This window comes from Toxotes jaculatrix, chromosome 19, assembly GCF_017976425.1.
Source record: "Toxotes jaculatrix isolate fToxJac2 chromosome 19, fToxJac2.pri, whole genome shotgun sequence".
Lineage (NCBI taxonomy): Eukaryota > Metazoa > Chordata > Actinopteri > Toxotidae > Toxotes > Toxotes jaculatrix.
Window position 1 is genome coordinate 3,806,660 of NC_054412.1, and position 109,922 is coordinate 3,916,581.

General features: G+C 38.5%; 5 protein-coding genes and 4 non-coding genes across 10 annotated transcripts; 3 read left to right on the plus strand and 6 right to left on the minus strand.

Annotated features, from left to right (window-relative positions):
- Nucleotides 1-7,128: 7,128 nt before the first annotated feature.
- Nucleotides 7,129-11,257, minus strand: LOC121199271 (sterile alpha motif domain-containing protein 12-like). Its single transcript, XM_041063792.1, has 5 exons — nt 11,188-11,257; nt 11,015-11,081; nt 8,718-8,874; nt 8,352-8,492; nt 7,129-7,961 (listed from the first exon to the last, which is right to left on the minus strand). Exons 3-5 carry the CDS (start codon nt 8,836-8,838, stop codon nt 7,945-7,947), a joined length of 279 nt encoding a protein of 92 aa, XP_040919726.1. The 5' UTR covers nt 8,839-8,874; nt 11,015-11,081; nt 11,188-11,257; the 3' UTR covers nt 7,129-7,944.
- A 588-nt stretch (nt 11,258-11,845) lies between these two features.
- On the plus strand, nt 11,846-69,399 carry scara5 (scavenger receptor class A, member 5 (putative)). 2 transcript variants are annotated; one of them, XM_041064470.1, is made up of 12 exons: nt 11,846-12,087; nt 16,652-16,773; nt 20,910-21,038; nt 40,922-41,121; nt 41,988-42,166; nt 42,284-42,410; nt 42,548-42,716; nt 48,723-48,803; nt 50,645-50,752; nt 54,815-54,880; nt 62,208-62,396; nt 67,111-69,399. In XM_041064470.1, exons 2-12 carry the CDS (start codon nt 16,662-16,664, stop codon nt 67,242-67,244), a joined length of 1,494 nt encoding a protein of 497 aa, XP_040920404.1. In that variant the 5' UTR covers nt 11,846-12,087; nt 16,652-16,661; the 3' UTR covers nt 67,245-69,399. The 2 variants fall into 2 exon arrangements, with proteins under 2 accessions (XP_040920404.1, XP_040920405.1); XM_041064471.1 differs by having other exon boundaries at nt 16,656-16,773.
- Nucleotides 69,400-72,526: 3,127 nt separating this feature from the next.
- pbk (PDZ binding kinase) lies at nt 72,527-77,297 on the plus strand. The gene is made up of 7 exons (XM_041065088.1): nt 72,527-72,608; nt 73,308-73,475; nt 73,906-74,045; nt 74,563-74,732; nt 75,005-75,134; nt 76,124-76,315; nt 76,556-77,297. The coding sequence occupies exons 2-7, from the start codon at nt 73,309-73,311 to the stop codon at nt 76,783-76,785; spliced, it is 1,029 nt and encodes a 342-aa protein (XP_040921022.1). The 5' UTR covers nt 72,527-72,608; nt 73,308; the 3' UTR covers nt 76,786-77,297.
- A 424-nt stretch (nt 77,298-77,721) lies between these two features.
- On the minus strand, nt 77,722-84,051 carry esco2 (establishment of sister chromatid cohesion N-acetyltransferase 2). The gene is made up of 15 exons (XM_041065087.1): nt 83,919-84,051; nt 83,105-83,172; nt 82,679-82,833; nt 82,168-82,483; nt 81,694-82,012; nt 81,423-81,544; nt 81,147-81,258; nt 80,823-80,910; nt 80,576-80,618; nt 80,311-80,440; nt 79,924-80,055; nt 79,616-79,705; nt 79,332-79,475; nt 78,899-79,083; nt 77,722-78,440 (listed from the first exon to the last, which is right to left on the minus strand). Exons 2-15 carry the CDS (start codon nt 83,155-83,157, stop codon nt 78,308-78,310), a joined length of 2,022 nt encoding a protein of 673 aa, XP_040921021.1. The 5' UTR covers nt 83,158-83,172; nt 83,919-84,051; the 3' UTR covers nt 77,722-78,307.
- A 268-nt stretch (nt 84,052-84,319) lies between these two features.
- On the plus strand, nt 84,320-87,244 carry ccdc25 (coiled-coil domain containing 25). Its single transcript, XM_041063735.1, has 9 exons — nt 84,320-84,488; nt 84,643-84,690; nt 84,862-84,901; nt 85,062-85,113; nt 85,379-85,454; nt 85,615-85,718; nt 85,837-86,039; nt 86,199-86,244; nt 86,703-87,244. The coding sequence occupies exons 1-9, from the start codon at nt 84,464-84,466 to the stop codon at nt 86,730-86,732; spliced, it is 624 nt and encodes a 207-aa protein (XP_040919669.1). The 5' UTR covers nt 84,320-84,463; the 3' UTR covers nt 86,733-87,244.
- Nucleotides 87,245-88,085: 841 nt separating this feature from the next.
- Nucleotides 88,086-88,158, minus strand: trnaa-agc. The gene has a single exon. It is a non-coding gene; the product is annotated as a tRNA-Ala (tRNA).
- Nucleotides 88,159-88,616: 458 nt separating this feature from the next.
- Nucleotides 88,617-88,689, minus strand: trnaa-agc. Its single transcript has one exon. It is a non-coding gene; the product is annotated as a tRNA-Ala (tRNA).
- A 337-nt stretch (nt 88,690-89,026) lies between these two features.
- trnaa-agc lies at nt 89,027-89,099 on the minus strand. Its single transcript has one exon. It is a non-coding gene; the product is annotated as a tRNA-Ala (tRNA).
- Nucleotides 89,100-89,326: 227 nt separating this feature from the next.
- Nucleotides 89,327-89,415, minus strand: trnay-gua. The gene is given in 2 exon segments: nt 89,327-89,362; nt 89,379-89,415. It is a non-coding gene; the product is annotated as a tRNA-Tyr (tRNA).
- Between the last annotated feature and the right edge of the window lie 20,507 nt (nt 89,416-109,922).

The window sequence follows — 109,922 nt, forward strand, 5'->3', positions numbered from 1 at the left end:
TCACAGCTTCCTCATAAAATATTTTCAGCATTAATGGCTTGTGATGGAAGCTGTAAATTCATGTTAAAATGAAGCGGCCATCTTGAGGTTTTGGCATTTCAATTATCCACAACACCCTGCGCAGTGCACTCTGTCATTCTGTCAACTTTAATGTTTTAATATTCTGTTTTAAAAGCCTGCTCACAAACACACACGCAATTCATACATACAGCGCGAATAGGCGCACACAAGTTTTGATTTATAGTCGAGCTATGCCTCAGTGACTAACCAGAGTAAAATATTAATGTGAAGCCAAATGAATGACATTCTCATACATTTTCAAGCGAGTCTGTGAAGAGGGATAATTTAGAAGGTAATCCATTTGAGGAGCAAGCAGGCATTCAGGAAAGCATGCATCACAACGCTGATGTTGACTGTAATATGTGATTATCTTCAATGACATGACAGAACATCCACTCTACTTACATTTCACATTAATTAAGTATGCGTACACTGAAATTGTAAATATATTATTTAATTCATGTTTTCTTTATCTCATACTCCAAAGCTCCTGTTTTGCATGCTATGTACACATGCTTTAATCTTCAAAAAGTAGGTTTCATACTTATCATGTAGCTGCCAGACGTTTTGTGTTTAAATAATGAACCGCTTGCTCTATTTATGTCTGCTATATATAAGCTGTGATGTATCCTGTTATTTGCTGCTGCCCACAGAAGTCCTGTTAAATTTTCATGTATACATATAACTATATATATATGTCCTTTTTTTTTTTTTTAAAGGAGAACATGTCAATTTAAAACACAGATTTTTTAGGACCACTTTACTGGGAGGCAAAATCCACAGAGAGCACACCAGCAAAGTCACAGTTTGAGTAATAAGTCTACCTTAATTTTAACCTTTTGACCTGACAGACTTATTTTTAGCCACCTTCCAAGATCTATGCACTGGTGAGTCCAAAGTTGTTGTTAGGGGTTGGAATAACGGCCAAACGGAGGTGGCAGAGGTACTCAGGCCTTTTACTTAAGTAAAAACAGCTGTTACACATTTCACCTATTTCCCTCTGAAACGTAGTAAAGTAGTATTTTAGTAAATACACTTAATTATAGTATCCATTACATAGAGTTCATTTATGATATGGTTTTGGATTGGTTTCAGTTATAGATAATACAGCTTGGTTACAACAATATGACCCTAGTTGCATAAACCGTGAAAGGAAACCAGAGGCTCCAGTGTTTGTCACTGATCTCACATATGGAGAAAAACTCTGCATTTATTTATGTGAGTGCATCCATCACAGCTACAGTTTCCTTTGATGGCATTCAGACTGCAAATGCAATTAAAATAAGAGAAGAAGAAAAAGTATTGATCAGTGAACAGAGCAAAGCACTGGCTTGCTGCAGATCCAGAGGACGTGTGCAGACAAAATGAGCACAAACACAATACGTCTACACCCTCAACCCCTCCAACTCTCTTTTAACTAACGTTCACCATAATTGACTTCCTCTTCTCTCATTTCCTCTCTCTCATCCCTCAACTTTCTCTCTTCCACCAAACTTTGCAGAGCATTACAACAAAATCTCATTCACCAAAGATTTCTGCTGCGTATGTTCTGTTCATCTTAGCACTCAGAGGGTGAATACTGTTCATGCACACACTGCTCCTCAAAGCCAGGAAAACAGAACCACATGCATACAGAGGCTGAAAACATAACAAATGAACTGTCCTCCTGTGTTAGTGATACTCCTGCTTCTTCCTCACTTGCCACACTGAGAATTCACAGTGACTAAAAATTACTTGAACACAGAGGAGAAGGAAAAAAACCTATGTGTGCAATGAAAATGCAATTTAGACGATGAAATCTGCCGTCTGCCGCCCTAAGAGCAGAGCTTGCTTCTTCTGTTTGGCCTGTTTGGAGTGGTTAAGAGTCCGTGATGTGAAATCTTCCTGATCAGAGGTTCACCTCTAACTTAAATGCATTCAGTGAGCCGTTCGAGCCATTTCAGTGTTCTTGTTTTTTTTCCCCCACCAGACTTAAAGGCAGCACGAGCCCATCTTTCCCACCTTATTGCTCTCTCTCTCTCCCCTTTTCACTCCATTGCTTCCAATACAGAGAAGATAAATCAAGTGCCATGAGTCCATTGATGTGAGGGGAAATAGATGGGCCATTTGTTGACAAAACTCATTTTCCCACTTCCAGGTAATAAAGTACACTGTGTTGTTGTTTTTTCTTCTTCTTCTTTTTTTCCAGCTGTAGCTGGAGGTTTGCCACATCATCCACCTTCCTTCCTGTGTCACTTGTTAGTCTTGACAAATGGGTGTGTTCGGTAGCAGGAGATCATAGTGATTGGACTAGCACAGACACACACACACACACACATTTACATTCAGTCTGGCCTTGTATGTGAGAGGCACCTGCTGTAGCTGGTGAACAGGTGCACTCTGCTAATAAACTCAGCAGGAGCACTGAATCTGCTTTTATTTAGCTGTCTCTATTATCCGTCTCCCTGTCTCTCTTGCTTCTCTTTCCCCCTGCTTACTCCACAAAACCAGGTGCAAGAGTTCACCAAACACAGAGCCAAAGATTTCCATTACACACTATTTAAGTCAAAAATGTTCAAACTGGCAGAAAATGAAAGATGACACAGATAATTATCCAGAGAAAAGACTGTAAGCAAGCTATTCACACTCATGTGATTAGATTAAATATTTGCATCCATCATTGTCAACACATCAGCGTATGTTTAAAGTGTAGATAAGAAGCATTTTCCTGCACCTCTGGTCTAAATCTCTTTCTCCATCCATACATATCTGTTCTCACCTGGAGGGACAGTTTGCCGGTTACTGCACACTGATCACTGCTGAGATGAAGATTCTCGGGAGGGAAAGGCTTCAGGCTGGTGGATGTCTCTCTTTCTGCTGTAATTTGATTGTAAAGTTGCTCCATGGCAGAAATCCAGTGTGAATGTAGCTGGAAACATTAAATCACTGCGAGGATTTTGAACCCCGGAGCAATAAAACGAAAGATTTTAAGTGTTAATTTGCTCATGAGAATGAATTTACATCAGGAGCATGAAAAGCTAAGATGCATTAAATCTAATGGAGATTTAGCAAATAACTGAGAGCAGGTTCATACAAAGTAGAGTGATGTTGATGTAAAGTGATCCACTTTTTGGTACATTATACCTCAATAAAAGCAACTGTCAATGTCAGTTTTTAAAATTCCTTGCACTTAAAGCATTTAACATCCTCATTAAAGTGAATTTGAGTCCCTACTTTGCTTAAACTTCAGGGCCACAAAACTGTCAAATATAAACTTCACAATTTTAAAAACATATTTAAACTTTTGATAAAAGCACAAATATGTTGTGATGTTTTCCACAGTCAGTAATGAGAAGTGCTCATATGAAGATTGTAGCACAAATGGATTTTTTTTAAATGCAGTCCATCTGGTACAGTGACTAATGACAATTTAGGTTCATTAGCCACTTTCCACAGGCTACACTGAAATAATTTAATATTTTAAGAAATACACTTTGTTAGCTTTCTTGCCAAGAATTAGATGAGAAGACTGATAGAAGAAGATAGAAGTGTAATGTGAGTCTTATCTCCTCCATAATTAGATCTGGTCACCTCCACAGTATCACTCCGGGAGCTGGTAAAAATTCAGTGTTTTTGCTCTAGAACTCTACATCAGGCTTTGACTGCTGCAGGAGATGAAACTTTCTTCTGTAAACTCACTCCGCCACCTACACGTTCTGCATCTTGCCTCAAAAAAATAGGCAGTAAATAAATATATGTTTGAAAGCAGATATTTGTCAGGCGCCGTGTTTCACACTTTGTAGCTCTGCAGATGGCTACCTAAAGACTGGCACAGGCCAGGAGCAATTTTATAAGCAAGCAGAGGCTCGGGGAAAATTTAATAAACGTGATGTGGTGTTTGATTGCTCTCAGGTGACAGTTTCACTCGTAAAATGCTTGCATGCGCAGGCAATCTTGCACATGAGGAAAGATGTATGGATGTATGCACAAATGAGAGCTTAACACACACTTATTGTTCAAATCCACACGTCCACATGCACACAGTGGAGTGTGTGTGTGCCGTGAAGCTGGGTATGGTGTTGTAAACGTTGTTCTGCCAGATCTCAGCAGAGCAGCAGGAAATCAATGTGTCACGTTATTACGCACACGTAACCATTCAAATACAGTCCTTTATGTAGCTGCTTTTTGGAAACTTTTCTCGCAGGGGAATAATACGATGTTATTGCCATTTCATTTTGAGGAGTAGTTAAACTCAACAACTGAAATAAGTAGTCTGCTCTGTGACTGGAGGGATATTTTAGGCAAGACCCTTCTTCGCCGTGCAGTCCACCCTTGAGAGAGATCCCCATATAGGTTTGTGATCCACACAGCTGGTTTGAATTAGAATATCATTATCATGTTTCATCTTGATACATGCAATACAAATCGCCCAGAGGGAGCCTGAAATTGCTGAACACAAAAAACAAATCATGAAACACCAGATCCCTGTAAAGTCCAAGAAAAAAAAAAGCCTTGGATCACAAGATGTGAATGCAATAGACTGCTAAAATTCAACTACGAGCAGAATTAATTTGTAGTTGTGCAGCACCACTCAAACATCTGGACACGATGACATGTTTTTGATCTTTTTGCTTACTGTAGGCCAGACCTACAAGGTTGCACCAACAGATCCTGAGTAAAACCTGACAAACTCATAAAACTACAAAAATGACCATTGCACTATGTATTTGTTCCTCCATCCCTGCTTTTCTTTGAGTTCAGTGGGAGATTGGGAACCACTTAGTGCATTACCTCCACCTACAGTGAGTATACTATCATTTGATATAATGGGTCTGGCTCTCTATAGACTTACTCCACTCATGCTCAGTGTTAGTTGCCCAACCACAGAATCATTGCGATTGGAACATGCAGTGATTTGTTGTTGCACACACTGCTGTTCCTTCACTCAAAAATCATAAACTTTACATCGGAGGAAGCCAAGATGAAAACTTAGCATGAGAAAAGGCATGCGTGCCATGAGATCTGTGTCAGTACGTGAGTCTCACACTCAGTCGGCAGCACTGATTCAGCCAAAATGGTGTAAATGTAATGTCAGCCATGCGAGTATTATGTTAGCTTTGTGGCCTGTCCCGTTAGCTTGCCAGCGGCTCCAGTCCACTAACGTAAGTTGCTTTTTCCTGTTTGCTGAATGCAAATAAATCACTCTCTTAATCCCTGTCAGCACCAGCGGTTTTCACAGAGGTGGAAACAGACTTGATGTTTCAAAGCAAGTTGGATGCCAACAGCCAATTTTCAAGGTGTAACAGAAACATAATGTGACAAATTACTGCTCCCAGGGAGACACAATTACAGCTGATAATGTTAGCTTTTAAATTACAGCTGAATGTGGCTCGGCACTGCTGCAGATTCCTGGCATGGCCTCCTCAACTTTCACATCCCCTCTGAACTCACAGTGAACTCCTCTCTTTTTCCTCCCCTCGTAGTGGCCTGACGCTAACTCATTTTTCTTTCAGAAACTATTGATCTTTCTCTCCCTGGTGCAGAAATGAATAAATCACAACAAAGTGACAAAGAGGCTGCCACGGCTGGTGGATGCTGAGGGGACTGAGGGGGAGGAGGAGGAGGCTCTCAGCTGACTTTCAACTGGCCTGTTAGAAGCGCAGGATGCTTGGTCGCCATCACAGCTGCAGTGCTGGCCTGGTTGGATGGAACAATGGAAAGAGTCATATTTTTCATGGCTGTGCTTGTATGTGGATCTCTCTCCTGGTCTCTCTCTGTCTGAAAGAAAACAGGAGCCAAGTGTAGACGTGAAATAAGTCAGGTCAACCCGTTTCATGGTATAACACTGTGTGAACGGCAGCCCTAAGCTGTCTCAGATTCTCCTCTCAGCCAGATCTGTTTGTGTTTGTCAGTCCATTTAACGGGAACAGGAAAGTGATTATATAAGTAGTTAAGTAAGATTGAAGCAAACATAGCACATACATTCTTTAAATATATACTAAATCCGTATGTTCAGGGCCAGGGTACTGGAACTGAAAAATAAATTAACAGAAAAAAGAAATTATAAGATGCATAGGGTTCACATTTATATACACATGCTTTATGTTTAAAGTAGAGTTATTGGCTGATAAAATAATCTCACTTTTATCAACTGCTCCGTTCAAGGTCAAGAATGAACTTTAAAACTTGATTATAGTGATATGAATATTTAAAACAGATTAAACTGAGCATGCAAAATTGTTTTACTCATGGTTGAAATAGCAATTTGCAAGTTTGCATATTTTATTAAATTAATACATTTGACCTGATATAAAGTCAATATTTTTATAATAAAACCTGCCATTTTAACTTAATTATACAAATGAACATATGCATTCAAGGTCATTTTTTCCTAATATACACCATAACCCCGTGTGGTGTAATTTTCTGAAACATGATATGTCTAGAAATAAACTCAGATTTGCATTTGTGTGTTTAGCGTCAGCCTTTCCATTTCGGCTCTGTTGTCAGGGTCATTGCTGTTTTTCATCATCCCCTTCACTCTATCAGTGAGGTGGATTTACGTTTGTGCTGAGTAAGAGCTTCCCCAGCCACCCCACGCCAAATCAAATGTCACACCATCTCCTGGGGTATTAATCACACACATAAATACGCACAATCGGGCCCAAAAACAGAAGGGGAAAAAAAGAGAGAAAAAGGTCACTTGACAGGAAGTTGAGTATTCTGGAAACATGTAAACTGTAAACATACTCTCGGATTACAGATATACGGCCGATGCCCTGGATGTGATGCAGTTTGATTACATTTTTATTGCATAGTTCATCAACACTACACTTGCTGTAGTCTGCAGTCTACGACATGCTGATCTGGGCTGCAAGCAAGTATGTGTTAATGTTTTCGTTAACGTGACCTTTAGTTTAGAAGTCCTAGATTTTTCACAGTGGTCTATCAGTCACTTTTCCAGCCAGACAAGAACAGAGTTGCAGAGGAGATACTGGATACTGCTCACATGAGAGGCAGGAGGCTGCAGCTGTAAAAGCAGAAAGACGACAAACAAATGACTGATGATTACACTAAAGTAGAACACCTGGAGTCTGAGAGGAGGCTGTCTGCCAAAGAGACAGGAGATTAAAGAAAAAAAAAAAAAAAACTCAGCAGGTGCCAAAGCAGCATTTTTAATTCAGCATACTGTAGCATGGCCATGAAAAAATCTTCAGAAATAGACTTGACCTTTTATGTAACACAAACACAGTGGTATTGGTGCTGCAAGACACACTAAAACTGAACATCATAAATAAAACAAACAGGGAATTCTAGAATAAAGGTATCTGAATATTTTAGGACCCCTTTCATTACGGACGTTCACAAATTCAGTCTTTTGCTGCTAAACAGGATTCACCTTAATCACATCATCAGAAACATATTAAAAAACAGAACAGCATCAACTACTGTCCCGATAATCTGAGATTTGTCAGTCATGCTATTTGGGTGAAAAGGCATTGTCTGTCATCAACAATGCAGTGGAAGCTGTTATTCTTAGTAACAAACAACTGTAAGGGATACTGATGGACTCATAGTCTTTCAGTAGATTCAGTAGATTAAATACAGTATTTTATAATACTACACCGGAAATAACAACCCACTACAGAGAGGAAAAAAAGTCAGAGGCTAATGGACGGTGAGTGTCAGAAAAAGACAGACAAAAACCAATCTCATCCACCTGCGCAGGTCAGATTTCATACAGGAAATAGGTTTCTTTCTCTTCATTCCTCATTGATTCCTCTTTGTTTTCACCTTCTCTCAGTGTTTTCCACCGCTCCCACATTTCTCTGTCCTTCACATGGATGAATGGATGGAAGGGAAATAGAAAAGTGAGCTGCATTTCTTCTGACGATTTATTTCCTGCTAAGGAGAAAAACAGTCTGGAGAGAAGAGAACAAACAAAAGATAAGTCAGTAGCTGGTTTCTCTCGTTGACCGCAAATGCTACGCAACATTTAATTAATGCTGAAGTTTGACTGTTGATGGATTTAGCAACATTTAAATGTGCAGTTTAAACAGTGTGGGGAAGAAACCTGCCAGAAAATAAGTCATTTCCTGTATGTGCATGCACAATTTGCTATGATTTCCTGTGCATATTCCACGGGAATGCAGGACCACATCAACACCAATGAAAACCACCATCAATTTCTCTCTCACTATGCAGAGTTACTTTCTGAGCTCAGAGTTGTCAAACAAACTACTTTTCTATCACTGTTTTATTAGTTTGTGTCTCAGCTACAGCCTGAAGACAAAGTCATTTGGCATTCTCACCAGAGCAGATGTCACTGAGTTCATTGATTTCTTCCTGAACTCTGAGGAGGAGGAGGTCCTGCAAGATTTCCTGCTGCTGCTCCTCAGCTTCCACCCCGAGAAGCTCCAGGTGATGATCCTTTAATCTCAGCAATGCACGGCCTGCAAATTCATTCACAAACAGAGTGTGTGTCGAGTGTAAATCAGGAGCCCTCAAAGTAAACTAAAACCAAAGTACATTCAGGGCTGAATTTCCACATTAACACACGTAGTTTTCTCCCAATCTTAAAATGCTGGCAAAGGTTATCTTTGTGTATGCACCCTCTTTGTGTTATCATCTAACATTTATGCCGATGAAGAAAGCTGAATTTAACGCATCAGTTGCACCTGAAATATCATGTTTAATGATGGCTTTATAGAACATGCTCGTGTGGGTTGGATACTGTTCCTGCACCCACTCCAACACTTCCTCCACCGTCCACGACGACACTCGCTTTGACAGGCCCATCACCCTGCAACCGCAGCAGCAACCATCAGCAGCACCCTGGAAAGACAGAAAAGTTAACAACACAGAAGCCGTGCTATGGAGAGTGGCATCTGAAACTTTGCCTGCTTTAGCCTCGTTAAAATCACTGCGGACACATTAGCTGAGGACACTGTTGTCCATGGTAGATGCTCAAACGTGAGGAAATGTCATATTCTCCTGATATTAAACGCTTTGGATTAAATTTTCTTGTCATGTGGTGTCACCTACTTACTCAGTATAAGCCTATTTTCTGGTGATAAATTCGACAACCTCCTGAACATGACGGCAAATAGCTGAGCGTGGCTGAGGGAGTGCTCTGCAGCAAGATGAAATCAACCGACTCCGACTCTCAGAGGTCAAAAAAGTTCTGCTGTTTTCAAAAAAAAAAAAAAAAAAAACGCTGCTTCTATGCCTCCAGTTCACTTGGCTTTCCTCCCAGCCATATCCTCATGGGCTGCACCACTATAGGGCGAAAACTGTTGATGTGACCTTTTCAGCGGGCCAGTCTACTTATTGGGTTATAAATATAGGAATGTAATTTCCTGTGTTAATTAAGGGAGAAGGCTGATTGGCTGGGGCAGTAACGAGGTCCCAGCAGAGTAACTGGCATACAAAGAGTGAAGACCTTTACACCGGGGCAAAGAGACAGAGGAAACTTCCCTTCAGAGCCAGGGTGAGCTCAGGGTAAAGAAAATCTTACTGTTGTCTAATAACGTTGGTTTTATGCCTGAAGACAGCGTTTCTTAAACCATACGGCTCCCAAACTGAGCCCCCAGTGGGTCTATATCTACAGGGGAATAAAGTGACTGCATATACAGCTTTTTTTATTTGCTCTGAACCATTTCATTTACGTTCACTCTGCCCAGTTACAACAGAACCAGGACTTATAAACAAAAGTAATATGCTGTAACAAGCAGGGTGGAAAATTGGCTGTTGGTACCACTTACAGACTGTGTGGTAGAGTTTTACATCCTGCCACTCACTTACTTTATTGAACTGCAACTTATGTTTAACACTTAATCCAAGCTGATGTGTTTAGATCCACACATTCAACAGCTGCACTGCAAACCTTTACGTGACATTAACATCACTGAAATGCTGCCTGACCCTCAGCCTGATGTCTTCCTCAGCTCCTGCAACACTCCACTTCTCTTAGTATCTGTTCCCTGCTGCCACCTTTGGATTGCACTTTTTACTGTTTTATTGAGCTTCAGGGCAGCAAAGTTGAACTGAATGTACAGGCAGGTCTGTTTGTTTTCTCACCAACTTGATTTCATACACAACAACTGAAACTATATTTTAAGTACAGCGATATGAAGTGGTCACGAAAAGGAAAAACAAATGTTTCTTTACAAAAACCCTTTTTATAAAGCAAATCTCAGCTGGTAAAAGTTGTCTAAATGTGCAACCACTGAATAACTTTACCTGAGTAAACATCAGTCTAAAATTCGCAAAATTATTATTTAAAGGAGAAAATGTCAGCGCGTTAGAGTTCATATGGGACTGTTCTCATGTGATACAATGAGCCAAACTGAACTCCAGTCTTCACACAAGACTTATATTCAGGTTGCAGTCATCCTTCACGCATCCAAAGATGTAATCCTGCCCCCGTGCGGTGCCCTGCAGAAATACAGCATCTCCAGACCGAGTCTTTTGACCAGTAGTATTTATGTGAGAAGTTACTCAAGAGGCCCAACTTTCTAAAACAACTTAAGCTTCGTCGCTAATCAGCTTTTGTCCATTTGTCACGATACAGTCTGGCTTTGATGCACTCTCTCTCCCACGGCAGGAGGTTTAGGCCAATTTCTGTTCACAATTCGAGCAAATGATAAAGCATGAAACTAAACTAATAAGTTATGACAGTGATTCATGGTTTTCCTTGATATTTTATACATTCATCATGCTTCATCTAAAACTTGAATACCCCACAGTCACGCTGTTCAATGCTGTAAAAACTATATGTAAAAACAGTGAAAAAGTGGATAAACTGGTTGTAAATGTTGACATTTTGACTAATTAAGGTATGTCCTCGTAAACGGGCTGTTGCCGATTTGAAGCAGTTAGTCTAAAACATCTTTACAGGGATATAACGTGTGTACATGTGCTTACAAATCGTGCCAAGTTAAAATATCAGAAATTTGAATGGGATTTGGCGTACCGCTTTGCGAACGTCTGAAGACGGGCCCGCCCTGTGGCTTACAGTCACCCAGCGATGTACAGTAACTCTTTAAACAACATTTTAAAAAAACGTAACAGATTATAGGAATCAAAACGCAGTATCGTCTTTGCAAACTTTATGCAGGTTTTTGTTCAATCAGAGGTTGTATCTACCTGGACAAAACAATAATGGCGCCCCTCGTCCGTACCTGTCCTGTCAATGGTGTTGCAAAGGGTACCTTCCTTTTCCGAGCTCCACCCACCACGGCGGCGCGCACTCGACATATCTTCCTTGCGCACTCCCGCTGCACAACTGCCTTATGATGCCTTCAGCACCTGTCAGAAAAATGGCACCTGAATCAAATCAACAAGTCAAAGGTCCATTAAAACATTGTTGATAATGTTTGATGTTTTATTACATCAGGCAAATGTAGCACTGGAATATGTGGAATGTGGTCGTGTTTAGTCTTCTCGACTCGATGGAGGGATTTACAAGGGGTTCATGAAGGCATCATCATCAGGTTATGTCTAAATCAAGGACTAATTCCACCTTTTTCTCCCACTTTTTGATATTACAACCAACTCAAGGCCACCAGTACCTATTCTCTCCCTGCGCTCATGTCTATAAAACAACATAAACTGATGTTACTGCGCTCGGTCCGGTTCATCCAGCAGAGGGCGCATGTGTACAGGCGCAAACCTTCTTCACCTTTCTCCTCAGCTTCTTCCTCTGCTGCTCTGCAGGCAGAGCAAACTTCAGCTGGAGTTTTAGTGATGGTCACATGACGATGTTGTGGGTATATTACTCCAAATGTCTGAGATTGTTCCTCACTCCAAAGCTGCTGACTGTCTCTGCCTCTGCAGCGCTCAGAGTTAATATGCACGGTGCAGGATTTCACTTCGCCTGATGCGTTTGATTCAGCGCAGTTTTAAATGACACTGTGACAGCTGAAGGGCTGAAGGAAGAGAAACCTGGAGCTTCCGCCCCAAGACACAACTTCTTTTTGTGGGAAATTATGAGAAACGTGGAGCTGTGATTTTTTTTTTTTAAATAATCATTTGACAGCTGACAAGGTGAGAGAGAAACACTTTTAAAAAATATATTTATTAAACATTATTTTGGTGTTTTATGTCGTACAGGTTTAACCTAAAATGACAAAGTGCTCAAACTTGTTCCGTAAAATGTTTAAATTCTCTTTTGTCTGTCAAGTGACTGCACCTGTTAAAACCCTTGATTAACTCTTGCCACTTGACATTTGTTCAGCAAATGAAAAAGGCTGCAACGCTGTTAAAGCACCACATGATTTATTGTTGGGTTTATCGTGGGCCGCATTGTGACCTTTTCTGGTAGCAAACTGGGTGACATCTGTCAAATTTTTATTGCAATTGGGTTAAATGGCACTAGTTAAACATCTGATTTACTGCATGGTATTTATTAGAGCGGCGTGCCGTAGTATAAAAGGACAGGAAATGCACATTCAGTGCAACTCATGCGCGGAAAATTGTTGTTTTGTGTTTCCGCGGTCATGGGCGAAGTATCTCTGCCTCTAATTACCCGAGAAAAATGGGTTAATGTTGCACATGGATGACTGAGCAGAAGGATGGTGCTTTCAAGTGCTTTATTTAATTCCCCCCTACTTCCAAGTTCAGAGGTTTTAAACTAAACGTGTGAGCTTTTGTTGGTAAATAATAACATAAAAGACCTTGTTGAATTCTTATTAACCGGATAAATACTCCAATTTAGGCAAGTCAATGAGGCCACGTGTGTCAGACATGAAGTTGAGACTTCTCTGCAAACTTTTGAGACATTTTACTCCGCCAGTATTATGTCCTTACAGGCTACTCTGTTCAGCATTATCGTTAAAACCCCATACTTTCAATAAGTTGTACAGGCAGCTGAGACCACACGCGCTGTTTCCCTCTGACCTCGCGGATAATCGGCTGCTCAGATGGGGGCAAATTTCAGGACGCGACGACGCATGACAAGATAATTGCTTCCTTTCTTGCTGAGTGAATCTCCAGTCTCTCTTTTTCACTCTCTCTCTCTCTCTCTCTCTCTCTGTTCACCAAACTGCCACTCTCTGCCTTTACCTCTGAGTTAACTAAACCCACAGAAGCTGTGTGGAGATGTTGCAGTCTCTCCATAGATTTTACCGTCCAAACTGTTTACAAAGTGTAGATCATAAATCACTAAATAATCAGCAAAGATGTAACACTGTATGTGCCACCAGGGTTATTTGTTTTTCTGATAAGGCTTCAAAATATATTCATGGCAATATGTGCTTTATATTTTCTCCCCATAATGATGATAGAAACTACAGAGGTTGCAGGATTTGATATGAGCTCACTTGGATAAAAACTATGGTTTTTGCTCCCACACACAATACCCTGATAATGTTCATGTTCAAACAATATATGTCATTGTATCTGGACTTTATTGTCAAGTTTATTCTAGTGCTTACTGATACAGCACTTTAAGACCAAGTACCAATACATAAGAGCTATTTCAAGGGGGGTGGTCCGTGATGTGCAAAGTACAATCAACACCCAACAACACTTGACTGTCAAATACTTAAGATGTACAGCCACACTTTGTCTTTAGTGCAGCTTTGATTCTTCTTGGCTCGTTGTCACTCTGGCTCTTGAACTGTTTGTAGTTATTGGATGGCGCTCCAAGCAGGAAAGCCTCCAGTCATTTGAGGGATGAAGAAAGTAGAAACCGACTTCCCGTAAGGGTTCAGTCACATTAAATCTGATTAAAGAGAAAGCCAAAGGGAATCCAGTCCTATGAGTAACAGCTGATATTGTACATTAAAGGCTTCTTTGGTGTTTTAATCAGATGCAAACTCAGATGAATGAAAAAGATAAATTAATGTAGACAGTGTACAGTTTTGTTTTATTTTTTATTGCTTGCTTCTACCAGGTTAGGCATGTGAATATTTGGGCTTGAATATAACAGTACTATAGGCAATGGTTCTCAAAGCCTTTAGTCACTCATGGTTGGTTCTGCTGCTCCTGGTGGATGATCTGGAAATGTAGAGTTCAGTTGTTTTTGTTGTGTTTTGAGTGAACTGGCCCTTTAAATCAGACACATATCATAGACACTCATCTGTGTAACAGCCTTTCTACGTATGGTTTTCTTGCTTGAATTTGTTTTTCTGAATTTCACGTGGTGTTTCTGTTATTTTCACCTTTGTCGTTAAAATGATGAGAGCGCACGGAGGTGACTCTTTGCTTTGTAAAGTGGCGGCTTTGCTTTCCCACCATCTCACCCTCTGCTGGCACTGAGTAACAGAGACCAACTGAGCATGTGATAAAAGAGGGTTATATCCCACCAAACTCGGTGTATTACAAGATAACTCATCTCCTGAATGCACCCACACACTCTGTAGACACAGTCACACACACAAACACGTATGCAGGGGTATAGAGGGTTTAGTAGGGTCTCCTAGCAGCCCTAATGGTTCCTGCCTAGCTTCAGTCTAAATGTCAACCTGACCCCTCTATCCCCTCTGTAATGAGAAAGTCCAGACTGAGCACTTTTTAACGACTTTGTCAAACACTCACAGGTCTGCCGCCGGGGCTTGTGGGAGTTTAACACCCACCAACTCATGACTGCAGCAGATTTAATTTTATCCCTGAGAGATGTCTGTGTCTTACACGGCCTGTCATGAGCCTTATCTATTTGTTCTGTGTTCCTTTTTCACTTTAGTTATGTTTGCTTTGCATCATGTGTGGCGTGGGAAACCCTGTGCAAACTAGAAGAGCAAACGTGCTGGACTCAGGGTAAATAGTACGGCGTTGGCTGCAATGTAATGTGAAAAAGCAGCAAAGGTTGTTCATAAATAGAGCAGCTGATTGCGATTCATTACCAGTTAAATTCTTGACAAATAAAAAGTGGGATTTACTCTGCTTTTAATTTAAAAATTGAGTTATGTGAGAGTTTGTGCGCCAGATCTGCAAACTAACTCAGCAGCGGCTGCACCTGCTGGATGACGTTGTCAACCGTGTGTTTGAGATGGAGGTACTTCTCATGATGATAAGTGACTTCTGAGACACTTTCTTCTCCCAGGAAATGTTTTCATTAGATTTATGTGCCCATTTGGCTTTTGGTTTTGAAAGGAGGACGCACTGGAATCCTGCCATAACTGTATCTGTCAAAGTGCACTTCATTCTTCACCTCTCGTTATTTTTATGTGGTTATATACTTGAGACACATACATCACAGCTGCTTAAGACAAAATTAAAGTTCTGGAGCTACTTTTTGGTTATAAGTATTTTTTATGAGTCAGATGTAAGCACACTGATCCAGGATACTGGGTTTTTGAGGCCAGTACCCACAGCAATATGTGGAAGTTTAAAAAATCATATAACTATGAATTGGCGGACAGTCTTTTGTTTGCTGTGACAATTCCCATCTCCACCTTCCATCTCAAATGATGTGAAGGCAGCATAATACTCCCCTATGGTGCAGGTGTCTGTGCTCACTGATCAGGATTAAAAGCCTAAAAGAACATCTGAAAGAAGTCAACATTTCCATTTGGACAGACAGGCAGGCACTACCATGAGAAATGTTCTCTTTAATGTCACAATATTGTTTGACTGGCCTAATGATGTAGGACTTGGCTCTGTTGATGCATTATTAGAGAAGCCAAAGCAACTTTGACACATTCCTCATGGCCAGTTGGTATGAAAGGTGAATCACTTCTTTCTTGCCCCATGACTGACCTTTCCTCAAAGTGCTATGCCCATTCATTTGGTTAGGTTTTAAAAATATCTTCCCAAAGGGCAAACAGACAGATGGAATGGGGCAAAATCACAAACCCTGTCCAAATCTGTGGGCGGAGGAAACAAATCACATAACACTGGTTTAGAGACAGCCACAATCCTCACACCAGAAGGATTTCCTTCTGTTTGTTTAGCTTGGATCTACATCTTTGTGTGTGTGTGTGTGTGTGTGTGTGTGTGTGTGTGTGTGTGTGTGTGTGTGTGTGTGTGTGTGTGTGTGTGTGTGTGTGTGTGTGTGTGTGTGTGTGTGTGTGTGTGTGTGTGTGTCTATTGCAGCTTTAAAAGTGCAACGCTTTCACAGCTGGTCTGCCTGATTCACAGCACTAGAGGGCAGCAACGGAAGAACACACATACTCACAGATATAACCTTAACAACCACAGACTTATTAATAACCCAACCTGTCACCTAAAACTTATCCTATATTTTATCCCCTATCATATATTATCTCTTTGACCCTAAACCTTTAAGGACTGGCCAAAATGTCCTCACCTGCCAAAGCTGTAGAACAGTATGCTCAGTTATTTTCTCTAGATTTTGTATTTCTTGTTTCTCTTTGTCTGTGTGTGATAATATTATGATGAAAGTTACAGAGGTTGAGAAAAGAGGTTGAGCAAGTTGAGGGGTTGCCAGATTTTCTGACTGACAACTAAAATGTTGAGTGATGTTACTTATGTTCCATATCATACATCAACATGTATTGCCACAAATTTACTGTTTATGTTATTTAATTCAAAATACCAGTGTAGATTGTGATTCAGATTGTGAGATAAAAGTTTTGGGTTGGTTGAGGAGATATGGCAGCGTCTTTTGTAATGTAACAGTGGATCATACTCTATCTTTCCTGTTCAGTCAGGAGGAGATGGAGAACAAGGCCATGTATCTGAGCACATATGAGGAGAGAGACAATGGCTCCATGTATGAAGAGGCCTACGATGGACGCAACTTGTCCAAACTCAACCTGTGCGATGAAGGTAAGAAGGAGGCTGAATTTAATGCTTGCAGTATTTCAAGATTTTTTTCACCCCCATTTTTTCTGTATAGAAAAAGCTTACCACTGTGGTTCATGGTAAATGATGTTCTGTTGCAGCAATGCCTTCCAATAATAATAATAACTAAAAATATTATTTCAAGATTCTTTGATGCACAATGAAGCAAGAATAATGAACCATATTAATTTGCTGTGTGTACATGCAAGCAGAGAAGTCTGTCATGACATAGGCACAGATTTTCACATACTACGGAAGAGAGGGACTTTCTACAGGACTATTTATTCATGTAAACAAACGCCCACGCACACTAATAACCAATACAGACTCAGTCAAGTAGGCCAACACACACATACACACACACAGACACACATGGAGACAATGCTGTCACCATTTGGCTTTCACCCTCCTCTTGCTATGGTCATCTATGAAAGCAAGGAATGTCCAGGAGCAACATCTGTGTGTGTGTGTGTGCGTGTGTGTGTGTGTGTGTGTGTACAGGTGCAGCTGAACGAATCCACAGTTGACCCTGTGGTGCTCTCAGGTTTCAACCCAGGCCTCTGCGAGTTTGGTGGGAAAGACTTAGTGAACATTAACTGGAGAATTTGCTGACATTTTAATGGAAAGCGGACAATGGCCTCACACATCAGAAAGACTGTCCACATCCAACTTTACTAATCCTAGAATATTTTCACACCTCGTTCAATTAGAGAAGATATTCCCAACCACGGAGCAGTTTATTTCATTTGGGTATAGTAGAAACGAGCAAAACAAAGCAGTCAGGAGGTTTCTTTGAGACAGGGTTTTATTTAGAGTGACATCCAACAATAATTCACACAGCTACAGGAGACGGTGTACATTCTCTGGCTAAACACACTGTGAATTATGGGTAAAGAATGAGTTTCATCCTGGAAGAAAAATCAGGGTTTTTGGGTTGTGAACTCTGGCAGCAACACCACTGACATGAGGTGTTTCTGCTCACCACAGTCTTGTGTATAGTAATTATAACAGCACATTACAATTAATCTGACAATAATATGTTAATGTTTAGATATATACACACAGATTAATGCCTTTAAAGTCGTTTTTATTGTTGTATTTGTGGAAAAATAAGTGTACTCACACTTGTAATGTCACCATCACCTGCCAATTACAGAGACAGTGCCTGACTTTTATGGAATATGGTGCTCTAGCCAAGCGCCATGTGTATTTGATTTGGAAAGCTAAAGTTAAAGGAACAATGCTCTGCTCTTGTAAATTCACTAATTTCACTAGAAACAGCCAAATACACAGACCGTGCCAGTAACTGACTCATGCAGGCCCTGTTGGAAATAAACAAACTCAGGATATGTGTCAAAATGGTTCAGATTTTTTGTTGCGCCTCCATGTTTACTAATAAAATAAGCCTCCAAGTTTGCTAATCCTCAACTAATCTGCTTATTAAATTCATTGTCCAAATGGTACAGTATGTTGACAATACCTTCACCAGACAGACATGACTCAGAGAGAACATACAGCAGTGCAATAATGCAATTCCCAAATGTGTTTACATTTACTTGATGAGTGAAAATGGACTCTTCTGTCTTTGATATCAGCTGGAAATGATTAGCAGTGTTACTGAACAGGGTTTTGTCTTCTTATTTTCACTGGGATGTGTGTTTGCTGCTCTGTGGATCACAGAAACAACAATTTCTTTTGTAAAACTGCACACAAAGCTGTGTAAAGGAGTATATTAAAGTACAGTATTAGTAAACCCTCAGCTACCATGCAAGTTTTTAGTGGTGAAACACTAAGTTAATTAATTGATTAGCAAATCGACTGTTTTTCAGGAACATGTTTGTGAGCTTTGAAGCTCAGCATGAGATGAATTTAAGAGGCAGACAAGCTTGCAGTGCCATTTGTGTTCCTATACATTCCTACCATGTGACATGCACACATCTGAGCCAGCTGTGTTTGTCTTACTCTAGTGGAGTGTGTGTACTTCATCATCGAGGGGAAGTGAGTGTGTGTGTGTGTGTGTGCGCGTGTGTGTGTGTGCTCGCATCGGCAACAATCCACCAATGTCCACTGACAGATTGTCACGGTCCAAATGAAACCATGCTGTTGGGAGGCCACGCTGCAAATCAGTGTTTATATTTAAAAATCAGACTCAAGCCGACATCATTCTCGCTCACAGGAAGATAGAATCTCATTATAGCCTCATAACGTCCTAGTGGGTTTAAAATTTATCATAATGTTCATGTCACATGGCCACAGTGATTCCCCGGCGACGCCTGTCAGTTCGTGTTTCACATTCTCTCCTAAGCCATTTTCCTTAACTTAATAAGATATTTAAGTTTGATCCAGCTTTTCCTCTTTCCACCCAGTTCATCTCAGTGCAAACACTTAGTCTTGTGTGATAGCTGGTCCCTAAATGTTTTGACACCGGTGGTACAAGCTTCAGGCTGATTAAATGACATTTGGTGTATTTCTACTTCCTTAGTTTATACTTGACTGTTCAATAAACCCCTCCCTCAGTCCAGTCATGCTGTAGCCTAGCAACCATAACGCGGTTCGGAATGTTTGTCAGGCTTTGGAATCTTCTGAACATTCCGAGGAGCACGGCACTGGTAGCAAATACTCGGTAACCAAAGAGTTTTTAAGGTAACGTCTTTTTTTTTCGTCCGTTCAAAACCAAAACCCAAAGTAAACCGTGCGCTTGTCTGTTCTAATTTAGCTCACTAACATTAGCATGTCTGGCTAACTTTAACCTAGCCCTTTCTTCCAAACCCACAAAAGTTAGCATATCATTAGCTAGGTACTTTATTTTGTGGGATGTGTGGTTATATTGGAAAAGCCCCATGCTGGACTGGTGTGTGGGCTTTGTCCTGCTGTTCAGTGGATTTGAGGGAGGTTTTACCTTTTTAAAAAAGTGAATATATTCTTTAAAATACTAACAATATGGCAGAACTTTTATGTTACTTGTCCCAATATGTTTTTGTACATTATAGTTAGCATGCCAACAGTGTGACATTCGCAAGAAAGAAATAACAGGTTGATTTTATGCACATTTTCCCTTGTAATGCTGTACCTTAAAACCACGGCTAACAATGCTGCTACTTTATTCCACTCTTTCTTATTACTTTCAACATTTTGAAAGTAGTATCTCATTCTTGTTCCAATGACTAAAGAAGGATGTGACTCCAGAGCAACCCTCCAAAATCTCTTCATCCTCTTGACCTGAAGGGAATGTTCCCTCAACATCAACAGCCTAATCCCTGCCTCCTGCCAAGCTATCACACGCACAGTGACACACACACACACAAAAGGAAAAAAACACTTCCATCTTAACAGTCTTGTCAGTTTTATCAAGACTAATTCTCGAACATCTGTTTGACCCTGAGAGTAGTGTTAAGTGGTGACATGAATCATAGTAATGGCTCCACAGAGAGCATCTTCATTTGTGTTTGTAACAGAGCTCACTTGTGTGTGTGAATTCTGTTTTATGAATTTATCCAAGCGTCTTTACATATATGTATATGTGTATATGTGTGTGCTGTAATGTATGTTATTGGCCTTAAGGCAATAATGTCTAAACCATTCCCTATTTAACAATAATTTAAGACTTGTAATTTCCAAATACATACAGTAATTCCTCATCAAAGTTTTAGTATAGATTTAATGCAAGTATGACCATTTTAAACCAGTAAACCAAGAAATGCTCTAAATATTGCTGCTTATTTTTAAGGTTTATCATTAAAGCCTTGGAGTTATTTGTGCAACTACAACCAGCAGCACTTGTTTCCTCAAGACTAAGGAAATACCTGGAAAACATTACCTTGATTGTTTTCAAACTCGCTAATAAATGTGAACACCCTCATGAAGCAAATTACTGACCTCACACATACTGTGTCAGTCACAAATTAACACACTTTCAGAGGAATGGTTTTGTTTAGTAGAAGGCAAAAGACCAAACAACTTTAAACACTACCAACCAAGTGGTTATTAACACCCTCTGTTTCTGTATTATTCATAAGAAAACCTGGCAGATTGGAATTTCATATTATTTGCGCCTCTGTTTGGACTTTCCCCCTTTTTTTTTTTTTTTTTTTGGTCCTAATTTTTGTTTCTGTTTTCATCAGGTTCTGGAAAGCGTCGCAGGAAGCAGGATCAGTGCTGCAGTCACCTGAACTCACTCTCAGCTATCAAGTATGCTATTGTTTCCCTCTACATCCTGGTTCTTCTCACCATCTTTGGACTCTGCTTGGCGGGTAAGAAAAAAATTAATTGATCTAATCGTGTTTGGTTACATTAGGTATCTACGTGTATATATATATATATTGTACAGAGAGTGTCTATACAGATGTTGCTGGTTGCTTCCTGAATGATGATGGAGGAGATGCTGTCAAACTTTTTCCAAGTTTCGCTTGTGCAAGTCGAGTAAAATGATTCTCAAGTTGAGGCCTTCATAACACATGTTGTGCTTTTGCTGTGTTTTGATTGTAAATATGATTTTATTATTCTAGCCTGAGTGTTTGTTTTAACTTCATGTGAGGAAAAATGTGATGATGATGTGATCTGCTCACGCGGCGGTGTCAGAGATGGGGCGTTAGATTAGAGTGTTAGATGTTTATATCACACACGGGAGGCTGGAGAAAGAGAGAAAAAAAGAAAGGAGGAGAGTGAAAAAGAAATGCAGCAGCAGAGCTCTGTACTGTAGTCACTGAGAAAGAGAGCATATTGTCCATCTTTTGTTCTCAGAGCTCTGTTATGCAGATGACATCAGCCATTCCTCAAGGTTGAATTGTAATGAAGGACACACACACATGCACATATACACACTTGCACCATAAAATCCCACAAAGTTAGTCTTAGGTAACACTCTGGGATGTGGCCTGTAACCCCCCCCCCCCCCCCCCCCCCCCCCCCCCACAACTGTCTGTTCTGGTTTAGCATTGAGAACACACACACACACACACAGTCTCTCTCACACATGCGTGCAATGAATAAACAATCATATAAGTATAATGTAACATCCAGTAATGTGAAGTCCTGCTGGTGATTTTATTGACTTTCTGCACTTGACAAAATTGGACATTTTACTGCTATATCTGCTGAAAAGTTTGTAATATAATGTTTCAGTGCCAGAGGTCGCACAGATCTCTGTATCTGCTTAATGAAGCCTCATTCATCTGTCCGTGGAGATTTCTAATCTGAGTCGTGAAATCAGTTTTCCAAGTGCAGCGCACAATTGACCTGTCTCCTTCCCGCTGCTATTGTAGAGCTCAGTACACGTGTGACAGATTCAGACTTGATTCCCACATGTGAAAGTTACGTGTGTCACAGCATTTTGGAAGCGTGACAAGCTTGACCTTTTACGCAGCGACATAAAAGACAGAGGAGAGATAAAGCGTGACGGGGCCTTTAACGTTCTGGCTCCTTTTGTGCTGCATGGCTCCCATACTGTGCCTCATCCATGGCTGTGGGAGTGCCAGGTTTTCAGGAGGAGGATTCCACTATACAAAGGTATTTTGCTCCAGGGCTTCTAACAGTGACCAAAAATCTACAGCACCTTTTAGCCTGATTCGTGAGTTGGCATCATAGCTGATCTTCTAGGAGACCAAGGCCATGATGATTAGTTTCAGATGTACGGATTTGTATAGTCAGTGAGGGCTCAGCGTCTAATTTGTTGTCTATAGAGCAAATCAGCACCAGTTGATTGTTAGAAAAGTACTGGAAGTGTGGAAAATGTCCAGTTTGGTACTTTAATAACATTGGACTTATAATTAGATTTTGCGTTTTAGTATGATTCGATGCGGCTTTGGCCCTGATCTGTCTAAGATGCATGTTACTGTAACATTAAGTCCTTATCTTTACTCCATTGGTGCCTCAGTCATCAGGTTTTTAATCATGGCCCTGAGGTGTTTCCAGACACACTCACAATTCAGGTCAACCACTGTGTCATGATTTTCCTTATGGTAATCATAATCCATATCATCACTGTAAAAAAAACATTACACAATATCAGCCCAGTAATGGCCTGAGCCAACATGCATGGAGTGTCAGGGACAAAAATTAGCACTGGGCGTGACAGCAATTGGTCTGTGTCCAACCTGTAGTCTGCCATGTCTCTCAGCCAGATCTCTGAAAGAATTTATGACTTTGTTAGAATAATCTGACACAGTGATTATCTCCAAACACAAAAATGAAAAACACTGAATGAATAACTCAAAAAGGAAAACAACAGTATCGTTGTTCACCCAGTGCTTTGCCGTGCAAAGGTCATAGCAGGTCATCATAGTGTCACTATAATGATGGTAGGCAGTAAGAATAGAAAGGACAGTGAACACAATCCTGCAGCAAACAAGACCAAAAATATATTCAGTATCATCCTGCTCAGACTAACTGCTGTTTCTGAGATTTATTCCAAACATCACACGTCTCAGCGATTGGCACAAAATAACTGAAACTGTGTAGTGGAAATTTGGATGTGTGAGTTATGGAAATTAGCTTTAGCTGTTGTTATTTCGTATCACTCGGTTTGTGCTGTCATAAATTCCAGGGTCTTCAGAGCTTACACCGCTGCAATTCCTCCTCCTCCTGGTTGATTTGGAAAAACCCTGGCGTGACGCCACAGTAGCCTCATGGCCAAATCACTTCTGTGTGTGTGTGTGTGTGTGTGTGTGTGTGTGTGTGTGTGTGTGTGTGTGTGTGTGTGTGTGTGTGTGTGTGTGTGTGTGTGTGTGTGTGTGAATGAGAAAGCCTGTGGAGGTGTGTCAGACTTTATGGCTGTTACCTTTTGCGAACCCTGCTGTGGCCTCCTTGTAAATGTCAGCTCTCTTATTAGAGGAGAGGAAGACAAAGACGGTTCGACAGAGACGGGGAGAAAAGGACAGAAGTTGCAAGGACAGAAAAATTAGGGAAGATAGAGTTAGAAAGACGAAGTGACAGGCCCAGAAACAGGTTTGAGAGGTGCCGGGCTTCAGACCAGCTGGATCCTGGAGGAATCAACTGCTCTCACTAATCCTAATTTCATTTCAAGACCTCCTCTCCCCGAGCCACCCACTCATGCCGTAACCACATGGCTGATGCCATTAAATGGTTGTGGCTGTGTGCGCATTCCCAGGCACAGAGAGGTAGTTAAGAGTTTGGAACGGGTTCGTTGTCGTCACAGAGGTATTTGGTTATTTAAGGCTTTTAGATGAGGTTGTTTTAGAAAAGCAATCAAACCGAGCTTTTCGGCCGGCCCCTCTTAAATTAAATGCCGGCCATCCAAAAGCTAAGTGGCTCCAGCGTAACTGCACAGGAGGCCTCTCTGCCACATGCACACACGCATTCATATGATGCGAGTGCACGCACAAACACAGTCACAACGGCTGCCAGTTTTCCGATGTGAACACAGATTCAGCCCTGTGTTATCCACATTTGCTTTTTGTTTGAATTCTCACTTGACTTTGACTTTTTTTTTTTCCCCAGCTCTTATTTTGCCTCCTTGGCCTCCGCCCAACTTCATGGCTCCTAGTCATTCCCGTGCTTTCAAACATCCATATTTCATTGCTAGTAGAATCATGGAGCCTCATCGTTGGCTGAACACATCTGCATTCATGACATGATAAGTATAATATAGTATTTTCTGTCTCAGCAAATCTGATCCTAAATCTTTTGGTTTTGGACAACTGAAAGAGGGGAGAGTGATAAAGAGAAACGGAGACAGATAAAACCAAAATGACAAAGGATGAAAGAGCCAGATGATTCCTGCTCCATTCATCATGGGATTAAGAGCTGCCTTATCACTCCATTACTTCTACAAGCTTATCTCCCTGTAGATAGGAGATAGTTCTGTCCACTCTCATCAGGAGCCTCTGCAGCAGCAGCAGAGATTGGTCCGTAATTGAAAGGTCACATTTTCATTTCCCATGATAGCCGGTGTCTGCGCCTGCTGAAATGTCTGTGAGCCACGACCTAGACTTTTATCATCTCAAAGGCGCCTGCTGGAGAAACATTTGTAGTGACTTGTTTTGGCCGCCACAGCTCAAGAGGAGGGCCACTACTTAAGAGGCGTGTTTTGTCATTTTAGCATTAAAGCCGCACTAGAGGACTGTGCATGCTCGCCGGCCCAAATGCTGGCAAGATGCAACGAGAGTGAGGTGACTTTGTCTCCCAGAAAACCCTGTGGACTGACTCCCTGTTTACATATGCAGACTAAAAGCGCATGACCTCGCATGAGCCTAAAAGTTGCAGGTTTATCATTGAACACACGATGGTGCAGAGGCTTATCCACTGTTAATAAGTCCATGTTGTTTGGACAGTGTGTTCACTACACTGTCTGAGAAATGTTTGTGCTTCACTCTAAAGTTTCTTAACTACCTGCAGGAAGAGAAAATCTCTTGTAAGTGATCATTTCAGCCATTTATTTCATAAAATACATAAAAAGCTCAACAAGCTCAATTTTAAAGCCGTGTGGCGTGTTCCCCAAGAGCTGCTGGACTATTGCATTTTTTTAATTCATTTTGATATGTGCATTTTGGACAAGCTCCAAGATTCCTTTTTTGCTCTTTGTAATGGTTCCCATGTGGGTTTACATGACACTGTTAGGTTCAGATTAAAATGGAAAATAATAGGACATAACTATTGAAACAGATATCAACTGTGACATCTCTGCAGTGTTTACACAGTTAATTTTTTAAATCCTGAACAGTTCTCTCCAGCAGCAAAAAGCTGAGGCTGAAACTTGAGACACGTTAAGTTCTACAGTGAAAGAGATGCTGAATTTGTGATCCCGCGGAGTGCTCAACTTCTTACACCCAAATGAGCTTTATTGTACATTATCTGGCTCTATCGCATGAAACACACCTCCTTTTGGGTGCAGTTGATTGGTCCATATCACGTGTTATACTTGAACTAAAAGGAAACCAGATGCAGAGTTTTGTCTGAAGCCGCCGCTTTTCTGTTGTCTCTCATTAATGCCAAAACTTCAGCATCAGAATGTATAAACTCCTTTTTAGAACATTCCTACGCTCTTTCAGATGTTTTTCTCATCTCATCCAAAGTTTTACAATACCTTAGAGAGGATAAAGCATTACTGCATATACAGGACAAGAAGAGTAGGTGAGAGAGATGTGGGACTGACCTTAATTGTCTTGTTATAACCAGTAGAGAAAAGATCAGTCATTGCCATATGAAGTGTTTTCAAATGCAGTCATTCATATTAAAGGTGTAATAGTTTTGAAGTTATGTCAAAGACGTCTTTGTATTGTGCTGCAGCTAACCCCAGCCCGTCCCATCTCGTAATATCACTTTATACCTCAAAAGGCGACGGTGAGTCACTGTAGCATCCAGTCTGCCCACAGTCCAGCATGAGAGGATGAAGAAGTGGCACAGCCCAGAGAGCAAGAAACCAAAGAAAAGAAGTAAAACGAGTTAACAGCGGTGTTGCTTTGAGACCGCTCTCTGCAAGTAAAGGGATTAGGTTTGATGCTGAACTAAAAATCGTTGTCTTCTTCTGCCTTTTACTGCGATCCAGCTTGTCGCATATTCTGATTTTCTCTCATGGTTTGGTTATTAGATTTTGCCTTTAAAGCCTCAATTATAATCACACAGTCATAGCCACAGAATGCAAAGGGTACACATGAGCTTAGTTATATGCTGCATTGCTTTTCATTGTCCTTGCATGCCTGTTGACTCATGCAAAAAGCACATGCACTCCTAACAAATTTATTTTTGGTTATTTAGCACAGTGGTTCTTTAGTTGAAGAGATTTCTATCATTAAGCTCATATTTATCTACGTAGGATTTTTATGTGCCATAACTCCAGAGTGTGCATAAAACTGATTATTTCCTCTTATTTCTCTGTAGTTTTATTTTTATAAATGCTAATTATAGATCCTTGGATGAGTCCTTTATTCCTATGTGAAAAACTGTGACGGCTTGTGTTGCATTTTGGCCAGACAGTGCCACAAATATCTTGTTCTACATCTGGAGTCAATTGGAATAACAGGTTGTGTAAAACACCCAACAAACACATCTGTATGGGCCCATATATGGCGTTACAGACAGAGCCTGGGCTGATAACTGCCGGGGTGTTCGGGACAGGAGGTTTAAGAAGGATTTACACGTCTTATTTCTCTGTTTATGAGCTGGATAGGGATCTGTCACTATGCAAAAATATTGGTTAACTGGTTTAGTTTCATCCCCAATGATTTACATCCACCTGCTGTTTATACAGCCCAGTTTCTACCCACACCTGTAATATTTTACAGGTACTATAATGGAGGACACCAGCCAGTTTTGTGAACTGGGTTATTTTCCTCCTGTGTGTTGCAAATCTCAAAATGCAGCCTACATCCCTCTGTTTAACTTATACTGTAGGTGCAGCTGAGTCATGTTTTCCAGCCGGAGCAAACACGCAGCTCACAGGTTTGGCGTGGTTGTGCTCTCAGCCACTTAATTGCTGGAAAACATGATGGTGGATTTGTTATTCTTCTTCTAGGCCATGAAATCTTCCAACAAAAATTTGTTTGTGTCTTTCAGTGACACTGTAGGTAAAAGGCAGGTTATTGCCAAGCAGAAATGGGCAAAAGGCCCTGGGCTCTGAAACAGCTTTGGTTTATTTTGGTATTTGGCCGTTGTAGTAACTGGGTTTGGTCGTGCATTTGTTATCATAATCGTGTTTGTGTTTCATGTCAACTTTTCCTGCAACAGCTACATTTTATTTTGACTCTAAAGAAACAAGATTATTTATAGACCACTTTCTAAAACCAGCAGTTTTGGTCAAACACTCTGTTGCTAGTAATCCATACTGGCACAGTTCCATCGCATCTGTGACCAAGCAAATATCGACAAAAGTATTTCACCAGCATCTTATCAGAGTATTTAGGCAGCTCTCTTGAACACACACAGCGTTTTGACATTGCCATTAGAGTTTATGATGGTTCAGCAGCGTACTGTGTAACCATGGAAACCACAGCCAGGGAAATGATGGAGAATGTGTGGTGCAAGGCTGCTGGAGCAGATGTACGCTTGAGAAATTAGAATTTAACCCCAATCTGAACCTACGTTTTGGGGGCAAGTTTCTCTTTCTCTATTTTTGGTCTAGCCATGGAAGATATTTTTTTCTCAAAAGCATACCCTCACGCCCAGAGAAACAAATTGGGTCTGTGGGACAAAGGCGAGGCAGAGGACATCGACCTACCTGACCGTTAGAAAAACAAAGACAGGCTAACTTTACCGCAACCACAAGCTTTAGATTACTTTAGCTCCTTTGAGGTTATTTAAGAAAGCACACCCTCTTTCACAACATGATACAAGATAAAAACCAGGCTTGAATGTACACCATATGTGTCAGGCTAAGTTTGTCTGTAGAAAAACCTAAGAAGGTAAATCTGACACCACGGAGTGCCACTCCTAACGACTTTAAACAGAAACTTTAAAGGTCTTAAACCACACCCTTGTGAAAACAATCTGCATTTTGGCTGCTGAAGATGAGGTGTTTTTGATCTCGATGTGTTTATGTTCGACACGGGTAAGAAATTTCTTCCCCAAACACACGTCGCCTGCAGGAGAGTAAATCCTCCATCACAGGCTGAGAGCATGTGCCGGAGGAAACACACACAGTTATGCTCATGCACACATTTACTTATTCATTCGCTTCATTAAAGTGAAGAAACCCAAACAAATGCACATTTATATGCATGGAAACATGAAATAAACAGATGAAAAACACAATCATAGTCAAAAATATGAAGACAAATAAGAGCACAAACACAGATTCATGCATTCAAATACTGACCTATACACAGAAAACATGAAAAGACACACACAATCGCAAATATACAAGAACACACACATTCATATACAGACATAGGACGTATAAACACGCAAAATGTAGGCACACAAACCCACAAAACATGAGTTACACATCCACAAACCTGATACATTCATGCATGCACACATACACACTATACACACTATACACACACATAAAGACATGTATGTCACATGCACACACTGTCCTGGGGCCCCTAAGTTGACTCTGAGCACATAAAGCCTTTTCTAATGAGTTTCTGCTCTGTGGTCGTGGTCCTTTTTGAAGAAAAGAGTCTGGAGAAGGTCCAGCATTCCCAGTAGGAGTCCATCATAAGAGGAGTGTGCACGCACACACAGAAACACACACACACACACACACACACACACACACACACACACACACACACACACACACAGAAAGATACAGAGAAAAATCAGCCCTTCATTCCTCCACAAGAGGAGTCCCAAAAGTCAGCAGACAGCCTCATTCAGGCAGTCATTAACATGTCAAGACTAATTGGACCAGACCCTCATTCTCTCACTGCCTCTCTCTCTCTCTCTTTCTCTCTCTCTCTCTCTCTCTCTCTCTCTCTCTCTCTCTCTCTCTCTCTCTCTCTCTCTCTCTCTCTCTCTCTCTCTGTTTCCTCAAAGAATTTTTATGCAGTCTTGAGGCAGAAATGCTTTGCAGTCAATAAGAAAGTAATGGTTTCAGAGCGCTGTCATCATGCTTGTATGGTTGCCTAACCATTAAGGGATGCATTATAATTTCACCAAGTGCAGCACATTCCTTGGTCTCTGTGTTTAATCTTCAGCATGAAGCATTAATAAATCTCTCAAACACTCAGGAAGGAAGAGGATCTTTCACATTCAGAAAGATTGTTTGTTTTCTTGAATCCAGCTGATAGAGCTTTAACTAATTGACATTTTATTTTTGTGCTTAAAGTGTTTAATTGATAGGGGCATTGAAACTTACATTATAACTTTACTTCTGTTTTCACAACTGAAAGTATTAGTATGCTTGGGGAAATAAATGTGTTGTGTTCGCAGCATGCTCGCAGCATGGCTGTATGGATGACATATGGATCAGTCCACGACTGTGGTTCAGACTGACATATCTCAGCAACCATAGGATGGACTGTGATGAAATTTTGTTCAGATATGACAGATGTTTCCCAGACGATGTATCCCAGTAACTTTGGTGATCGCCTGACTTTTCTTCTTGCCGGTTGACATTTGTGATCCGCTACTTGTAGATTAAAAACAATAAATGGTTTAATGGAAGTATTACTACAGAATGCTCCTTGACTGAATTTGCATGAAGTTTAACTTCAGTTGATCATTGCTCTCCTTTATAGTAATGAAAACTATGAGTGCAACACCTTATCATACCCCACTGACACCCTTTATTTGAAAAACCCTTAAAGAATAAGTTGTAAACATGCAGAGCTTCACACATTGACTTCAGCTTCAAGCCAAATAAGGTCATGAGATGCAATGAAGTGTTACACTGCAGTGTGTAAACAACTCCAGCACAAATAAAAGCAGCAGGCCTCACTGATGCAGCGCTCCATAAACAGCTACAGTGATTTTATAAATCTGCAGCAGAGGGGAGGTTAAAGCTCCGGGGATTTCTAGAGCACGATAGCAGGCGCCCAAATTAGTCCTCTAAATGTCTTTTTTTCTGTTTTATTAGCAGACTAATTAAGCAACAGCAGATTCCAAAGACTCTGGGTAGGCTGTGCTCAAGTCTGATACACACACACACACACACCATAGGGGGTTTTGATCTATTTAATTTGTGTTGCTGGAGCTCAGTGAAGTCCAAAGAAGCACACAAAACAAAGTTATGAGCTGGCGTCTCAATGCTGAGAGGCTGTTAGTGTCCAACTGTGTTTGGTTGGATGACAGTTTGGAAAAGAAGAATTAAACAAGAGATGGAAGTGGTTGAGGAAACCATTACAAAGAGATTTAAATCCATAATCTGCATCATTTTTTAATACAGAGGTCGACTGTGCTGTCCTGTGTTGCCAAATGATGATTTATAACAAAATACTGATCAAACATCTACATCTCAAGCATGCTTGAACAAGAAACTTTCCTGAAAAATATGTCTAATATATGGTAACATTAAACTATGACCTCTTGATAGCCCACTGTTGTGGTAGTTAACCATTGTATGCTAACAGGAAATGAAGCAATGTTGAGACTGAGCTGTGAATATGAAATATTATTGCTAACTTTAAGGGTGATTTGTAGAGTTTTCCTCTAAACAAAGTTCTGTTTACAGTCACTGTCTCCTGTGTGTATCCCTAAGGCCTGACAAATGTGTTGAATGTATTTTCTTTTAAAACATTTCAAAGGCTGATTTTTTTTATTATTATTATTAAATAATTGAAAACCTCATTGTTTATAGCCATGTTTGCCAGTTTACCTCTTCCCTGCGTTTTGCTGCCAAGTTGTTTCTTTTCTTGGCAAATTTTTACCACCTGTCGATCAGTTTGATAGTGTGAAATCATTGGCGGGAGTGTGTATTGTGTCACAGAAACTTCACAGGATACCCTTAAATATTAAGAATTTAGTTTTCTTATTTTTTGGGGGTGTCTTGTCATTACACTTTCTATATTTTGTCCACCTCTTCCCGTCTTGTCAAATTAACACTCAGATGTTGTTTCTCAGTCAAGGAAAAAGCATGTTAGATTTCATGCCTGAAAACGTTTTAAATGCCTTGTTTATGTTCACGTTTCAGTTATGTGTACTTTATGGCAGCTGTAAACCAGTAGAATGAGGTGATAAAATTCTGCAGCTTTCCTGCATGTAGCATGCATGATTTGATTTAGTTGGAGTGTTTTTTTTTTTTTTAATAGGACTCATTTGTTTTGGAAGTTAAAACAAAATTCCAGCTTTTCCAGTGCTTTTATTTTTGGGATTGGGGATCCTTAAATAAGTATTTAAGAATCTAAAAAAGAAAATTAAAAAACAGTTATGTACCACGGTTAGTATGTTTTTTTTAGAATGTAAATGCAGATAGTAAACAGATCTTAGGCTTTAATATTCACAGCTGATCCGTTCATTTGAATCAGTTAAACCACCATCACTCCAGGAAATACACAGCCACCCTAACAGGAGGCAGAAAACAGGTACTTCAGTTGTACACACACACACACACACACACACACACACACCTATTAAGTCATTCAGCCTCTCACAGCGTGAGCCTTACTTTGATGTCTGCCACATCAGACACGGTCCATGCTTACAAATCAAACAAACCCCACCGCCACCACTGCTGTCACTTCATTTTGACATTCCTGCAGCTGAGTTACAGCTGGCTGAACTCCACACACGGCCTCCCCCTGACAGACACTTCAACACAACTGCAGATCGTAGAGACATTCTTGTATTTAACCTTCCATAAAATGAACAAATAAACAAAAGAAACCCCACAAAAATACAGTTCTTCCTCTGCAGCATCTGCCAAGTTCAATCTCCACTTCAAACTGAAAGTCAACATGTCTGTTTGGCAAATATATACTTATAGCATCTTATATAAACTGTGTAGTTTAGCAATCATAAGTACTGTATGTAGTCACAGCTGTATAACCAGGTGGTGTGTGAATGGCGATGACCAGGCATTAGTTGTGTATAAATCGGTTTCATGTAAGGATGTGAGCGTGGGTTCATGACCCTGTTCCAAACATGTGGTTTGCGGCCGATAATCGTACCATTTCTCTCAGAACACAACAAAATAGCTTTAGTCAGTTTTCTTCAAATGTAGATGTATTCCAGAAAATAACATTAAACATCAATAACAAAATAAATAAACTGTCAAATCCATTGTTGCACTCGTGTTTATATTAGCTGCAAACAAATGAGATGATATTCAGGATGATGATGTAAGACTGGATGTGACGCTGGTGGTTTACCAAAATTAAGACCACATTCCCCATAAAACCGGCCTTTCTATTATGCCCTCAGCCTCTATGATGTTTTTTTGTCTTGAACGAAGAAGATTCAAATGTTGATGGTGACTTTTTCACTGTCTCTTCACTGCTTTTATAATCTAGAGAACCAATATCTGAGCTCTGTCTGCTCAGGAAGAGCACCACGTCCCATGATGCGAAAGAACACTACACGCAGGCAGATTGGCCTTGATAACACTAAATCCAGGGCCTGAGTTAAACAGATAAAATACTTTATTTCTCCAGTGATCCCTGTTTAATGCATTTATCTTTTCTCCCTCTGTTTCCCAGCGAAGTAGAAACAAACAATCAGCACTAAAGAATCAATCACATCTCTCGCTGCAGCTGGACTGCTGGAGCTATTTGCACGATGGAGTGAGTTGTTGTGTCTATTGTGGGTTGCAGTTTGTGTATTGCAGCGACCGGTGTGCAGTGTGATTGTTTTATTGTGGTGATCGACCGTGGCTGATTGCAATCCTGCTTTCTCAGACCCGGTTCACACTCAGGACAAACAGGACCGTGATGCAGGTTTGAGCGAGAAGCACAAACACAATCGCTGATAAATTAGCTGTGAAATTTCCTGCCTGCTGTCAACTTAATCTGATGAGATGTGTGTTTCCATTTATTGTTCAGTGGTAATCTGTGTTGTGCCTAAGGCTGGGCAGTAATTCAGGAACATTGTCAGTCAGGCTACACAAAAAGTCTGTGAAATTACATGTAGTGAAATTAGGTTTTCGTATTTTTGTTCTTCCTTTGCTGTCTCACCTGCTTATTCACTGCTGCGTTAAACCAATTTAATAATTATCTCACACATTTTTTATCTTTAAATCAGTTAGAGGTAATAGAGTTTGACTGCGAAAATGAATCCAGCCTTTTGTAGTCCATTTAAAATCACCTAATGGCTTCCTTTTGATGTGTAATGTCAAAGAAAGCACGTTGCTCCTTTTCAGATTTTAAGATCCTGTAATTTCATTCTCGTTCACCGGCTGGAAGACTTTCAGGTCTGCAGTTCACAAAAAGGGTCTTTCTTCTTTATTTCCTTCCCTCCTTCCTGCTGCTGGCATCCCATCAAAGTGAAGTAGGATGCTGGTCAGTTTCTGTCTGGTGGGAGGTGGCTGGTCTCTCACTGTTTCTCCCACTTACACACAGACACATGCAAAACACCGTGTTGTGACAGATGTGGTGTCCATATCCGACTTTGTTATTGTTGTTAGAGGGATATTAAAAAATGGTTGCCATCAAAATGTGACAGAGCTGGTGTCTGCCCATCACAGCACATATGGTAAAACTGGCTTTTCTTAACTTAGAACCAGCTGTTTTAATATTTCTCCGGGGTTGCTGTTTCTCTCATCCTCCTCCCAGGTCAGATCACTTTCATGGCTGGTCTTGGCTGGTCAATTTTAGACCCTGCACTGAACTGAATTTGTGTTTTAGAGTTATATTATATCCGTCTGCAAATGTTGACGTTGTTTCAGGTATTTTACAGAGACAAGTGACATTGTGCCAACCCAGTCTACCTAAAAATTACACTCATGTTGGACAAATCCTCAATGTACGAAAGTAGGGGTCTAACATATCCGACTTTCTTTTTTTTTTTTCACATTTCTTAAAATACATCTAACATATCGCACAACAGTCAACAGTAATCAGTCTTTTCAAAACAATAAAATCAATGAAAGAAACAAACAAACACAAACAATACCCGGCCTTGACGCAGAGCATGAAATGATCACAAATATGTTTCTAAAGAAATATTTAAAAACAACCAAGTGGCAGTACAGGAGGAGACCGGGGAGGTGGAGGGAGTTTACTTTCTGAAAGCAGGCAGCAGTGTAGTAGCTAGGATGCAGAACTCAGCATTGTTGGATGCAGACTGAATACACAGCAAATGTTTACATGGACCACCCAGTGTGAGAGCGAGGTCGTGGACATGCATGATCGCAGTGTATATGGAACATGCGACTATAATATTACTTTCGTGCCTGCCTGACCTACCACAAGAGGCATCACAACGGGATATGATTTCATTTTAATGGGTCACAATCCCAGAAGGTTGGGATCCACTGACCCAATCAAGATGTTAACAGTTTAATTTGCATCTCAGATAGAGCAAAGCGATATTTTCCAGCTTTGCTTAGAAACTAAAAATGTCTCCATTCTCTCAGTTTTAACACCTGAATCCTGCTTTGTTCTGAAGATTCGTTCCAGGTACGCCATAGACCAAACTCAACACACTGTCCTGGGACTGTTTGTTCTGGCTTTTTATTGTTACTGTGTTCGGGGTGGACTGGACTGGAGGGTCGTGAGGGTCGTGTTTGCCAAAGCTTCATTCCAACAAGATGTTCTGATTAAAGTCAAGTCAACACCTTCTCCATATCAGTTGCTTATCAGATTTGTCTCCTTTAAGATCAGTGTCTGTGTGAAGGTGGGAAGATCAGCATCAGGACAGGAGGAGGCCGATAGAGGCTTTATCAAACATGTCTGACTCCTTCAGGGAGGTCCAGAGATGAAAGACCTGTTGGCAAACAATGTTTGTTTTTGTTTTTTTCAAAGTGATGCGTCTCCATTGAGGTGTTTCAGTGGTTACACCACAAATTGTGCAGGGGGTTGATTAATACTTTGGTATAAGACTAGATGAAGGATAGATGGACATATATAATCAAAGGAATCATGATTACATTCTTTCATTTACATTGTGAGCAACAGAGAGCCACAACTGCGGCAAGGTCAAGGTTTGTCCTCAAAATGTTTTCTTCCACATCATAAAATACAAAAGAAGAAGAACGACCACTTTTCAAACACTCCATCTTCTCGTCAGTGTCAGCAAACACTACCACACACAGCTCAGATCGACCAATCACAGTTAGTTGACATGTTTTAGGTGGTCCTCATCTGCTACAGTGGGATCGTAAACATACCGTGATAGATGCTGCAACCGCAAGCACTATAATTTAGCCTTTGTATAATGTATGTAAAACAGGAAACAGGCAAACAGTTCTTTAAAATTAAGGCGTTTTTTTATTTAAGAAAATTTTCATTCAATAAGACAAAAAAATTCTGATTAGGTAGATCCCGTAACCGTTGAATTTCTTCTTTGCTAAAAGTGCAATTAACTCTCAACAGTGTAAACAAAGTTATGCAAAAAATATATATATAATCTGTACTTTACCCCCAGCAGTCTGTGCAGGGCATATCCTTATGCCCTGGTTTGGGATTTACTGGGAATCACTGCTAATATCAGCCTGTAAAGACAACTGAGATATTATAGTATATGAAATTGGGCTACACAAATAAACTTGACAAACTGAATAACACTGTGGAGTAGGAGTGGGTGTTCTCTAAGTTTGTTTGTAATGGCAGGGTCCTTTAAGCTGTTTTCATACCACAGCTCTTTCCTTGGTAATACACACACACACACACACGCACACACACACACATCCAATTTAGTATCTTTATTAAAAAAACAAGGAGATTAGTAACCATGGATGCAGGGCCAGAAGGCAAAGCTCTGCAGGACATTTGACTTGTACAACACTTTTAACAGAACTCAGGGACGGTTGATGAAAGACCTGCAATTTAGAGGAGCAGACGAGGTTCTGAGGAAAGCTGTTTACTTACACCAACCATTGCAACACGATGTCCTGTTCTTTCTAGAAAAAAATGTAAATGTAAAAAATGTAAGCTGAAACATGTACAGACCCAAAGCTTATAAATAATGTCAGTGCACCAACCTGGTTGGATTATACTGTATTAAATGAAACGTTGATCATGTGGCCATGGTCAGTAAGCATGCAAAGTTCATACCACATTGTTTGTTACTCCATCATGTTCAGAGCCATGTTTCTATACAGATTTGTTGATCCGAGTCCTTTAATGTTGGGGATCTGCCATTACTGAGTCCAGTCGGGAACTTGCAGTGATTTATGCAGTGATGGTGATAGAGAGAAGACATAGCACAGTTGTTGGAACACACACTCACACTCACACACACACAGACACGCACACACACACACACACACTGGCTGCAGATAAAGAGATAAATGAAGGCACCATGTTGTCTTTGGCTTTGCCCACAGAGGAATGCAGCTCTAGGAGCCCTCCCTCTATCTCCTCTCTTTGCCCTGACCATGACGCTGTCCAGCCAGCCTGTCTGTCTCACTGGGAGTGTGTGTGTGTGTGTGCGTGCGTGCGTGTGTGCGTGGGTGTGTGTGTGTGCGTGTGCACTCCCAGAACGCACATGATGTTGTCAGGAACCAGACCTTTACAGCTCATTTTGTTCTGGGGACAGAAAAGACCAGAAGCCTTAACTGTTTATTTTGATGGTAAGACTTTGTTTTTTGAGTTTAGGTTAGAACATGTTAATTAGGTTAATGTTTAGTTTTAGTACCATAAGAAAGGCAGGGATGAATGTAGTCTATGGAAAGGTTTTACAAGAATAAAAATACATTTTTGTGTAGGTGCGTGTGTGTGTGAGAGAGAGAGAGAGAACTGAAGAAAGGAAACATGCGACAGAGAAACAGTCAGTCATTGTGCAAGAAATACACAACCATCCACAACCTGGGTTGAATGAACAGCACATGAAAACACACACACACACATGCACAAACAAGCAGGACAAAGATTTGTTGTTTTGTACCTTTTTTTTTTTTTTTAATAAATCCGACCCTTTAGCTGTGCTGTATATCAAGAATTTCAGTGGGATGAACAAACAAAAAATGAAAGAAAGTATTTCAGTAGCAGTGCACTCAGCTAATAACTGGTCTCTTTCTTCAGTACCTGCAGTTACTGCATATAGAATTGCATATTATTGGTGTTTGAGGTTTTTGTTTCCTCATCCTCAGCCCAGACAAAACAACAAACAGTCCCCTGACTGCTTACTGCTAGAAAAACAACCCAACCTCATATCTCTAAAGGGACAATACACACTGACAGCACACGATGCGTGTCAAAACACTCACATCCACTGTGGTCTATGTAAGGCCACACACACCGCTGGCTTCGCGATGTGCGTCGGTTTGTCTGGATACGTCACGGTTTCCTGTGTCCCAGTGTCAATGCATGGGCCTGAATGCATCACCTCCATTATGTCTTGGGTTCACATTGTAAAGTCTGTGTGTGTTGACACACGTGCAGCTGATGATGTAGGCAGAAGCGTGTCCAAAGTCCACTTTCAAGAAACAATGAGTGGGATTGAAAATCTAGTTTTTAACAAATCCCTGGTGTTTGGAGCTTTTGGAGCAGGTTCAGCTTTTGTATCCGTTCTCCTTTAGGTCAGCGTTTGCACTAAGTCATTTTAGTTTATGGGTTGTTTGTTTACTTAAAGTGCACCGTGATCATGTTGAGTGCAGGTAAAATGCTGTATAAAGAGGCACAGTGAAGACTGAAGCAATGATGCAGAATTCATTCAGATTACACACTGAAGCCCAGCTGCTGTGCTGGCCTGCTCTCCCGCCTAGTAGCATTTGATACATGGATGGATAAAGTGTCCACTTCTCCACTGAAGAATTCATAGACCATGAAGCTGCGAATTTGGGACCAGTCTGTGTTGAATATTGCTGCCATGCCACTGTGTGCGAGTTTATATTTTTGTGCATATGTGTGAAATCAAGAGGAAAGAATAGGAGGGGAATGGGAAAGACAAGAAATGGCTTTCCCATCTTACAGAGCCGAGCTTTGAGAGGTTTGAAATGGATTTGTCAGGCGTGAAGCTCATCTTTCGGTCTATTTGTCATTGTCCTTTCCTGAAGTCACAAAAGACTTACCTTATTAAAGACTCATCTTTCCAGCTGTAACTCAACAGCAGTCTGTCATTATAAGGGCTGATGCCTGAAAGAGAGGCACAGTTACAGCGAAGTGGATATTTATCTGTTCCTTGCTAGGTGTGTTTTAATATTTTAAGCTTTGTTGAATAGAAAACTAAAACTATCCCTAACTCTGGCACCAAAATGATACGGTAAAGTTAGGATTGCTTCAAGGGCAGAGAAGATTAGCATATCCTCACATCTGAACCAGCCTTTTACTGCCATTCAGTTACCTGACAGTGACCTCTGTGGTTTGGTTGATTGTATACACAGAGCTCCACGTGTTAAGAGAGCAGCGGTTTAACATGCATCAATTAGTGTAGAGCGATTCCTAATGCTGATGGATGATTCCCTGAGGCGTTGAAAACAGAGGAAACGCTGTGGAAAATCTGTTCAAATGTGTTCTGGCAACTAGATATGATTATAAGTTTATATGTCTTCGCTGTAATAGTGCACAGTTGTTCTCAGCTGTGAGAACCCACAGCCCCCAAACAGTCTGTGGTTAAGAAATGTAATTCTGCACCTTAAGCTGGCAAAACCACACTGACAAATTTCAGAAAATTTGGAAACGGTTCATGGATTGCATTAACACTAAGCTCTGTGCCGCCGCCCCATCTGTAACTTTCAAATTATCCTTACAAGATTATCTGACTGAATTGTGGTGTTGATGCGTAGTTTGTTGCTGTTGGGAAAATGGTGTCTTTCCCAAGTGTCAGCATTTCAGAGACCAAATTAAAAAGCCAGATTTGTATTTTTTTTTTCATGGCCACCATGGATTTTTGAGTTCATCGTGTGGTTAGAAAGGGTTTCGGAGACTCAGAGAGTCCTCCTCGTTGCAGGTTTACCCACTGAACACATAACAAAAAAAAAAAATGACAACCCAATATTTTTTTTTGTAGCTTTCCGTCTGTTAATCATGAGAATGATGCTATGCAAAATAATCAAAGAGCAGAGATTGCATCAACAAAAATGAACTGGAAAAATGGAGTAAGTTGTTCACATGGAGTTCATCTTGTTCATCTCCCTCTTCTTCTTTTTGTCCTTCTTCCTCTCCATTTCATTTTTCATCTTGCATCTTCTTCTTTACCTCTTCTTCACCTCCCTTCTCTTCCTTCACTGACTCAGGTCTTGTTCTTCCTTTTCTTCTGCCTCAGCAGCATGGAGAAACTCCATACTATCAGGTTCAGGTTGATCTTAAATTTGTGTGTGTGTGTGTGTGTGTGTGTGTGTGTGTGTGTGTTTCTCTGAACGAACACCACCACCGACAGACCATCATTTAGCAATTAAGTGCCCTGTGTAGTGGAGAGATTTCAGCTTATTCAGTGTTTCAGGTCATTAGGAATAAACCTAACACACGTAATGATCGGGAATTTAGATGGTTTGTTTGCAGCACTGTGGCTTTGCAGCACTTTTCTTGCTCTGAGGTCATGCACAGCTCTCTTGGCATGGACTCCAGCGCACACACACACACACACACACACGCTTTTATCACTCTCTTACGATACGTGAAAACAGAAACATTCAGAGTGTGTAATATTCGGCTGTTAGGGGCACCAGTGTGTGAAAGAGCATGTGTGGAGGGAATTATCTGCTTCCTCTCGTTTCCCAAGTAGTCCCTTTTTTCTCCATCTGAGGTTTTTTGCGCACATTGGTCCCTGCTGTCCTGCAGAGAGAGGGGATGTCGTCATGGCGTAACGCTGAGGATCTGGTTTCAAAATATCTCTCGGGCTATCGAGCCGTTACCATGCAACATGCTCTCAACATAACATGAAACAGAGGAGCTTTTTCTCATTAGACACAGTCGGTAACAGAGAAAAGGCTGAGAGAAGTGGCCTCGCTGCCACAGCCGAAGACAAGACGAGAGAGGTCCATCAACAGCATGTTCACTGTCGGCAAATGTGATGTTACAGCTAAAAAAACGTGTGAAATTCAGAGAGAGAGACCATCCAAATGAGAAGACTGCTGGTAACTCACAGCCGTCTGAAATGTGATCCCAATTAGATATTGCTTTTCTTTAAGAGGTCACAAACCAAAAATATCTGGAACCAATGGTTTAATCTTTAAAAAATTTAAATCTGTAAAAATGGTAACCATAGCTGTCAGATAAATGTCATAGAGTAAGGAGAAGAAATATAATCTGATATAAAGTAAATTCCATCACGGGGAATCCATTGGTCATATCTGTGAAAAACACACACTCTCCCTTGCAGGTATTGGACGAACAACAACATACAGAGGCCAACTTCAACATCAGTCAGAATGAAGACAGAATTTCCACAATATGACGTTACAGTGCAGACAACCTCACACTAAGCCAACACTGGAAACTCATTTTGGGCCAAAATAAAAAATATTTAGGTCTTGATTTAACAAAACAATACATTTAGCAGGAACAGACAACCAGAATTAGTGCAGGCGACTGAATCAACATCTGCTCTGCATTAAATGCTGGCTAGTTCCAAGCTGACAGTAGTGATTGATAGTAAATGATACTCAATTTGGGGACGTATGTTGTAGCTGGGGGATCAGTGAATCAACACTCAGAGCAAACCTCTCACTCTGTGTGTGTCTTTCTCTTTCCCTCCCCAGTCTCTCGTTCCCAGGTTTCTTCACAGCGGCAGGAGGTGCTGATGGAGAACGTGACCCGGATGTCAGAGCGCTCTCGGCTGCTCCAGCAGACCCTGGGCGAGGCGTCCACTCAGGCCGACCTGCTGGAGAACATCTGGAAACTGGAGAACCTCTTCCAGAACCACAGCGACTGGCTGCAGAGGCTGGAGATCCTCATCAAGGTACGACACAAGAATGAAAACAAGCGCTCATACAGAGCGGGATTTTAGACCTGGAAAATGTTACAGGACCTGAATAGAGTTTGATGATGAGTTTGTTCAGTGACATGAATGTGCTAAAAAAAATAACTTCTCTTGTAATAGTAAGTTTCTATTTCATTCAATAAAGTTATTTTGGGCACACCTCCAAACAGAGACAGTTCCAGACAGGAAATGTCCGACACACTCCACCTTCCACAGATGAACATGTATCCATGCTTGTTTAGATTATGGGCACACTGGAGCATGTCTGTCTGCATGCACACATGCTATTAGAAAAGCCTGTGTGTGGATGATATAAAAAAATAATGACAGTACAATATAATAATAAAGAGCTTTTCACAAAAAGTTGAAAGAACGTGCATTTACCCCAGTTTAAATCATTCCTGTTGTTCTGATTTTGCAACAGAAAATAATGAAAAAATTGTGTTTTCTAGGTATAAAAAAATCTTTTTTGACTTCGCACATACAGTAAGCACATCTGCAAATATAATCCCATATAACAAAAGTGCCAAAACAAAATTTATGACAAAAATAAATCCTTCTCAAAAGAATGAACTTAAAAAAGCCAGAAACAGATAATAAAACTGACTAAACTCAAGTAAACTAATGTTAGTGCTTATTCACATATGTGAACTGTAACAAAGCACTGCTCTTAGGAGTTAATAAAGTAAATGTATACAAATTTTTTTAAGTAATTAATCTTGCAATAAATATGAAGTACACTGGTTTGAAGCACTCTGTACTTTCAAGAACTGTGCTTTTCTTTAATATTAATATTCATTCCTCAATCAATCCTACGAGGATATACTAAGGTCTCTTCCTCGCAGGGCATGGAGGTGGAGCTGAGGAGCATCCAGGCTTACTCTCTTCAGTCAGAGGGCTACCTGGTGCAGCTGGACGACAGGTTGTCCTCTCTAAGCAGCTCCACCAACAGAAACCTGACGGGCTTGAGCGCTGAGGTGGCGCGAGCCTCCACCTGGCTCCGCGACCAGGACTTCCTGCTCCGGTACACACTCCGATTACACTGAAGATCATCTCCAAAGCATGAAAGTGTAACAGAGGACTATGTACACTTTAATGAATTCACAAAAATCAGGTTTTATTTGTTTCTGCTCTCTTTCAGGGAAACCTCAGGAAAGATGAGCGGGCTGAGAGAGAAACTGGACGAGGTTAACTGGACGGTGGGAGCTGTCAATCACACCTTCAGCAACGACATCAGTGTTCACAATTTGAAGATACAGGACTTGCAGGTTCATCACAGCTTACATAAAAATGTCTTATTCACTGTATTTACTACTTCCTCACTATGAGGAGATCTTCCTTTCCCCGTCTAACAGCAGTTTACTGATGATCTACTGCTGCTGTCAAACCTCCTCCTGCTGCTCAGATCCAGATCAGCAACATAACAGAGGACACCAGCAGTTTATGGGTGACCCACGTCCACACGGAGGCCCAGCTGAGGAACGAGATGGAGATCCTGAACACAATCACAGAGGACCTCCGTCTGAAGGACTGGGAGCACTCCATGGCCCTGAAGAACCTCACCATACTAGAAGGTCAGCTCAGAGAAATGGTTTTCTGCTCAGATTGCTGCTCTGACTCTGTGTAACTTTTATTTAATCAGGAGACAGATGATCAGTGGCATCAAAAGGCATCTGTCTATCTTTTTAGGGAGTACAGTTGGAAATGGTCAAGCAGCAGGGGTCACAGATCCGTGTAATGATAATATTTTCAACAAATCTTTATCATTGTTATGCAGCAAGCGGGTCATTGTGTTAGAAAACATGAATTATATGCACCAAAATACATGAGAAGAAGAGACAAAGAAGGGACTTCATGGAGAACAGCGTCGTGCACACGTGTAATGTGAAATTTACATAACAAGACATGTAGTGTACGAGTAACCAGAGTGAGAACACACGAAAAACATAAGAGCACAGCACCAGAACGTGAGAACTTTAACTCTAAGTGTAATGAATCCCTTTGGGTGGACCTCATTTCCACGAAAAGATCATTTACAACAGCTCGTCTGAGCCAATACATGTTTGCAGCAGGACTGAATGCAAGTGACCCCAGCATGCTTGCGTGGTTTTACACTGTGGGATTACTGCCCCGGGGTATTGAGCAACTCTGAATGTTCTTCCTCCAATCTGTTCAGAGCTGATTAGTCCCGACTTGGTACGACTCTCTCTGCCAGTGTACCAAATGACTTCCCTGGCTTGTTCAAATCAGAATAGGTATGTCATGATGTAATGCTGGCGGGGGACGCGGCCTGAGCTGATTGATGGCAACTCAAACCGAATGGGACCCCTGATCTCGTGTCTGCTTCACATGTGGGTGGGATGCCGTTTCTCCCGGGCCTGGAAACAATTGTGGGTTAAATTTAGACGCTAGATCCAGAATGAAAACTCAACCACTCAGCTCTGTCATTAGTTTTAGCTCCGCAGCCCATTTGTTTGTTGTTAACTCACAGTCACCTTAGCCAAGAAAAATTTTACATCTCTATCCATGTTGATCCTCCTCTGTTCTGTTCCCCTCTCTTGCCTCTTTTTTTTTTCTTTCATCCTCTTTTCTCTTCCCTTCTTATCCAGTTCATTTGCCCTTAATTCCTCTGGGACTCACATTGCTTGTGTCACACATGTTACTTGTTTTATTAATAATAAAGTAACACAAGAAGCTGTTTAAAATATTCCCTGAGGTCTTAAGGGGGGTGGGCGGTAGTGGATGCAAAACTCTGACGTGTGTTGTCTCTCCAGGTAGCAACTGATTACACAAAATGGTATTATTTACAGTAAAATCTGCCCACTGACGGTAAATTCATGAAATGATTTTAACCGGAACTTACACCCTGCGTATGCATGAGGTCATCATCATTTGGTGTCTCATTAGTCACCAGACATCTGGGTTTTTGAAGGTCAACACCGATATTTGGGGGGTCGATGTTATAAACGGCTAAACTGTGAAATAATTTCACATATTTTCTGTTTACACCAGAATTTATTCATTGCTTCTCCTGAAGTTGGGCTCTAAACACAATTTCTCGTAAGTTCCTTTTCTTCTGATCAGATTTTGTCACTGTCTTCAGTGAACAGTAAAGAGCTCCACTCACATACACACCAAGAGTTTCCAGCAGTTGAATCCAGAAAAACGATTAAAGGGATTCTGCAGTCATTTTTTTTACCATTGTGCTTCCATGTCTTGTAAGACACAGATTAAACAGTCAGTGCAGCAGAAGCCAAAATGTCTTCACTGTTAGTCTCTATTAAAGGTCAAACTCCATAAACACTGAGTCTCTCAATTTCCATGTTGTAACTCATAGTGTTTGTTTTTTAATGGACCATTGCTGCCTGGTAAATACCTCCACCTTTCAAACCCCACACGTTTGGAACACAAGCTTTCTGTAAAAGGTTTGAAGTCTCCAAGCCCAATCAGTGATACAGTAACATTCACATGATAATGAGGCCTGTCTCCGAGTCAGCTGAGATTCAGCACTTTTAACCCATCCATCTATATTTTTCATTTCCACACAGTCACACGAAGTAAAAGTCAGCATCTTGTTCATAGCTTGGTTGTGAAATTCTATCAGACCGAACCTCTCTCCTGTCGGGCTGCTGACAGCGCTGTCAGCTGGATGCCGGTGCTGAGAGCATCGGAGCGGCCAACAGAAACAAGCTGCACCGTCCTACCATCATCATGAGCTTCGCTCAGTTTGTAAAGACTGGCTGTAAAGTTTACAGCCACTCACAGTAATGATCCTCCATTGCTTTGTGTACTGTGAGGCAGCCAAAAAAAAAAGAAGAGCTTTGACTCGAACCATAAAATGAGAACTGATGTGGGATCTTGTGGACTCATTGACTTTTGGGGGGACAGACATCGAGTTTCTGATTATCTGTTGCCTCAGTTTGTGTACTTCAAAGTGTAAGATGTGTCATTTTAACTTGTAGGAGCTCATTGCACACTCAGCAAAAAACTCAAAATTTCCAGAGCGGTTCGAACTTCAAATGTTTGAAGCCAAGGGAGGACATGCTAAGTTTATGTCCCAGTACCATAGAGAAAATATTGTGATATTGGTGAAATAGCATGACTACATAACTGCGAGTGCCGGCCCTCACTGAGAGGTATTCCCCTGGCTTTTCTTTTCATGTTCTGTGCCATATTTTTGCTCCTCCTCCTCCCCCCTCCTCTTACTGCTTCATTACTCCCTTTCTCCTCTCTCCTCTTCTTTGTACATTACCATGTTACTGTGGTGTAAGGGTTTAATTAATAAACCAAAAACGCCTCCTGCTAGGGTTTCACGGCTATCTTTCAATTTGACAGGAGTATACGTCTGTGTGTGTCTGTGGGTGTGGGTGTATGTGAGAGTGTGTGTTCACATTCAGTCGCTGGCATTCAGTTCGTCTGCAATGGTTAAATTTAATTGACTTAAACTAATAAATTAGAACAGCTATAATCAGTGTCACTGCTGAGTTGTCCAAACTAATGGTTATGTTGCTCTATAACTTGTTCACCATGTTGTGTCAATAACTTGTTTCTGCTGGCTGAAAGTGGCCAAAGAAAATGTGTCATTTCATGACAGATGAAACATGTGAACAGTATTTCTCCACCATACACGATCCACCAAATCTAAAGTTTTTTAGAGCTTTCAGAGTTTTTTTTTTCTTTTTTTTTTTGACCCATTGAGGAAAGGATCAGTGTCTTCAAACACCTGAATGTTTTTTGTCTCTAAACACATAACAGGGTTGGGTTAACATCTTGATTCAATTTCCGTTCTGTCACGCCTAGCTAGTTATTGTGTTGAACTGTCACTGTCTTGTCAACACGTTGGATTTTCACATTTGCTAACACAACACAACACAACAGAAATAACTCGTAACATTTGGATCAGAGGATAGAGACTACAGTTTATTCACTGTGATTGCTGTGTCTGCACCCACCCATTTTTTTTCCTCATTTTCGTTCTGTTAATTTGCGTGAGTCATTTCATCATGGAACCTCAAGGAAGCTTCTACAGCATCGTGCCAGGATTTGACACTTGACAGATGTGCAGCATTATATTAAGAATTTTGATGCAAAAAAACACAAAAACATCAGGTCACCGGGGTTTTCATGCAGCAGCAGTGACGTGCAGGCGTGGATAGATGATCTGTTGTTGCTGAAAGCTGCTGTGCTGCAGGCTGAGCTTGTTCTTGAGTTAGTCAGATGTTACACGTTGATGTGAGCAGAGCCGAGGCCTGGAAACGTTTACAGCCTCAGTGTCATCTGATGACCATTAATGTATATTTTGAGTGGCATGTTTGTTTTGCTAGTGAAGAGTTCCTCAGCTCCACCAAGGCTGGCATACACACAAACTCGCACAACCTCACACGCTCACATTCATTTCCCTCTTTTTGTCGTTTTTTTGTTGCAACAATTGAAATATATTTTACAAAAGAAAGGGGGAAAACAAACAAACAACAAGTATGTGATCCAAGTCAGGTGTACATTTATTGGTCTGCTGGCTTCATGTCCTTATTATCCTCGAATTTATCCAGATCCAGACCTAATAGCATTCATTGCTTAAGAGTGGGAAGTTCCTTTTTACATCAGTTTTTAGTTATTGCTCTTTTATGGGCAAGCAGAAGAATTTTACAAAGAAAACTAAGAAAAGCTGGCTTATTTTTACTGCAGGTATAAATCCACTATCAGAACGACTCTGTCCACTTAAACATCCTATATTGTCAGATAGCTTGAACCCTGGTAATACCTTTCCATCATTCATCTTAGAGATGAATTTAACAACACGCTCCGTATATCCCCGTACATTTAATGTACATGTCGTCACATCACAGTGTAGTGATCTCTGCTGTACTGTATGATTCTTACACATGTGTAAAAGGCAATAAAAAGACAAGCTCAGTGCTCCGTTGCTCCACGCTGTAGTAGACTTGTTATGCAAACGCGTTGTGTTCTGGGACTTGGTGCTGTCAGATGTGTTCAGGCTGATCCTGGAGGGCCCACTCAGCTTGTTGTTGTTGAAATATTTTCAGCTGAATGAACAAGAAGGAGTCTGAGAGCCGGGAGATTAATAAAGTGAAGCACTGCTAAAACAAACGAGGACGCAGTTTCTTCTGGACCACCGCGGTGAACGGTCTTTTCCAAAGCCCAGGCACGCACACAGATGAATGCATTCACACATTTAGCTGTTACAGTTTTTAAAAGCTGAAGTTGATTTTGTCTAGTTTCATCAAACCAACAAGACACACAACCCCCCAGCCGCACTTGATGTGACCCTCTTCACATTCTCATGACCTGCTGTTACCAGTTAAGTGGATGCGTTTGTGGAGCAGCTTGAGGCGGCAGCAGGCAGATCTGTATCTCAAAGTCAGTCAGCGGCTTCTCAGCATCACAAACCTGCAAATTAAGAACGTTAAAGTTCTGAAGCGTCGGAACCTCTGGACATGCACCGGACAATAACAAGCCCTGAATTTCAATAAGCATTCCCGCAAGCTACGTTGTTAAACATGTGGTTCCCATTGTGGCCAGATCTCTTTCTCTCTCTTTCTGTATCTCTGTATCTTTGCATCTCTCTCTTTCACTCACTATTTGGATTTTTTTCACTCTGTCTCTCCAAGTACAACAAACATTTGGACTGAATCCTCAGACGAGTTGTAAGACCCAGTTTGCCCTTCATTCAGTGTGTGTGTGTGTGTGTGTGTGTGTGTGTGTGTGTGTGTGTGTCATGAAACTAGATTTCATGACATTGATAAAATGATTATCTGCAGGGCTTCCATGTGTCCCCTTTTCAAGTGATAGTCTGCAAGATTCTTGTCTGCCATAATTTTGGCAACACCTTAGATGATAAACGCTCCATCTCACTGAAATAAGAGAGTCAGTGGAGGCCGAGGACTCTCATATTTCTACCTTTATTTATTCCAAACAAAACCCTCTTGCAGTTTCCCTAAATGTAAAACTCATCGTTTCTGCTCCAAGAGCAGCGTTTTCTTAGGAATGAAAGCCTCTCTCATTGGTGTTTAGAACAGAAAAAAAGGAGTTTGTTATTCAGTGTAGACTTACTTTCAAGCCAGACCCCTGAATTGCCACCCACATCTTCAGTTTGTTTAGCAATTATATGAACATAATTATATTTTAATGTGAATTTGTATAAATGGAAGAGGTGAAATGAAGTGGCGTTTCAGTCTGATTATCAGAACTACTTGTTTTCATGCATTTGTTCTAAATTACTGTTTTAGTTTAAAACTGTAATTTAAAGTAATTTAAAGTAATGACGAATGACTAAGAATGAGAACGTAATAAAGCAGATTTGTATAAATGCCACTTTTAAATCAAAACCTATAAGTGTTCACCTCTGCAAACTTTTAACTCCAAAGGGATTATCAGCAAATCCTCGTTCACTTTCCAGTTTTGCCTGTTTGTTGCGACATCAATACATGTTATGATTCCACATAAATACGGGACAGTGTAGGAAGTAAAGGACTGTCCATGGCACATTTTGCAGCAGCATTTGCCTCCTTTGCATCATTATGTCCTCGACTCTGACCATATTTTTTTCCTTCTCTCTGCAGGGCCTCCAGGACCAAAGGGAGAGAAGGGTGACACTGGACCACTCGGGCCCCCTGGGGCCCCTGGCTTGACTGGCTTGAGAGGTGGGTACAACCAGAATACCGTTAATTCATATTTAATTTTCATAAAAAGGTGACCAAGTATCCTGCTTAAACATTGATGTTTAAACTACTTGTGATTTAATGAAAGTGAAGCAAAGAAATGCACAAGAACGGCATCAAGAAATGTCTGATTTTTGAGTTTTTGGGCTGTTATGGTTTTTGGACAAGCCACAGATGTCTAATGTAAACATCACATTTTTAGTTCCAAGCCTTTTTTTTTAAATTTTCTTTAAACACCACAGGACTCGGGCTTAAGTGGCTTGAAAATCTACCTTTTATACAAAACAGACACTGGCCAGTGTTTTGACGTAGGTCTGCTTTTGTGATTACATTCAGTTACATTAATAATTCAGTGAGCAGAGAGAATAAAAGGTCATATAAATCCACTTACGAAAACAAGACGCTAGACTTTGGATGGAGATTTATTTGCAGACAGGGTGTGGACAGGGCCACTGGGACGGGTCATCTGTCTTTGTCTTGTCGGTAATTCCACCAAAACCACAACATGAACCCTCATCCAGGCAGAATTGGCATTTCAGTACCATGAAATGACTATTTTTCATAGATACTGTAAGATACATACAACCAAGACAATATGACTCCAGATGCTTTGGGACCCCCTCCAGCTTGGTACCTCTTGAATCACCACCTTCCCTCCCCTGTCATCATCCATCCCACATTCCCAGGCCGATGAACTGCAACTCTCACATGGCATTTCCAAGAAGCATTATCTTCCTGCTGAAAGGGAAGCCCCCCCACCACCCGACCGCTCCCATAGTTCCAGGAAGAAGTGAATAAAAATAATTTTTAACTGCAGGGGAAAAAGAAAAGGCCTCGTTATTAGTTAACATGAAAACATAGCAAGCTGAATGGAAATGCAGACTTGTTGAACGATCAGCAGAACACAAAGAACCGTTCTGCACTGGCTCCAAAACATATGTTTGAAAGCATTTTCCCAAAGGAGTTATTGACCCTTTGCAGCAGAGAAACAGAAAATCAAAGAAAACATGGCATCAGCCAGCGTTGGTATATGTTGTGTTTCTGGCTCTAATGCATTCAGTCTAATTATTTTATTCAGATTGTTGAACGGTCACAATGGTGTAATCAGAGCATATCAGAGTACAATGGCAAGATTTTGCTTATGTGACGACAGTACAATCAATAACTCATTCCCACATTAATTTTGTGTGCGCTTATTGTAAACAAATGTTCCCATCGTGTGCCACGGTGTAGGACAGTTTTGGGGAAATCTGATGTAATCTGATGTGCTTTTCTTCCGGTGTTGGAAAGCTGTCTAAGATTGAGACAGCACCAACGTTAACAACACTTCCAACGTCTTTGTATCTTTGTCCTCATATTATAAAATTTCTTCAAATTGCTATTGAAATTTAATTGACCTAAAATGGTTACTAATGAGTGGGGGAAAAAAAATCCTTGCTTCATTGTGTTGTGCCAAAAGCAACTCCTCTAATTCACAGATTGGAATTCGATTGAATGCTTTCCACTTCAAATACTGACTAAAAAGAGTTTTTAAGAATTTCATTTTTTTTAATGGAACCAATCACATCCAACTCCATCTGCGGTGCATTTAGCTGAGTTATTCTAAAACTGCCAGGAGAAAATAACCAACCAAACATGCACGTAACAGAGTCAAGCAGATAAAAGCTGCGATAGTTAAGGCGCTTTGAATGGTGTCAGAGCTCATGTTGAGGAGAATCTGATTAACTGATATTGTTATGACCAGACCAGTTTTCCTATTAATATGCTGTCTTTCATTTACTGAGCTCAAGCCTGTCCTCTGTGTGTGTGTGTGTGTGTTTCAGGGTTTACAGGAGAAAAAGGCATCCAGGGCCCTCGTGGTATAAAAGGGTCAGTTGGGGTCGAAGGTGTTCAGGGACAAAAGGGAGACATTGGACCTGTCGGGCCTAAAGGTATGGTGGTAAATCTCTTGTGGTATCTCAGGTACCACAGTGGTTAAGAGGGTTTTTTTTTTTTCCTGATTTCATCACCACTTAAATCTGTCTTTATCTCTTGATACAAAACAAGAACATACAAGACAGATTAATTAATAATCTGAGGATGATATAATAATCACAATGTAGAAAACATGTAGGAGGTTGTGCACTTTATGGGGGAACAGTAGTCTCAAAGTGAGTCACTCACCCAGCATCCTGTTATTCACAACTTAAGAAGAAAAGGCCTGTTAGTCCCTGCAGTCTTGTGCAGCTCACAGCTGAGTCTTGTCAACACGTTCACAGCTCAAAATCATTTGATACGACCAGAGAGACTCGGATCTCAAAACGCTGCAGGACATGTTGACTTTTTTTGCCAGACTAAAAATTTCTTCACTACAGGAGCTCTTCACTACAACCAAATCTTTCTCACTTCTTACATCAATAACAGGTGGCACTGTTTTCTGTTTCCTGTTTCGTTATGGATGCTATAATTGCTTAACTATCCATATCTTCTTGTATTTATTCCACAGAAACAGCTGTCTGGTGCTAATAAAATCAGTTTTCAGCTGCCGTAAATGAGTCAGTAAAAGAAAAAATGAATAAAACACACTTTTATTAAAAATGGGCACCGTCTTAAAACATGATATCCAGTTCCCCTTAATACACCATGATCTTAATTTGATGTAAGGGCCTTTAAGACGACCTGCCCACCTTCCAGTACAAATTCCTTCACTGATCAGTCCACTCATCCTTCTGTGTCTTTATAAACCCTTAGTTTTCATCACTAGCCCCCATTTGTTTAGCTATCATTAAAAAGGTGCTCTAAAATTAATGTTAACCACATTATGTATTGATAAATCATCTTGAGTGGAGGAAGGAGTCCAAAGGAAAGTCTTTTTCTTTTTGTGGCCTGTAGCAAACCCATAGCAATCACTCCTCCTGTTAAGGGATATGAATTTGTAGGGGGCTCATGCATCTTGGAGAATTTAAGTAAAGTTTAAGTAGAGTTTAAGTAGCCTAATTCAGAATGAGAATTTAATAGAGTCAAGACAGCTCAATATACTATTCTGCGTTGTCAAGGAACATTCAGTATTCGGATTTACCAGTAGTTTTCCATTGCACTGTAGAGTTACATTTCTTAGACATGAGTATACATATTTTCCAAGTACCTTTTTTTCTTTATTCTTTGTTCTCTTCTTCCATCCACTCCATCTATCCATTAATCCACACTGGTATATATCTAAATAAACCTCTGGGGTATTAATGTTTCCACTCTGGCATGACCAGCTGGACAGTGCCAGTGAAAATCAAAACACACTCACATACTCACACACACATACACACACACACAGGGCTCTGTTGAGGAAATCATAGCCGTGACTAACATGATAAAGCGCTACACTCTTTGTCTTCAGCGCGTCATTGTGTACGTATGTAGTATGTCTGTTTAACCAACAGCTGTTGCCAATCAGAGTTGGGTTTGGCAGAGTTGGAGTCCCACAGTCCCTGTGTTGGCCAGTAGCTCTGAAAACCTTGAACGAGACTGATCTGTTGTTGTCTGCGTGTGCGCATGCGTTTAGTTGTTATGGCTCCGCACTCGGGGAGCAGACTCCACTGTAGAGACACACATCTGGTAAATGTTGACGACAGCAGTTGGTCTTTGAGGTTTTCACTGGAGGCAAACGTGAAAGTGTGAAATCAACATTGGACAGCAAATGTAATTATAGTGATTAGAAATCTGGAGATATCATACACAGGACAATCGTTTTGCGCAGTTTGTTCAAAAGATTGTGCCATGGACTCCTGTCTCAACTCCCTGTTCCCTCAAGGTCGGCACTGTCAAGACAGCTTTCAACTGATCAACAGTGCTAATTTGCAGTTCCCACAAAAACTGCTGCACCGGCCACATTGTCTGCATGACAAGTTAATCGTGTGAAGAACAGCTCAAAACACCACACAAATAAGTGGAGACGAGATGAAGAAAACCAGGAACTTCAGGGAAGTTTGCCCATCTACACTCTGGCAGTTTACAACAATGTCTGTCTGTGCTCCCACCCATCTGGGGTCTGGTGGTGGGTTTAACAAACCAGTGGAGAGTTTGTGGACTTTCTGGTGTGAACAGGGCCTCAGAGTGAGGCAGTTGCTCAGCTGTGGAGCGAGGAGGGATACTGAAAAGCTCGTTAAAACAGCACTGGGAAGCTTCATGGTTTCTTTTTATAGATAAATAGCGGGTAGACTGAGCAGGGAGCGTGTTAGGTGTTGGCTTTAAAGCATCACAGATCAGCTGGGTTTGGTGTTTAAAGCTGGATTATTATTTTTTTTGTCTACTTTGGGGAACAAAAACTACAGACAGAGCGGACAGAGCCACAGCCCTGAAGCATTATCACATCATAAGGTGTTTATGTCTGACATGTCAGCAAACAATTCCCTATTTACACATCCAGCAGACACAGAGTAACTGAAGTCAAGCCTGTCCTCTGGTCATGTTTTTTGCCATTTTATGAACATAAGGTCTATATTTACTCTTCTTCTTTTACCTCTGTTTTGGGCTCCACCAACCCCTGAGAAAAACATCTGGGTCTTCAGCTGTTAAACTTTGTTTCATAAGCTAGCCGCGTTTATCAGAGCTGCCGGTTACTTCATGAAATAAGGTTGATGAGAGTGTTGGGACTGAACAATATAGTCGCCAATGTCACAGTGACAACACTAACAAGCTGACGTTTATCAGGTATAATGTTTATCATTTTAGTTTCGTATGTTTGCGTGTGTTTTCTAATGAGCACTAAACACAAAGAAAATGTTGATTTGCCACCATTCAGGCTCATCGGTTTTGAAACTACTTGCAGGGTTAAATCAAATGCATCTGTTGTCTCTTGTGGCTCAGCAGTAGCTCAGTGATGTGTTTGGGTTTTCCTCGCAGTGTTATTTAGTTGTTAAGGATGTGGTCGAAGCAGAGGTGACGCTGACAGCTGAGGACGTCACAGGCAGGGTGTGGTGGAGTGTTAGCTACACTCCTCAGACATGGACACACACAGGCACAAGCACATGGTAGGTGGGACTGAGTGCCACCCCGGCTTGCAGCTGCCCTGTGGTCCCTGGATGTGAAAAATGAGTCAAATTAAAGGTGGGATAAATGCCAACTTGAAGCTGATCCTCTTATAGCTGCATGGCAAAAACAGACTTGTGGTTTCAACCCCGAAAATTAGCAACAAATAGCACTGAAACAGGCTCTCCCCTGCTCTGCTTTGCAGGGAGTTTGGAATAGAATGATATTTTGAAATGAAAACAAATGAGAAAAAGTCGTATCCAGGCTGCTGGTTGGAGCGAGGTGTCGTGCCTAAATGTACCGTAATTTTGCAGAAACCGCAAATGAAAGGATTTTTATTTGCACTGATTCATTGGTTTTGTGTTGCATTAACTTTTCCACCATGCAAACGTCTAAACTGTAAAGACACACTAAGATTTTTACCTTAACACTCTTAACACATTCTCCTTCTCCTACTTCTCCTTCAAATTTCGTTTGCCGCGACTCTGCAGCAGAAAAAAAATTGTTAACCACAACATTTGGAGGTAAATTAAACACAGCACTCAGGGTGGTATCCTCTAATTTTTACATTTTATGCCTGTATCACAGGGCAATTACAGGGCTGACAATTTCAGAGGCTTCTGCTAAAAATATACAAAGGGGTATAAGGAGAGGAAATGGGAAGAAGAAAGGTCTTTGATTAAATTTAAACTTGTCAGTGGTTTAACTGCTCTTTTCTCTGGGTGTTTTGGTGATTTCCAGGCTTCTCAGTGTTATTTCACAATGTCTGCCCCCATTCTGTCCTGTGTAATGTCACTGCATTTAACAGTACGATAAGTTTTGTGTCATACAAATGTATGATCGAGGTTCCTTCATTATTTTCATTAAAATGCATGAAACGTGTGCCATGATGTTACAGAGGGTTTTTATACTTAAATCAGGAAATTTTAGTGAAATTATTTCTGTTCCTGTAAAGTTTCTATAATTTTCACATTTTTCTGTTCTTTCCTCAGGTGACAGAGGAGAAAGGGGGTTGAAGGGGGAGAAGGGGGACCGAGGAGACAGAGGAGAGAAAACAGGTGAGAGCTGAATATTACTCATTCCTCTTCAGCTGCCATTAAATATTCAGCTCTGATTAACTGTGGGTCTAAGTTATATTATTCTAGCTGTTTGCGCCTGTGTTAGAGTAATGTTACTGCTAAAAACCGAAACACAAACATCAACCACGCACACCTGTGACCTATGTCGGCCTGCCCTAATATAAATTTGACCATAGCTTTAGGCTGTTGATATTAGTCATTCACTGGGTCGCGGACCATGCAGGTTTCTTTGAGAGGGCTTCAAGGTGTTCTCAGAAAAAATGAGGAGTAGGTTAATTTCACTATAATTTAATTAACCAAGATATTACACGTGTTCTATTCTAATTCTTGCTGAATACATAGTATATACTGTTCCACTTGAACAAACTGAACGACGACAAAACACAGAGCTCAAGAAGATTTTTCAATTCCCCCCAAATAATGAATATCCTGTAAGTAAAGCCAAGTCTCTCTTTTGGTTGAGTGGCTTTGTTAATGTGCTACCGCCAGCAGTAACTGGAAGCTTTGAGTTTGTAAGATGACCACACATTCATGGAGACGCACAAGTACAGAGGCAATGAATCCAGTATGGTTTAACAGTAAATTTAACACGATCTGCTAAAAGATTCAACAGTGAAATCGAGTGTTTTATAGACTTCGTTGAGGAAAGTATGTTGAAACAACTTCTGTTGCAGTGATATTACCACTAATTAGTATTTTAGCAAACTGCTTTTTCAATTAAACTGTTTTATATTTTTACATCATCCTCTCCTACTGAGCTTTTTTAGGTGAACAATTACAAAACAGTTGCTGCCAAGAGATCCCAATTAGTAAAATGACTTTTACAATGTTGATTATACAAAAAAGTGTTAAATATGTGAATATTTAGTTATATTTTAGTCACGTCCTGTCTGGCTTTACAGACACCGTACAGAAAATCCCATCGAGGCACCCCTGCTCTAACATGAGCACACATATCAGTGCATCTAAAACCAACAGTTGGAAATACAGAATCAAAACTTTACGAGCTGATGACTTTATGGGCCCCATACATCTCTGTTCCACCTCACATCCTGTGCAAAGAGCTGTGGCAACTTTAAAGGATCAGTAGATCTGCTTTTCCTTTCAGCGTAATCTCACGGTTTCCGACACACGGTGAACAACCACATGGTTTAGTGTACATCAAAAGGATTTGAAAACCATTATGTGAGTGCATATGTCGTGTGGTGGTAAGCCGAAACCCCGTACAAAACCAACAATCTGGAGTCAGGTAGAAAGAAAAAACATTAATGCCCCACAAAACCACAGAGATTTCTCTTCCTCTGTTACATCATCATGGCTGTTCTCCACGCGATGAGCGATGCAGCGGTGTTCACGTCAAACAGACGACCATCTGAATGCTGTTTCTGCCCGTTACAGAACCGTCAAAGATCGGTTCTTTCCTCACATCATTTGCAAGACATGGCTGTTTGATGTTTCAGAGAAAGACGGACAGAGTGAGACCACATGCTCTTGGCTGTCAGAAATATCAAATCACTATGTCATGCGCTTTTCTGTCACAGATCTTTTGTGGCCAACTTATCGTTTGATGCGTGACTTGGATCTTTTTACACTTCAAAGCATACAGTGCATACCTGTGTGATCGATTACCAGTACGAGCAACAGAGTGACCCCCAAACTTTTTTTTCTTTTCTGTGGGAAAAGTGCACATTCATCCACACATGTTGGGTATTAAGAGAAAATGAATCCCCCACTCAGGACATTATGTCACTGAAAGGATCAGATTCTTTAGCTCTGCTCAGAGTGTTTGAGTAAAACAGAACAAATGGAGCACAAATTGTGGTCATTTGAGAGAATAAGAAAGAGACAGAGAGCTTTCACCTGTGTAAAACAGTTATATCTGCGCTGATGTCACTGATGTTTTCATGTTTCCAGCTGACTCATTTAAAAACACGAATCCTCTAAATGGGATCTTAAACATGCATGTTAAACATTAACCTTTTTATCTGATATCATCCAGGACCAATATTTACAAAACGAGGAAATTCCACACAGTAGAAATACTTGTTGTGAACAGAGATTTTAATGATCCGTTCTTTGACCTTGGTAATGCTCAGTTAGATGGACATGCTAACAATCACAGCTTACGTTAGAGCAGTTAAACACATCTTTGAATCATTCCATGGTTCCCTGAATGCAGCGGAGACAGAGTCATAAACAGTCCTACATCACTTATTTTTCATTTTTAAGATAGAATCTGTCCAGCATTGGCTACAGCTGAAGTCCAACAATTTGCCTGTTAAAATTCCTGAAAGTCATTTTCTCATGGATATGAAACTTGTAACAGAACACCTAATTTGCTCTTAATTTTCCTCCCTTTGCAAACTTTTGCAATTTTCACTTGGCAGGTAACGTACTGCAAGAGAGACTTAAAGTGAAGCGCACACACACACACACACAGCTCTTTCTCTCCAGCTGACAGTTTTGATAGTTAATCTCGAGGGTCCAGCAGTAAGTGTAGTGGGTTTAATGTTTGACAGCCTGTTTTTATAGTGCACCTCTTCAGCTTCGGAGATCCAGATATAAACGATTTCAGCTTCAGACTCTAATGATAAATTTATTTTCACCCTGGGACTCGGGCTCATGAAAATACCATGTTACTATTATTATGTGGATGTCCTCTCAAAGCCAAGGTTAAGCTCTCCTTGGTGTCATTCTCCAACATCAATACAGAGGAACAGAATCAAAGATGAGTGAATATATGGTTATTTTCTACTTTATTTTCTACTTTATTTCTGTTGAAACACTCCCCCCCCGACCCCCCATCCCCATCCCCACACTTGTTCAGGTTTTCTTTATATTCTTGTTTTATTTGCTGAATTCAATTATCTGTTAGAACAGAACACAGCTCCCCTGCAGTGTAGTTTAATTTAATTTTCCTCATTTCTAATTTCGTGCACTCACAGTTAAGCAAACACACATGTAGAAAGGCACATGTTGAAACCACCTGAAAACAAAGAGGTGAACCAGCCTTTTATTTGCAGTTTCATCCTCAGAATCAGACCCAGTTTAGTTCTGTAATTAGTCTTTTACATGGCGTTAATTAGTGAGCTTTAGAGGGGCCGGATTTTGTTACTGTTTCATGGGGCAGGCTAGGTGTTTCCCCCCGCTTCCAGTCTTTAAGCTAAGCTAATCTAACTGGCTGCTCACTGAAGCCTTATATTAACCAGACAGATATGAGAGTGAGAAAGCAAACAAGCATGTTTCCCAAAGCTGTTGCTTAATAACAAAGATAATATGAGAAGCACAGGGATTATGAGCGTGCATGTACACTGGCCAAGAGAATCAAATTAGAATCAAATTAATCACACAAAACAGAAAGAAGACGCAACGCAGGAGTCAACAGAAAGAAAAAAAAACTTTGAATAAACACTGTGAAAGACAATAACATCTGAGGAGAACATTTTACAAACAGATGGAGCTAGTTAGCTGTTATCCTGAAGCCATAAAGTCCTGTCCAGTCCAGACCATCCCTGCCTGCCAGATAAACTTAAGTAATACATGATCACTCCATACCCTGGCCTTCCTCAGGTATTGACAGTGTGGTGGTGCAACTTGCCTGGCCTCCGAGGCTTGAACCACTTGGACGACCACCAACGCTTGGAGCTCACTCGTCTAGTTTTCTCTGGACAAAAACAGTCATTCTATCTCATGGAGCTCGTAATAATTCCCTGACTTTAGCAGAAAAGGTACAACGCTTGTTATGAAATGACAAGTTTAGACCAAATTAGGGAGAGTTTCTAGTTTCTGGTAAACCACTTTTTCTCACTGTCCAAGGTGTACATGAGAGCTGTCAGACTGTGGAGGGACGGGATAAGTTAGAAACCGGGATCACTGACTTTTTGCTGTTTTACTGAATTACTGAAGGATTTGTTCACTTGTTTTGATTCCTAACTTTTCTCTGCGTGGGAATAGCTGTGCACAAGCTTTCTGACTCTGAGAAAGTCACATACTACATAAAAATAAGGTCTCAATGACTGGTTGAATAACGCTATCTGAGGCTAATTTTCCACCACCGGAATAACAGCTACTTTTATCTTCTAATATTTCTTTATGTTGGAATTTTATGATATTCAAACAAAGCCAGTTTGGAAGCTAAGGTGAATGACACTAGAAAATGATTTCACCAAATAATGTGCTGCCTGTAAGTACTGTAGCTATGCCTGTCAAGCATTTATGTTCTGCCAAGGAACAAAATACTTAATAATGTTTTGAGGAAGAGCGTTAATTCTCATCGTGTTATCCGCCTGATTTTTACACACTTTTCTGACAAAATAAATCAAGCGCACTTCCGCCAGAAGGAAAAAGCTTCAGCACAGTTTGGATGTGTCTCAGTCCAGCTCTTCATGGCAGAGATATGAACGTCTGTTCAGTCTGCTTGTATGGTTCTGATTATGTCTGAAGTCTGCATGTTCTGCCTCCGTCCAGAAGCTTCTCTCTCCATCCTCCTCCTCCTCTTCTCCCCAGAGTTTCTCATTTGCACAGTGGGAAGCCTCAGGCACTTTACAGGGACGGGGGGAATGAAGGGCTTAGAGAGAAAAAGATGGAGAGAAAGATAGAGATAGATGAGAAAGTAGTGACTAATGTCTCAGGGGTATTTAAACATGTGCACACTAAGATTAGGACGATATAAAGAACTGATTGTGCTCTTTTATTGCATTTAGTAAATTAGCCAGTTAGTCAGCCTGGGATTTGTCACAGAGATAATCACAGGGCTGATACTGAATAATGTAGGTTTTTACATATACATGCATTATATATATACATTTAGTTTCATTGACCTGATTCTTTTCTATAACTGTTAAAGCTTCAGTCAGTGAAACTTGTAATCAGCCTTTGGTGTTTCTCTGTGTTTTTGTTGTAGTTTTTTTGCCCAAATTATGTTGTAATGAATTTCAAACCCCAGCCAAAACATTCCTCTGTCCTAAAACAGGACTAATCAGACATAGAAACTGAATATCTCGCAGGCATCTGTGGAAAGCCTGCCAGTGATTCTGAGAACTGTTGAGTTTTTGATGAGTGAACAAATAGTTTAAACATCTGTTTCAGGTAATTGGGTATTAATTTACTCATCCCCTCTTCAAAACTGTGCATGTGCTGTTCTATAACTCTTTGCTTTTCTCTCTGTCAGTCTTTTATTTTCTTTTACAGCACCGTCTGCAGCAGGAGGTTGAAACAACATCTAATTTCTGGCTTTAATTTGCTGCCTTCCTGCAAGAATATGATACAAATATGTGCAGCAGATATGATAGTATAATATTATGGTCGATATTAAATTACGATGGGCTAGTGAGTGCAAAGAACTTGACTATATAATGAGAGTTAAATGGTATACAGTTAAAGTTTATGATGGTCTGATGAGACTAATATCCTGTCTAGATAATGTGTCTGGCTTTACTCTCCAGCACTTTGTCAACAGTCTCAGTCAACGCGCATGTCTTCACACCGAGGAGCCGTCCAGGATAGTGCAGCTATGTGTGTGTGTGGTGTGTGTGTGTTTACCTCTCTTTCTCATTTCCTCTCTGCCTTGTGACAGATGATAAATCAAGTCAATTATACGAGTACAGCTGTTGCATAGTTTCAGGAATACGAGATGTGCTGTGGATCCATGAAGCTTCTGCTTATACAAAAGAAACGAATACACACACGCACACGCGTGCACACTTCATTCTGATTATACTGTAGGTACATTTGTGAATGCAAGTGCGAGCCTACGCACCTTTTCAAGTGACATTTATGATAATAGTTATTATAGTGCATTGTTAAATACAGATTAACTTGATATGAATTGTGTTAAAATCAGTGATTAACTAATACTAGCATGGCGCCACCACTCGCTGTAAAAGTCAGTCCAGAAATTAGAAAATGTCCAACACTGACAAACTGGCTTTTATGAGGAAAAGAGACTTTTGGCCCCAAAACACTCCAGAGCTACTTTGCAGCTTTGAAAATCATTAAAGAAGATGCATCTGTTTCTTTTATTTCCTTTGTTTGACTCTTTTAGCTCTTGTATTTTGCACTTTGTATTTTCGATGCTGCAGGTGCAATAACCCAGTGTCATGCTGCTAACGCTGCTACATGCAGACAGTATATTCACCACCAGCTTTTTTCCAACTGCAAATTGCAGTTTATTTATTTCTGATTATTTGTATCTCAGTACATGAAGTAGTTACTATTTGGTACATGTATTAGCTTCAGTATTTGTCGTGTTTCATATTTTCCATGATAGATACCCATAGTCTATACAGTCGTTTAGTTTGTAGTGTGTCTCTGTAATGTCAGCTGGTTGGTCTGTCCACTTTGGTCCAGACTGAAATGCTCTTTACTGGACTGATTGCCTTGAAATTTGATTTTAATGTTCATGTTCCAGGATGAATCCTAATGACTGTGATGATCTCATGACTTTTCATTCACTGCCATCATCTGGCCTCAGCTTAATTTGTCCAGTACTTGGGTTTATGACCAAACACCTGCAAAATCAATGGTGGTCTCATCAGCTACAGCTGCACTTTGTGTCTACTGCCAACGTGCTAACATGCTAATCTAAGCTGGTGAACATGATATTTATATACAGCTGTTTTTTTTTAGCTTCTAATAAGGTGACTGGATAAACACTTGCAGATGCATACGGTGAAGCTCCAAAGGAGGAAGTTATGAATTTCAAATTCCTTCACCTGGTATGCTGTCAGGTTTGCAAGATTATTACAGGCCGAAAGGTCATGATGTTCAGTTGATGGTCAGCATTTACTGAAAAGTTTTTGGACGAAACTTCAAACCCAAATTTCTGGAACCCCCCAACTTTTTATGAGGGAGTTCACAAAGAGTAGAGTAATTTTATTTATTTTTCTTTTTAAATCAAAGACAATTTCCGTGGTTTATGGGGGGAAAAAAATCCGTTGCTGCATGATCTATTCATCTCAGTTTGTTTTCATGTTGATTTGATTTACGGGGCTTCATTTAACTCATAAACACTCACAATGAAAGTAGTCTGCTCAGTGTGAGTTCAAAGCCATGCCAGCAAATGCCAGATAAAAGCGAGTCATGGTTTCTCTCAGTGTAGTCGTGTTGGCATAAATAATGAAGACTTCAGTTTTCCTGCACACTGCACTGTTTGCTAATGCACAGACATTCCAATAAATCCATTAAAAACTGTCTTCAGACCCATTAAATGGTAGAAAGACATGTCCACGAATGTTTACGCCGGTTCGTTTGTGTATTTGATTACACAGATTTTATGTCAGTGCGTGTTTGTGTGTTTGTGTTGCAGTGGAGGAGACTCTGGTACGGTTGGTGAACGGGTCGGGTCCTCATGAGGGTCGTGTGGAGGTTTTCCACGAACGTCGCTGGGGGACGGTGTGTGACGACGTCTGGGACAAAAAGGACGGAGACGTGGTGTGTAGGATGCTGGGATACAGAGGAGCCACGGAGGTCCATAAGACCGGACGCTTCGGACAGGGTACGAAACTGTCAACACACACGTATACGCGCTGTTGGCTGTGATTTCACTTGTGTTTTTACACTGTGTTTTAGCCCATCAGCTCTAGTCAAACTTTATTTGACTGAGCTCAGACAGACGCACCTGAAACCAGCTCATTATTGTGTTAACGAAGCAATTATACATTTGAAGGTTCTCTTTTTTCCAGGTTATTTTTTAAGGATCAGTGGATCATGTTTTAAAATTAAATGCTGAAATCTTATTTCCCACAGCATATATCCATGGCAAAGTTTACTGATGGATTCTGATTTTCACTAACTCTGCTGTTTTTTTTTTGTTTTTTTTTTTGCAGTTGAGTGGTATTATTTAAACAGTGCCCTAAAATGCTGCAGGGATTAATATTAAGGTTTTATGAGGAAAGACATGTGTGCCAGATGTCGTCAAAAAAAGTCTCAGAGGTCATATCCATCTCTCTCTCTTTCTCCCTCTCTGTCGTTCATCAGTCAGCCTTACATCATTCAGTCTCTGTCCAGGACGAGTTGTTACCAATAAGTCTGGAAAATTGGGGGAAAACATGCCTTTGTTCCAGGGGACAACCTCCAGACAACAGCAATGACTAACATCACGGCTGGATTCAATTTAAAACGATCTGGAATTCAAATATATATTTTCAGATGAGTCATACACCTTTTTGATTTTTAACTTTTACAGATTCATAACATCTCTGAAGAGCTTTCAGGGCATTTCTCAGACCCAGATTTGACAAGAGGGAACACACTGTACCACAAAAATGACCAAACCTGAAAACTATTCACCAACTAACTAATAACACTGAGGGGAAATGTGTCTGTTTGCGTGTAATGCAAACATTAAATAAGCTGTTTTCCATAAAATATTTTATTTTATTTGTATATGAGGCTGGGCAGCCAAAACCATAATAAAAACCAACGTCCCAAATAATTGTATTATTGTAAAATTTGTGTTTACCAATAATCAACCTATAAAGCCATGCATCTGGATATTTCTCCAAATGCAGTCACAATCCATGCATTTCAGTGATGAAGCTTGATGCTGATATATCAACATATGTCAAACCTGTACAGCTTCAAAACTGAAGACATGCAGATGTCTGTAATCGAACATAGCTGTGGTTCTCACCAACTGCCAAGGTTTTTCCAACCATCGGCCTCAGGGGGCAGTAGTGAGCCCATCACAACTTGGTTCACTACTTTGCATAGGTGAACATCAGCGTCTGTGTCCCATGACTAGAGACAAAAGAACAAAGTTTGTCTGACCTTGTGATCAGTGAGGAGACACAGACAACAACACTTGAACAGAATCAGTTACAGAGGATAGAAAAAGGGGACTTTTACAAAATCCAGAGCTGACTGAGTTTCTGCAGACAGGATTATTCCTTTAGCCTCGTTTCACATTTTGAAAACAGCCTAAACAACAGCCTCCTAATCCTCCAAATCCCTCTGAAATTGAGTGACTCTTCTCTAAATTGTCCCCCGGGTGTTCCCCCTAAAATTGCACACAGTGTTTTGGTGATTCAGCTCTTATTTGGGAGAAGTATCATAAATTTGGTGCGAGCGGACGTAACCTTGGCCTGCAAACAGTGCTGTAAACGTGTGCTGAGATCCAGAGTAAACGGTTTAAAGGTCCATGGCCATCACAGTAAAACTCTCTGAAGGCGCAGCAGCAGAACAGCTGAGGCTCATGTACAACAACACTGGACCTGGCTACTACCGCAGCCCCACGTGCACCTTCCCCAGCACATACCTCATTTCCATGCTATGCACACCAGCCTACGGGTGCGCGTGTGTAAAGTTTCACACTGCTTTCAAGTTGTCAAATCTGCAGCCAGTGTCTCTTTGTTATGTTGCAGTGCGAATCAAAGCAGGAATGTTGGAAGCATATGGTTTGACTGAGATATTGGTTTGCCCTGTTTTTTTCTATTCACAGTTCAGCCTTTAAATGCCACATTTTGTCCAGGTTTTGCAGAAAAATCCATCATTTATGGACAGAAATAATTTATCTGTACTTGTTTTGCAGAAGAAGAAGAAGAAGTATCCTGCCTGTGTTGTTTGAAGTATTTTAGTAAGGGTGTGTCGTATGTGGTGCCAGTTGAAAAACCTAAATGTTATTAGAGTGGGTGTCACTGGAGAGTTTGTCCAACGATAATCTACAGTGTTCAAAACTTCATACTGGATTTTTCCTTTTATGTGTTGTTGCTCCATTTGAGCTTTGATGTAGCAGAAACACAGAAACAAGCCAAGCTGAAACTGGCAGAACCAGTTCCCAAACCCAAGTCTGCACTTTGAGAAAACAAATTTCACACACTGCATCTTCCAAACACAAAAAAGACACAAATACTGAAGCAATTTCCATCAAGCCAGTGTTTCACCAGAGCTGCAGTTTTCTTTGCTACTGACTAGGACTGGAGTTATTTTGGACTGGTCTTTGAAAAAACTTTCTTCCTCTGAGCAAAGCTTCAATGGAACAACACAGCATAAACCCCATCGATGGAAGGAAATGCTGTCTCACACAGTCCCAGCGAGAGATTCTGGAAACATTTCTTATTTGCACGGTTCATGAAACATCTCTGACAGGTCTGTACGGGGTCCGTTTCACATTCTGCTGAAATGTGCTTCCAATGTAAAAGTAGGAAGACAGCACAGTTTGATTTGCCAGTGCAGTGAATGATGCCTGAAACTCAAAAGGCTACAAGTAATGATTATTTTCACTATGAATTAATCTGCTGACTATTTTCTGGATTAATCAATTAATCGTTTTCTCTATAAATGTAACAAGGTGGTCTGATGGTCTTTGAATGTCTGGTTTTGTCCGATCAACACTTCAAAACCCAAAGATATTGATTTTACTAAAACAGTTGCACAACAGCTAATCAATTAATTGACTAATCAGCTTCTTGTAACATCCCGAGCAGTTCAGAACTGTTTTTAATGCTCTTTGCTCAGTTTGTGTTGAATTTTGAACCAAATTTTATACTTGGACAAAGTTAGTCGACCCTTTTGCATCACTTTTGTGGTCGTTTCTCTGCCTTTCCAACGAGATATCCAAAATTTGCTCTGGTCGCCTTCAGTATTCTATCCATGATGCAAATGCGCCAGCTACAGTACTACCATCTGACTCTGATTCCCATCCCACCCCTCTGGCCCTGCCCTTGCTCCTCAGTGATGCTGACAGCTCTGTACACCAGATTGATGAACAGCCATGATTTACAGCGGCGCAGCCGAGATGGCAGCTACTATCTCCCCATTTACATTGACTCCAGATGCTGCTTTAAAGGCATTACTGATGAGTCATCTTCCCTTCGCACCTACAGGGCATAAACCCTTCAGCTATGAATCATTTAAACTGAAGAATCAGCATGTGAGCGCAAACAAATGTTGTTCAGTGTCACTCTTATTCCCTCACAGCTGAGTACCATCTCCTCCAACCACCTCAGACTGTTGCAAAACTGAAGTGTTCCGGATTTTCGGAGGCCTCCAGTGGTTCTGGTTTTACAAACAGGAACCAAAAGTTTATAGCAAAAACAATACTGCCAAAAGCTCTGCTTACCAGCTGGGACTGTGTTTTATTACCGGATATAACATTATCTGATCAACAATTCTGTGAGGAAGCTCTGGGAGTACTCGCTGTCTCAATCAGAAGTCTTGTACACTCACGTTTCTAATGATGAATGTCTCTTCGGTCTTCGATATATGAAGAGGTTGGTTTCAGTTTCCACTGTTCTTAACACCATTTGCCTCCAAAAACTTTTAAGCTTCTTATAACTTATTTGGGGCACAAGCTTCGTATGTGTGCAGATGTGTCCTCCACTTAACCTGCTTTGCTAAAAGCTTTGTTACTTTGGTAATAATGTGGAAAAGAATCTGATTTCCACATCCCACAGCAAGAAAAAAAAAAGTCAGGATTAGTCACTGGGTTCAGGATGTGTTTATTTTGTGTTTATGTATACTTTCTCTAGTTAATGGCCTGTGTGGCAAACTTCAGCTGATGATTAAACTCACACACAGCTCCAGCCAACACGTTCAATCTCTCTGGCTGAAGTTACAACATTTAGACTCTTTGCATGAACACAGAGGAGGACGAGGGATGCATGAACGAGCCATCGGAGAGACGACTCAACTTGGACTGATGGTTTTGAAGCCCAGATGTGAATTTTTGTTCCTTCCCAGTAAATTCATTTTATTTGGCTACACCTCTTTATGATGACGAAGAAAGCGTAGGAGACTAGTTAATCTTAATTCACTGCATTCCACCTTTCTAGGTATGTACTGTACCCTACATGGGAGCCTCTCTTTGTCTTGGAGAGCGAATTTCTGGACGTTTTTGTGTATATTTATTGGATTTTTACTGAACAATGAGCAGAATATTTACAAAACAGGAACTATAAAAAACATGATTGGGGAAAAAGATGCAAAGAACAAAGGAAAACAGATGGGATGAAAGAAAAATATTAAACAAAAACAAGAAAAGAGGCTCTCAGACTTATGGAGAAAAGCCAGTGAACTAGTTCAAGCAGTCAACTCAAGCGACAGCGCTTCTCTTCTCACTTCTCCGGTGCCTGATCTGATTTTGATGACACGTTGCAGAAAGACAACCCAGGAAAAGCCATTCAGCATCATAGCAGAGACATCAGGCTCCATATAGGTCAGAAATAGTTTCTATTTATCCATTTTATAACGTTCTCCTCCTTTCTGTGCAGGTACTGGTCTGATCTGGATGGATGACGTTGCATGTGCAGGAACCGAGGACACGATCCACCAGTGTAACTTTTCCGGCTGGGGCAAAACCAACTGTGGACACGTTGAGGACGCTGGTGTGACCTGCGCCGTCTAAACCTTCGCGATGATCAGCGGCTGGATTTCTGCTCAGACAGCGCCTTAAACTTCAAAGTAGCTACGAGGTGCACAACGTCCTACCAGCTTTTTTAGAACTTCACAACTAAACATGTGACTGTTTTAGCTACAAGACTGAATCATGGGGCTAAAGACTTTATTGACTACATAGTATGAGTTGCTACACAGAGGGATGATCGCGTGACGGGACTCTTCATCAGACTGAATCACAGAGCTCACCTGTCTTCAATGGAGGATCAAAGGTTGGCTTTTATAGGAGCAGGGTGAAGTTGCCCTCAGAGGCTTGTCTGGGGGTCAGTTTGCTGTTTTGTCCTCCAGTGTGGGGTCAAACCGACCCGACAACTTCATCATCCGAGAGCCTTCATTCATTTGTCAGCTCTTGTCTCCAAGATGCTGAGACGCTGAAACGGCACATAACAAAACTGACATGACTGCGTCATTGGTGAACAGATTTTTCATTTACAGGCAGCTGCTCTTCTCAGTATTATGCAGGAATGGCTTTTGCTAAGCTTACCACAGTGTTGCCTTTTCATATATCGTATAGCGTTGCTCAGTAAGCAGCCATTTGGTCTTTTGCAGCCTTGACATCTGAGGTAAAACTGGGGCTAAGTTTGAGCCTTTTTTGACTCAAACTGCCGCTCAGCTTTACAGAGATTTAAACCGAGTTTCAGCTCATTGTTTAACTGTGCATCCCACAACATGTTTTGGTTCACTTTCACTGCTCTCATTGCCTTGTTTTTCGCTGTTTCCACCGAAAAAGCTCTAAAAACCCACTGTACACCACCTGACCGGCACCAAACAGCATGCAGACAGAGTTAGAGGCTAGCTGGTGCACACAGAGGAACATTTAGCAGCTAAAGAACCAGAAATTCCCCTCAGGAGTTGGTAGAGATGAAAAACAGAGATAAATGAGAATGAATGTTGGACTTAGACTCATCAGGTGGAGAGAAACACGGCTCCAAATAAACGATAATGTTGCTCAGTAACTGCTGGGTGTGTAAATAAGCAACTGCTTGCCTGCTAACACGTTTTTCATCTGGGAGAGACTGTGTATTGAGCCGCTCGCATGCTTGAGCGTGTGAATGATACAAACAAAACAGGGACCCACTCATAAAAACACGTAACGCACAAGTGGTCAAAAACTCCAGAGGGTACCTTTGAGTGAAGTGGAAGTTTATTTTCAAGTTACTTTTACTATTCAGCTTATCGTTTCAGCCTAATTTCCAGTGAACAACTTTATAAGGCAGTAATACAGTAGATGTTAGGTCTGTGAATCTGTTACCACAAATTTTTAACACAGGTTTAACTTTGACACCTTTGCATCTTTTAACCTGCACATCACCAAATCACTGCTTACTGTGTGCTTTATATTTATAAAAAATAATAATAAAAATAAATAGATAAGCAGCTAACAGATTTTGGAGATGGTAAACTATAGTCGACATGTGAAGCCATTATAAAGACGAGAGAACAGACGAGTATAAACAGATGGACGTATGGACGTCTGCCCTGTACAGTTTATAACGGTGGGTCTGTTAGTGTTTACTGCCAAAAGTTGGGTTGTTTCAGCATTAAGCTGACACACACACATATACACACACCAGACCAACCATAACATACAAGCTTTTTCTTTTCAGTTTTATGCTTCTCTCAGTGAAGTTTAGTCTTTATGGCTTCTTTCAAATCCAAAAAGAGCTGGTCCCTCTCAAGTGTCCTGGCTCACTTCTCTGTCTGAGCTTAGAGAATACACCAAACCACAGGTTGGAACAAAATATATGTCAGAACCTGTCCTCTTTAAGCAGTCATGTTTTATATTTGAAGAGGGAAAATACTCTTTAGTGCACCTTAAAATTTGGCAAATTCACAAGCCTAAATTCTTTCCCCCCAGTGGTTGTTGTTGAATTCCCTTCACTCCTATGATCTGTGGCGAAATCTGACTGTAAACTCTCATGGAGGAAACAAATCAAAAAGTGTCTGCTCCTCTAACTCTTTATGAAAATGAATATGAACAGATGTTGTCCATTTGCAAGTTTGTGTCCAAGTGAGATGAAGGGGGAAAAAAAAAAAAAAAAAGTTTTGGATGTAAATTTGACTTTTCATGGCGCCGCAGCCAGAAATGACTTTTTTCTACCTCATGTTAAAGTGCCTTGGTGTTTGTCGAGGTTTCTGTTTTAAACCATGACTCTGCCACAGAAGGAGACAAATTAAAGAAGGAAAAAGGGAAAGGGGAGTCTGGGGAAAGGGAAAATGAGGTGAGAAACCAGACTCAATACACTCATGTGTCTCAAAAGAAGCTATAGCAGCACAAAAAGGAATTGTGGGTGTTTGACTGTTTCACTTGTGTATTTCTCTTCAAACGCTGATTGGATAACTCACTCAGTTGCCTTAATGGCACCAACACTATAGTGTGTGGCTGCTGGAGAGGTCCCAGTTGTATATTGCATATTATCCTTGTAATACTCATGTTAGAGCTAAAAGTATCAGGCAATAAATCAGTAAGTCCGACCCTATGAGCAATACTGGATGAGCTCTATAAGCTGTAGACCTCACAGGTGGTGATATAGGAGTGTTCTGCTAATCCCAGTTGCGCTGCAGTGAATGTTCCCTCGATCTGGCATGTCTTGGCCGGCTGAGTGACAGGTGAAGTGCAAAAAGAGACCACTTGTCCATGGCCAACCTTGTTTAAAGTACTTGTTGTGTTCTCAGTATGGGCAGTAGTGGTGTGTAGGCGGGCTTTAAAGCAGCTTCTGGACTCAGACTCTTGGACAGGTGCTCTGCCCTCTTCTCACAGCTAAATGTACTTTGACCGGTGTTTCTTCCAGGCTGAGTAGCAGCCTGTCAGATATCTACAGGATAAAACAGTTGTGATGTGATTTCCTGATTGGTTAGAGGCTCCTCTGACCTCAGATCAGTGCTTCGGCCTCATGGGGTCAAATAACTCGTATACTTTCACTTTTGAAAATGTAAAGCACCCTAATGCCTTACCTTTGAAAGTGAGAACACGTTTCTAAACCAAGTGCACTTAACCACTTAAACGTGTATTTTTTTCTGGGAAAGATTTTAAAGTGACTGGTATCTCATGTGTACTTGGTTGTACTAAGACCTTTGCATATGCTACTTTGGCATGATGGCTCTAAGCACTCCTGCATATACACATGTCTGTTTTTATTACATCGTGCCGGTCATAACACATATAAGGGCTATGGAGTTATCAACATACGTACAAAAGTAAATGCCTGAATCAAACATGGTTACATCACGAAAATACATTTGCTTAAAAAAAATACACAACTTTTTACTTTATGGTCTGTTGATTTTTGTACCACTAAAATGCTGTATATGCACTGCTGAAATAATAAAATGTAGATTTGTTTAAACAGGTGAGCTCTGTTGTTCCTGATAACACTGAGAGAGGTGAATTGGAAACAGGCGTTTTTAAGATGTCAGCAGGTGAAGCCAGAGGGAGGAAGTTGAGTTGGACGCGTGTGTGAGTTGCACACATGATCACAAGCGCTGAGGCACGTGGATGTGCACACCGTGTATGTGACCTGACTGACAGCTCTGATGTGTAATTACAAGTATGAATGTTTCCACATGTGAAATGATTGGCTGAAAAGTCACCTGGTCTCCAACACACATGGCCGACGGTCAGAACAAAGCTGCTGTGGTTCAGGTCAGCATGGTTTCGTTTATCCTCCAGGAAGGTAAGATATTACTACTTTTTATTTGATATAGTAAAATGTAAAGGTATGCAAGTGGAACTCCTTATTACACATATGTGATGGTTGGTTGGCTGGATGTGTTTCTTATCTTGCAATCAGATATACTTAGACTGCAGTTTGATCATATTTAACTCCAGTGACACACACAAGAGGGATTCATTTGATGTTGTTTTAGCAGTTAGTTTTTTATGAAATTGAAACCTGTCCACTACATATATTATACATATTATCTTCTAAGGTCAACTGAACCTCAGCTTCTAGACCAACATGGATGAGAAGTCCTGAAAGTGATCAGAAAAAGTGAGAATTTGAACAATTTCATTACAACTGGGCAAAGTTGTGATGTGATCAAAAGCTCAAAAAGAAATGAAAGGAGTTACTGAGGACAGAGAGGAAGACATATTTTATCAGTGCAATGACAGCATGTTATGTAACAACATGGAGTAATACAGCATACATGAAGACACAGAAAACACGCATTCACATTCACATTCACAGAAACATAGAAAATTTGCAAAAAAAGTGAGAAAAACATGCTAAACAGTAGGTACCCTCTTTGCTTTCTCTCTGGATGTTTCTCTGTTGTCTGACCAGAGTGTAACCCATCCTTATTCTATAAAGCACACCACAACATGTGGCAGCAGAGCCCACAAACATGAGCTCATTCCCCTTCAGGGAAACGAGAAATGGGGAGAAACACAGAGAGAGAGAGAGAGAGAGAAAGCAATAGTCCCAGTCTTCCCTTCCACATCCATTTGTCATCAGGCCACATTCCTACTCCTCTTCCTCATAATGGAACGGTTATCCCTCCACACAATGAGGAGACTGGGCTGGGAACATCTGCAGCATGTGAAGGAGATGAAACAAAAATGGGATCATGAGAGTCGAGGTCGAGGTCAGCTTTCCCCATCACCAGCGAGGAAATTCTTTCAGGCAAGTTGCTGATGTTAGAGAACAGACATATGCAGTAATGAAACTGACACAAATCTCTTCTTAACTTGCTCACATGTGTGACTCCTTCTTGACACCTTTCTCTTGGCATAGGACTCAGTGTGACAATCAGTTTGTTTTGATTTTGTGTCGACTAATTAACACACACAAAACCTCAGGCAAGGAAGTTTTATCCATCACACACGTACTGTGAGGCTGCAACCAGCAAACCTTTACACTATAAGTCTGACAATTATTTTCTTCAATGATTAATGATTCTTTAATGATCTATCTATCTATCTATCTATCTATCTATCTATCTATCTATCTATCTATCTATCTATCATAACACTTGCACCTGATGTAGACAACGTTTTATAGCGTTTTTATAACTTGACTGACCTCAGCTGGTGAAACAGCTGTATTACAACGGTAACCGATTTAAAGAATTATCCTTAAATTGCTTAAATGCAACGTAGTGAGTTCTTTTATTTTAACAATATACTGTGCACTTTTTAAAATGGTTTAAATCAAGGTAACTCACGTGCTTAGTGCTCAACAGTTGTCTTGGTAAACGACTTCCGTTTAGTTTGTCCCTCTGCGGTGTCCGTACCGGGTGCCTGGCGTCAGTTTGAATGTTTGGCGCGGGTTAGCTGCAGACGTTTTGTTGTCGCAGTAAAAGAGAAAAGCAGGTAATGGTTAATTATTTGACTAAATGATAGATTTATCTCACTAAAAACACAACAAAGACAAATTTAAACGGACCGTGGGCACGTTTACTTCGGTAGCTTGTCAAATGATTTAGCGTCAAAGCTACATTAACGACATTAACGTAGGTCGCTTCTGTGTCTCCGCCATCGGCTAAATGTTAACTAAATGTTGACTGAATGTTGTTATATTATTGACAAAGACGAAATCTTACAGTTACCGCTTTTTAAAAAAATGTAATTGCCGCAAAATGTACTGTTGCCAAACACTGACACTAGTACTCCCTTTAACAAACGTTTGAGGCATTTTGCTTCACAACGCCATAGTTGTAGGTCACATCGCCAGCCTCCATTCAAATTTTTGCGTTTTATGCTTGTTTTACATAGTCACAGACAAACAGAACTTTCTGTACACCTGGTAGGTTATGAGATACTTAAGATTTTAATCCGGCTTATTTTATACACGTCAAACATGAATTGCTTTTATGAAATACAAACTTTTTGAAATTAAGTCACTTTATAGTATTAGCCTGCCAATTAATCCAGTTTACTTTGTTTAGGCAAGTCGATTGTGTTTCTCAGTAAATGAAGTACTCGGTAGTATAGTATAGTCAAGTTTAGGTTTAGGTTATTAAATGTATCCCAAAGTGTGCTTTCCAGTGTTAACTTGTTTTGCTTGGACAGAATGGCCTCCCCTGTCACATGCACCGATGAGGGCGCGTTCAAGACCCCTAAAAGCGTCCGAGTGAAGAGCGTTGGAAGCAGTGGAGGCACCCCCATGACCATCCCAGCTTCACCTTTCATGAAGAAGTTGGGCTGTGGGACCGGAGTCAATGTTTACCTCATGAACAGGTGCGTGATCTTCTCTGATTAAAAATAAAAATACTAGATAAAAAGGTTCACACCTCATTTCTGCTGTCTCCCTATCCTAGAGCCAACAAACCTTAAAAAAACTTTATTTAAAATTGTGCTAGTTTAATCTATGTGTGCAAAGTAATGGAAGGACCTGAATAAATAAGTGAAGAAACATAAGGAATGCATACATAGGTGCGCTGCACAGTACAACTAAGCAACTGACTCCTAATGCTTAGTTACTTTAATGCTGGTTACTTTATGCCTCTGTGACAGCACACAGAATATCTTTGAGTTTTGAACTGTTGGTAGTTGATAATAGTGTTTTTTTTTTTCTTAAACTACTGTATGTGCAAAGTTTTCATGTTTGTGTATAAATAATATTAAAATAGCACATGTTAACAAAGTACTGTTGAACAAACGATTTCAGAGTGGGAAAGCTGAACGCGTCTCCGTGGGCTGTGAAGAAGATCAACAGTAAATGTGCAGCCAAGCAGGTGGCTGTTTACCAGAAACGCCTGAACGAGGAGGCAAAGATCCTGAAGGGAATAAATCATCCAAACATTGTTGGTAAGAAATGTTTTTAATCAGCAATGGAGAAGGGTGGTGTGGTTCTTACTCAGAAAATTGCACAATGAGGAGGACAAATCAGGTCACATTAGAAGTCAGTGTGTTTGTTACTGTCAGTATGATGGTGATGAACACATGGATTCCTGACTTGTTGCAGGGGGAGGCAGCTGGTGCATGCACATAATTCAAAGGCATGTGCCAAGTAATGCTTTTCCTATTACACTGTAAATTCCCAAGAGCCTAAGAAGAAGTAAGAGAAATAATTTTCTGCTGGAGGCCTCTCCGCATTTTAAGACCTATTTGTAAATAGTAATATAAAAACTTCAACTTTACTCCAAAGGATCAGCAACACAAACATTTCCCCACATACTGGATTCATTCATTCACAACCAAACTCTTTTTTTTTTATCTGTTTTGTACATGATTAAACATACATATCACTGTTCACTCATTAACACTCAGCAGCAAAGTAAAGGAATTAAATTTAATAATTCTGTGTCCATATCCCAACATCAAGGTTTCCGTGCCTTCGCCACAGCCAAAGACGGCTCCAAGTGTCTGGCTATGGAATATGGAGGAGAGCAGTCCCTCAATGACCTCATAGAGAAGAGGAGAGAGGACGGCCTCAAAGCTTTTCCTGCAGCCAACATAGAAAAAGTCGCGCTGCATGTGGCTCGTGGCCTGCAGGTAAATCATGGGCTGTCTTCTACGTGGTGTCAATGTGTGTCAGATGATTCCTACACCAACTTTGCATTTATACATGAATGACTTTAAATATATATAAATATATATATATGTGTAAAGTTTCATCAGTAAGTTTCTTATTATACACCATAAAAAAAGTCACACTCAAAATGTCAGTTTTTTGTTTTTTTGCTCAAATTTTAATTGAGGACGGTCCAAACAAAACAAACACAGGAGGCCATGAGTAACAGTGTTTTGTTTGTTTCTCTCTGCAGTATCTTCACAATGAGAAGAAGCTGCTGCACGGCGACATGAAGTCCTGCAACGTGGTCATTAAAGGCGACTTTGAGACGGTCAAGATCTGTGATGTTGGTGTGTCTCTGCAGCTGGATGAAAACATGAGAGGTAATGATTGTTTTCAGTGACAGCATCCATGATAAAATCAGTGCGTGACTAATAAGTTCTTTAAATCCTTTGAATATTGATTATTAAAATTGGACTGTTTTTGTGCCATTAAATATGATTGTCCCTCTGAAACAGTGTTTAAACATCACTGATTTCACATTAGTATTAGTTCAGCATTTCAACATGACTAACAAGTATGGAAGTGATCAACTCTACAATAAATGTGTCATCAGACAAACAGCAGCACATCAATCTTACCACACACAAATCACAATGTGAGCCTGAATCTTCAGATATTTTGATGATGATCAGACTCTTCTCAGGCAGAAGTTATCAGAAGTTCACTGGTTTCAGTTGCTCAAGTGTGAAAATTAGCTTTTTCGTGTCTTGGCAGCACGTTAAACTGAATATCTTTCGACTTTGGGCTGTTAGTCGGACAAAACATTTGATGACATTCCCTTGGTCTACAGGAGACCGTGATGTTTTATAAAACAAACAACTAATCGAGAAAATAATCAGCAGATGAATCAATAATGTTAAACAGTCATTAGTTGTGACCATACTGATAATATGTGCTAGTTTAGACTGTGTGTGTGTGTGTGTACACAAGTGGGATCAATAATGGATTAAAGCACAGAATTGGCAGTAAAAACTTGGGTGGAGACGACTGTTTACAGCAGCTGATTTACTTTGTTTCTCTGCCCACACAGAAACATAAATTCTTCGGTCTTTCCCGCTCTTGTACATGCATGTCATCCCCAGTGGGGATCTGTCCCATTTAGGATTTAATTTAAATTAATTGCAAACTTCTGGATCTTCCTTTGTAGCATTTTTCAACAGGGCCAAATATCACAAGCCTTGTATTTTTTTTTTTTTTTTAAAGAAATATAACTTGGGTGACACCATCATGGCAACACAGACAAACTTAATGTTTGTTTTGTTCTTAAATTGTTGTCCAGTCCAATGTGAGTTGTTTCTGTTCTTCTCAGTATCAGATCCAAAGGCGGAGTACATCGGCACAGAGCCGTGGAAGCCGAAGGAGGCTCTGGAGGAGGGAGGAGAGATCAGCGACAAGGCCGACATCTTTGCCTTCGGTCTGACTCTGTGGGAGATGATGACGCTGGCTATGCCTCATCTGGAGATGCTGGAGGACGACGATGATGAGGAGGAGGAGGATGAAGGTGAGATGCTCTGTGGCCACAGCAGTGTTGTAAAAATTGAAAGCACTGAACTTTGCACCCTTTACATTTGCTTGTACTTAGAACTGAAACCATTAGTTGATTAATCAGCATCTGTTATGGTATTTAATCTTTTCAGCCATTTTTCAAGAAAAAATCCCCAAACTTAACAATAACAAAGAACAAATGTACATTCAGACCAGTATTCTTGAGTGTTTTAAAAATCTCGGGTTTGTGTTTCAGACGAATCAGAGGAGAGCTTTGACGAGGACGCCTACTACGAGAGGCTGGGGACGAGGCCGGCGCTGGATGCTGAGGCTCTGGGCAGCTCGTACCGGAGGATGGTGGAGCTGTTCTACCTCTGCACAGAAGAAGACCCCAAGAAGAGACCCTCAGCCGCCCAGATCGTCCAGGCTTTGGAGAGCAACGCCCCGCTGGAGAAAACACCTTGTGAGGTGATTGTTATCGACTGATTTGCAAAGCAAATTCTGCATTTTCATATAGAAGCTGCAAATTAGGAATGTTCTGAGTCCAGTCCAGTTTGGTAAATGACGAGTTAAAAGATTTATGTGGCAGATTATATGGACACAACATAAATACCCTGCCCATGTTTCCTTATTTTTCAGTTTGGGAGGATTTTTTATACCAGTTTAAAAACAGAAACTACTCCAGTCTCCAGGAAATATAAATGTTAGGAAACAGCCCCGTCACTGGTTAGAGTCAGTTGACGTAAGCTACTGAGACTGACTTTAATCTCTTTACTGTACTTCTTTATTTGACACTTGCAGTTTGTGTGTTTCTCTCCTGTCCTGTCGACTTTTATAGTGTAAATGTCTTTTACTTTCCTCACTTGTCACTTTCTCTTTAAGTTATTCCTGAATATCTCTGTGACTTTTCCACCTCTGTAAACTTTGGTAAAATTCTCCTTTCATGTTTCTTGGTGAAACTTTCATTTGTATCACTAAATTAGACTAAAAGCCCACGACCACCTGTGTTATTTTTAATTGCATGCATATTCAATTTTACTGATGTTTTGAAGCTTTTGACCATATCACATGGTCTTCATCAGCAGACGAAGTTTATTCAGTTGTCATGGAGCTGTAGAAGTTCAAACTTTACTTTCTGAGCGCTTTCAGTGCTCCATATTTTTATTAATTTACACACAAGTGACATCTAAGTGAACTTTATCTGCTGATGAAGACCATGTGATACAGCTGAAAGTATCACAAGCCGGTCAGCAGGCCTTGACTGTCACACGAGTGAGCAAGATGTCAAACTATTTTTTAACAACTTTTGAATTCGGCTTAAGTTGTACAGATTATTCTTCTCACTCTCACATCGTGTGTTTTAAGTGAAATGTTCGTGTAAAGTCTGAAACATTTTCAAGAAACGAGTCAAGGTTCATAAAACAAAAGGCAACACGTTTATTAAAATCTATTTACAAAGCAGAAAGGCCCTAAACAATGATGGTGTCCATCTTTAAACAGGTCAGTGTCTATAAACATATTTTCCTTCCAAAGTGCTCAGAAAACCTTGAGCTGGTAGCAAGAAAAAAAAATCTGACCATTTAAAAGAACATAGCAAAAGGAAGTTTTCAGTCTTCTTAGATGCAAAAGACAAAATCAGTCAAAGCTACGTGGTCTCCTTACTCAGAAAAATATAAACATTTGAAAGTACCGGCAATATAAACAACATTCAACAGTAAGTTTGGCAGAGCTGAGTATAAATACTGAGTGACAGCAGGTGTATTAAAAACATAACCCTAAGCCTACTTTATCCTGAAGAGCATTATAATCATACATCTGAAGCTTATACACACTTGTCAGTACGAACTAAAGCCTGGTATAAGCAACATGAACATCCTGAACTCTTGTTTTGCTTGTGAGAGTCAATTCAACAATTGACTGAAGAACTGTTAATATGCAACACTTATATAACTGATTTAACAGGCTGAACGGTCGCTTTAATCCACGTTTAGTTAAATTCTTCCAAACCTCATGCAATGAAGTTGTAAACGAGGAAGGTCGGTGTGTTGCAGTACTTGGTTGCGAACAGTTTGCCGTCAGGTGTTGGGTCAGAGAAGGCGATTTCCTCCTTGGTTAGATGACTGCCGTACATGAAGCTGCTCCTAAAAAAAAAAACAAAAACAAAGGAAAATAATTAGGAAGAGTAACAGTTGTTTTCCTCTTTTTAGAAATCAGTGTTGCTGTAGTCTGTTGGTTTAGTGTGGTTTGCTTCGACAAGAGAAAGTTTCAAGGCCGAGTTTTGGCAGGAACCTAAATTAATTAAACTTTTTAAACTTAGTTTATCCGTCAATCAATTTTCTGCCTCTTGTTCAAGTTGATTTGTAATATAATTCAGGAGCTATTGCTATACAATGCTGAAAAAATGATATACAGCGATCTAGATGACATCATCTCTTTTGTTTTCCTGTCAGCTTGTTTACACCCGACTGACTTGTGCTTGTTGCCTTTGACCCATTTTTTTGCGGCGTCACCAGGTTCTGAGAGCTCAGCAGTAAATGTAGAGCTGAGCACACGTGAAGTAAGAACAGTAAGAAGACAATGAGATTCAGTGAAGTCGTACCTGACGGTGTCCAGCATGCGGGTGGCGATGCCCTGCCGTCTGGCCAGGCTGAAGACCCAGATCCGACTGATACCACACAGAGCCTGTTCTGGGGTGGTGGAGCAGCACCAGGCTCTGTGTCGCTCCATGAAGTCGTCCTTGGTCATATCCTTCTGTCGATCTGGCTGCTCAAGGACTCTGTAAGCCTGCAAGAGAAGAACTGCCTGCATCGGTTTTTGGACTTTATCCGAATGCTACGCATCTCATGATTCCACTATCATTATCATTAACAAGATGTAGCTTATGTTAGGTGGAGGAAACAGTTGGCCCTCACAACACCCTGTCTGTGAAGCCAGTGGTTCTCAACCTGGGGGCCGTGTCCTCCACAAGAGGTCACAAAATATATCCAAGTAGTCATAAACCATACAAGCCATAAACCATGCAACATCCCTACCTGTCGTATGGGTTCAGCTACGAGACATCCCACCACCATTCGCTCTGTGTTGATGAACAGGTAGGTCTTGGCCTGCGTGGGTCTGCTCAGAGTCACCTGCTGGAAACCCAGCTCGTTGTCCGCTACACGACGCACATCCTCAGCCTGAGGCCAAACACACACACACACACACACACACACACACACAGGAAAAGTGAAATGATGCCCCTTTCAATTAAAACAACTTGAGAACTGGTAACAATACACTTTACACACAAAAGTGCATCCAGTGTCCAGACCCACACCTTTTTGATGGCGTATTTGGGATCATCTGGCATGACCAGGAGAATTTTACCATCCCAGAACTCGGCCACCACCCGCTCCTTCTTCCAGCCCTGGAAACACAACAGAGAGAAGAAGCTGCAGTTACAAGCCAACAACTCGGAACAAACTCACCTCCGCATGAAACAAACCGATGCCAGCTGCCTGGACAGGGGATCTCCAGAAAATTACCAGACTACTTCAGGTAAGAACAAGTGGCTTCATCGTTACATTGGCAAAAAGAAAAGATATTTACTGGACAAAAGAATAAAAGATAATCATTAAGTTTTACCACAAATTTGATGGAATCCAGGAAGCGCTGGTGGAACTGGGTGTGTTGGAAATTGTCCTCTGGATTGTCGGCGCTGTACACCATCCCACATGAGCTGCAGGTCATTGCTCCAAACTGCTTCTGACCTGCATCCTGATGAGGAAACAGAAAAATACACTCAGCAAACGCGTCAACAAGTACACAAAGGTCCAATCAAAGAGGGGAAACGGAGACACTAAACAACAAAAACACAAACCTGGTAAGATTTACTACTTTCCTCTCATCCTACTTTTTACATGTAAGATATTAAAAACAACACAGCTTTAATACAAAATGTCTGCATCAGCCTTAAGAAACATTCTCCTTGCTGGGCTCAAGTATGCACCAAAATATAAAACATTAACATACGATGATGAGCTGGTCGCCATCGTGCTTCTCTTTCCTCCTGCGAGCACTTCGCTCTTTAGCTGAAGGAGTCTGCAGTGGGCCAGAGGGGGTGCTGCAGGACACTGGAGACTGCAGAGCTACATTCTTTAATCTGCACGACAAAAACGTAAAGTTTTTTTTATTGTTGTTGCTGTTATTGTTTAATGTTAATCTTTTTCCAATAAAGAATTATGTAAAGAGTAGAGAAAAAAAAAACATTTAAGTGTCGATGACTGAACAGTCTCACCTCTTGGAGGCAGAGCCAAAGATGGGATACACAGCTGTAGACTCTGTGAAGATTTAAAAAAAATTATAACAAAAACACATTTGATATAAACTTAACAGGAGCATCAGTGACATTTTGCACATGTGATTTTGAAACAGTCTCAAATATAACCAGGAAAGCAAATTAAATAGTGTCAGATGTCTCCTACGTGTTGGTGCTATCATTGATAAATATAATTTTATTTGGACTGTTGGCACTGTGTGGCTACCTTTGGGGGGGCTGGAGGCAGCGCTGGTGGGACTAATATCACTGAGGTCAAAGATGGGCTCAGAGCCACCGTCTGCCAGAGAGTGATCCTGGAAAGTTAAGTTCAAGATTATGAGCAACAGATTTCTGAAGAATCAGTAACATCATTAATATTCAGCCACAAATGTCTGACAATGACTTAAAAGTTAGGTTATGGGAAACTGGAATTAGATGATCAAGTTTAAAAAAAGAAAATGTTATGGTCAAGCAAAAAACTAAAAAAAAAAATTAAAAAAATCCAGTACAACAATGTCCATGAAAATGTGGGTAAAGACTTCTGCTGTACCTGAGTATTGGTGGACAAGGATGCAGATGCAGAGCTTGGTTTTGGAGTACGTGTCAACACAATCATCAGCTCCTTGGTAATTCCATATTTCCCTGTCAAGACTTTAGGTGAGCTGAGGGAAGAAGATGATTATTGACCATCTGGAACAGTTCATTTGCCCTTATAACAAAAGTTTAGTAAGCAAAATTATGATCGCATATATAATTTTGCCATTTCTTTTCAATTTGGGTGAAAGAAAAAACTGGGGAGCCAAACTTGTATTTGATAGTAAAGCACCTTGACGGCTGTGGAGATTCAGGCTCTTTGTTAACAGAGTCCATCCAGTCTGTGGGATCAAACTTTGCTCTCTGCTTGGTGATTGGCTGGTTCTCTTTTGTCTCGACCGGCTGGACGGCAGCCTGCAGGAAAAGACCAGGATAAAATATTTAAGCGTGTTAATTTTACATTTGTTTTCAATATCAATTAATCTGCCAGTTTCTTGATTAATTAACAGTTTCTTTGGGAAAGTAGGTTAAAAAAAAACAAAACAAAACACGGTTCTGCTCACCTCTTCAGGATGTTTTTGTTGTTGGTTCATCACCAAAGCAGGCTGCTGCTGCTGCTGAGTTGTTTTCTCACTCCTTGTTTGTGGCAGAGCAGCTTTACTCTTCCCCTGGACTGACGCTGGCCTGGTCAAAGATTTTGGTGCAGATTTCTTGTACATGGACGTAGGTTTCTTCCCTGTACCGAAGAAAGCAGCTCCAACAAATATCTTCGGTTTCGGCTTCAGGTTGCTGAAAGTGATGGTGATTGCTTTCTTGGGTTCTGCTGGTTTAGCGCTGCCGGCAGGTGCAGCAGGTGTAGTAGGTGATGGTTTAGCAGTGACGCTGTTGAATTAAATAAAACAATTTGAGAGACAGTTTAAAGATTAAAAAAACTACAACTAAGCTTATGATGATAAATGCTAGAGCATGGTATCAGAAAACTACAGCACCACCAACATAACAGCTGTGACTGGACTGTGACTTATGTGGAAACAAACCTGCTGTCAGGCTTTGAAAGTTTGATCGTCTTCGTAGATGTTGAGTAGTTTTTGATACTCATCTTCCCTGCATTACTAGATCCGACAGAAACCTTTCTTGGCTTGTTGCCTCCTTTTCCATTCTTCTTATTCTTCTTTTCTGGCTTTTTTGCCTGGGGGGGAGACGATAGAAGACGAGGAGGAGGAGAAGGAAGAGACTCCTTTATCGCCTTCCTCTCAAGAGGAGTGAGGTAGACAGGCTTCTGCTTGCCATAGAAGGAGCTTGTAACCATTGTAGCTTTGAACGGAGATTTACGGGGCGATTTGGCCGGTGAGCCTAGAAAAAGAGGCAAATAAACAGATATGGATGATAAAATAATGTGTGTGGAAAAATGGGGAAAGAACAGTTATTTGCAATATGTCTCTGCATCCTTAGGGGCTTCACAATACTTCAAACCCCTATATACATCTTGATCAAATTTCAGAGAGCCACAACTGAACAACAAGCTTGCCTTTCACCAGTCCACCTTACCTGCTGGTCTGCGTGGGGATTTCTGTGGTGAGGGACAGTTCTCCTTGTCCAGACACCCAGCTGGCTTCTTTCTGATAGGAGACTGCTGGGTCTTTCTTGGGGATCTCCTCTTCAAAGGTGACATCTCCTCTCTCGCCCCCTTCTTGTTTGGGTGACTGGAGTTTAAGTAACAGAAGATGAGAAATAGTGCCACTGATCCAACAAAACTTACATTATGTTTGCCCTGGGTCTATAAAGTATTGCGTAGTAATGCTGTAAAACAACAAACATACAGTACAGATGCAGAAATGGTGATGTGAATATTAAACAAAATACAACCAGAAATGTCACTGTCACATTACTAGTAATACAAATATGAATAAAGTAAAATGACAGAATTCAAATATGTATTATCAACTTTTTCTAAATTCAGTGTTCACAACAAACCTGTCAGAGTCCAGAGTTGAGAGCTTTCTCTTCCTGGTAGTAGTGGGCATCATTCTCACAAGAGTCACCTACGCACAGAATAACATTATCAGGCCTTCTGGGTTAACATAAGAGTTTACACAACGTTAAACATTATTACTTGTCTGTGAGACCTAATGCTTTGGTAACAATTAGAGCCGCCATAAGCAGTGCCACAAAACCTCCTGCTGGAGGTCATAAAAGGTCACAGAAATGCATCTTCTAATGCAGCAGTATATCCGTATTTTTTGTGTCTTTGGCAAGAAATCATTTGATTTTCTGCAGACGTTTGGCGTGAATGTCTCAATGACAGTGCACAGAGCATGTGGAGGCCAACATCGATAAACTACACTATCTGACCTTTATATAAGCGAGGTTACTGACAGATTAGGATACTCTCAATTTAACGTTACGCCCGAAACGACACCGAATTCAATCTTGTCTGTGCACAAACGTAAATTACTCGACTTACTTAGCGCGACTAGCTTAGGTTAGCTTAGCGCTTAATTAAGACCAAAAGTCGCGAAGAATAGATAATTGGCGGGATGATTAGCTTATACAAAAGCGACTTTTGCCTCCAATATAGATTAGCTAAGGTATCGATATCAACTAATTGTTGCCTAAACATAACGACGCACATCGGGGGTTTTTTCGGAGTAGTTATATTTGTCTGTTTTACAGTTATATAGTTAAACAGACGCTTTGTTACTTAACGTTACGTATAAATAAATACGGCACTCGGGAGAAATAAAATTACACAATCAAACAACAGGAACACATTCGCCGGCCATCTTACCGAACGCGTTTTGTCGTGCTACATAAAGTGATAAATTTTGGTATAAAGTTTGGAGTTGGCGGCGATTCTCCTGCTTCTCGTGCCCGCGTTTCTTCTCTGTGTTTTGAACAACCCGCGCCTGCCTCCCGGAAACGGAAACGCTATGTGGTTGAGTTACCGCAGTAAGAGCGTAGAGTGCCTTCTGGTCGTGGCCTTCAAAATAAAAATATTGTTTAGTAAATGGCGATTTTTCAAATCTATTAGCTCTATACAATCTCGTGATGCGCGTGAGGTAGCGTCTGAGGCCCCTGGACAGTTGCTCTGTTTGTAATCCAGCCCTGTTTCCGGTTTCACACAGGGCCACTGTCAAATTCATTGAAGTCAAGGGTTTATTTTGAAGGCAGATTTGTGTACTTCCCGGGTCAACTTGTACATGCGAAAAGTGACAGCAACAACGATCTGTCGGCTGAAAACTGATCATATTTAGTTGTGTTAGTAATTAGGGCGTTACCTTTCAAAGTCCACTCACTATTCATTTTTTAGTGGCGAGTTTTAATTCACGCAAAATGGTGTTTTACTTCACAAGTGCCGGTGAGTGGAGCCACGGGGTTGGCAGCAGTGTTAGCTTGTAGCCTGGTTAGCCATTTACATTCAAGACTATGGATTTTATTTCTCATGTTATGTGACTTACGTTTTTCGTGCCTGCTAACATCACTGTTTCATTCAATTATTCCTCCTCTCTCAGTTGTGGCGCCTCCGTACACGATCTACATGGGAAAGGACAAGTATGAAAGTAAGAGTGTTAGCGTTATATTACAGATACACCTCATTCTGTGTGCTTTTATAATAACTTTTGACTTGTGGTGTCTCTATGATTATTATATTATTCTGCTGAGTCTGTATTTGTCACGAGACACAAATTACAGCCACATCAACTTTAACTCGAGGTTGTTTTTGTCAACAGATGAGGATCTAATCAAATACGGATGGCCCGAGGACATCTGGTGAGATTACACTTTCATGTCTTAACTTTTCTTTTCAATAAGAGGTTTGTGAGGTTTGAGGTTTGTGTGTTTTTATGTCATGCCTTACTCATGAATAAAGGCATATTTTGTTTGGTTTTTTGGGGGTTTTTTTATAATGCTTTTTTCCCCCAATGTCCAGGTTTCATGTGGACAAACTTTCCTCGGCTCACGTTTACTTGAGGTTGCCAAAGGTGGGTAAGGAGCCAACACAGTGAATGACATGAACCTCTGACTGTGAGCATTTATACTAGATCTGAAACATTAGTTAGTAATTCGGCTAACAGAATAATAATCAGCTATTCAGACATTAACTAATACTTAATTTTTTACTTTATTAAATTAATTATTAAATTAATTATTAAATAATTGATTTACAGTGTCACTTACATTTTATAGTGTGTGGTTTCTGGCCACAGTCACAGGCACTGCTGACTGCTCTGTTGGTGTGTTTTCTAGGGTCAGACCATAGATGGTATTCCTCCAGAGGTGCTGATAGACTGTGCACAGCTGGTGAAAAACAACAGCATCCAAGGTAAAGACTGCTGCTTCCTGAGAACATCAGCCACACATCAAGCACAAGCACTGAGTCTAAGAACAAGCTTATTGTCTCCTATGCTGTTTTAAATGTGAGTGACATACATTTATCCTGTGTTAATAAACGAATTAAAGTTAACTGTGTTGTGTGTGGTCAGGATGTAAGATGAACAACATCAACGTTGTGTACACACCATGGGCCAACCTGAAGAAAACCGGAGACATGGACGTAGGACAGATCGGCTTCCATCGACAGAAAGAAGTCAGTAAACCACACCTGAAAATGTTGAATCTCAGTTTACGTTTTAAAACATATTTGCTGCAAAATGTCTGATCCTTCACTCACAACTGTTTTATGGATCCTGCACCTTGTTTCACAGGTGAAGATCGTAGCAGTGGAGAAGAAGATCAATGAGATCGTAAACCGTCTGGAGAAAACAAAAGCAGAACGCTTCCCTGACCTGGCGGCAGAGAAAGAGTTGAGAGACACAGAGGAGAGGAACGAAAAGAAGGCTCAACTTCAAGAACAGAAGAGGAGAGAGAAGGAAGAGCAGAAGAGGAAAAAAGAGATGGAGGAACTCAGGTAACAGTGTGATTATTATTCAGTTAGGTTTGGGACACTTCTATCAAAGTCAGTATTTTCACATACTGAAATCAGTGCAGTCTATATTTCACAGGCTTGAAAAGCTGTGAAATATGAAGTATTATTTGTTAAAACATATGTTTTGATTTTCTTCTTCAGAAACTATTCATCGCTGATGAAGAGTGAAAAGATGAAGACTAATGAGGTGAGGATGTCAACCAGCCAAGAGAAATCACACCATTTCTCACATTTTAGAGTCACAGAGCTGTAAAAATATTGAAAACCCCTTGGAAGTTTTTCACGTTTTATTGTCTTATAATCATTAAAAGTCATTTAGATCAGAGATGTGGATTCACTTTGACATCGAACGGTCTTTTTCTATTGATCAGAAACAAAAACATCTCATTAAATTGCCCTTTTTTTCGAGTAGTGTGAAACAAAACAAAAAAACTTAAGGGAGTTTGAATATTTTATAGAGGCACTATATGTTTAGGATTTTGTTTTTGCATTTTCCTCCTTGTTTTTCATGTTCACAGTAAAAGCAGAAAAGCAGCAGAACGCTCAGTGTTTGCCTACTTAGATAAAAGGCTAGAAGGAGCTAGAAGGGAACGTTGTTAGGCTGTAAGAGCTCTGATGTTTTGAGACACTATGTGTTGTTTGCAGGATGGCTACGATTCAGATGACTTCATGTAAGAGGTTAAGACGAGGCAGCTAGCAGACAGACTCCTTCTCCACCACTCAGATCTGCTGTCAGGACGCTCCCCTGCTGCTTTTGCTTGCTGTAACTCTGCACTGACATTGGAAGAAAAAAAGACAAATGGATACCTTGAACTTTTGGTCACCAGGAGCAGAAAGCGAACCAGGGAGGGACAGCCCCGGGACTTGTTCCACATGCTGACTGGTTCAGATACTGCTTCCAAACCAAACCAGGCTGGCAGACCTTTTCATCACAGAATAAAACTGTAGAGGAAAAACACAGGACATTACAGAGAGAAACAGCCGAACAGTGTTTGCTTTGGTTTTTACTGCCATGTCGACTGATGTTGATTTATGCTAAATCTGGTCTCTGTGTGGGTGTTTTAATTACCCTGCAAAGCTGAAGACCACAAACCCTTCTGCTCACTTTCTTCATGTGTTAATTTCTCTGCTTGTCAGATTTTATTGAATACAATTCAATGGATGAATTAAACTCACGTAGTAACTGGTGCTGCTTGCACTTACTTTGACAAGCCATTATATTCTTTTGCAAAGCATTGTAAACCAGTACCAGCCACTAAAAACAGAAGTGAATTCTTGGGATTTGTAAATGGCGTTCAAAAATCTTTTAGAGTTTATTGAAAGTTTAGTCAGAAGTAAGAGTGAACCTCCAGTACCAGCTCTACAACAGATGATAATTGTTCCAGCAGTATCAGTTTAGACCTGCAGATTTACAGTATGTGTGCTAACATCTGCAATTTCAACACATATCTACTCTTTGCAGTATTCAGCGGATACGGTGCTGCACCGTAAACAGGTAAACAGTAGTTCTTAGAAACTAAAAACTGCTGTACATGCAGCAGCCATTTTCCCCCTGTAGATGGCAACATCAACACATCTACACCATTAATGTACTTTGAGAATCTGCAGGTTTAAAGTGGTGAAGCTGTTACTTTCAAAGTGGCAGAGCCGTGCTTGTTTGACAGTGACTGAAGGTTTGTCCTTGTGGAGGATCTGCCGCTGCTATTTGTGGAGAAAATGTATTACGGGAAGTTGTCAGACAGTTGTGAACCAGGCCCATGAGGTGCTTTACATGTAAAATCATTTAATAAAATGTTAAGTTGTTTATGTTAATCTCCGCATACTAAATTTTGTGGCAAAAGGTACCGGAAATGGTAGCAGCAAATGTTCAAAACAGCGAGTCCATACTTGAAGATCAAGGCGTAAGGAAACAGTAATTCATAGATTTTAAAGGATCTGATAATGAGCTGCTCTGAGAATTTAAGTAAAACGTGACGTGGATGTTTAAAAAGAACGATATCGTTTCACCAATGAGAAGAAAAAAATATTTGGAGGATGCGGGCATCGATCCCGCTACCTCTCGCATGCTAAGCGAGCGCTCTACCATTTGAGCTAATCCCCCGTACTGGTACAATATGTGGAACCAGGCCATATAAGGAGTGTTCGAACTGGATGGAATTTTCCACTGATCGCTTCGAACGTTTCTTAAAAATTCGCATTAACGCCGCCTCATCTCGTTGCTTAAGTCAGACCTCTTTGATCTATTTTACACCTCTCGCCTGAAGCCCTGTTAGTACGCTACTTTCACTGATTATTTGCGTTAACCTTTCTCGGTATCTCGTAAGAGTAAAAACGCATAGTTGGTGCAAAAATCGGTCAGCTAAGGACATATTTTATTTATTTTATTCATTGTAACCTGAGAGTAGATCTTAAACAACAAAATGGGGCTAACGTTAAGCCCCCATAGATACAAACACTAAATTAATGTGACCGGCTTGACTCATTACACTGCTGTTTTGCTTTGTTTTCTATTACATAGGTTGGTGCAGATATAAGTAGCAAAAAAACATAAATTGCAACTGGAGGATGCGGGCATCGATCCCGCTACCTCTCGCATGCTAAGCGAGCGCTCTACCATTTGAGCTAATCCCCCTGCTATCTCACGGGCGAAAACCATCCTATATAATGCAGAGAGTGTCTCATTCTGTAGCTGTAGAAGTCGAACCCCAGCGTTGCTTTTACGATACTTTATCAAACCTCTAACCTGTTTTCTACTCTACCTCTAACCTTTTTAACTATAATCTTAGTGCGCAGCCTGTTTTTGTACAACGCTTTTTGTTAGCCCAGCACACACAAAATTACATAAATTTACATAAAGAAAAGTCACGAACTCACCAGGTGGAAGGCAATCGTCCTCACCTGACGGCGTCCTGTGGGGAACAAAGACGACGTAAGATATTTTCTCAAAGAAAGAGACGAAAACAGTGAGCTGGAGGATGCGGGCATCGATCCCGCTACCTCTCGCATGCTAAGCGAGCGCTCTACCATTTGAGCTAATCCCCCATGACAGCAATAGAACAGTGACGTCATGATTCATACACGAATTAGGAATGGCGAACTTATGTTATGTTGGGGGTGAAAATGGAAAATATGTGCTGTTATAGGGAAAACTCAACAAACGTCATGTCCATTTAACATTTTTTTGCAGTACAAATACCTCGTACTGGCTCGGCTATTTTGCATGTGTGGGAGCCACATATTTGTACATGTCAAAGAGTGAAAAAGTCACCTCCTTCGAGCCGGATTCGAACCAGCGACCTAAGGATATCTTATGTTAACACTCTACAGTCCTCCGCTCTACCAACTGAGCTATCGAAGGGGCTGACGTCGAAAAGGAAGGTGGCCATGCCATGAATAAACAGTATGCGGTTAGATGCACTTTGCAGTCTCACCCATATTATACCATGATAGATTTGAAATGTTTTGTCATGGTTCGGAAGGCATTGATGAGTAAAAGCTATCAAAAGCTTTCATCAAAATTACACGGTGTGGGCGGGGCGGTACCACGAAGTTAACCCTTCGCCAAAACACAGGAAATGGATGTATTAGCGGGTGTTTCTCCCACATAATCTACTTAAGTACATTTTGACGCCATTCTAAAGTATGGCCTTACTATACTATGAAGTTTTTTATGACATTTTGAGGTCTTACTAAAGTAAGACTTTTTTGGCCTGTTTTGACGCCTTACGGACGTATGACATCTTTTGTGACATTTTGAAGTCTTACTAAAATATGACTTTACTGGCCTATTTTCACACCTTACTATACTATGACATTTTTTATGACATTTTGAGGTCGAAAAAATTTTTGACTTTTTTTGTCCGATTGTGACGTCTTACTATACTATGACGTTTTTTATGACATTTTGAGGTCAAAAAAATTTTTGACTTTTTTTGTCCGATTTTGACGCCTTACTATACTATGACGTTTTTTATGACATTTTGAGGTCAAAAAATTTTTTGACTTTTTTTGTCCGATTTTGACGCCTTACTATACTATGACGTTTTTTATGACTTTTGGAGGTCAAAAAAAATTTTGACTTTTTTGGCTGATTTTGACGCCTTACTATACTATGACGTTTTTTATGACATTTTGAGGTCCAAAAAAATTTTGACTTTTTTTGCCCGAAAAAAACGCCATACTATACTATGACGTTTTTTATGACATTTTGAGGTCAAAAAATTTTTTGACTTTTTTTGTCCGATTTTGACGCCTTACTATACTATGACGTTTTTTATGACTTTTGGAGGTCAAAAAAAATTTTGACTTTTTTTGGCTGATTCTGACGCCTTACTATACTATGACGTTTTTTATGACATTTTGAGGTCCAAAAAACTTTTGACTTTTTTTGCCCGAAAAAAACGCCATACTATACTATGACGTTTTTTATGACATTTTGAGGTCAAAAAATTTTTTGACTTTTTTTGTCCGATTGTGACGTCTTACTATACTATGACGTTTTTTATGACATTTTGAGGTCGAAAAAATTTTTGACTTTTTTTGTCCGATTGTGACGTCTTACTATACTATGACGTTTTTTATGACATTTTGAGGTCAAAAAAAATTTTGACTTTTTTTGTCCGATTTTGACGCCTTACTATACTATGACGTTTTTTATGACATTTTGAGGTCAAAAAATTTTTTGACTTTTTTTGTCCGATTTTGACGCCTTACTATACTATGACGTTTTTTATGACTTTTGGAGGTCAAAAAAAATTTTGACTTTTTTTGGCTGATTTTGACGCCTTACTATACTATGACGTTTTTTATGACATTTTGAGGTCGAAAAAAATTTTGACTTTTTTGCCCGAAAAAAACACCATACTATACTATGACGTTTTTTATGACATTTTGAGGTCAAAAAAAATTTTGACTTTTTTTGCCCGAAAAAAACGCCATACTATACTATGACGTTTTTTATGACATTTTGAGGTCAAAAAAAATTTTGACTTTTTTTGGCCGAAAAAAACGCCATACTATACTATGACGTTTTTTATGACATTTTGAGGTCAAAAAAAATTTTGCCTTTTTTTGCCCGAAAAAAACGCCATACTATACTATGACGTTTTTTATGACATTTTGAGGTAGAAAAAATTTTGACTTTTTTTGCCCGAAAAATACGCCATACTATACTATGACGTTTTTTATGACATTTTGAGGTCAAAAAAAATTTTGACTTTTTTTGCCCGAAAAAAACGCCATACTATACTATGACGTTTTTTATGACATTTTGAGGTCAAAAAAAATTTTGACTTTTTTTGGCCGAAAAAAACGCCATACTATACTATGACGTTTTTTATGACATTTTGAGGTCAAAAAAAATTTTGCCTTTTTTTGGCCGAAAAAAACGCCATACTATACTATGACGTTTTTTATGACATTTTGAGGTAGAAAAAATTTTGACTTTTTTTGGCCGAAAAAAACGCCATACTATACTATGACGTTTTTTATGACATTTTGAGGTAGAAAAAATTTTGACTTTTTTTGGCCGAAAAAAACGCCATACTATACTATGACGTTTTTTATGACATTTTGAGGTCAAAAAAATTTTTGACTTTTTTTGCCCGAAAAAAACGCCATACTATACTATGACGTTTTTTATGACATTTTGAGGTCAAAAAAAATTTTGCCTTTTTTTGCCCGAAAAAAACGCCATACTATACTATGACGTTTTTTATGACATTTTGAGGTCGAAAAAATGTTTGACTTTTTTTGTCCGATTGTGACGTCTTACTATACTATGACGTTTTTTATGACATTTTGAGGTCAAAAAAAATTTTGACTTTTTTTGTCCGATTTTGACGCCTTACTATACTATGACGTTTTTTATGACATTTTGAGGTCCAAAAAAATTTTGACTTTTTTTGCCCGAAAAAAACGCCATACTATACTATGACGTTTTTTATGACATTTTGAGGTCAAAAAAAATTTTGCCTTTTTTTGCCCGAAAAAAACGCCATACTATACTATGACGTTTTTTATGACATTTTGAGGTCGAAAAAATTTTTGACTTTTTTTGTCCGATTGTGACGTCTTACTATACTATGACGTTTTTTATGACATTTTGAGGTCGAAAAAAATTTTGACTTTTTTTGTCCGATTTTGACGCCTTACTATACTATGACGTTTTTTTGACATTTTGAGGTCAAAAAATTTTTTGACTTTTTTTGCCCGAAAAAAACGCCATACTATACTATGACGTTTTTTATGACATTTTGAGGTCAAAAATTTTTTTGACTTTTTTTGTCCAATTTTGACGCCTTACTATACTATGACGTTTTTTATGACATTTTGAGGTCAAAAATTTTTTTGACTTTTTTTGCCCGAAAAAAACGCCATACTATACTATGACGTTTATGACATTTTGAGGTCAAAAAAATTTGGACTTTTTTTGCCCGAAAAAAACGCCATACTATACTATGACGTTTTTTATGACATTTTGAGGTCGAAAAAATTTTTGACTTTTTTTGTCCGATTGTGACGTCTTACTATACTATGACGTTTTTTATGACATTTTGAGGTCAAAAAAAATTTTGACTTTTTTTGTCCGATTTTGACGCCTTACTATACTATGACGTTTTTTATGACATTTTGAGGTCCAAAAAAATTTTGACTTTTTTTGCCCGAAAAAAACGCCATACTATACTATGACATTTTTTATGACATTTTGAGGTCAAAAAATTTTTTGACTTTTTTTGGCCGAAAAAAACGCCATACTATACTATGACATTTTTTATGACATTTTGAGGTCAAAAAAATTTTTGACTTTTTTTGTCCGATTTTGACACCTTACTATACTATGATGTTTTTTATGACATTTTGAGGTCAAAAAAATTTTTGACTTTTTTTGTCCGATTTTGACACCTTACTATACTATGATGTTTTTTATGACATTTTGAGGTCAAAAAATTTTTTGACTTTTTTTGTCCGAAAAAAACGCCATACTATACTATGACGTTTTTTATGACATTTTGAGGTCAAAAAATTTTTTGACTTTTTTTGGCCGAAAAAAACGCCATACTATACTATGACGTTTTTTATGACATTTTGAGGTCAAAAAAAATTTTGACTTTTTTTGCCCGAAAAAAACGCCTTACTATACTATGACATTTTTTATGACATTTTGAGGTCAAAAAATTTTTTGACTTTTTTTGCCCGAAAAAAACGGCATACTATACTATGACGTTTTTTATGACATTTTGAGGTCAAAAAAAATTTTGACTTTTTTTGTCCGATTTTGACGCCTTACTATACTATGACGTTTTTTATGACATTTTGAGGTCAAAAAATTTTTTGACTTTTTTTGGCCGAAAAAAAACGCCATACTATACTATGACGTTTTTTATGACATTTTGAGGTCAAAAAAAATTTTGACTTTTTTTGCCCGAAAAAAAACGCCATACTATACTATGACGTTTTTTATGACATTTTGAGGTCAAAAAAAATTTTGACTTTTTTTGTCCGATTTTGACGTCTTACTATACTATGACGTTTTTTATGACTTTTGGAGGTCAAAAAAATTTTTGACTTTTTTTGTCCGATTTTGACGCCTTACTATACTATGACGTTTTTTATGACATTTTGAGGTCAAAAAAAATTTTGACTTTTTTTGTCCGAAAAAAACGCCATACTATACTATGACGTTTTTTATGACATTTTGAGGTCAAAAAAATTTTTGACTTTTTTTGTCTGATTTTGACACCTTACTATACTATGATGTTTTTTATGACATTTTGAGGTCAAAAAATTTTTTGCCTTTTTTTGCCCGAAAAAAACGCCTTACTATACTATGACGTTTTTTATGACATTTTGAGGTCAAAAAATTTTTTGACTTTTTTTGCCCGAAAAAAACGCCATACTATACTATGACATTTTTTATGACATTTTGAGATCAAAAAAATTTTTGACTTTTTTTGTCCGATTTTGACACCTTACTATACTATGATGTTTTTTATGACATTTTGAGGTCAAAAAATTTTTTGCCTTTTTTTGCCCGAAAAAAACGCCTTGCTATACTATGACGTTTTTTATGACATTTTGAGGTCAAAAATTTTTTTGACTTTTTTTGCCCGAAAAAAACGCCATACTATACTATGACGTTTTTTATGACATTTTGAGGTCAAAAAAAATTTTGACTTTTTTTGCCCGAAAAAAACGCCATACTATACTATGACGTTTTTTATGACATTTTGAGGTCAAAAAAAATTTTGACTTTTTTTGTCCGAAAAAAACGCCATACTATACTATGACGTTTTTTATGACATTTTGAGGTCAAAAAATTTTTTGACTTTTTTTGCCCGAAAAATACGCCATACTATACTATGACGTTTTTTATGACATTTTGAGGTCAAAAAATTTTTTGACTTTTTTTGTCCGATTTTGACGCCATACTATACTATGACGTTTTTTATGACATTTTGAGGTCAAAAAAATTTTTGACTTTTTTTGCCCGAAAAAAAAGACCATACTATACTATGACGTTTTTTATGACATTTTGAGGTCAAAAAATTTTTTGACTTTTTTTGGCCGAAAAAAACGCCATACTATACTATGACGTTTTTTATGACATTTTGAGGTCAAAAAAAATTTGGACTTTTTTTGCCCGAAAAAAACGCCATACTATACTATGACGTTTTTTATGACATTTTGAGGTCAAAAAAAATTTTGACTTTTTTTGTCCGATTTTGACGCCTTACTATACTATGACGTTTTTTATGACATTTTGAGGTCAAAAAATTTTTTGACTTTTTTTGGCCGAAAAAAACGCCATACTATACTATGACGTTTTTTATGACATTTTGAGGTCAAAAAATTTTTTGACTTTTTTTGGCCGAAAAAAACGCCATACTATACTATGACGTTTTTTATGACATTTTGAGGTCAAAAAATTTTTTGACTTTTTTTGGCCGATTTTGACGCCATACTATACTATGACGTTTTTTATGAATTTTTGAGGTCAAAAATTTTTTTGACTTTTTTTGCCCGAAAAAAACGCCATACTATACTATGACGTTTTTTATGACATTTTGAGGTCAAAAATTTTTTTGACTTTTTTTGTCCGATTTTGACGCCTTACTATACTATGACGTTTTTTATGAAATTTTGAGGTCAAAAATTTTTTTGACTTTTTTTGTCCGATTTTGACGCCTTACTATACTATGACGTTTTTTATGACATTTTGAGGTCAAAAAATTTTTTGACTTTTTTTGTCCAATTTTGACGCCTTACTATACTATGACGTTTTTTATGACATTTTGAGGTCAAAAAAATTTTTTGACTTTTTTTGGCCGAAAAAAACGCCATACTATACTATGACGTTTTTTATGACATTTTGAGGTCAAAAATTTTTTTTGACTTTTTTTGCCCGAAAAAAACGCCATACTATACTATGACGTTTTTTATGACATTTTGAGGTCAAAAATTTTTTTGACTTTTTTTGTCCGATTTTGACGCCATACTATACTATGACGTTTTTTATGACATTTTGAGGTCAAAAAAATTTTTGACTTTTTTTGTCCGAAAAAACGCCATACTATACTATGACGTTTTTTATGACATTTTTAGGTCAAAAAATTTTTTGACTTTTTTTGCCCGAAAAAAACGCCATACTATACTATGACGTTTTTTATGACATTTTGAGGTCAAAAATTTTTTTGACTTTTTTTGTCCGATTTTGACGCCTTACTATACTATGACGTTTTTTATGACATTTTGAGCCCGAAAAAATTTTTTGACTTTTTTTGTCCGATTTTGACGCCTTACTATACTATGACGTTTTTTATGACATTTTGAGCCCGAAAAATTTTTTGACTTTTTTTGTCCGATTTTGATGCCTTACTATACATGACGTTTTTTATGACATTTTGAGGTCAAAAATTTTTTTGACTTTTTTTGCCCGAAAAAAACGCCATACTATACTATGACGTTTTTTATGACATTTTGAGGTCAAAAAAATTTTTGACTTTTTTTGCCCGAAAAAAACGCCATACTATACTATGACGTTTTTTATGACATTTTGAGGTCAAAAAAAATTTTGACTTTTTTTGCCCGAAAAAAACGCCATACTATACTATGACGTTTTTTATGACATTTTGAGGTCAAAAAAATTTTTGACTTTTTTTGTCCGATTTTGACGCCATACTATACTATGACGTTTTTTATGACATTTTGAGGTCAAAAATTTTTTTGACTTTTTTTGTCCGATTTTGACGCCTTACTATACTATGACGTTTTTTATGACATTTTGAGGTCCAAAAAAATTTTGACTTTTTTTGGCCGAAAAAAACGCCATACTATACTATGACGTTTTTTATGACATTTTGAGGTCAATTAAAAATTTTGACTTTTTTTGCCCGAAAAAAACGCCATACTATACTATGACGTTTTTTATGACATTTTGAGGTCAAAAAAAATTTTGACTTTTTTTGTCTGATTTTGACGCCTTACTATACTATGACGTTTTTTATGACATTTTGAGCCCGAAAAAAATTTTGACTTTTTTTGTCCGATTTTGACGCCTTACTATACTATGACATTTTTTATGACATTTTGAGGTCAAAAAAATTTTTGACTTTTTTTGCCCGAAAAAAACGGCATACTATACTATGACGTTTTTTATGACATTTTGAGGTCAAAAAAATTTTTGACTTTTTTTGCCCGAAAAAAACGCCATACTATACTATGACGTTTTTTATGACATTTTGAGGTCAAAAAATTTTTTGACTTTTTTTGCCCGAAAAAAACGCCATACTATACTATGACGTTTTTTATGACATTTTGAGGTCAAAAAATTTTTTGACTTTTTTTGTCCGATTTTGACGTCTTACTATACTATGACGTTTTTTATGACTTTTGGAGGTCAAAAAAATTTTTGACTTTTTTTGTCCGATTTTGACGCCTTACTATACTGACGTTTTTTATGACATTTTGAGGTCAAAAAATTTTTTGACTTTTTTTGTCCGAAAAAAACGCCATACTATACTATGACGTTTTTTATGACATTTTGAGGTCCAAAAAAATTTTGACTTTTTTTGGCCGAAAAAAACGCCATACTATACTATGACGTTTTTTATGACATTTTGAGGTAAAAAAAATTTTTGACTTTTTTTGGCCGAAAAAAACGCCATACTATACTATGACGTTTTTATGACATTTTGAGGTCAAAAAAAATTTTGACTTTTTTTGTCCGATTTTGACGCCTTACTATACTATGACGTTTTTTATGACATTTTGAGCCCGAAAAAAATTTTGACTTTTTTTGTCCGATTTTGACGCCTTACTATAATATGACGTTTTTTATGACATTTTGAGGTCAAAAAAAATTTTGACTTTTTTTGTCCGATTTTGACGCCTTACTATACTATGACGTTTTTTATGACATTTTGAGCCCGAAAAAAATTTTGACTTTTTTTGTCCGATTTTGACGCCTTACTATAATATGACGTTTTTTATGACATTTTGAGGTCAAAAAAATTTTTGACTTTTTTTGCCCGAAAAAAACGCCATACTATACTATGACGTTTTTTATGACATTTTGAGGTCAAAAAAAATTTTGACTTTTTTTGTCCGAAAAAAACGCCATACTATACTATGACATTTTTTATGACATTTTGAGGTCAAAAATTTTTTTGACTTTTTTTGCCCGAAAAAAACGCCATACTATACTATGACGTTTTTTATGACATTTTGAGGTCAAAAAAATTTTTGACTTTTTTTGCCCGAAAAAAACGCCATACTATACTATGACGTTTTTTATGACATTTTGAGGTCAAAAAAAATTTTGACTTTTTTTGCCCGAAAAAAACGCCATACTATACTATGACGTTTTTTATGACATTTTGAGGTCAAAAAATTTTTTGACTTTTTTTGCCCGAAAAAAACGCCATACTATACTATGACGTTTTTTATGACATTTTGAGGTCAAAAAAAATTTTGACTTTTTTTGCCCGAAAAAAACGCCATACTATACTATGACGTTTTTTATGACATTTTGAGGTCAAAAAAAATTTTGACTTTTTTTGCCCGAAAAAAACGCCATACTATACTATGACGTTTTTTATGACATTTTGAGGTCAAAAATTTTTTTGACTTTTTTTGCCCGAAAAATACGCCATACTATACTATGACGTTTTTTATGACATTTTGAGGTCAAAAAATTTTTTGACTTTTTTTGTCCGATTTTGACGCCATACTATACTATGACGTTTTTTATGACATTTTGAGGTCAAAAAAAATTTTGACTTTTTTTGTCCGATTTTGACGCCTTACTATACTATGACGTTTTTTATGACATTTTGAGGTCCAAAAAAATTTTGACTTTTTTTGGCCGAAAAAAACGCCATACTATACTATGACGTTTTTTATGACATTTTGAGGTCAAAAAAAATTTTGACTTTTTTTGCCCGAAAAAAACGCCATACTATACTATGACGTTTTTTATGACATTTTGAGGTCAAAAAAATTTTTGACTTTTTTTGTCCGATTTTGACGCCTTACTATACTATGACGTTTTTTATGACATTTTGAGGTCAAAAAAAATTTTGACTTTTTTTGCCCGAAAAAAACGCCATACTATACTATGACGTTTTTTATGACATTTTGAGGTCAAAAAAATTTTTGACTTTTTTTGTCCGATTTTGACACCTTACTATACTATGATGTTTTTTATGACATTTTGAGGTCAAAAAATTTTTTGCCTTTTTTTGCCCGAAAAAAACGCCTTACTATACTATGACGTTTTTTATGACATTTTGAGGTCAAAAAATTTTTTGACTTTTTTTGCCTGAAAAAAACGCCATACTATACTATGACGTTTTTTATGACATTTTGAGGTCAAAAAATTTTTTGACTTTTTTTGTCCGATTTTGACGTCTTACTATACTATGACGTTTTTTATGACTTTTGGAGGTCAAAAAAATTTTTGACTTTTTTTGTCCGATTTTGACGCCTTACTATACTATGACGTTTTTTATGACATTTTGAGGTCAAAAAATTTTTTGACTTTTTTTGTCCGAAAAAAACGCCATACTATACTATGACGTTTTTTATGACATTTTGAGGTCCAAAAAAATTTTGACTTTTTTTGGCCGAAAAAAACGCCATACTATACTATGACGTTTTTTATGACATTTTGAGGTAAAAAAAATTTTTGACTTTTTTTGGCCGAAAAAAACGCCATACTATACTATGACGTTTTTATGACATTTTGAGGTCAAAAAAAATTTTGACTTTTTTTGTCCGATTTTGACGCCTTACTATACTATGACGTTTTTTATGACATTTTGAGCCCGAAAAAAATTTTGACTTTTTTTGTCCGATTTTGACGCCTTACTATAATATGACGTTTTTTATGACATTTTGAGGTCAAAAAAAATTTTGACTTTTTTTGCCCGAAAAAAACGCCATACTATACTATGACGTTTTTTATGACATTTTGAGGTCAAAAAAAATTTTGACTTTTTTTGTCCGAAAAAAACGCCATACTATACTATGACATTTTTTATGACATTTTGAGGTCAAAAATTTTTTTGACTTTTTTTGCCCGAAAAAAACGCCATACTATACTATGACGTTTTTTATGACATTTTGAGGTCAAAAAAATTTTTGACTTTTTTTGCCCGAAAAAAACGCCATACTATACTATGACGTTTTTTATGACATTTTGAGGTCAAAAAAAATTTTGACTTTTTTTGCCCGAAAAAAACGCCATACTATACTATGACGTTTTTTATGACATTTTGAGGTCAAAAAATTTTTTGACTTTTTTTGCCCGAAAAAAACGCCATACTATACTATGACGTTTTTTATGACATTTTGAGGTCAAAAAAAATTTTGACTTTTTTTGCCCGAAAAAAACGCCATACTATACTATGACGTTTTTTATGACATTTTGAGGTCAAAAAAAATTTTGACTTTTTTTGCCCGAAAAAAACGCCATACTATACTATGACGTTTTTTATGACATTTTGAGGTCAAAAATTTTTTTGACTTTTTTTGCCCGAAAAATACGCCATACTATACTATGACGTTTTTTATGACATTTTGAGGTCAAAAAATTTTTTGACTTTTTTTGTCCGATTTTGACGCCATACTATACTATGACGTTTTTTATGACATTTTGAGGTCAAAAAAAATTTTGACTTTTTTTGTCCGATTTTGACGCCTTACTATACTATGACGTTTTTTATGACATTTTGAGGTCCAAAAAAATTTTGACTTTTTTTGGCCGAAAAAAACGCCATACTATACTATGACGTTTTTTATGACATTTTGAGGTCAAAAAAAATTTTGACTTTTTTTGCCCGAAAAAAACGCCATACTATACTATGACGTTTTTTATGACATTTTGAGGTCAAAAAAAATTTTGACTTTTTTTGTCTGATTTTGACGCCTTACTATACTATGACGTTTTTTATGACATTTTGAGGTCAAAAAAATTTTTGACTTTTTTTGTCCGATTTTGACGCCATACTATACTATGACGTTTTTTATGACATTTTGAGGTCAAAAAAATTTTTGACTTTTTTTGCCCGAAAAAAAAGACCATACTATACTATGACGTTTTTTATGACATTTTGAGGTCAAAAAATTTTTTGACTTTTTTTGGCCGAAAAAAACGCCATACTATACTATGACGTTTTTTATGACATTTTGAGGTCAAAAAAAATTTTGACTTTTTTTGTCCGATTTTGACGCCTTACTATACTATGACGTTTTTTATGACATTTTGAGGTCAAAAAAATTTTTTGACTTTTTTTGGCCGAAAAAAACGCCATACTATACTATGACGTTTTTTATGACATTTTGAGGTCAAAAAATTTTTTGACTTTTTTTGTCCGATTTTGACGCCTTACTATACTATGACGTTTTTTATGACATTTTGAGGTCAAAAAAATTTTTGACTTTTTTTGTCCGATTTTGACGCCTTACTATACTATGACGTTTTTTATGACATTTTGAGGTCAAAAAAATTTTTGACTTTTTTTGTCCGATTTTGACGCCTTACTATACTATGACGTTTTTTATGACATTTTGAGCCCGAAAAAAATTTTGACTTTTTTTGTCCGATTTTAACGCCTTACTATACTATGACGTTTTTTATGACATTTTGAGGTCAAAAAAATTTTTGACTTTTTTTGCCCGAAAAAAACGCCATACTATACTATGACGTTTTTTATGACATTTTGAGGTCAAAAAAAATTTTGACTTTTTTTGCCCGAAAAAAACGCCATACTATACTATGACGTTTTTTATGACATTTTGAGGTCAAAAAAATTTTTGACTTTTTTTGTCCGATTTTGACGCCATACTATACTATGACGTTTTTTATGACATTTTGAGGTCAAAAATTTTTTTGACTTTTTTTGTCCGATTTTGACGCCTTACTATACTATGACGTTTTTTATGACATTTTGAGGTCCAAAAAAATTTTGACTTTTTTTGGCCGAAAAAAACGCCATACTATACTATGACGTTTTTTATGACATTTTGAGGTCAAAAAATTTTTTGCCTTTTTTTGCCCGAAAAAAACGCCTTACTATACTATGACGTTTTTTATGACATTTTGAGGTCAAAAAATTTTTTGACTTTTTTTGCCCGAAAAAAACGCCATACTATACTATGACATTTTTTATGACATTTTGAGGTCAAAAAAAATTTTGCCTTTTTTTGCCCGAAAAAAACGCCATACTATACTATGACGTTTTTTATGACATTTTGAGGTCAAAAAAAATTTTGACTTTTTTTGCCCGAAAAATACGCCATACTATACTATGACGTTTTTTATGACATTTTGAGGTCAAAAAATTTTTTGACTTTTTTTGTCCGATTTTGACGCCATACTATACTATGACGTTTTTTATGACATTTTGAGGTCAAAAAAAATTTTGACTTTTTTTGTCCGATTTTGACGCCTTACTATACTATGACGTTTTTTATGACATTTTGAGGTCCAAAAAAATTTTGACTTTTTTTGGCCGAAAAAAACGCCATACTATACTATGACGTTTTTTATGACATTTTGAGGTCAAAAAAAATTTTGACTTTTTTTGCCCGAAAAAAACGCCATACTATACTATGACGTTTTTTATGACATTTTGAGGTCAAAAAAAATTTTGACTTTTTTTGTCTGATTTTGACGCCTTACTATACTATGACGTTTTTTATGACATTTTGAGGTCAAAAAAATTTTTGACTTTTTTTGTCCGATTTTGACGCCATACTATACTATGACGTTTTTTATGACATTTTGAGGTCAAAAAAATTTTTGACTTTTTTTGCCCGAAAAAAAAGACCATACTATACTATGACGTTTTTTATGACATTTTGAGGTCAAAAAATTTTTTGACTTTTTTTGGCCGAAAAAAACGCCATACTATACTATGACGTTTTTTATGACATTTTGAGGTCAAAAAAAATTTTGACTTTTTTTGTCCGATTTTGACGCCTTACTATACTATGACGTTTTTTATGACATTTTGAGGTCAAAAAAATTTTTTGACTTTTTTTGGCCGAAAAAAACGCCATACTATACTATGACGTTTTTTATGACATTTTGAGGTCAAAAAATTTTTTGACTTTTTTTGTCCGATTTTGACGCCTTACTATACTATGACGTTTTTTATGACATTTTGAGGTCAAAAAAATTTTTGACTTTTTTTGTCCGATTTTGACGCCTTACTATACTATGACGTTTTTTATGACATTTTGAGGTCAAAAAAATTTTTGACTTTTTTTGTCCGATTTTGACGCCTTACTATACTATGACGTTTTTTATGACATTTTGAGCCCGAAAAAAATTTTGACTTTTTTTGTCCGATTTTAACGCCTTACTATACTATGACGTTTTTTATGACATTTTGAGGTCAAAAAAATTTTTGACTTTTTTTGCCCGAAAAAAACGCCATACTATACTATGACGTTTTTTATGACATTTTGAGGTCAAAAAAAATTTTGACTTTTTTTGCCCGAAAAAAACGCCATACTATACTATGACGTTTTTTATGACATTTTGAGGTCAAAAAAATTTTTGACTTTTTTTGTCCGATTTTGACGCCATACTATACTATGACGTTTTTTATGACATTTTGAGGTCAAAAATTTTTTTGACTTTTTTTGTCCGATTTTGACGCCTTACTATACTATGACGTTTTTTATGACATTTTGAGGTCCAAAAAAATTTTGACTTTTTTTGGCCGAAAAAAACGCCATACTATACTATGACGTTTTTTATGACATTTTGAGGTCAAAAAATTTTTTGCCTTTTTTTGCCCGAAAAAAACGCCTTACTATACTATGACGTTTTTTATGACATTTTGAGGTCAAAAAATTTTTTGACTTTTTTTGCCCGAAAAAAACGCCATACTATACTATGACATTTTTTATGACATTTTGAGGTCAAAAAAAATTTTGCCTTTTTTTGCCCGAAAAAAACGCCATACTATACTATGACGTTTTTTATGACATTTTGAGGTCAAAAAAAATTTTGACTTTTTTTGCCCGAAAAATACGCCATACTATACTATGACGTTTTTTATGACATTTTGAGGTCAAAAAATTTTTTGACTTTTTTTGCCCGAAAAATACGCCATACTATACTATGACGTTTTTTATGACATTTTGAGGTCAAAAAATTTTTTGACTTTTTTTGTCCGATTTTGACGCCTTACTATACTATGACGTTTTTTATGACATTTTGAGGTCAAAAAAAATTTTGACTTTTTTTGTCCGATTTTGACGCCTTACTATACTATGACGTTTTTTATGACATTTTGAGGTCCAAAAAAATTTTGACTTTTTTTGGCCGAAAAAAACGCCATACTATACTATGACGTTTTTTATGACATTTTGAGGTCAAAAAAAATTTTGACTTTTTTTGCCCGAAAAAAACGCCATACTATACTATGACGTTTTTTATGACATTTTGAGGTCAAAAAAAATTTTGACTTTTTTTGTCTGATTTTGACGCCTTACTATACTATGACGTTTTTTATGACATTTTGAGGTCAAAAAAATTTTTGACTTTTTTTGTCCGATTTTGACGCCTTACTATACTATGACGTTTTTTATGACATTTTGAGGTCAAAAAAAATTTTGACTTTTTTTGCCCGAAAAAAACGCCATACTATACTATGACGTTTTTTATGACATTTTGAGGTCAAAAAAATTTTTGACTTTTTTTGTCCGATTTTGACACCTTACTATACTATGATGTTTTTTATGACATTTTGAGGTCAAAAAATTTTTTGCCTTTTTTTGCCCGAAAAAAACGCCTTACTATACTATGACGTTTTTTATGACATTTTGAGGTCAAAAAATTTTTTGACTTTTTTTGCCTGAAAAAAACGCCATACTATACTATGACATTTTTTATGACATTTTGAGGTCAAAAAAAATTTTGACTTTTTTTGCCCGAAAAAAACGCCATACTATACTATGACGTTTTTTATGACATTTTGAGGTCAAAAAAAATTTTTGACTTTTTTTGTCCGAAAAAAACGCCATACTATACTATGACGTTTTTTATGACATTTTGAGGTCAAAAAATTTTTTGACTTTTTTTGTCCGATTTTGACGCCATACTATACTATGACGTTTTTTATGACATTTTGAGGTCAAAAAAATTTTTGACTTTTTTTGCCCGAAAAAAAAGACCATACTATACTATGACGTTTTTTATGACATTTTGAGGTCAAAAAATTTTTTGACTTTTTTTGGCCGAAAAAAACGCCATACTATACTATGACGTTTTTTATGACATTTTGAGGTCAAAAAAAATTTTGACTTTTTTTGTCCGATTTTGACGCCTTACTATACTATGACGTTTTTTATGACATTTTGAGGTCAAAAAAATTTTTTGACTTTTTTTGGCCGAAAAAAACGCCATACTATACTATGACGTTTTTTATGACATTTTGAGGTCAAAAAATTTTTTGACTTTTTTTGTCCGATTTTGACGCCTTACTATACTATGACGTTTTTTATGACATTTTGAGGTCAAAAAAATTTTTGACTTTTTTTGTCCGATTTTGACGCCTTACTATACTATGACGTTTTTTATGACATTTTGAGGTCAAAAAAATTTTTGACTTTTTTTGTCCGATTTTGACGCCTTACTATACTATGACGTTTTTTATGACATTTTGAGCCCGAAAAAAATTTTGACTTTTTTTGTCCGATTTTAACGCCTTACTATACTATGACGTTTTTTATGACATTTTGAGGTCAAAAAAATTTTTGACTTTTTTTGCCCGAAAAAAACGCCATACTATACTATGACGTTTTTTATGACATTTTGAGGTCAAAAAAATTTTTGACTTTTTTTGCCCGAAAAAAACGCCATACTATACTATGACGTTTTTTATGACATTTTGAGGTCAAAAAAATTTTTGACTTTTTTTGTCCGATTTTGACGCCATACTATACTATGACGTTTTTTATGACATTTTGAGGTCAAAAATTTTTTTGACTTTTTTTGTCCGATTTTGACGCCTTACTATACTATGACGTTTTTTATGACATTTTGAGGTCCAAAAAAATTTTGACTTTTTTTGGCCGAAAAAAACGCCATACTATACTATGACGTTTTTTATGACATTTTGAGGTCAAAAAATTTTTTGCCTTTTTTTGCCCGAAAAAAACGCCTTACTATACTATGACGTTTTTTATGACATTTTGAGGTCAAAAAAAATTTTGACTTTTTTTGCCCGAAAAAAACGCCATACTATACTATGACGTTTTTTATGACATTTTGAGGTCAAAAAAAATTTTGACTTTTTTTGTCTGATTTTGACGCCTTACTATACTATGACGTTTTTTATGACATTTTGAGGTCAAAAAAATTTTTGACTTTTTTTGTCCGATTTTGACGCCTTACTATACTATGACGTTTTTTATGACATTTTGAGGTCAAAAAAAATTTTGACTTTTTTTGCCCGAAAAAAACGCCATACTATACTATGACGTTTTTTATGACATTTTGAGGTCAAAAAATTTTTTGACTTTTTTTGTCCGATTTTGACACCTTACTATACTATGATGTTTTTTATGACATTTTGAGGTCAAAAAATTTTTTGCCTTTTTTTGCCCGAAAAAAACGCCTTACTATACTATGACGTTTTTTATGACATTTTGAGGTCAAAAAAAATTTTGACTTTTTTTGCCCGAAAAAAACGCCATACTATACTATGACGTTTTTTATGACATTTTGAGGTCAAAAAAAATTTTGACTTTTTTTGTCTGATTTTGACGCCTTACTATACTATGACGTTTTTTATGACATTTTGAGGTCAAAAAAATTTTTGACTTTTTTTGTCCGATTTTGACGCCTTACTATACTATGACGTTTTTTATGACATTTTGAGGTCAAAAAAAATTTTGACTTTTTTTGCCCGAAAAAAACGCCATACTATACTATGACGTTTTTTATGACATTTTGAGGTCAAAAAAATTTTTGACTTTTTTTGTCCGATTTTGACACCTTACTATACTATGACGTTTTTTATGACATTTTGAGGTCCAAAAAAATTTTGACTTTTTTTGCCCGAAAAAAACGCCATACTATACTATGACATTTTTTATGACATTTTGAGGTCAAAAAAATTTTTGACTTTTTTTGTCCGATTTTGACACCTTACTATACTATGATGTTTTTTATGACATTTTGAGGTCAAAAAATTTTTTGCCTTTTTTTGCCCGAAAAAAACGCCTTACTATACTATGACGTTTTTTATGACATTTTGAGGTCAAAAAATTTTTTGACTTTTTTTGCCCGAAAAAAACGCCATACTATACTATGACATTTTTTATGACATTTTGAGGTCAAAAAAAATTTTGACTTTTTTTGCCCGAAAAAAACGCCATACTATACTATGACGTTTTTTATGACATTTTGAGGTCAAAAAAAATTTTGACTTTTTTTGTCCGAAAAAAACGCCATACTATACTATGACGTTTTTTATGACATTTTGAGGTCAAAAAAATTTTTGACTTTTTTTGCCCGAAAAAAAAGACCATACTATACTATGACGTTTTTTATGACATTTTGAGGTCAAAAAATTTTTTGACTTTTTTTGGCCGAAAAAAACGCCATACTATACTATGACGTTTTTTATGACATTTTGAGGTCAAAAAAAATTTTGACTTTTTTTGTGCGATTTTGACGCCTTACTATACTATGACGTTTTTTATGACATTTTGAGGTCAAAAAATTTTTTTGACTTTTTTTGGCCGAAAAAAACGCCATACTATACTATGACGTTTTTTATGACATTTTGAGGTCAAAAAATTTTTTGACTTTTTTTGTCCGATTTTGACGCCTTACTATACTATGACGTTTTTTATGACATTTTGAGGTCAAAAAAATTTTTGACTTTTTTTGTCCGATTTTGACGCCTTACTATACTATGACGTTTTTTATGACATTTTGAGGTCAAAAAAATTTTTGACTTTTTTTGTCCGATTTTGACGCCTTACTATACTATGACGTTTTTTATGACATTTTGAGGTCAAAAAAATTTTGACTTTTTTTGTCCGATTTTGACGCCTTACTATACTATGACGTTTTTTATGACATTTTGAGGTCAAAAAAAATTTTGACTTTTTTTGTCCGAAAAAAACGCCATACTATACTATGACGTTTTTTATGACATTTTGAGGTCAAAAAATTTTTTGACTTTTTTTGTCCGATTTTGACGCCATACTATACTATGACGTTTTTTATGACATTTTGAGGTCAAAAAAATTTTTGACTTTTTTTGCCCGAAAAAAAAGACCATACTATACTATGACGTTTTTTATGACATTTTGAGGTCAAAAAATTTTTTGACTTTTTTTGGCCGAAAAAAACGCCATACTATACTATGACGTTTTTTATGACATTTTGAGGTCAAAAAAAATTTTGACTTTTTTTGTCCGATTTTGACGCCTTACTATACTATGACGTTTTTTATGACATTTTGAGGTCAAAAAAATTTTTTGACTTTTTTTGGCCGAAAAAAACGCCATACTATACTATGACGTTTTTTATGACATTTTGAGGTCAAAAAATTTTTTGACTTTTTTTGTCCGATTTTGACGCCTTACTATACTATGACGTTTTTTATGACATTTTGAGGTCAAAAAAATTTTTGACTTTTTTTGTCCGATTTTGACGCCATACTATACTATGACGTTTTTTATGACATTTTGAGGTCAAAAATTTTTTTGACTTTTTTTGCCCGAAAAATACGCCATACTATACTATGACGTTTTTTATGACATTTTGAGGTCAAAAAATTTTTTGACTTTTTTTGTCCGATTTTGACGCCATACTATACTATGACGTTTTTTATGACATTTTGAGGTCCAAAAAAATTTTGACTTTTTTTGGCCGAAAAAAACGCCATACTATACTATGACGTTTTTTATGACATTTTGAGGTCAAAAATTTTTTTGCCTTTTTTTGCCCGAAAAAAACGCCTTACTATACTATGACGTTTTTTATGACATTTTGAGGTCAAAAAATTTTTTGACTTTTTTTGCCCGAAAAAAACGCCATACTATACTATGACGTTTTTTATGACATTTTGAGGTCAAAAAAAATTTTGCCTTTTTTTGCCCGAAAAAAACGCCATACTATACTATGACGTTTTTTATGACATTTTGAGGTCAAAAAAAATTTTGACTTTTTTTGCCCGAAAAATACGCCATACTATACTATGACGTTTTTTATGACATTTTGAGGTCAAAAAATTTTTTGACTTTTTTTGTCCGATTTTGACGCCATACTATACTATGACGTTTTTTATGACATTTTGAGGTCAAAAAATTTTTTGACTTTTTTTGCCCGAAAAAAAAGACCATACTATACTATGACGTTTTTTATGACATTTTGAGGTCAAAAAATTTTTTGACTTTTTTTGGCCGAAAAAAACGCCATACTATACTATGACGTTTTTTATGACATTTTGAGGTCAAAAAAAATTTTGACTTTTTTTGTCCGATTTTGACGCCTTACTATGCTATGACGTTTTTTATGACATTTTGAGGTCAAAAATTTTTTTGACTTTTTTTGGCCGAAAAAAACGCCATACTATACTATGACGTTTTTTATGACATTTTGAGGTCAAAAAATTTTTTGACTTTTTTTGTCCAATTTTGACGCCTTACTATACTATGACGTTTTTTATGACATTTTGAGGTCAAAAAAATTTTTGACTTTTTTTGTCCGATTTTGACGCCTTACTATACTATGACGTTTTTTATGACATTTTGAGGTCAAAAAAATTTTTGACTTTTTTTGTCCGATTTTGACGCCTTACTATACTATGACGTTTTTTATGACATTTTGAGCCCGAAAAAAATTTTGACTTTTTTTGTCCGATTTTGACGCCTTACTATACTATGACGTTTTTTATGACATTTTGAGGTCAAAAAAAATTTTGACTTTTTTTGCCCGAAAAAAAACGCCATACTATACTATGACGTTTTTTATGACATTTTGAGGTCAAAAAAATTTTTGACTTTTTTTGTCCGATTTTGACGCCATACTATACTATGACGTTTTTTATGACATTTTGAGGTCAAAAATTTTTTTGACTTTTTTTGCCCGAAAAATACGCCATACTATACTATGACGTTTTTTATGACATTTTGAGGTCAAAAAATTTTTTGACTTTTTTTGTCCGATTTTGACGCCATACTATACTATGACGTTTTTTATGACATTTTGAGGTCAAAAAAATTTTTGACTTTTTTTGCCCGAAAAAAAAGACCATACTATACTATGACGTTTTTTATGACATTTTGAGGTCAAAAAATTTTTTGACTTTTTTTGCCCGAAAAAAACGC

What these genes read in the sequence shown, in the direction of transcription:
- LOC121199271 (XM_041063792.1), bottom strand. Translation starts at nt 8,838, where the DNA reads ATGGGCCTGTCAAAGCGAGTGTCGTCGTGGACGGTGGAGGAAGTGTTG. An exon ending in CATTAAACATGATATTTCAG is followed by an intron (nt 8,493 to 8,717) that starts GTGCAACTGATG and finishes ATGAATTTGCAG; the next exon opens with GCCGTGCATTGCTGAGATTA.
- scara5 (XM_041064470.1), top strand. Translation starts at nt 16,662, where the DNA reads ATGGAGAACAAGGCCATGTATCTGAGCACATATGAGGAGAGAGACAAT. An exon ending in GGCTGGAGATCCTCATCAAG is followed by an intron (nt 41,122 to 41,987) that starts GTACGACACAAG and finishes TCTTCCTCGCAG; the next exon opens with GGCATGGAGGTGGAGCTGAG. An exon ending in GACCAGGACTTCCTGCTCCG is followed by an intron (nt 42,167 to 42,283) that starts GTACACACTCCG and finishes GCTCTCTTTCAG; the next exon opens with GGAAACCTCAGGAAAGATGA.
- pbk (XM_041065088.1), top strand. Translation starts at nt 73,309, where the DNA reads ATGGCCTCCCCTGTCACATGCACCGATGAGGGCGCGTTCAAGACCCCT. An exon ending in AATGTTTACCTCATGAACAG is followed by an intron (nt 73,476 to 73,905) that starts GTGCGTGATCTT and finishes AAACGATTTCAG; the next exon opens with AGTGGGAAAGCTGAACGCGT. An exon ending in ATGTGGCTCGTGGCCTGCAG is followed by an intron (nt 74,733 to 75,004) that starts GTAAATCATGGG and finishes TTCTCTCTGCAG; the next exon opens with TATCTTCACAATGAGAAGAA.
- esco2 (XM_041065087.1), bottom strand. Translation starts at nt 83,157, where the DNA reads ATGATGCCCACTACTACCAGGAAGAGAAAGCTCTCAACTCTGGACTCT. An exon ending in ATCCCCACGCAGACCAGCAG is followed by an intron (nt 82,484 to 82,678) that starts GTAAGGTGGACT and finishes CTCTTTTTCTAG; the next exon opens with GCTCACCGGCCAAATCGCCC. An exon ending in AACAAAAACATCCTGAAGAG is followed by an intron (nt 81,545 to 81,693) that starts GTGAGCAGAACC and finishes CTTTTCCTGCAG; the next exon opens with GCTGCCGTCCAGCCGGTCGA.
- ccdc25 (XM_041063735.1), top strand. Translation starts at nt 84,464, where the DNA reads ATGGTGTTTTACTTCACAAGTGCCG. An exon ending in GTTTTACTTCACAAGTGCCG is followed by an intron (nt 84,489 to 84,642) that starts GTGAGTGGAGCC and finishes CTCCTCTCTCAG; the next exon opens with TTGTGGCGCCTCCGTACACG. An exon ending in GGATGGCCCGAGGACATCTG is followed by an intron (nt 84,902 to 85,061) that starts GTGAGATTACAC and finishes CCCAATGTCCAG; the next exon opens with GTTTCATGTGGACAAACTTT.